This window comes from Loxodonta africana, chromosome 18 (assembly GCF_030014295.1).
Source record: "Loxodonta africana isolate mLoxAfr1 chromosome 18, mLoxAfr1.hap2, whole genome shotgun sequence".
In the NCBI taxonomy this organism is placed as follows: domain Eukaryota; kingdom Metazoa; phylum Chordata; class Mammalia; order Proboscidea; family Elephantidae; genus Loxodonta; species Loxodonta africana.
The window spans coordinates 17565637-17674882 of NC_087359.1; the positions used below are offsets into that span (position 1 = coordinate 17565637).

Genomic DNA, 109246 nt, shown 5'->3' on the forward strand with positions numbered 1-109246 from the left:
GACATAAAGAAACATTGCTGGGTATAACAGCTGATTCTAGACCCTCACAGGAGTTACCTAACACCCACTGTGCCTGGTATAATAAATACTAGTTGAAGGCATGAATGAAAAAGTGTTAACACAGGTTGGCTCTGGGCGGTAGGATCATGGGTGATTTTTTTTTTCTTTTTATATATTTATTTTCTAAGTTCTTGCTCTTAAAATAAAGATGTCTTTTTAATTTTTTTTTTATTTTTAAAAAAGGCTGTTTTTTAGGTTTACAGAAAAATTGTGCAGAAAGTAGAGCATTCCTCTAGATCTCCTTCCCCTGCACATCTTTTCTCCTATTAACAGCTTGCGTGCGTGTGGTACATTCTCCACAGCTGATGAACCAATACTTTATTATTAATTAACGTCCATAGTTTACATTAGAGGTCACTCTTTGTGTCCTATGACTTGACGAATGCTGAATGCTGTGTGCCCGCCGTGATGCTATCATACAGAATTGTTTTACTGCCCTAGAAATGCCCTGGGCTTCACCTGGTTATCCCTCTCTCCTCCTCCTGCCTCCCTGGCAGCCACTGATGTTTTTATTGTCTCAGTAGTTTTGCTTTTTCCAGAATGCCATATAGCTGGAATCAAACAGTATGTAGCTCTTTCAGACTGGTTTCTTTCACTTGTTGATGTTAGGTACCATCGAGCCACTTTTGACTCGCAGAGACTCCATGGGATACAGTAGAATTGCCCCAATAGGGTTTTCTAGATCATAATCTTTATGGGAGCAGATCGCCAGGGCTTTATTTCAAGGCACCTCTGGGTGGACTTGAACCTCCAACCTTTGGGTTAGCAGCTGAGCACTTAACCATTCGCACCACTGTCTTAGTCATCTAGCGCTGCCGTAACAGAGATACCACAAGTGGACAGCTTTAACAAGGAGAAATTTATTTCTTCACTGTAAAGTAGGATAAAAAAAAAGTAGGCTAGAAGTCCAAATTCAAGGCGTCAGCTCCAGGGGAAGGCTTTCTTTCTCTGTTGGCTCTGGAAGAAGGTCCTTGTCCTCAATCTTTCCATGGTTGAGGAGCTTCTCAGGCACAGGGACCCTGGGTCTGAAGGACATGCTCTGCTCCTGGTGTTGCTATCTTGGCGGTATGAGGTCCCCAATTCTCTGCTTGCTTCCCTTTTCTTTCTTTGTATCTCTTGAGAGATAGAAGGTGGTGCAGGCCACACCCCAGGGAAACTCCCTTTACCTTGGGTCAGGGAGGTGACTTGAGTAAGCGTGGTGTTACAAACCTACCCTAATACTCTCAACATAAAATTACAATTACAAAATGGAGGACAACCACACAATACTGGGAATAACGGCCTAACCAAGTTTATACACACATTTTTGGGGGGACATAATTCAATCCATGACAAACACCCAGCAACTCCTTCTTTAATAGTTGTTGTTAGGTAACATCAAACTGATTCCGACTCCTAGTGACCCCATGTGACAGAGTAGAACTGCCGATAGGGTTTTCCAGGCTATAATCTTTACAGGAGCAGATAGACAGGTCTTTCTCCCATGGAGCCGCCAGTTGGGTTCAAATTGCCAACCTTTCAGTTAGCAACTGAGTGCTTAACCATTGTGCCACCAGGGCTCCTAGGTTTCCTCATGTCTTTTCATTGCTTGATGGCTCATTTCTTTTCATCGCTGAATAATACTCCATTTAATGGGTGCACCCCAACTTGTTTATCCATTCCCCTATTGAAGGACATCTCGGTTACTAGTCTTTTTTATTTCTAAGGATGGACAAATAATGGCAAAACCCAACTGGATTGAGCCAGAGAACCATCGCCTGGAACTCTAAGTGAAACATCCCTATGACAGAAGCTGAACTGCTATTTTGAGGCTGGCTGTTTGTTCCTTCATTCATTCAACAAACATTCCCTGAGCATCTTTAACAGACCCTGGGAGAAAGAAGCACAGGATATGGCTGTCACCTTTAAGGAGTTCCCAGACTGCCAGAGAATCAGATAGGAGCCCTTGTGGCATGGTGGTTAAGAGCTCAGCTCCTAACCAAAATGTTGGCTGTTTGAATCCACCAGCCGCTCCTTAGAAACCCAATGGGTGAGTTCTAATCTGCCCTATAGCATCACTATGAGTCGGAATTGTCTCAACAGCAATGGGTTTGGTTTTTGGTTAGAACACAAGCTGAGAAGTCTTTAATACTGGTGTGTGCAGATAGTTGGGGAAGCCAAAGAAAGAGAACACTCCAGGCCTGAGACCTGGAGAAGGTGGACTTTGAGATTAGCCTTAGTGGGCTGCAGGGGGTGCGGGGGAGAGGCAGGCAGAGGAGTTGAGGAAGAGCATTTCCAGAACATTCCTCGCTTGTCTTGGGAGAATACTAACATCATCACCCTGGCTCCCCGTGGGTTTGAGGGACTTCCAGACCATTTTCTCTAGGGCCTACTTCTTGGATTTGGGGCTCCCAGAAACTGGGATATAAAACTAATTCAGTCATCTTGAGTCAGGCGGAACCAGAAGTCATGGGGCTAGAAGACAAGGTTTGTGGTTGGCATGGGACATGCCAGCCCTTCAGCTGCACAGACACCTCTGCCTCCGTAGTGTGTCTGCAGCCACTCTCTTTGTCTGTGTGTTTGGTGGTGAGGGTAAAGACGGGCTTCCCCCTACACAGAGCAGGAACCTCTTCTCAGGGAAGCTAAGAAATGGGTGATGGGTGGGGTGGGGTGTTGTCAGCCACAAAGGTTGTTGATCTGGTTAGAGAGAACCAAATGCCAAAAACTCAAAATCTGGAAGCTGGAGAGCCCCTCCCCCACAGCCTCCTGCAGCGTTTCTGAGAAGAGCAATAGAAGGTGGAAATTAAATCGGCTCTTGAAAGTTACTGGACAGTAAATCCTCTGTTTGTTTTTCTTTCTTTGTCTTTTTTCTTGGTTAGTTTACTGGTGGTTGAGTCATTTGCTGAGTGAACTTGAGAGGACAGAAAAAGGAACTGTCTCAGAAACTCCCCTATCTTTGGCCCCTCCGCCTGTCAGAACTTCCTCTAGAATTCTCTAACGGCTGTTGGTTTTTCATGGTTTTCTCACATTTACACCCTAAAGTTTAAGAAGATAAAAATAAATCCAAGCGTCCATTGGCAGATGAATAGATGAACAAACTGTGGTATATCCATACAATGGAATATTATCCGTCCACGAAAAGGAATAAAGTACTGATACGCACCACAACGTGCAAAAACATTCTGCTAAGTGTAAGAAGCCAAACACAAAGGGTCATATGTTGTATGATTCCATTCACATGTATGATTCTATTCATATGAAATGTCCAGGATGGGCAAATCTGTAGAAACAGAGCACACATTGGTGGTTGCCAGGGGCTGGCATGAGGGGGTCACGGGCAGTAACTACTTAGTGGCTCCTGGGCTTCCTTTTGGGGTGATGAAAATGTTTTGGAAGTGAATAGTGGTGGCAGCGGTGGCACAAAACTGTGGATGAACTAAATGCCACTGAATCGTGTACTTTAAAATAGTTAACTTTACGTTACGAGAATTTCACCTCATTTTAAAAAAAAGGATGGGAAACAGAAGCCTTTCATCCCATCCTAAATCCCAAGAAAGGAGAAAGAAACATGGACTGATTAGGATGATAAGCTGGGATGTGGACCCCCTAATTCAGTATTTCCCCAAGTGTAGTCCACTTGTTCCCAGGCTTCAACCCTGAGGTCCCAATCAGTGTCCCTCTGGTGGAGGTGATCTGCATGTTTAAATAAGCATCCCAGGTGACTTGGAGGAGCTGAAATTGACGCCCCCGCCATGTTTACTACAAACACAGATTTTTAGGCCTGTGGCTGTTTAGAGGCAGCGAGGCTCAGATGCCCTATAGTCCATCCCCTTCATTTTATAGAGGGAGGAACTGCAGCCCTGAGAAGGAACTTGGCAGAGACTCACAGCAAGCTGTCTCCAGGTTCTCAGGCCTCTTACAGACAGCATGGCTGACAAACTCACTCAGGTCTTAAGTTGTTGTTGTTAGGTGCCGTCGAGTTAGTTACGACTCATAGAGGCCCTACGTACGACAGAATGAAACACTGCCGGATCCAAGACACTCTGAAGAGTCTTAAGAGACTCTTTCAACTCAGCAGCAGGCTCAGGCAGCTGTTACCATACCAACTCTATTTGCTCTAGGCTGAGGACCTATTTACTACCGCTGAGGAGGTGGGGGAAGTCCAAAGGTACTTTTAATAGGTCTGTTTAGGGTAAGTGTTGATGAGGTCACAGAAGGATTCACTTCCCCAAACTAACAGGAACCGTTATTTTCCGGGTTCTCTTTTCACATGACATGATTTACTAAGTATAATTAATTTCAAGTGACCAGATTTCAAATATGCAAAAGCTCAAGCCAGGGCTCAAGCCCAGGAAAACTGACACCTACCAGAAGGAGAAAAGGAAAAATCTCGTCTCAGCCAGGCCACCCATTTGTCACCGGACCTTGCAGAACCGTGGGCACATCACCCCGCCCCTCTGGCCCCTGCTGGACTAAATGATCTCCATGAGGCCTCCCTGTTCTGCTAACCTGTGATTTCCTGAGTCTAGCTCATTCTACAGTTAGCTTGTAGTTAAAAGTCCTACTGGGGAGGACTAACCCACTCAGAGGCACCGTGGAAATAAGGCCTGGCAATCTGCTTCCAAGAGGACACAGCATTGAAAACCCCATAGACTGCAGTTCTACTCTGCACACATGTGGTTGCCCTGAGTTGGAATCTACTTGATTGCAACCAATAACAACATTCTAAAATGTGTGCTTGTTCTAGTGCAGGAGAACAAAGTAGGTCCAAAGATACCTGTTATAGATTGAACTGTGTCCCCCCAAAAATGTGTATCAGTTTGGCTAGGCCATGATTCCCAGTATTGTGTGATTGTCCACCATTTTCTCATCTGATGTGATTTTTTTATGTGTTGTAAATCCTATCTCTGTGATGTTAATCAGATGGGATTAGTGGCAGTTATGTTAAAGAGGAAGGACTCAATCTACAAGATTGGATTGTGTTTTATGCCAATCTCTTTTGAGATATAAAAGAGAGAAGCTAGCAAGAGAGACAAGGGGACTGCATATCACCAAGAAAACAATGCCAGGAGCAGGGTGCATCCTTTGGACCCAAGGCTCCTGCGCTAAGGTGCTCCTAGACCAGGGGAAGATTTATGACAAGGACCTTCCTCCAGAGCTGACAGAGAGAGAAAGGCTGCCCTTGGAGCTGACGCCCTGAATTTGGACTTCTAGCCTACCAGACTGTGAAAGAATAAACATCTGTTTGTTAAAGCCATCTACTTGTGGTATTTCGGTTTTAGCAGCACTAGATAACTAAGACGGTATCTTTAGCTGAATAGGGTATCTGGAGAGAAGTTAGCAGTCAACTCACCTGGAAAATAGAGATGAACCACAGAGGCTGGGAACCCCTGGGTAAATCTGACAATCTCTAAGCAAGGAGACAAGGAGGAAGTGAGTGAGGACAAAGGTATACCTGAAGGGCAGGGAGAAGCGTACTTTCAAGAGAGGCAGGAAGTCAATATCTTGAATTAGGTTCTGCTCATTGTGGGGCATCTTAACATTTTTAAACTACCCGTTTCCTGGGTGGGCAATGCTTATCATCGCTTATGTTCAGAGTAAAAAAGCAGAAGCTGAAATTTTGTGACCATATGAATGACTGATTTTTGTCAAAAGTGCAAACAGCAATTCAGTAGGAAAAAAACCAGACTTTTCAACAAAAAAGTGTTCCAGTTCCTGCAACAACTGAGTATCCAAATGCAAAAACCGAACTTCAATCCATATCTCAAACCATACACAAAAATTCACTCAAAATGGATCAGAGGCCTAAATGTAAACCCCAAAATAGTAAAATTTCTAGTAGAAAACACAGCAAAAAATCTTCATAATCCTGGGTTAGGCAAAGATTTCTTAGGTATGATACTACGGTGTGATAAACCAAAAAAAAACCAAACCCAGTGCCGTCAAGTTGATTCCAACTCATAGCGACCCTATAGGACAGAGTAGAACTGCCCCATAGAGTTTCCAAGGAGCACCTGGTGGATCTGAACTGCCCACCCGTTGGTTAGCAGCCATAGCACTTAACCGCTATGCCGCGGTGTGATAGATTGCTTTTATATGGGCTTCCTCACCACAGTCTTATAACTTCAACCAAATGACTGGGTGGGACTATGCAAATGAGGTGCTTATTGCCTACCAAGGGGATTGGATAGCTTGCTAATACTGTAAATAAGGTGCATGGCACCCTTGTGGGGGGTGGGTGGGATCATGCAAATAAGGTGCATGGAACTCTAACAAAGGGATCAGTCAGTTTTGCCATCCCTCTTGGCTTAACGGGAGACGCAGAAAGTAAGGAACTGTAATACAGAAGACAGCAAGAGACTTGGTGACCCAGGGAGCTAAGAGGTGTTAACACTTGCCTGAGAAGGCCCAAAGTAGGGCCCTTGGTGGAAGAACTGTGTCCTGAGTTGTTGTAACTGTTACTTCCAGGTTGATCTCAGTCCTGAGTTATACCCTATTACTTCCCTAATGGCCCACTTAACCATAAGTACGGTTTGTGAGTTCTGTGAGACATTGCAAAGAATTACTGAACCCAAAGAAACCAAAGACAGGAGGGAGAGTACTAAGGGGAGGGAGAGTAGTTGGTGTTAGAGATGATGGGGTGGTACTGCGGTTTGGAAAAGTTGGACATTTGGGATTATCTTTAACTTCTGCCTCATAGAAACCAGCTTTGTGCTGATCCTTATAAATTATTCATTTAGATACCAAAAGCATGATCCATAAAAGGAAAAAAATCAATAAATTGGACTTATTAAAATGAAAAACTGCTCTTTGAAACACACAAGGACGAAAAGACAAGCCACAAAGTGGGAGACGATATTTAAAATTGATATATAAAAGGCATCCATAAAACAAAGAATTTTCAAAATTCAACAATAAGAAATGTCTTCCGTAAATATGACTACACTTTTTTATAATGAGAAATTATGTATTACAAACCTTAAGAAAACAAACTCTCTACTCCGGCCGGTTCGCTCTGGTATTAAAAACCCCCATGTTTTCACCCAGGCCCTCCGGGTTTTTGCTAGACTTCCTGCCATCTTTTCCAAGTTTATATTACGCCGGTTCTAAGACAACTAGGGTCTATAGGTAAGCAGGTCAAGTTCAGGACGCCCTAACCCTCTCCTTCAGCCGCAGTACGACTTCCGAAAGACACGCCACTCAGCGCGACGACCTCTAATGGCGCAGCGGACTACGTAGCCAACCTCCTCCCGACGGGCCGGTAACGTCCGCATACGCATGCGCGCATAGCGGGACTACATCCCCCAGGAGGCCCTGCGCCTCCCTGCGGAAACCCTTGGTAGAGGAGGACTACATTACCCAGGAACTCCTTGAGGGAGGCGGTCACTAGGCCACGAGCGTAACGCATTGATCTAGCCGCTGTCGTAGGCTGCGCGATGATTGGCCCAGGATTCCGTCAGTTATCGCTCGCTCAGTTGGGTTTTGCTGTTGGACCGCTTGAGGAGGGAGGGAGAGGAGAGTGCGGGGAGCCGGGCCGTGCCTGTGGAGCAGGGTGAGTGACCTCTACTTACGCCCTCTTCACCGCCCCCCCGGGGACTCCACCCTGGAGACCCGAGGACGGCCTGGGGGAGCACACACGCGCGGGTGCCCACGCTGGGAGGGACCGTACGCACACGTGTCACACCCGACCTGAGAAGCATCTTGTGGGCGCGGGAGGCACCTCGACAGATGCACGACCACCTTGCGGGCGTCCTGAACTCGGGGCGAAAACACACCCTGCGGCACACCTGGATACCTGTGTACACGCGTGGGGACATCTGCAGAGAACCTGCAGGCTGAAAAGGCTGGGCACATGCGTACGCGAGCGCTCACTTTCACCTCAGGACACCTGTGTACCTGTACACTGGGGCTTCCGCAGACAGAGAAGGAGGATAAAGGCGAACTCTTACCACACACCCCACACACCCTGCCACTCACACCAGCAGCCGCCGGTCTCTGGCACTGCATATCTTCTGGGCGTTGTTTTATATGAAGGAATTTTTGAACAAATATAAAAAGTGAGGTCACCATTGAATTTACGTATTTAACAAGTTCTTTTACGTTATTGTTGTTAGTGGCCTTCCAGTGGCTTCCTACTCATGGTGACCCCATGCGTGCAGGATAAAACTGCACTCTATGGGCTTTTCAAGGCTGCGATCTCTTGTAAGCAGATGGCCAGGTCTGTCTTCCCGGGCGCCCCTGCGTGAATTCCAATGACCAACCTTTTGGCTAGTAATCCAGCGATTAACCATTCACCATATAGCATCTTGCATGATCCTCCCAGCTCTCTGGGCTACCCAGGGCAGACATCATGCTCATTTTCCAGAAGATAAAACTGAGCCCAGGTTAAAGAAACCTGTCCAAGGTACATGGGGGAGGCAGCACTTGAATTTAGGCTTCTTGATCTGAGGTCTAAACTTATGTCAGCTGTGCTGAGCTGCTTATTTATAGAAATGTCTCTTGCACAACCCAGCCACCCCCACCACCTCAGGTGGTGGTTCTTGCAGTTATAGGCAGGGCTCCCTGAGTGAAGACCCTGATCCCTCCAGTCCCATCCTGAAACAGACCCATAACATCTGTGCCTCACCAGGGCTCCCTCCCCCCAGAGTGACCTCAGCAGTCTCTGGGTAACCTTGGGAGAGGCCTTGCCTCCAAATCACTTGCCCTATCTCCGAACTGCACCTTGCCAGGAACAACTTGAGTTTTGTCACAGAGAGGTGGATGGGAAAGGCCAGGTCTCTTCATTTGAGGTATGGGAAGGCATCAAGAAACGGGCACATTCCTGGCAGGAGTTAGGAGGTTTCATACCATTAGACTTGTAATAAAATGGAGTTTTAGAATACTTTGCCAGTAGAGCCCCATGGAAATGTCTTGTTAATTTTAAGGATATAGTCAAGCATTACTTTGGTCTTTCAGAAAAGTGTTTGAGGACTTGGAGCTGAATTCCAAAGCCCCAGAGTTCCAGGGTGGGTGAGAGGAGAAAAAGAAGCAATGATGGGGTTGGAGAGAGAGAAGGAAAGGACACTTTTGCTCTGAGGTTGTCATTGTGTGAGTAGTGACTTCCCCATTACTAAAGGTATTCGAGAACTACGTAACCTCTGAGGTCCCTTCTAAATTCGTTTTATATGTATATATATATATATATTTTTTCCCATAACAAATTCAAACTATAGAAGTGTATAAAGATGCAGGGAGAGACCTACCCTCTCTTTCCCTTTGCAACCCTTCCCCCAAAAATCACCTTACTGATAATCTGATGGTGTGTATACCATTACAGACCTTTTCCCATGTTTTTATACAGTTGTACAGAGTACATATAGGTCTTGCTGTTTTTCCTTTACAGAAATGGGATTATACTATACATACTGTTCCAAGACCTGCTTTTTTCATGCTGTTGTGACCGTTGGTGACGTAGTGGTTAAGAGCTTGGCTGCAAACCAAAAGGTCGGCAGTTTGAATCCACCAGCCGCTCCTTGGAGACTCTTTGGGACAGTTCTACTCTGCCCTGTAAAGTCGCTATAAGTTGGAATCCACTCAATGGCAGCAGGTTTGGTTTATTATGACACCTTTGCAAGTAAGTGTGTAACTCAGGCTCCTTCTTTGTAATGGCTGCCCAGTATTCCCCTGCGTGGATGTGACTTAGTGTGTTTATCCATCCCTCAACTGATGAGCAGAGGAGTCCTGGTGGTGCAGTGGCTAAAGCTCTTGGCTGCTAAATGCAATGTCAGCAGTTTGAATCCACCAGCCGGTCTACAGCAGAAAGATGTGGCAGTCTGCCTCCGTAAAGATTTCAGCCTTGGAAACCCTACGGGACAGTTCTGTTCTGTCCTATTACAGGATCACTATGAGTCAGCATCTACTTGATGGCAACGGGTTTGAATTTTTTTGGTTTGATTGATGAGCATTTAGGTTGTATCCAGTTTTACAAATAATGATGCAATATAGAACATTCTGTACACCCATGCTAGTATTTCTCTAGATCAGTGGCTCTCAAATAGGGCCAGTTTTGCCCCCAGGGGACTTTTAGCAATGGCCGGAGACATTTTTGATTGTTACCTGGGTTGGGGGAGGGGGGTGGTACTTGCATTAAGTGGGTAGAGATCAGGGATGCTACTAAACATCCTACAGTGCACAGGACAGCCCCAGAGTGAGGGATCATTCTGTCCAAAATGTCAATAACGGCATATAGAGAAACCCTGATCTAGATAAAAATGGAATTAAGTATTTTCAAAATAAATGTATATTAAAAAGTCCCGAGTGCCCAACAAATTACGCATAGCTACTTAGGAGAATATTATTCAGCCTTTCAAAACAACACTTTTGAAGATCATGTGGCAACATGGAAACGTGCTGTGACAGTTTACATTTTTAAAGCCAGGAGACAGAATTGTGTAAAATAGGTAAAAGCCATGAACAGGAGAAAAACTAGAGGGAAATAACATGAAGTCAAAAGCGTTAAGATGGTTTTCTTTTTCCCTCTCTTCTACACGTTACTTCTACAACCTAAAAGGAATGTGGTTTTTAATCATTTATTCATTAATTGGTTTTAAAGCATTTGATATGTGTCGGGCACTGTGCTGGTCCTTGGAGATAAATACAGAGGTAATTAGCCTGCCTAAATCCTGCCCATATGGAGCCTGCCTCCTATGGGAATACACATTGGCAAGTGTTAGAATGCAAGGGAGAAAATAAATACAACATGTGGTGGAGACAGGAGGGGAGCAGGGAGGGCCTCTTGGAGGAGGTGGTCTTCAAGTGAGCTCTGATAGATGAGAGGAGCCAGCCTTGTAAAGAGCAAAGGTGGGGGGAGTGTATTATAGACGTGGGAACAGTAGGCACAATGCAAGGCGGTAGATAAGAGTGCACTCAGCATTTTCTACAACCTGGTCAGAAGCACTGAGATCACACTGGTGAAAGCGGGGGAAGGGGACCAGTGGTCCAGAGTGAGATTGAAGAGGTCACCAGGGTCTGGATCCGACGGGCCCATCATTTAATAGAGTGGCTCAGCTCCACTGCTGCAGGATGGGCCTGGGGGGTGTGAGGTAAATGGGAAAGGGAGGTGCCAAGGGGCTCGGGGCTGCTGGGCTCTCCGTTAGGTTCACATGGGTTGTTAGAGAATCCCAAGCCCTGCTCTCTGACTCTGCATGTCTGAGAGTACCCCCAGTGTTCAGCTGTTGTGGATTCTGTTCACACTCAAATGCAGCCCAGGACTTGACCTCAGCAGAGGTGTACCCTCAAAGCCAGAGGTCATTGGGAAGCCCAGTGGTCTGTGGAAGTGAACATTTCCTACCAGTCTTGCTCATGCATTTAGTCAACAAATATGTTTTGTGCACTGACGGTGACAGTCTCTGTTCCAGGCACTGGAAGTCCAGTGAAGAACAGATGAGGCCTAGCCTTGTGTCCGTGGAGCTCACATTCTGGTGGGGTGAGTCCAGAAACAAATGCCCAGTATGAATGTCCCCAAGTAACTCATGCTATAAAGAGGAGTGAAGCAGGGGAAGGGGCCACAGCGGTGCTGGTCAGGAGGCGGTGTTCAAGCAGACACCATAAGGAATCTGCCTTTGTGCTTATTCCCCGGCTGTTTGCATTTAGCTCGTTGCCGATGGACACTGTAAGGGCCAGAGGCAGGAATGGTCGGCTATGACCCCAGAGCAGATGGCAGGAATATCTCCAAGTTCGAGGTGGCCGTGGCTGGCTCTGTGTCTGGACTTGTCACTCGGGCGCTGGTCAGCCCCCTGGACGTCATCAAGATCCGTTTCCAGGTATCCTTTCCTCCTTTGTCCATGCGGTGAGCTGGAGGCCAAGTTCTATGTCTTGCAAAGACAGCTCCTAGAACTTGGCGTTGTTTGGCAAAGGTGAAGCACTTCTCCATTACCTTCATTATTGTTTCTGAAAGTTCTACTTCTCACCCTACCCCAACCCCTATCATCTGACCTTTTCCACCTTGATTCCCAGCTTCAGATTGAGCGCCTGTCCCGCAGTGACCCCAGTGCAAAATACCATGGCATCCTACAGGCAGGGAGACAGATTCTGCAGGAGGAGGGCCCAGCGGCTTTCTGGAAAGGACACATCCCAGCCCAGCTTCTCTCCATAGGCTATGGAGCTGTGCAAGTAGGTGGCAGGGGGTTTGGCCAGGTCCCTCGGGTGACACTTGCTCAGTGGAGGGGCACAGAGAGGGTGAGACCAGCAGGGACACTGCCTGGGATTGGTCAGGAAGAGGCAGTCCACACCCTACTCACTTAATGGGAACCTGCCAGACCAATTGGAAGCTTGGTCAGACTGAGCTGTATCATGGGTGTTCCCTTCCTCCTGTACCTACCCTCAGCAGGGGACATCCACCCTCAGTGGGGGTTCAGCAGCGAGAGACTGCTAGGTGTTGCACCCAGCAGGCTGTCTAAACATGATGGCCCTGACAAGGCTGGGTAAATGGCGATACTCATGCTTTCTGTTTTGAAGTTGCATTTTCACCTGTGTGACCCATTTGAATGTCACAGCAGCATCATGAGGAAGGTAGAGCAGGTGTTGTGTGGATCACAGAGAGTTTAAGCAAGTTGCCTGGGGTCACACGGCCTGTTAGTGGGGAGGCTAGGATTGCAATCCTGGCTTCTTGACTTTAAGTTAATCATTTGTTCAACTAAGCGCCAGTATATTTCATAGTAGTCGTAGTGGTAGTAGCCATCTTGTACAAAGCTGATATGGGCCAGGCCCTGTTTTAAGCACTTTACATATATTACGTCATAATAATCCTTTGAGGTAGGTTCTCTTGTCACTCCTCATTTATACCTGAGAAGACTGAGGCAAAGAGGTTAGGTAATTAAACCAGAGTCACGTAGCTAGGAAGTGGCAGAGCCAGGATTGCCACCCAGGCCGGCTAGCGCCAGTGATGTCCCCTATTCCTCCTACTACATCACGCTGATTGCTCAAGTCAGGTGTATGCTGAGGTGACAGGCCTCTGCTGTCCCATCTCTGCACCTGGCACACGTAAACATTGCAGTGTAATGACATGTTGTTCTCAGGAAACCAGGCCACTTGGAGCTGGCTGGAGGAAGAGCTGAGTGTTGGGGCTACACCATGGAATGATTCCCACAGAAGCTCTGCTCCCGGGTGCTCTCTGCCAAGAATCAGCTAATGACCATCTTTTCCTAGTTTTCAGAAAATTAAGTTAATGGATGGAACTTTCTGATATAAAAAATGTTCTGGGCACCGTTATAGCTCAGTAATGAAGTCACTCCTGAGGTTTACCCTTCAGCCAAAGATTAGACAGGCCCAGAAAACAAAACCAGACTAAGGGGGCACACCAACCCAGAGGCAAGGACCAAAAGGCAGGAGGAGACAGGAAAGCTGGTAATAGGGAACCCGAGGTCGAGAAGGGGAGAGTGCTGACATGCCGTGGGGTTGGTAACTAATGTCACAAAACAATATGTGTACTAATTCTTTAATAAGAAGCTAGTTTGCTCTGTAAACTTCCATCTGAAGTATAATAAAAATAATAATAATACCTGAGGGGAAAAAAGTTCCATGTATTTCCTTAGTCCTTTTTTTTTTGGCTCTACTCAAATAGAGTATCAGATAGCATCTGATTTCTGCACGGGATTATATATTGATTCCGTTCCGTCACCATCTTCTCACCTTGCGCCCAGGCCCCACCTGGGTTATGGGCTGGTGCTGGGGAGTGTGTGGTCCCTGCTTATCCCTACACCTGGGCCCTACCTGGGTTACTGGCGGGTACTGGGGAGTGCGTGGTCTCAGCCTTGTTCCCTGGGCTGTCCCTGACTTTCTTGTTCACTCTTTCAGTTTTTGTCTTTTGAGCTGCTGACTGAGCTGGTGCACAGAGCCAGCGTGTACGATGCCCGCGACGTCTCAGTGCACTTTGTGTGTGGCGGCCTGTCTGCCTGCGCAGCCACCCTCGCCGTGCACCCTGTGGATGTTCTGCGCACTCGCTTTGCAGCTCAGGGTGAGCCCAAGGTGAGTGGACAGGGGCCAGGGAAGGGGAACAGAGGCAGGTGTTCCAGGTGTGCTGTTCTTTTTCCTTAGAGAAAACAAAGCCAGGAGAACCTTGGATTTTCACTTCGCCACACGGCTCGTCTGTAGAGCCTTTAATGGTGTGCTCAGCACCAGGCAAGGTGCAGGAGCTCACAGTTCACTGGGAGTCAGAACTACAGGTATGAAATGGAACAAATAAATACCACACAGCACGCTGGGCCAGAGAAGGTGGCTGAGAAAGCGAGACATGAGGGCCTGTCTCTGTGTTATTGCAAGAGCGTGTCTGCTTTCCACAAAGAATGGGTTGGAGGAAATGGGATAGTTGAGTCAGACTTAAGGAAGAACCTACTGAGAAAGCAAGGGAGTGAACCCTGAAATAGACCTCCCCACCATAATCTCTGTTTCCTGAACATATTTAAGAATAGCATCATGTACGTGTGTGTATGTGTGTGTGTTCTCAACCAAGAAAGAAGACTTTTTCTGTCTTCTTTTTTAGGATACTGTTGGTGGAGAAGTACTCTGCATAAAAATTTGATCTGGGACCAGTTAAGAATAACTGTTGTTTCAGTTCTTTTGTGTTGCTTAGGGTGGAGACATTGGGTGGGATGGTGGCCCTTTTGTTTAAAAGACACCCTGATGACTTTTTGTTTGAGAAGGGCAGAGTCCCCAGGGAAAAGTCTGGAAGTAAACGATGGGGCATAAGAGCTACATTGCTCTGTATGATAATTCAGTAGAAAGTTGGAGTTTTGGGGTGACTGCTCTGGTGGTGAAATGGGATAACAGGCAGAGAGATGGGGTAGGAGAGGGTGTTTATAGATGGGACAGACAGACCTCAGCAATATGGTGGCTGATGGGCTGAAGAAAAGTTGGCTGGTGACAATCCTTTAACTTTTCTGTTCAGCCTTGGAAACCTTACAGGGCAGTCCTACTCTGTCTTATAAGGTCACTATGAGTCCGAATCGACTCAGTGGCAACAGGTATAATAATATGTTTAACTTTATAAGAAAATGCCAAACTGTTTTCCCCAAGTGGCTATACCATTTGCATTCCCACCAGCAATTCCAGCTGCCCCACATCCTCACCAATACTTAGTATTACCAGTTTAAAATGTTTATTTTATTTTTAAAAACTTTAGCCATTGTAATAGGTATGTAGTGGCATCTCATTGTGCTTTTAATTTACACTTCTTTAGTGACTAACGTTGAGTATTTTTTCAAGTACTTATTTGCCATCTATGTATCTTCTCTGGTAAAGTAGCTGTTCAGATCTTTTGTCCATTTTGTATTGGATGGTTTATTTTTTTATTCTTGAATTTTCAGAGTTCTTTATATATTCTGGATACAAGTCCTTTATCAGAGAAGCTTTTGCACACACTTTTTCTGAGTCTGTGGCTTGTGTTTTCATTTCCTTAGCAGTGTCTTTCAAATAGCAGCAATTTTAAATTTTGATGAAGTCTAATTTATCAGTTTCTTCTTTTATGGATTGTGCTTTTGCAGCTGTGTCTAAGAAATCTTGACCTAACCCAGGGTCACAGAGATGTTCTTCCAAGACCTCTTGTTTTCTGAATCTTACCTCTTTAAAAGTGTTGTTGTTAGGTACCGTCGAGTCAGTTCCGACTCATAGCGACCCTGTGCACAACAGAATGAAACACTGTCCAGTCCTGCGCCATCCTTACAATCATTGTTATCCTTGAGCTCATTGTTGCAGCCACTGTGTCAATCCACCTCATTGAGAGTCTTCCTCTTTTCCGCTGACCCTGTACTCTGCCAAGCATGATGACCTTCTCCAGGGACTGAGCCCTCCTGACGACATGTCCAAATTATGTAAGATGCAGTCTTGCTGTCCTTGCTACTAAGGAGCATTCTGGTTGTACTTCTTCTAAGACAGATTTGTTTGTTCATTTGGGAGTCCATGGTATATTCCATATTCTTTGCCAACATCACAATTCAAAGGCATCAGTTCATCTTCAGTCTTCCTTATTCATTATCCAGCTTTCGTATGCATATGATGCGATTGAAAATACCATGGCTTGGGTCAGGCACACCTTAGTCTTCAAGGTGACATCTTTGCTCTTCAACACTTTAAAGAGGTCCTTTGCAGCAGATTTACCGAATGCAACGCGTCTTTTGATTTCTTGACTGCTGTTTCCATGGGTGTTGATTGTGGATCCAAGTAAAATGAAATCCTTGACAACTTCAGTCTTTTCTCCGTTTATCATGATGTTGCTCATTGGTCCAATTGTAAGGATTTTTGTTTTTTTTATGTTGAGGCGTAATCCATACTGAAGGCTGTGGTCTTTGATCTTCATTAGTAAGTGCTTGAAGTCCTCTTCACTTTCAGCAAGCAAGGTTGTGTCATCTGCATAACGCAGGTTGTTAATGAGTCTTCCTCCAATCCTGGCGCCCCGTTCTTCATATAGTCCAGCTTCTCGGATTATTTGCTCAGCATACAGATTGAATAGGTAAGGTGAAAGACTACAACCTTGAGGCATACCTTTCCTGACTTTAAACTAATCGGTATCCCCTTGTTCTGTCTGAACAACTGCCTCTTGATCTTTGTAAAGGTTCCTCATGAGCACAATTAAGTGTTCTGGAATTCCCATTATTTGCAATGTTACCCATAATTTGTTATGATCCACACAGTCAATTGCCTTTGCATAGTCAATGAAACACGGGTAAACATCCTTCTGGTATTCTCTGCTTTCAGCCAGGATCCATCTGATATCAGCAATGATATCCCTAGGTCCACGTCCTCTTCTGAAACTGGCCTGAATTTCTGGCAGTTCCCTGTCGAGATACTGCTGCAGCCGTTTGTGAATGATCTTCAGCAAAATCTTGCTTGCATGTGATGTTAATGATACTGTTCTATAATTTCCACATTCGGTTGGCTCACCTTTCTTGAGAATAGGCATAAATATGGATCTCTTCCAGTCAGTTGGCCAGGAAGCTGTCTTCCATATTTTGTGAATTTCTTTAAAAGTAGATCTCCTTTCATCATGGAGGCAATACCTTCTCTATGGTCTGAGAATATTAGTTATAGTGTTGTGGGTGATTTCTTTTTTATTCAGTTCTCTTCTGCTCTCTGTGCTGTCTCTTTCTTCCAAATTTTTCACCGCATTTGATCTATTTGGTCCCTGATTCTTTTGTTGTTGTTGTTGAGAGTATATACAGGAAAACATACACCAATTCAAGAGTTTATACGTGTACATTTCGGTGACATTGATTACATTCTTCAAGTTGTGCAGCCATTCTCACACTACTTTTCTGCATTGTTCCTTCCCCATGAACATACATACACTCACTGTCCCCTAGATAGTTTCCTATCTAATCTTTCAAGTTGCTGTTGTCAGTTTGATCCCGTATAGATAGATCTTGAAAGACCACAGTGCTCAAGCAAGACATTCTTTACTAGTTAAGCTAAACTATTATTTGGTTTTAAGAAGACTTCAGGGAATATTTTTAGTTTAAGGTTTAAAGATTATCTCAGGACAACAGTTTCAGGAGTTTATGCAGCCCCCATGGCACCAGAAAGTGTGGATTCCAAAAGAATCTGAAATTCTGTTCTGCATATCCCCCTTTTTTTTTTTACATTTTTAAAAATTTTTATTGTGCTTTAAGTGAAAGTTTACACATCACATCAGTCTTCCATACAAAAATTTATATACACCTTGCTATATACTCCTAATTGCTCTCCCCCTAATGAGACAGCATACTCCTTCCCTCCACTCTTTCTTTTCGTGTCCATTCTGCCATCTTCTGACTCCCTCTGCCCTCTCATCTCCCCCCCTACCCCCCAGATAGGAGATGCCCACATAGTCTCATGTGTCTACTTGATCCAAAAAGCTCATTCTTCACCAGCATCATTGTCTTCCCCATTGTCCAGTCCAATTCCTGTCTGAAGAGTTGGCTTTGGGAATGGTTCCTGTCTTGGGCTAACAGAAGGTCTGGGGGACATGATTGCTAGGGTTCTTCTAGTCTCAGTCAGACCATTAACTCTGGTCTTTTTACGAGAATTGGGGTCTGCATCTCACTGCTCTCCTGCTCCCTCAGGGGTTCCCTTTTGTGTTCCCTGTCAGGGCAGTCATCGGTTGTAGCCAGGCACCATCTAGTTCTCCTGGTCTCAGGCTGATGTAATCTCTGGTTTATGTGCCCCTTTCTGTCTCTTGGGATCATAATTGCCTTGTGTCTTTGGTGTTCTTCGTTCTCCTTTGCTCCAGGTGAGTTGCATATTCCCCCTTTTGATCAGGATTTTTTTATGTAATCTTTGATCAAAATGTTCAATAATGGTAGCTGGGTACCATCCAGTTCTTTTGGTCTTATAGAAAACTGGTCTCTGTTTTTAATGAAGGTTTTCCCTAGATATCTGGGCACCCTTGGCTGCCAGCCCAGTATTAAAAGGGAGGAACAGAGAAGCAGAGGAGGAGCTCTGGGTACGGGCAGGCTCATTGCCCACTGGCTTCCCTTAGGGCCTGGCTCTTCATAGGTGTCCCCAGGGCAGAGTCCTTCAGTGTAGCTGCCCGTGTCTGGGGGCCAAGAGGTAGGGTTCTCCCTGTCACCCCATTTCAGTGCATTCCTCCCTGTACCCAGAGCTGGACTGTGTCAGAGCCCCTCTGGTTCATTTCAAATACTGTTGGTTTAACAGAAGGTTACAAAGAAAAACCAGTGACCTCTGGTCTTCTTGCGGAGACATTGCCTGCTGAGAGTATAATAAACAAAACCAAACCTGTTGCCATCAAGTGGATTCCGACTCATAGCAACCCTATAGGACCCAGTAGAGCTGCCCCGTAGGGTTTCCAAGGAGTGGTTGGTGGATTTGAACTGCCGACTTTTTGGTTAGCAGCCTGAGCTCTTAACCATTGTAGGGCTCCAACGTAGACAAGGGGGCACCTGGATAAGAAAAGTTAAATGCAGTGAAACCTGTGAGATCTGGAACTTGCCACGACTGCCTTGTTTTTCTGGATCTCTCAAGTTTTCGACCTTTGACAGGGTGCTTACTATTGCTTTCTAGTAAGAACTGTATCTCATTTTAGTGTCTCTGACATTTTAGTGTCTCTGACAGGTTTCCACCTTAACACAGGTTCTGACTTTCACAGGTTTTACTGTATATGCACATGGCAAAGAACCCAAACAGCATAAAACAGTATTTAGTGAATCACCCTCCTCCCCTGGCCTCCAAGCACCCCGTTTCCCTCCACGGAGGTGATCGCTGTGTATTCTTGGGGGGTAGTCTCTGCATCCCCAAGTGCTGTGTGTTTCCTCCACGGGCAACACGCCCACTCTTCTGCATCTTTCCATTTAACTAGATATTTGGGGGATTACTGCATATCAGTCATCTAGATTACACCATCCTGTTTTAACAGCCATGCTGTGTTCTTCTGAGTGGGCATACCATGATTTATGTAACCAGTCACCCCCACATGAGCAGTGCATCCAAAGTGACCATCTTGGGACGCATTTGTGTGTACATGTGGGTATATCTGTCATGTAAATTCCTAAAAAGGGAGTTGCTGGGAAACCTCACACTCTGAACTTCTGTCCAGCCTTTTCTTAGAATGCCCCCTTGGTATGAGAAATAACGATCCTGTTAGCTGGCTTTTAGACACACAGTGGGCCGGATCTGGGCCCAAAACCACTGTGCCATGCTCACTCAAGTCGCGTGCGTGTCTTTCCAGATCTATAAAACCCTCCGAGATGCCGTGGTGACCATGTACAGGACTGAAGGCCCCTTAGTCTTCTACAAGGGCTTGAACCCCACCTTGATTGCCATCTTCCCCTATGCCGGCTTCCAGTTCTCTTTTTACAGCTCCTTGAAGCAAGTGTATGAGTGGGCTGTGCCAGCTGAAGGAAAGACAAACGGTGAGCAGCCCCAGATGAAAGGGACTCTGTCACCATTCTACCTCGCCCCAACCCCCAATCCCTAACGTCTCCTCTGAATCACGTAGAAAATAAATTTTCCTGTCAGGAGGTAAGACACCACTGTTCTCTGTATCTGGCTCTGTAATGTAACCAAATAAATAAACAAATCCAGCAGCTTGCAGACGCCTTGGTTTTTCTAGCCCTTTCCTCACCCCTCATTGGCATCACTGGCATTCATTTCCAGCCATTGGTCATAGTTTTCGTTTTTGTCAGAGGTCCAACTTGCAAAATGCCTGTTTTTATTATTTTATCACATAGGGCAGATGGGGGGCGGGGTGGGCACCCTGTCCCTCTCCGTTCTTGAACAGGAGTCATGTTGTCATCGCAGTCTCTGCCTTCAGCAAGGGAGATCCCTGTGAGCAGGCTCCTCTCTTCCTGCCACCAGCAGTCCATCATCCTTCTTGCTTGTGTCTGGATCTCCTCATAGTGGTTAAGTGCTCAGCTGCTCACCAAGAGGTTGGCAGTTCTAACCCACCAGCTGCTCCATGGGAGAAAGCTGTGGCAGTCTGCCTCCGTAAAGGTTACAGCCTTGGAAACCCTGTGGGGCAGTTTTACTCTATTCCGTAGGGTTGTTATGAGTCTGAATCAGCCGGACGGCATACTACCACAGCAAGCCCCTCTGCCTGGCTATGGGTAGGGCTTCTAGAGGAGCCCTGATGGCACAGTGGTTAAAGCACCCAGCTGCTAGCCAGAAGGTCGGTGGTTTGAACCCACCAGCGGCTCCATGGGAGAAAGATGTGGCAGTCTGCTTCCATAAAGATTACAGCCTTGGAAACCCTATGGGGCAGTTCTACTCTGTCCTGTAGGGTCACTGTGAGTCAGAATTGACTCGAAAGCAATGGACCTGGTTCTTTTCTAGATTAAATTCCTCTTTGAGATCAAAGGATGCTTATGGGGTTTTGTTCTATGCTGCAGGATTAGACCCAATGGCCTCTGAGTTGTCTGTCAGGGACAGACTTTCCATTGTAACATTTCTGCCCCCAATCTCACTTTTTTGGTTCAGGGAACCTCAAAAATCTGCTTTGTGGCAGCGGAGCCGGAGTTATCAGCAAGACCCTTACGTACCCTCTGGACCTCTTCAAGAAACGGCTGCAGGTTGGAGGGTTTGAGCAGGCCCGAGCCACCTTTGGTCAGGTGAGGCGTCCCCTGCAGACGGTTCTGATCTTGCTTCTCACTGGGCACGTGAAGGAACTGAGGGTCAGCTCCTGCCCAGCTGGACAGCATTACCCACCTCGGCCCTTTCACCCCAGCCTGTTCCCAGGGACCTGCAAGCACATGGGAAAGCCTCATGCAGCCCTGTGTTCATTGGATGCTACGGAAGGAGCCAGGGGAAGGAGGTTCCCAGTCTCTGCTCTTAAAAACTAGCCCCATTTGGGTTGTAGTATATGTAGATACTTGCATTACAAAGGTCCCCAAAATACCAAAGAACACAGAGAAAGAGGCCCAATCCCGGAGCATGGGGTTCTTCGCTTTGTGCTATACATGTTCCTGGGAAGGGGTAAAATAATCACATTTGAGCATTCGTGTTCAGAGAATCTCTCTGGAAGGTAGTTTTAGAGTGTTACCAGGCACTCCCCATGCAGTCTGCTTAGATTTTCACCAACTGGATTTTCATCTTCTCCTTTCGGAACCCTGGTTTTATAAAAGGCCACAGTGATATCTGTAGCAGTGGGGATGCCGCAGGATGGGTAGGAACGGGGCTTTCCCCTCCGGAACCTGAGATGTAGGGTGGAGGCGTGAAAGCACACACCTGCCAGGTACCCTAAGAGAAGGACAGCGTGGGACAAACGGGAGGCAGCAGAGGGACAGTGCGCCTGACCTGGGGAGGACAAAGAACTGGGTTTATGGTTGTTTTTTTTTTTTTTACAAAAGTAATGCATTTTCTTTGTGGGAAGATTTAGAAAATTCATACAGACAAAGAGAAAGATCAGCATCACCCATGACCCCATCACCACTAAGATCATCACCAGAACCTTTGGGTGTGGTTTCATGTATAAACACGTGTGTACATTTTTAAAGAAAATGGGATTGTACTGTAGACAAGGTTTTGTAACCTCCCTTTGCTGTTTACCACCTTGTCCTGAAGGGACGGTTTGGATTCAGCCAGCAGAGACCATGAGAACCAGGACAGAGGAGGGAGGGTCTACTCCCTATGGGGGCCAATTTGGTTTGGCCAGGGGTGAGAGGCCCACGTGGGAGATAAGGTCAGGAGGCTGAGGCCAGACACTGTCCTCATCACTGGGAGTTACTGGATTTGGAGGGGAGCAAGGCATGAGTAGGCTTTGCCTGGAGCCTAGGGTCTGGCAGCACTGTGTGGTCCACAGAGAAAGTGAGGCTGGAGGCACGGGGGCCAGGCTGGAGGTTGGGGTGCTGGTCAGGTCCCAAACAAACAAAACCAAACCCTCTGCCATCGAGTCAATTCCGACTCATAGCGACCCTATAGGACAGAGTAGAACTGCCCCATAGAGTTTCCAAGGAGCACCTGGAGGATTCGAACTGCTGACCTCTTGTTTAGCAGCTATAGCACTTAACCACTACACCACCAGGGTTTCCGCTGGTCAGGACAAGCACTAACAACGGCCAGATTCAGATCTGCTGCCCAAGTGGGTCAGGGTGGGATGGGGCTCAGAGTCACAGACCCTGTGGGAAGAGGATCTGGAGCTGTGAGCAGGGCCCTAGGTGCCAACAGTTGAGGCCAGTCAAACAGGGCCTGCCTGGGAAGGAGCTCTATCTGGCTGCTGATTTCCAGGCCCTACCTCTGTTAAGTCTGATGGAGCCCACTTGGAAGAGAAAGAGTGAGGCAAACTTATTCTCCTCCTGCTTGTTTTTGTATTCCTTCATCCAGCAAACATTTATGGAGAACTAGGATGTGCCAGGTGCTGCGTTGACAAAGGAAGAGAGCTGGCCAGTCCTATTTTAATCACTTCCTCCCTCGTCAACCAGAGTAACCTTCTTCTCCCCAGGTGCGAAGCTACAGGGGCCTCCTGGACTGTGCCAAGCAGGTTCTGCAAGAGGAAGGGTCCCGGGGCTTCTTCAAGGGCCTTTCACCCAGCCTGCTGAAGGCGGCTCTCTCCACAGGCCTTGTGTTCTTCTGGTATGAGTTGTTCTGTAACTTATTCCACCACATGAAGAAGGCAGACAGCTAGCTGTGAGGGAACTGAGGGTGACCTGGAAGTCTCTGACTGGAGCAACCTCCCGAGAGAAGACTGCATCTCCAATATCATGTTGCACTGAGAGGTGCTGCCTGGTCCATCCCTCCCAGCCAGCTATCCTGGGATGAGAGCCATCAGAGCAGGTAGCAGCTTCAGTCCCCTCCCTGCTAGGACCCCACCAGTAGGGCGGGGGTTTTCCCTGTGAGGAAATATGGGGAGAACACAGGACTTGGTTTGCAGGGCCCTGACAGTGCAAGTCAGAGAAGGAGCTTGAAGCTGTATCTCTTGTCTGTCCAGCCCACCCCAAAGGAAGCAGATGCCACACTTCTTCTCAGCCGCATCTGTCGGGGGGACCCTCCTGGGCTGGATAACCACAGCTTGAGCAGAAGGCTGAGGTCAGGCTCTTTGTAGGAGTCTGGTCCCCACACTTGGGTTGCGATTCCCACCAACTTATTTAATAGACATTAAAGCTAAAAGCAAATTCTTTATCGTTGTTGTGGTTGTTGTTGTGGTTAGGTGCATGGATGTACAACAGAAACACTGCCTGGTCCTACGCCATCCTTGCAATCCTTGCTATGTTTGAGCAGATTGTTGTAACCACTGTGTCAGTTCCTCTCGTCGAGGGTCCTCCTCTTTTTCACTGACCCTGTACTTTACCAAGGATGATGTCCTTCTCCAGGGACGGTTCCCTCCTAATAACATGTCCAAAGTCTCTGAGATAAAGTCTCACTGTCCTCATTTCTAAGGAGTATTCTGGATGTACTTCTTCAAAGACATCTTTGTTCATTCTTCTGGCAGTGCATGGTATATTCAATATTCTTTGTTAACACCATAATTCAAAGGCATCAAGTCTCCTGTCTTTCTCATTCATAGTCCAGCTTTTTCATGCCTATGAGGCAATTTAAGGTACCGTGGCTTGGGTCAGGTGCACCTTAGTCCTCAAAATGACATCTTCGGTTTTTAACAGTTTAAAGAGGTCTTTTGCAGCAGATTTGCCCAATGTGATAGATACATCCTTTGATTTCTTGACTGCTGCTTCCATGGGTTGATTGTGGATCCAAGTAAAATGAAATCCATGACAACTTCAGTCATTTCTCATGATGTCGTTTACTGGTCCAGTTGTGAGGATTTTTGTTTTCTTTATGTTGAGATGTAATCTATATTGAAGGCTTTAGTCTTTGATCTTTATGATTAAGTTCCTCAAGTCCTCTTCGCTTTCAGCAAGAAAGGTTGTGTCATCTGCATATTGCAGGTTGTTAATGAGTTCTCTAATCCTGGTGCCCGTTCTTCTTATAGCTGGCTTTTCAGATTACTTGCTCAGCATACAGATTGAATGAGTATGGTGAAAGGATACCATCTCGATGCACACCTTTCCTGATTTTAAACCACTCAGTATCACCAATACCCCTTGTTCTGTTCAAATGACTGCCTCTTGGTCTATGTACAGGTTCCACATGAGTATAATTAAGTGTTCTGGAATTCCCATTCTTTGCAATGTTATCCATAATTTGTTATGATCCACACAGTCAAATGCCTTTGCATAGTCAATAAAACACAAGTAAACATCTTTCTGGTGTTCTCTGCTTTCAGCCAGGATCCAGCTGACATCAGCAGTGACCTCCCCCGTTCCACATCCTCTTCTGAATCAGCTTGAATTTCTGGCAGTTCCCTGTTGATGCACTGCGGGAACTATTACTGGGTCTGAGTTATCTTCAGCAGTTTTACTTGCGTGTGATATTAATGATATTGTTCTATAATTTCCACGTTCTGTTTGTATTATTTCTCTAGTGCAGCTGTAACAGAAATACCACAAGTGAATGGCTTAATCAAACGGAAGTTTATTCTCTCACAGCTTAGGAGGCTAGAAGTCTGAATTCAGGGTGCCAGCTTGAGGGGAAGGCTTTCTCTCTATATCATTTTCTTGTCATCAGTCTAGGAGCTTGTGAGGGCAAGGACCCTGACCAAAGGACATGCTCCACTCTTGGTTTTTCTTGCTTGATGGTAATGAGGTCCTTCTCTGCTCGATTCTCTCTTTTGTATCTCAAGAGATTGACTCAAGATACAACCTAATCTTATAGATTGAGTCCTGCCTCATTAACATAACTGCCTCTAATCCTGTCTTATTAACATCATAGAGGTTAGGATTTACAACACATAGGATAATCACATCAGGTCACAAAATGGTGGACAACCACACAATACTGGGAATCATTGCCTAGAGCTAAGCTGATACACATTTTTGGGTGACACAATCCATAACACCATTGAATCACCTTTCTTTAGATTGGGCTTGAATATGGATCTCTTCCAGTCTGTTGGCCAGGTATCTGGTCTTCCAAATTTCTTGGCATAGACAAGTGAGCGTTTTCAGTGTTGCATCCATTTGTTGAAACATCTCAGTGGATATTCTGTCAATTCCTGGAGCCTTGTTTTTCGCCAGTGCCTTCAGTATCATTGATTCTTGATCATATGCTACCTCCTGAAATGGCTAACCATGGACCACTTCTTTTTGGTACAATGACTGTACATCTTCTTTTGATGCATTCTGCATCATTCAATATTTTGCCCATAGACTCTTTCATTATTGCAACTCAAGACTTGATTTTTTTCTTTAGTTCATTCAGCTTGAGAAATGCTGAGCATTTTCTTCCATTTTGGTTTTCTATCTCCAGGTCTTTGCACATTTCATTTTGATACTTTGTCTTCTGAAGCTGCCCTTTGAAATTTTTTGTTCATCTCTTTTACGTGATCATTTCTTTTGTTTGCTTTAGCTACTCTACATTCAAGAGCAAGTTTCACAGTCTCTTCTGATATCCCTTTTGATCTTTTCTTTCTTTCCTGTCCTTTTCATGACCTTTTGCTTCTTGCGTAATGTCCTTGATGTCATCTGACAACTCGTCTGGCCTATTAGTGTTCAATGCTTCAAATCTGTTCTTGAGATGGTCTCTAAATTCAGGTGGGATATACTCATAGTTAACTTTGACTCTCGTGGGCTTGTTCTAATTTTCTTCAACTTGAGCTTGCATATGGGCAATTGATGGTGTTCTGCAGTCATTCTTTGGCCTTGTTCTGACTGATGATATTGAGCTTCTCCCTCGTCTTTCCACAGATGTAGTCAATTTGATTCCTGTGTATTCCATCCAGCAAGGTCCAAGTGTCTAGCCGCCATTTATGTTGTTGAAAAAAGGTATTTGCAATGAGTAAGTTGTTGGTCTTCCAAAACTCCATCATGCCCTCTACAGCGTCATTTCTGTCACTAAGGCCATATTTTCCAACTACCAAGCCTTCTTGTTTCCAACTTTTGTATTCCAATCACCAGTAATTATTGATGCATCTTGATTGCATGTTTAATCAATTTCAGACTGCAGAAGTTGGTAAAAATCTTAAATTTCTTCATCTTTGGAGTTCATGGTTGGTGAGTAAATTTGAGTAATAGTCTGTATTAACTGGTCTTCCTTGTTGGGTATGGATATCATCCTATCACTGACACCATTGTACTTCAGGATAGATCTTGAAATGGTCTTTTGACGATGAATGTGATGCCATTCCTTATCTTACCCCTCCGCTTTTCCACACAAATCACACCCCTTCTCACAGTGTGAGGGAAGGGACACTGCCCTCCCCAGCTCCATTCTTCTCCACAGCTGCAGCCCTCAGCAAGCTCTGCTTTAGTGCTGCAGGGAGATTGCCAGGTGAAGGTGGTAAGTTGGGGAAAGGGGGTGCTGATGAGGAGGAGGAGAGGAGAAAGGTGGCAGCCCTAGCCCCTGTCTACCTTGGTCTGCCCTCCTTTTACTGGGTGCTGGGCCAGCCCTCCGGGGCAAGTGGGAGTTCACAGCTGGCCCAGCTAGCATTGGGGTGCCCCTCCTTGGCCCAGAGCATGGCACTGTATGTAGACCCCAACTTTGTGACCCCAAAAGGCCACGAGTCTGAAGCAGCCCAGTGAAAGGGATGGCCGGAGGAAGGGGTTGGGCAGCCAGCCAGCCCTGAGAGGACCCATTTAGTGCCCAGGAGGGGTTGTCAGCAGCAGGAGCCCCAAGAGATGTTTATCTAGACACAGAGGAGACACTTCAGTTAGGGGTATGAGAGGAGAAGAAAATCCACAACACAACCACCACGTTTCCATCCTTGCTCACCAGCCCCCTTCCCTCCAGCCTGCTAGCTGGCTTCAACAGTGGAGCTAGGATGGAGGAGCAAGTGGACTCCTAACCAGGCCTTAACCCAGCCTGAGTGGGGAGCCTGCCCTCGCTCCGGGCTCTTGCTCCAGCCTTTGCCCTGACTAGTTGCTGGGGAAGACCCCTGCCAGGAGCAGGTGGAGGTGGGTGTCTGGCTCTGGTCCTGGGCCCCTTCTATACTGTTATTGCCCCCTGGCCTGGTCTGGCGTTTGTGGTGTGCCTCGGTCCTGGACACAGACGTCTCCTCTGCCCTTGGCTTGCCTTGCCTTGGCTGCTGGAGGGGTGTTTAAGGCTTGGGCCTCTGACTGCAGGAGGCGGCTGCCTGCGTGTGTTTCTTATGAAATTCCAGAGTGAGTCTATTGCAGTAAAGTTTATTCTCAGTTTTTTTTATGCTGTAGATGAGAGTTCTCTGCCCCAGCCTTTTCCAAGTAACCGCTTTGGGGACTCTTTGTAAAAGGAGGGGAGAACTTTGGCAACAAGCAGCTGCCATGCACACCCCCTCTTGTCCAAGCCGACGGAGAAGGCAGTAGTTCTGCCATCCTCTGGGTGCCCACAACCTGAAGTCGACCTCCCTGGGCAGCCTGGGGAGGGGCGGGAGGACGGGGAACACAACACGGTGCAGTTCTTGGGCTGCGTGGTCAGCCAGCCTCTCAGCCCCAGTCAAGAAAGACCGAGTCAGGGGGCTTGCTCAACTTCCAGGTCGCTTCCAACACCCTGCCTGGCATACACTAACAATTGTGACCCATTTCTTGGACTGCCCACTTGATTTTAAACTTATTTTACCAGATTCCTTAGTACTTAGAGTAGAAGAGGGGGATAGTGGGATTTGATCCAGCCTCAACGGCCCCCCTGCGTCTCCTCTGCCATGGGAGTAAGAGTGGGGACCCTGGCCTCTCACGTGTGATGATCCTGCCCCTCCAGCCTTCCAGCCCACCCTCCCCTCCACTCTGGCTGGACCGCGCCCTCTCCAGGCTTCTCCCACCCTGTGCGGCATGCCCGCGTCTCCTTTTTGACCCTATTAACCTGAACCCCGGCGTGGGGAACGGAGGGGTGCCCATGTTAAGCCCGAAGGTTTCAAGCAGGCCAGGAAGCAGGTGCAGCCCAGCGCCTACGAGCCGTTGTGGTCCCACGCGGGGACGGGGCTTAGTGGGTGAGGAGGGGACAGGGGCAGAGTGAGCTCATTCTGGGGCGGTGGCAGTGTCGCGACGTTGCGCGCAGCGTCCGAGTCAGCCCCACGCCCCGGAATCCGGCCCTCGGGGCGGGCCGGGCTGCGACAGACGCGTCCTCGGGGTTCCGGCAGGCGGTGCCGGCGTGGCTCCTCGGCCCCGCCCCTTGGGCCCGGCCCCTCCCAGGCTCCGCCCCTTCCCAGGCCCGCCGCACTAGGAAATGACCTAAGCGGCGGCGAGGCGCGCCGGCCGCACCGGCTGCGCCGCGTCCGCGGGCGCGCGCGCCGTGCCCGCCGAGCGGTTCCCGGGCACGCGGGCGCGGCGCCGCTCCGGCAGGTGGGTCCCGGTACTCGCGGCGCCGGGAAGGGCGTTCGGGGTTTGGGAAAGCGGCAGCTGTCTGGAGACCCCTAAGGCTCGCCTCCTCTGACCTGAGGGGAGAGCGACACCAACTCCGGGAGGGGACCCCACCCGGGCTCCCTCTCGGTGGGCACATCCCGCTCCCTTGCTTAAGGGGAAGGATTCAGAATGGAGCTCAGGAGTTAGGAGCCCTGGGTGGGTTGCGCCGGTTTAGCCAGTTCGTCCCTGGGGAGACTCTGGTGGCTCAGGGGCGGCAGAGAAGGCTCCTGCACCCACCTGAGGGCTGGAGGGATGGGTTTGGTGGACTGAAAAGGACTCACATGGAAGCCGAGGGAGGGTTGGGAAGAGGGGCTTGGAACCCTGCTGGAGCTGAGGGTCCGCAGCTTGGAGCCCCCAGCACCAACTCTTGCCCGAAATCGTGCTGTGCCAGCAGTTTCCAGGCCGGTTTACATAAGGCCAGGCAAGTCAGTTCAGAGGCGGGCAGAAGTCTCCAATACCCACCTAGCCACTCTCCCAGCTCAGCACACAGCCTCAACCTGCTGTCCTGTCAGCTGGGAATAAACCCTGCCTCCTGCTGGGACTGTAGCGTAGCCTCATTCGCCCTTGTCTTTAATCGCTCAAACCTGGAGTTTCCTAAACTGAGCAGCAGGTGTCTGGCTGGTGTCCTGTCTCCACCAAAATGCCAAGCTTGGTGGCTCTCAGCCAGCCTCCAAGTGCCATGGCTGGCTCAGAAGCACCTGTCCCAATCCCTGGCCAGCCCCACCAGGGTCTGCAGCACTGGAAACACACCCCACACCTGAGTCATCTCCCTTCACTTTGCCTTCTCCCCAGGTGCCCTCAGTAGTCCAATCCCAGTGAAGAGCTGCTGGGCCGGATGGTCATGGGGGAGCCCAGTAGAGAGGAGTATAAAATCCAGTCTTTTGATGCAGAGACCCAGCAGCTGCTGAAGACAGCACTCAAAGGTGAAGAGGGGAGCCCCGTCTGAGAAGGGGCCAGGCGGGAGCAGGACCAGAGGCCTGAGCTGAGGGCACGCAGGGAACGTGATTGCCCAGCCTGTTCCCTTTGTCTGCTGAGAGCGGGAGTTAGCAACGTAACTCCTGAACTGGAGGACAGGCTCCATGTAGACTGGTATTTGGGAGTGTGAGTCACAGACTCCCCTTTCAGACTGCAAAGCCTTTTTTAAAAAGTACCCATGGAAGGGGTGTAGGGCCCAGAGAACACATAGTTTCTGCATTTTAAGCCCTTACATTTGTGGTCCTGGTTTCTGCTTGGCTGCAGCCAGCTCTCTTTAATGTGCAGAGCTGCCTGCCTTGGGACAGAGGATGATGTATTCTGCTTGGCAGAGGAGACATAGTTAAACTCCTGTTAGACTCGGCTAACAATTAGCAATGCCCATCACGTGCCAAGCACTACGCAGCTGCTCTTAACAAGAATACTTCCTCCCATGGAATTGCTGTTAAGACATCGCTATTCAGTGTCCCTTGTAAAATGAACATGGAACGCCTTCCTCAGCCTAGTGTCAGGAAAAAATGTGGGTCCTGAAACACTAGTCTAGAAAAACCACATAACCCTTCCAGGTTTTTCTTTGGGCAACCAGGAAGCTCAAAGCTAGAGCCCAATTTCAGTATCTGCTTCTATGTATGCCTATTGTCCCCCTCTCTTTATGTTTTCAGATCTCTTTAAATTTAAGTATATGCAGGTAGTCCCCGACTTATGACATATTTGAGTTACAACTGACTGCGCCTACAACCATCCTTTTTTTTTTGTACATGTTATCTTTAGTAATATTTATTAGTGTTGCAGCATGTAATTTGCTGGTTACCATTCTCATGCCAACCCCCCAAAGACAAAGATCAGATTATAAAGATACTGATAATAAAAGGCAATAATAATGAAAACAAAATGAGGTATTCGACTTACATCAGAACTGACTTATGGTGGAGTCGTTGGCTAGGAACCCCAGTCAGTGGAGAACACACACAATGGGTGTGCTCTATTGTAAGCTTCTCACGTCCTTTCTAGAAGGTGGAGGTGACTGTGATAAATAGGCGGAGGTCACTGAGTCGGACTCGACAGCACCCAACAAGGACAACCCTCCTCTCTCTGCCTCTAGATCCAGGTGCTGTGAACTTGGAGAAAGTGGCCAATGTGATTGTGGACCATTCCCTGCAGGACTGTGTGTTCAGCAAGGAAGCGGGACGCATGTGCTACGCCATCATCCAGGTTGGAGGGGTTGTAAAGGGGAGATGTTCTGGGGAAGGTGCTCCAGGAGTGGGCAGAAGCCTGGCCAGCAGCAGGGCAGAGACAGACTCAAAGATGGGGCAGGTGGGCCCTGAACCAAGGGTGCTTGGGTAGGGGCTGGGATGGCACCTCCCCCTGCTGCTCACCAGCCTTTCCATGGCTCACAGGCAGAGAGCAAGCAAGCAGGCCAGAGTGTCTTCCGACGTGGACTCCTCAACCGGCTGCAGCAGGAGTACCAGGCTCGGGAGCAGCTGCGAGCCCGCTCCCTGCAGGGCTGGGTCTGCTATGTCACCTTCATCTGCAACATCTTTGACTACCTGAGGGTGAGGCCCCAGTAGCCACCTTGGGTCACAGACAGCCCATCTCCCAAAGCCCAGCTGCTCCCCACTGCCACTCAGCCTGGTGCTCTGACCCCTCTCCCCCCTCAAGGTGAACAACATGCCCATGATGGCCCTGGTGAACCCCGTCTACGACTGCCTCTTCCGGCTGGCTCAGCCCGACAGCCTGAACAAAGAGGAGGAGGTGGGTGGCCAGGTACAGCTGAGGGCTGCAGAGTTGGGCAGTCTGGCACAGCTCAGAGAGCCAGCTCACTGTCCATGGAGGCTTTTGAGGGCACCACTTCCTGGGGCAGGTGCCTGCTGGGGGTATTCAAGGCCTGTCACAGTGCCAGGTGTGGAATTTATCCAGAACAGACAGCAACCAATGCTTCCAGCTCAGAGACTTCCTTCTGAGAAGGAAAGCTGACCTGTGGTAGGAACGGTGAGAGCCACAGCCATCTATGGGTATAGTTGGCCTCGAAACCAAACCAGGGTCAGGCAGTGTGGGAGAGGTAGCCAAGTGAGGAGGTTAAGAAGCACTTTGTCCAGCCTAGCCCAGATGAGACCTCAGCAAGTCCCTGAACTTGTTTCCTTTTATGTGAGATGTGGGCAGTACCCACTGCTTGGCATGAGGATGAAGCCACAGGTCACGAAGGACACACCACGGTGCCCGGCACTCAGCAAGCACTGTCTTCATCTGCCCTGTGTAACGTGCAGCCCTGCCCGAGTCTCACCTCCCGCTGCCCTGCAGGTAGACTGCCTGGTGCTACAGCTGCACCGGGTCGGGGAGCAGCTGGAGAAGATGAACGGGCAGCGCATGGACGAGCTCTTTGTCCTCATCCGGGATGGCTTCCTGCTTCCAATGGGCCTCAGCTCCCTGGCCCAGCTGCTGCTGCTGGAGATCATCGAGTTCCGGGCAGCCGGCTGGAAGACCACCCCAGCAGCCCAGAAGTATTACTATAGTGAGGTCTCCAACTAGGCCTCCAGCCCTGGGGGCCCTCACCAGCTGTACCAGCCTTTGTTCCACCCACTTCCCAACCTAGCAAGGGAGTATTCACCTCCCCAAAGACTTTCCCTTCTAGACTTTCATCATCTCCCAAGGTGTTTCCCACTTACAACATGGTCCTGCCCTGAGCACCTTCCCTTCCCGCTTAGGGGTTGGGGAAGACACCAAACAGACCTGATCCTCCAGGCTGGAGCCTGTTGATAGTCTTCCATCCCCCCCACCGCAGCCCCATCAGCCCCTTCTCCCACCACCTTCCACCTGGGCCAGGCAAAAAGGGCAACTCCTACCAACTATTACACTGTGTAACCATGGGTGCAACAGCTACCTTGGTGCCTCAGTTTCCCCACCTGTAAAATGGGTGTCTGCAAGCACTGGTGGGATGCTTTGGGATGTCAAAGGCAGAGGCCAAAGCACAAGTCACATCAAAAATGGGTTTTTATACATTTTATATGAGGACCACTTTGGAAACAAGCCTATTTCTCCAGTCGGTTTCAATGAATAGCTGTTCTGTACCACATGCTACACCAGTTCAGGGTGAGAATTTTCTAATAAACCTTTTCTGATACTAAAACTGCTTCCTTTCCTATCAGCCAAAGGTCCACTCTGAGCTGAGAGGATGCTAGATGAGCCCTGAGTTTCCTGGGGGAAATCCTCAAGTCAACATGTTCCCCCTTTACAAGGAGATGGGCTAAGGGGGACAAGTTCTAGCCCCCAAAGAAAGAATTAACGAACAACAAGCATGCTGTCCTGTCCTTGTGAGGCCTGCCCTTGCAAAAGAGCTGCATCCTTAACCCACAGGGACTTTTCAGTGTGCCTCCCTCTTTCCTGGACTAAGATAGAGAGGGTAGGCTGAGTTTTGTGATACGTGGGGAAATGGCCGTTGTTTACTCCGCCTCGACCCTCCCTCTACCACCAGCGGTAGTGCGCCAGGGCACGGTTGGCCTCAGCCATCTTGTGCATGTCACGTTTCCTCTTGACCACTGGTCCCTGGTTGTGGAAAGCCTGTAGCAGCTCATGCGACAGCTTCTCTGGCATCAGCATCCGCCGGTGCTTCTTCTCCCGGCACTCAGTAATCATCCACTTCATGGCCAGGAAGCGGCGACGCCGGTCAGCTAGGGGCACAGGGACCTGGGCAAGATAGGACATTGGCAAGTTGGTCTCAGGGCCTGCCAGGACTTGGGGCCTCTTGCCTTCCTGAGCTCTAGGGGGCAGCCCTGCTAAGGCTCCTAGGGCAAGGGGGACCTGGTCTTTTTCTGACTGAGCTCCCCGCCCCCCGCTCTGGACAACCTCAGCTTGGCAGAAATAAGAGGCATTCATCTGGCAAACACATTAAGCACAACTCCTTTCCCTCCTAAACAGAAGCTCGGCCATGTAAACACAAGCACCACTTGGGAAAAGCCCCGCTAGCTGAGGTAACTCAGCCACCTCAGAGCATGGGTGCCTAAAAATAAGAGGCTCTATCCTAGCCTCGTTTGCCAGGCCCCGACTAGTGCCAGCTACCGTGCCAGATGGTGGGGATGCCGAGATTCGTGAGAAAGTCCCTACCTGACAGAGTTTACATTGAAGAAAGGAAGGCAAGAAAATCCACTATCAACAACGAAATACAATTAAACACCATGGGAGAGGCACCTAGTTCGGTTCAACAAATGACGATGGAGCATCAGCTATGGGTCAAATGCTGTGCTAGACACTGGCATACAAAGAAGGAGTATAACCATGGTCACTCACCTTGAGAAGTATTACACTTCAGGACACAGGGCATCGGACAGAAGGGGGTGGGGGTGTGGGCTTCTGGAGCAGGCCATTTGAATACTACTTTGCTCTCTGCTGCCTGAAATTTTCACACTAGACTCAGAGGAGCAGATCCTCACAGTCCCTGGTGCCTAGAGAGCTGCCAATCCTGGCACAACTTGGGGGCCCTAACACTCCCAAGGGACCCCCAACCATCTTGTTTCACATGTGGGCGTGGGCAACCTTGCTTTCCCCCCCTGACCATTTGCTTCCACTCACCTGGTAGAAGCGGCCGCTTTTGAGGATGGATACCAGCCCAATCACAGGCTCACAGTTTTTGAGAGCCTGGTGGAAGATGGTGTAGGGGTTGCGTTCAATGGTTGCCTGTTCCTTCGCAGAAGCAGCATGGTACTTCTCAAACTGCTTCCTTTTCACAGTTTCCAGAGTCTACAATGGGACAGTGAAAAAGACTGCCCCAGGCTCCTTAAAGGGGGCAGCAAGTGCCCTGCCCTTTTCTCCCATCGTCCCATTTTCTATGGCAATGCAGCTCCTCCCTCAGCACACCCAAGATAAAGCTCCTAAGTGCATTTTCTTCTCCTAGACTAGGACAGAAAGGTTGAGCTGAGCTTTGTAATGTGTGGGGGAATGGCAGTAGTTGATTCTGCAGGACTTCATTTAAGCCCCCTCCCCACACATACATATAGGAAAGTTAGTTTTAACGACAAGTGTTATGAATCTAGTCTCTTTCAAGCTCAATTGAAAGAACCAAGCACAAAGCTACTGGAAAAACAATGACAGAGGAGAGCAGTACTGCTTACCTGTGTCATGAGGTGCCTGGCCAGCACCTTGTTTCCTCCTTTCATCATCATGTTGGTGAATTTACTTCAAAGAGAAAAGCAACATGTTTAGCTTTTCAAGGCTTATCACAGAACCCTCACTATACACCCTCCCTGGGATAGTCTCCATCCATAGAACAAAAGTGCTTGTTTCCATCTAACCTGACCACTGGATCTTCAAACACAGAGCTTGTTTTGGTCGCTGGGGCAGCTTTGATGAACCGAGTCTTCCTGAGCTCCCGCTCATACTTTTCCTCCTCAGTCAGCTGGGCCGTGGGCTTGCGATAATACTCCTTGTCAGTCTGGGGATCCTGGAACTCAGGGCCATAGCGGCTCCACCTCACCTGGGTTAGCCTGGGGGGAAGGCGGACTGGTGGGCAAGAGCTGACTCCACAAGTGAGTAAACCTGACTTAACAATAGGCACGTTTGCCAACCCGCCAAGGAGGGCGTCGCGGAGGCAGCTAGCTAAACCTGAACCGCAATAATTCTGGCTCTAGTCTCAAGAGGTGGGAGGACCTCTCGCCAAACAGGCCACCAAAGTCTCCTCGTTGTCAAGTACAATGGTAGGACATGATCCTCGCCCGTGTATCTCTCCCCCACCTCCAAACACATTAGGCTAACCCACCTCCGAGCTTTTTAGTAGGCCGCACTTTCAGCTCCGGGTTAGAGCACTAGATCAGCCCGACTCTTGGAGCGGGAGCAGTAACTAAGCCTTCGCCATTGACCCAAGGTCAAGTAGCTAGTTAGAGCCTTGAATCCAGATATCCCGGCCCCCAGGGCACTGCTCTCTCCAGGGCCCCAGGCAGCGTGCCTATGGCCCTCTTTCTTCCCCCGCAGGCCCCTCCGTGAGGACCCAAGCGGCCCCCCAGCTGTCGATTGCCCGTTTACCCTGGAAGCCGCAGGACAACACCCCGCACACCCAAGGCCAGGCCCGACCATCCTCGCACAGCCTTCACCGAGGGGGCAGCCATCTTGGCTGGCGACGAGGACCCCATGAGGACTGCCCTCGGCGTGCCTGAGCGAGTGACGAGCGAGTGGCGGGAGATGGGAAAAAGACCCCCACAGGGTCCTAAATCTGTATTTGACCTCATTAACCTGGGCGTTAGAGTCTTTCACTCCGAGGTTCTCAGGGAATAACCAAAAGTAAAGCTTCATCCTCCCAATCCTGGTCGCAGTCTGGCGCTACCCTCGGTGGCTACGCCCATTCCTCTCAGGCCCCCTGCAGGTCACACCCCAGCTCGACTCTTGCAGGCTCTCGCGAGGTTGAGCCTGCGGGGCCGGCCCCGGAGGCTGCAATATGGCGGAGGCGGAAGGGGAGAGCCTGGAGTCTTGGCTGAGTGAGTAACCGCGGCTGCTTCTGCCTACCCCCGAGCCGGCGAGCGGCCCCGCTGTGAACCCCTGCGCCCCCTCCCCGGGCTCCGCGGCGGCGCTGTCTGCCAGCCCGTGTCGGGGTTCGCTCCTGTCGCGAGCATTCCGCGATCACGCCCCTTCCCCGGCCGGGCGCTCTGGCCCCGTGTGTGTCCCTGCTTCCATGGCTTGGGCGCGTCCTCCAGCTCCCGCGCGCGCGGCATGAGCTCGAGAACCTGTCGGGGCCTCGCAAGCTCGGAGAACGCTACAGCCTGGTTCTCCCGGTTGACGTGCGTCGGAGCTTTGGGGAAGATGGTCGTGAGGCCGCGCCGGGCTGACTCCGGGACCCCTGCGCCTCAGTCCCTGACGGAGGGAAAAGCTCCGAATTTGGGCCGAAACTCCAGGCGTGGTGGGTGCTGCTGACCATGCTGACATGCCTGGCAGCTTCCGAATTATGACCGTGTATTCGAGGAAAAGTGACCGCTTCGCGCAGGCAGAATGTTTGCAGTGAGAATGATTTTCCAAAGACAGCGGGTGATAGTTCCTTAGCCTGAAGCATGAGTCTCGATAGACTAGGGAACAGAGCTCTCTGCCGTTTCTTCTGCAGTGACCAAAACATGATGAAATCCGTGCCCCCCCCCCCGCCCCCACACACACACCTTGAGCATCTTAACGAGTCAAGAACGGTGTATAGGTTCAGGGGCAACGTTTGATGCTGTAGTTAGAGTTTGCTATGAAGAAAATATGGGCTAACCTTGTTAGCAGATAGAACTTTGTCGAAGGCTTATTAAGGGGACTTTCCTATGGGCTAGATCCCCTGGAGGGTTCTTTCGGTGGAGACAAACTGGACAGGGTGATATAAAAAACAGGTCAGATGACTGGATACAGCCTTGTACGAGAATCTGTTATTTAGTAGTGCCTCCAGGCTGTTGTAGGTGATGGCTGTTTCCTCCAAAGCCTCACCTTTTCTAAATAAAAGACCCCTTCAGGAGGGTGAACCTAGGTTTAAAGGGGGCACATCCTAGAGGGAGAGCATGTCAAATTGCATTTGCAAAACCTGCAGTTGCAGGCAGGTCACAAAGCCTTCTGTAAATGTGGAACTGTTCTCCAAGGAGCTCAAATTGCTGGACAGACATTCTTCAAATTCACTTACCAAGTATCCTAGGGAAGCAGGTTCTACTGCCACCATTTCGCAAAAGGAGGACACCTTGGACTGCAGTCAGACAGCTTGCCTGGAGCCACCCAACTGGGTATAATCAAACCAGAATTGACTCAGTTCCCAGATACTAACGGGGATAGTGGAATAATTTAATTGACCTAATGAGTTTAATAGGAACCCTGGTGGAGCAGTAGTTAAGTGCTTGGCTGCTAACTGCAAGGTCGGCGGTTCAAACCCACCAGCCGCTCCACGGAAGAAAGATGTGCAGTCTGCTTCCATAAAGATTACAGCCTTGGAAACCCTATGGGGCAGTTCTCCTCTGTCCTCTGGGGTCACTATGAGTCAGAATTGACTTGAGGATGGTGAGAATGAGTTTAATAAGCTAGATTTGTTTAGAGTTCAAACCAAAAAAAAACCCCAAACCCACTGCCATTGAGTCGATTCCGACTCATAGCGACCCTATAGGACAGAGTAGAACTGCCCGATAGAGTTTCTGAGGAGCGCCTGGCAGATGCGAACTGCCGACGTCTTGGTTAGCAGCCGTAGCACTTAACCACTACGCCACCAGGGTTTCCGTTTAGAGTTCATATATATATATGTATATATGCATATATATAAATATAAATATTTATATATATATATAAATATTTTATCGTTGGTGGCAATACTGCATACACAACCAAGCACACATCCATCCATTCATAATTTCTACATGAACAGTTCAATAACATTGGTTACATTTCACATTGTGTCACCGTTCTATCTTTACTCATATTGTTTCATTATTATTAATGTAGGCTCTCTGCCCCTTCAAGTTCTCGTCTGTGCTTTAGATTAACTGTTGTCAGATTAAGCTCATATAGGTCATTCTTCATAAGAGCATTATGCTTGTGGCAGACTTTATTAATTAGGCTAAATTGTAGTTTAACAATGGCTTCATGGGATAGTTTCGGTTCAAGATTTAAAGATTATTTCTGGGCATTAGATTCAGTGATTAGAGTTCTATTTTAAAATAAAAGAGGCACAGACCTGTTTTTGAGGAGAGTAGAGGTGTTGAGGGTGAATGAGACGATGTCTGTAGAGACCAGATTAGCCTAGCTATTGACCCTTTCCTATTATAGTGTTACATTTGGGGCCATGTTAAGATTCTTTCAACCCATAACCTCTGTTCACCTTTACAGTTCTTATGACGAGTTGAATAAACCAGTGCTAGGGGTTTACCACCATCTTAGTCTAGGTCCTTGTCACCCCTTGGTTTGTCTGAATTATTGCAGAAGCCTCTGTTGAGCCGAGTGTCTCCAGTCTCTCCTCTCTGCTCCTTAGTGCATTCTACAGTCTGCTCCCAGAAGAGCATTTCTAAAACGGTTTAATCAAGTCATTGCTACTGCTTCCAGACCTGCTCCCTGTGCCATCCCCTGTCATTCCCTGCCTCTTCCCCCATGGCTTCCAGTTACTCTTCCCTGCTTTGGTCAATCTGACGTTCTTGTCCCACCAACACACGTTCTTCTTCCCTGGAATGCCCTGTGCCACTTTGCTCAACTAAATGCTTCAAGACCCATCCCAGATTCTCCTTCCAAGGAACCATCTCTTGGTGACATCAGCTGTCTCCGAAGTCCTATCATTACCACAATCAGTCAGTAAATATTAATGAGTACCTGGTTAGTGAGGTGTTATGAGACCAGAAATTAAAGTTCAAATGGCCTTTGTCTTCAGTTTGATGGAGGCAGTTCGGGAGTGGATGAAGCTTTCTTAAATAAAAAGAAAGATAAAAGGTAGTAGTCCTGAGTGCCAAAATGCTGGCAGTTTCTTTAGGAAATTGGGGATATGGTCAGTGGAAGACGATTCTCTCTTGTTGTTCAGCGAGGAGACGACCTTAGAGCTAGGCCTTAAAGAATGGCAAAAATTGGCTAAGAAATCAGATTGTTTCGTGGAGGGAGCAAGCCGTGTTTGGGGCAAACAGTAAGAGAGGTATTTGGCTCCTGCAAGCAGAGAGTTCCTGTGGGGCAAGGAAGATGAAGCTACCAAGTTAGAACCACATTCTGGAAAGGCTTGACTCCAGCCTAAGAAGTTTAAATTTCTAGTTATCAGTTATTCCTGCCGTACCTGATGAAATCAGTGTTTTAGGAGGATTGATAGAGGGGTTTTTGTAAAAATGGCTTGGGGACATCATCTGACCTCCTCCAACTTCACGAGGGGGAAGGAGAATCAAGAATACCCCAAGGCTGGTTTCTGTGAGGTCAGACATACCTCCTCCAAACTTTTTACCAGTTTTGACACCAGCCGTCCCTCCCACAGGACTCTCTTCTTCTCTGTTGGTCTCGAAAATTCGTTACAGTGGCACCACAGAACTCACAGACCATATTCACAGTAATGGGGTTTATTCGGGAAGTAACAGGATACAATTCAGGATCAGGAATGACTCAGGATACAGTTCTTCAGTCAGGACAGCTTCTCAGCTATGCCCACAGGTAGGCTTCTCCCTGGCCTTTGCCCTCTCAGCTTCTTGGCCTGGCTTCTGCCTAGTGTGGGCAAGTGTTACAAAGCTCTTTAGCTCCATCAATAAGTGCCTGGGGGCACCCCACTTTACCAGGAAGCCTCCTGCCCGAAGGCACTTAGCTCCTGCTCCATGGGTCAGCACACCCACTGTAGCTGTCTTGCTCCGTGGGCCAGTCAGGAAGCCCACCGTGTTGTCTTTCACCAGTCTCCTGGTTCTGCTGCCATTTCTCTGCCACTGCTTCTCACCATCTGGCACTTTTGCTGGTATTACAGCTCTCTGTCTCCTGGGTCTAGGAGATTCTCAGCACAGGGACCCTGTGTCCAAAGGACATACTGCACTCCTGGTTGTTTTTTCTTGGTAATAGGTGAGATTCCCACTTTCCACCTCGGGATGGATCATTTTAAGCCTAGCGGGATGGCAAAACCGACCGATCCCCTTATTAGGGTTCTATACACCTTGTTTCCATGGTCCCACCCCTACAAGGGTGCTGTGCACCTTATATGTGTTGTCAACAAGCTGTCCAATCCCTTTGGTGGGCCACACACACCTTATTTGCATAGTCCCACCCAATCATTTCGTAGGAGTTAGAAGACCATGGCAAGAAAGGCCATATAAAAATGATCCATTGCACCACAGTTTTATATGGGATGGATTGGAACAGAAGTTCTGGAAGCAGGTGCGAAGTCAGGAGGTGGAATGTGGGCAGGGTCAAGAAAGGAGGGAAAGATTTAAAAAGCTACTGGGAAGGAAGGCACTGTAGGACTGATGGAAAAGTGGGGAGAGGGAGGAGGAGCCATGGATGGGGTTTCAAACCTGGGTGCCTGTGGGTGGGGCCAAAAGGGGCTCTTGAATGATGGTACCATTTATAGAAATAGGGAAGTCAAGAAGGAGAAGTGATTTAGTTTTAGACTTGTTTCTGTACCAAATTAGCACTTGAAATTATATGCTGTCATGTTTTATGGACCGATTATTTCTCCCGTGCACCAGAAGAGCGTCACCTCCTCAAGGATAAGAGCTGTCTCTTGGCTTTTTTTTGTAGTCCCCCCCTCCCCCAGTGCCTCACGGGCTGTGTGCTTACCAAAGTCTTGAGGATTCACAAAGTCTCCCCCCGCCTTTTTTTAAATTTTTATTGTGCTTTAAGTGAAAGTTTACAAATCAAGTCAGTCTCTCACACAAAAACTTACATATACCTTGCTATATACTCCTAGTTTATATATACTCCTAGTTGCTTTCCCTTTAATGAGACAGCACACTAATTCCCTCTACTCTATTTTTGTGTCCATTCAGCCAGCCTCTGACCCCCTCCGCCCTGTCATCTCCTCTCCAGATAGGAACTGCCCATATAGTCTCATGTGTCTGCTTAATCCAAGCAGCACACTCTTCACCAGTATCATTTTCTATCCCAAGTCCAGTCCAGTCCCTGTCTGAAGAGTTGGCTTTGAGAATGGTTCCTGTCTTGGGCTAACAGAAGGTCTGGGGACCATGACCTCCAGAGTTCTTCTAGTCTCACTCAGACCATTAAGTCTGGTCTTTTTACGAGAATTTGAGGTCTGCATCTCACTGCTCTTCCGCTCCCTCGGGGGCTCTCTGTTGTGTTCCCTGTCAGGGCAGTCATTGGTTGTAGCCAGGCACCATCTGGTTCTTCTGGTCTCAGGCTGATGTAGTCGCTGGTTTATGTGGCCCTTTCTGTCTCTTGGGCAAAGTCTCCCTTTTGATTCAAGGCTCTCACACTGGAGGTTGACTCTTTATTCCCTCCTCAGTCCATATTCCTGCCTCTGCTTATTTCTAAGTCATTGGCTATATAGAATGTTCATCTCTGGAACCTTTGAGCCATGCTGGAATGGGGCGGCAAGTGCTGCTGCTGCCATCACTGCTTGGCCTTTTGAGGTCCCACAAAGACTGGTGATAGAATTAAGCTGAGAATGAGAGCATGAAAGCCAGAGCCACAGACACAGAAAAGAGCCAGGTTTTCAACAGAGATTCCAAAATTGTCAGAAACCATGAGTCATAGCAGAGCCCGGAGAAGCAGGATCTGTAAGGGAGGCCCTAGTGGCACCTCATGCCAGGTAAAGGAGGAAGTCGAGTGGGTGGAAGGGTATATACATCTGGTGGAGAGGCGGTGTGCAGATGGAGAGATGGAGTCACCCAGAATTGTCCCCAGAGGTTTCTTCCAGTTCCCGTGGGTGATTGCGGTTTGTCTTCTGAGCTGACTGTAGAGCTGGAGAACTCAGAAATGGGGCCAACCATTGCTAAAACCAGGGCTTCTGGTGCCCATGTATTGTGCACTCAAAAGGTGTATCAAGGGAAAAGAAAGTGGGATTCTAGAAAAGTTGAACACACTTGGGAGGGAGTACTCTTGGAAGCGGCAATGCTAGAGGCGCTATCCCAGGCTCTGGAAGAATACTGCTGAGCATACTGAGTAACAAGCATCTGGTGCTTAATGTGTGTATGTGGAAGGGGGTGTGGTGCAGTGAATTACTTAATATGGCTCTTGTAGCCACAGTCTTTGTGACTCCCACACAATGACTAGGTGGGACTATGCAAATAAGGTGCTTGTGGCCCACCAAGGGGATTGGACAGCTTGCTGCTAATGCAAATAAGGTGCATGGAACCCTTGTGGGGGCAACACCGTGCAAATAACGAGGAAATTTGTCAGTTTTGCCAGCCTACTAGGCTTAAAGGGAGACATGGAAAGAGAGAGGCAAATAACAGTATAACTTGGGATCAGAAATGACTCAGGATACAGTTCTTCAATCAGAACAGCTTCTCAGCCATGGTCACAGGCAGGCCTCTCTCTGGCCCTCAGCCTCATGGCCTCGCCTCTACTCTGCTCTGCTCAGTCAAGAGTTACAAAGTTCCTAGCTCCATGGGTTAGCAAGCCCCACCCCAGCCTTCTCACCCTGCTCTCCTGATTCCTGCCATCTTGTGCTGCTATGGCTCTTGTTTCTGCTGTGCTACCATCTGTCGCTGTCTTCTGTGTTACAGCTCATCCCTCTCTCTCTGTCTCCTGGGTCTAGGAGGTTCTCAGCACAGAGACCTTGAGTACAAAAGATGCACTCCACTCCTGGGTCTTATTCCTTGGTAGTAGTAGGTCCTTCTCTGATCTGGAATTGTCTGCTCTTTTAAGCCTTTTTTTTAAGCCTAGCAGCCTAGCAGGATGGCAAACTTACCGATCCTCTCATGAGGGTTCCATACACCTTATTTGCATGGTCTGACCCCCACAAGGGTGCCATGCACCTTATTTGCATTAGCAGCAAGCCATACAATCCCCTTAGTGGGCTGCAAGCACCTTATTTGCATAGTCCCACCCAGTCATTGTGTAGGGGTTACAGAGACTGTGGCTGAAAGAGCCATATTAAGTAATTCACTGTGAGGGGGTGAGCAGTGGAAGTGAATGGGCTGGTTTTCCTTATGCCTTGAGGTATGTGTCTCTTCTCAAAGTGGTCCCAGCAATGGGGGCAGGTACGGCTTCTCAGGCGGTCTTATTTTTATACATAAAAATAAAGATCTCAAATGACAGAGATTAGTAAAAGCCAAGCTAACACCTGAGATTTCAGACAAAGTGGAAGGGACTTAGGGCTTCCCTGGAAGGTGGCAGCTGGAAATAAATGTGGGATCGCCAGGCATTTCTTCCCAAATAGCCACCTGGATCAAATTAATCTGCTTTCCCATCAAGTGTGACATTTTGAAGGGCTTGCCAATTCTTTTTTCAAGATTGAGGACTGGCACTGCTTTTCTCCTCCCAATATAAACTTAAACCAGCAGTATTGTCCCCTTTGCAACCAAAGCAAAAACCCTGTGTGGCAGGACAGGCACTGAGTGTGCGGTGCTGTCAACTCACTCCGCAGCCACTTTGGTCCAGAGGAGGTGTCTGCTGACCTTTTGTGGCTCAGAGCCAAGGGACCGGGAGTCCCTGTTAGGATTTGGTCATGGAGCTAATGATTTTTAAAGTTACGGCTGCTAACTGAAAAGAGGAAGCTAAGAAAACACCCAGTCAGGAGAAATCAGCATTCAGGAACTTCAGTAAGACCCCTGCCTGGAGGGGCTTTTATTTTTTTTTTTCAGGGCTCTGTTGCTTTGCTTTTTCCCCTGATGGAAAAGTGCAGAGAGGAGCAGGTGTTTTAAAAGGATCTGCGTTTTCAGTCTTCTGTTTGTCTTCTGAACCTGAAGCCCTAAATTTAGCAGACAGCTGAGCCTGTTTTCTGGAAGAGGCAGACTCCAGATCTGAATCAGAGAGGGGAAGACATCTAACTCCTCCCCTCAGCTGAGGCCATCCTCTGTCAACGCAGGTTCTGGGCACATGGGGAGAGGAGGACCCAAACCAGCTATGAGGAGGCTTCCCATGTCCCTCTGAGAATGCCCTTGTCTTTGTCTTTGATGGAGAGAAGACCATGAAGCTGAGGTTCGGTGTTGTCGATCCCATGGGTCACACAAAAATGGGTGCCCAGTCAACGCCGTCAGCGTGGCCGGGAGTGATGACAGCGTTGGCAGCAGTCTAAGCAGCGCAACAGCACTAAGAAAAGTTAGGCCTTGAGAAATCTTTTTTGAAGGTTATATAGAAAATATTTCTCTTTTCAAAGGAGCCCTGGGCTCGGCTGCTGAATGAAAGGTTGGTGGTTGAATCTACCCAGCAGCTTCATGGGAGAAAGACCTGGTAGTCTGCCGCTGTAAAGGTTACAGCTGAGAAAACGCTCCGGGGCAGTTCTACTCTGTCGCATGGAGTCACTATGAGTTGAAATCAACTTGGATGGCACCTAACAACAACAAAACAACATTCCTGTTTTCTAAGTATGTGTGTCTTTTATCTAGTCCATTCTGACTGCAGTTTCTCCAGGAAAATACTTAATTATTCCCACTTGCCTTCTTATGTAATACTTAGCTCATTTTTATATAGCTTAAAAAAAAAGGTTATCTGTATTTATTAGTTATGTTTGCATATCATTTTATATGGAGATTTAGTAATACTTCAATCACACGTATTTGTAACTATTTACATTTGTCTTATCAGTCTTGATCTACTTGAAGCTCCATGAAGCCAAGGATTTGTTTCCTCTTTCCTTTGTGACTTTCAAAATCCTGGACAGAGGGACTGTATTTGTAGGCTCCTGGTCACTCCCTGTCTGAACTATTGAGGCTTCTCTATTGGAGAGGAAATTTGGAAGCAAACTTACCTTCACATCAGTGTCTAAAAATTGGATCCCACATGAGGAAAATCTTCCATTATGCCCTCTTTTGTCTTGTAACACAGTCCCTAGTTAAGTGCTGGGCTACTGACTGAAAGGTTGGAGGTTCAAGCCCAGCGAGAGGTACCTTGGAAGAAAGACCCGATGATCTACTTCCAAAAAATCAGCCGTTGAAAACCCTTTGGAGCAGTTCTATTCTGAAACACGTGGGGTTGCCATGAGTTAAAATTGACTCAGTGGCAACTGGTTTGGTTTTTGGTTTGGCTCTTTATTAACAGTTGTCCTCTTCTTTGTTCTACCCCAAGATAAAGCCACAAATCCTTCCAACCGGCAGGAGGACTGGGAATACATCATTGGGTTCTGCGATCAGATCAACAAGGAGCTCGAAGGGTGAGTCTCAAAGCAGTTAGAGGCCAGGTGAGAGATAGCTGACAGGAAAAATAACTGGCCAAGGAGGCCTGGCCAGATGGCTCCAGGGCCAGTGTAATCAAAGTGGGTCTGCTTTTCTCCAGGCCACAGATCGCGGTCCGGCTGCTGGCCCACAAGATCCAGTCCCCACAGGAATGGGAGGCAGTGCAGGCCTTGACGGTAGGTTCTTCAGTCTCGGAGGTGGACGAATGTGGTGTTTCTCCAAGAGGCCAGGCCTTCGTCGTGCACCCATTGGGTTCTGGACAATTCTCAGGCTTCATGCTTAAAGCCAGCAGGAAGTCCTTGATACAAACTAGATTTATCTGAAACACATTCAGATGACAGTTTCACAAGCCTTTGTGCCCTTGTGTCAGGCACTAGGCCAGATGTTAAGGCCTCAGAGAGGACTGGGTTGTGGTCCTGCCAGTGTGGCGTTCATGAGCTAGTGTGAGAGGCCAAGGTCCTGAGGGAGGGTGCCTGAGGCAGGGCCTGAGCCCCACATAGGGCTCAGAGGCGGCTTCTGGAAGAGACGCAGACAGCTGTCTTGCCGGTTATAGTTGGCCAGCAGAAGAGAGGTGAGGTGGGTATAGTCCTGCTGTAGCTACAAAGAATGCCAGTTACTAGTAAAGCTGCCACACTTACGGGCCCAGGCATGAGGCTGGATCTGACCAAGGGAATTCCAGATGCAGAGCAGCTTGTGGCACTCAGGCGGCTCCTTCCAGATCCGGCATGCCTTCCTGGTAGCGGAGTTAGAGGGATCCCAGGGCTCTACTTGACGTCACTCACGTCCCAGCGAGATGAAGAGCGGACAGTCATGAACGGCTCCCGTGCACCCATCTGTTGAGTCCACTGTAGAACTAAGACCTCAGAACAGAGGTTCTCAGCTGCTTTGGTGTTGACCTCAGGGGGCATTTGAAGATGTCTGTGGACATTGTGGGAACCCTGGTGGCGTAGTGGTTAAGTGCTACGGCTGCTAACCAAAGGGTTGACAGTTCGAATCCACCAAGCGCTCCTTGGAAACTCTGTGGGGCAGTTCTACTCTGTCCTGTAGTGTCGCTATGAGTCGGAATCGACTCAACAGCACTGGATTTGGTTTTGGTTTGGTGGACATTGTATTTTCATGACTAGGGAGGTGGGTGCTACTGACATCTATCTAGTGGACAGAAGTCAGGGATGCCTCTACATGTCCTACAGTACACAGCACAGCCCCATCAGAGAGTGATCTGAGCCCAGATGTCAGGAGGGCCAAGGTTGAAAAGTTCTGCCTTTCAACAGCAGAAGCCAAGAAAGGGAGCACTGGGTGGCGCTCTCCTCGCATAAACTCTGCAGCTGCCTAGGGGCCGCTGGAAGACTTTGGTTAGCTATACATGCTCCAGAAGGAAAAGAAGTTAAGGGGGGAAAAAATACCATGTCACCCAGATGGAAAGAAACAAAATTTCGCCATTATCCCCTTCTTGTTTGTATGAGTCGATTCTGACTCATAGGAATCCCATGTCACAGAGTGGAACTGCCCCACAGGGTTTCCTAGGCTGTAATCTTTATTGCCAGGTCTTTCTCCCAACAAGTGGCCCATGGGTTTGAACCGCTAACCTCCAGTTAGCCGAGTGCTTTAACCATTGTGCCACCAGGGCTCTTTCTATTATCTCCTGTCTCCCTCCCCCCAGAAAATGTTGGCCAGCTTCTGGAAGAAACCCCAGACCATGAATCAGAGAAACTTGCTGTCCCTGGCCCTCAGTTTCCTCATCTGCAAAACGAGAGCAGAATCTTTCATGGTACCTTCCAGTCTCTCTGGCTTGGTGTTTCTTACTTTACTTCCTCTTTAGCCAGAAGAATTTTGCGATAGGGGACGTGGTACGTGAGTGATCCTATTGCTTAACCTGTGCAGTCCTGGGCCGCTCACACTACTGCTCATTGAGTGATTCCTCCATTTGGTGACTCTTGGCTCAGCGTGGTCCCTGTGCTAGGTGCCTTGCTGGGTGCCGGTCCCCAGCCTGCAGCCCGGCTCCCAAGCAGCCTGTCCTCTGTGTGAGCACGGGTGCTTATCCCCAGCCTGGAGCCCAGTTCCTGAGCAGCCTGTCCTCTGTGTGACCACAGGTGCTGGAGGCGTGCATGAAGAACTGTGGGAGGAGATTTCATAACGAAGTGGGGAAGTTCCGCTTTTTGAACGAATTAATCAAAGTTGTCTCTCCAAAGGTCAGTCAGTGGCCACTTTCAAGGACATCTTTTTGTGTTCCTCCCCTTTGCCCATCCTACTGACTCTCACTACACAACCAGCATCTCCACGGACCAGAGCTGCTCCATGGCCTGTCCTTAGAGGGCCAGCCCCTGGAATGACAGGCTGCCTTTCCTGGTAGAGCCTGAGTGAGGCAGGGACTTGGCTGTGCCCTGGGTGGGCCTGCAGCCCACAGGACTCCCAGACTCCCGACAGAAGCCCTTGAGCTCCTTTGGCCTGTCTCACGTGAATACAAGGAGCTGGGTTCCCCATGACTCAGTCACCCAGCTGGTGAGGCTGTTTTGCGCTGATGTCACTAAGCTCTGGGTACCTGCTTAAAGCAGAAGGAATCACTTTTCCTGCTACAGACACCCTCACGAACTCCTTCACGTTAAACACAGCTGGGTTCCTGACTGTTGGGCGTATGGAAGCTCCCAACCACCCGCCTGACCACAGACTGCATCCCAGCCAGATACAGCTGTGCCACAGCTGTGTCCGCCCCTCCCCCTCCTGCTGCTCTGTCTCACAGACACCTTAGCGCCTGCTGGTTTTGGGTAGGCTCTGGGAAGGTAACTATTTAGCAACCATTTAATTGCTATGAAGAACCTTACCACCTTTGCTGCCTCCAAACTGCGGTTACTAGATTTTCTTGTTTCCTTTTGCCTCTTAGTACCTGGGGGACAGAGTGTCTGAGAAAGTGAAGACCAAGGTTATCGAGCTGCTTTATAGCTGGACACAGGCCCTGCCGGAGGAATCAAAGATCAAGGATGCCTACCACATGCTGAAGAGACAAGGTATGTGTCTGTGTCCCCTAAGCCTCCAAGCAGACCTTGAAGACTGGCCAAGGCAGGAAGAGCTCAGGGAGGTTCCAGGCTCCCGCTCCCTCCCTTGGAGAAATGGCGTTTATCACAGGGAACGGGATCGCTGGGGTTCTGATGGGGACAACTGCCCTGTCCCCTGCCCCTCTGCTGGTCCTGGTCACAGGACTGGGTCCCCTGAGGCTGAGTAAGCACAGTCTGTCTCCTTTCAGGCATCGTGCACTCTGACCCCCCGATTCCCGCTGACAGGACACTCATCCCGTCTCCACCCCCTCGTCCCAAAAACCCTGTGTTTGACGATGAAGAGAAGTCCAAGGTAAAGGACGTCCCAGGCTGGGTTTTTCTCGGGTGAGGGTGGCGGCAAGGGGTGGATGTGGTCTTGTTTAGTATTGCTGGCGCTCTGGTCTCTCTGTGGTCTCCCTGAGTGGGTGGGGCAGGGCGGCCCTCTTCCCTTCACCTTTGCTGCCCTCCGCTTCCAGCTTTTAGCCAAGCTGTTGAAGAGCAAAAACCCAGATGACCTGCAAGAAGCCAACAAGCTCATCAAGTCCATGGTGAAGGAAGTGAGTGTGCCCGGCTCACGGGGTGTCAGGGGAGGCGCCTGGAATCGAGGTGGAAATCTCTTCTGCTGGGTGTCACAACTGTTTTGTTCTCCCTTCCTCGCCAGAGGATGGAAGGAGGAACGTTGTAGCTTCCGGGAGAGAATGGGATAGAGGAGCAGGAGTTGATAGAGCCCAGTTTGGGGGTGGGGGATGGGAAATGTTTTTTTGTAAGAAAAAAAGCTCAAATGAGTCAGAGGCATGTGGTTCCCAGGAGCCGTGCCATCATCAGGAGCTCCCGGTGGGGTTTGGCCTTGGTGCTCTTGTTCTGTGGTAAGGGGCGATCCTTGCCTGTGTGCTTCTGGGCAGACGTGGGAAGACTGGTGGTGGTGAGATTTCTCCTCTCCTATGGTGCAGGATGAGGCCCGGATCCAGAAGGTGACCAAGCGTCTGCACACTTTGGAGGAGGTCAATAACAATGTCAAACTGCTCAACGAAATGCTGCTTCACTACAGCAAAGAGGACTCTTCAGCGGCGGACAAGGAGCTCATGCAGGTAGGCCTGCCTTCCTGAGGGGAGCCAGCCTCGCGGGTGCCCTGCTCTGCCCCCGAGGACCTGTGTTGTTGAGCCTGGCTGTGTACTTGGACTTCACTAACTTACCGGTCTGCAGGGCAGCCAGGCACACAGATGGTGGTGGCATCCCCGTTTAACATGAGAGGTACCGCACCCTAGGTGGCAGGACTGGGGCATGAACCCATCTGTGACTGCAGAGACGTGCCTTCGGTGCTTGCCCAGCCTCTGCCACCCCTCCAGCTCAGGCCAATGTTGGGCAAAGACTCCTCCCCTCACTCACCCCGGTGCTCTGTGGTGCTTCACTCGTATACTCTGGGTGCAGTGTGGTGGGGGCTGAGGAGCTCTGCCACAACTGACCGCAGGACTTAGGGAGCCTTGGTCTGTCCTGGGCCTGAACACTGAATCAGTGGCCCACAAAGGGCCTTTGTCATCCTGACTTTTAGATCTGGTCTCTTACAGGAGCTGTTTGATCGGTGTGAGAACAAGAGGCGGACGTTATTCAAACTTGCCAGCGAAACAGAGGACAATGACAACAGTTTGGGTGAGTGACAAGGAAAAGTGGTTGGGAAAGATGACGCAGGAATTTGGATGTGTGTGGAGGAAGGAGTTCTGGTGGTACAGTGGTTAAGTGCTTAGCTGGTAACCAAAAGGTTGGCAGTTCGAATCCACCATCTGCTCCATGGGAGAAAAATGTGCCAGGCTGCTTCTGTAAAGATTACAGCCTTGGCTACCATTACTGAACATCTTGATCAAAGAGACTATAGAAGAATCCTGATCGGAAGGAGAAAAATGAAGAATGGAATTTAAAATTCTCATGGACTCCAGACTTTCAGCCATGGGGCTATTGCCCTGAGATAATCTTTAAACCTTAAATCAAAAATATCCCCTGAAGTCTTCTTAAAACCAAATGGTTTAGCTTAACCAGTGAAGAATGTCTGCCTTGAGCATTGTGTTCTTTTGAGGATTATGTGGGATTGAATCGAAAACAGCAACTAGAAAGATTAGACAGGAACCTTGGGGTCGGTGGGTTTATGTTAACGGGGGAGGGACAGCTTGGAAAAGGAGGGTGAGAATGGCTGCACAGCCTGAAAAACATAATCGGTGTCACTGAGCTGTACACATAGAAACGGTTAAATCGGTGTTATGTTTTACTGTATATTCTCAACAATAACAAAATAATTTTTAAGATTACAGCTTTGGAAACCCCATGGGGCGGTTCTACTCTGTCTTATAGGGTCAGTAACTATGAGTTGGAATGGACTTGATGGTAGTGGGTTTGGTTTAGGTTTTGTGGTGGAGGGACTTGCCCCGGCCTGGAGTGAGGTTTCTGTCTGTTCCGCTCTAGGGGACATCCTGCAGGCCAGTGACAACCTCTCCCGGGTCATCAACTCGTACAAAACAATTATCGAAGGGCAGGTCATCAATGGAGAGGTGGCCACCTCATCCCCGCCTGGCCCAGAAGGTAAAATGTTCTGATTCCCCGTTCTCAGCCCCTCCAGACCAGCCCCAGCTCCCCACCTCAGCCACTGATGCAAGCTGACCAGCGTCATCCCTGAGGAGTTCCAAGCTGTACCAAGTGGTCCTCAGCTTCTCAGAGGCCAGAGGATGTGGAAAGGGCTTGTCTCACCTGCCTTCTCCAGCTGGCTTTCAGTGTCCCCTGGCAGCATTTCCTGGGGTCAAGGCAGAGGCAGTGGTATTAGCCACTGCACCCAGGGCTCTGCCCTCTGCCACCCAGCCACTTGTGGCCCCTAATTCTTCCTGTCACTCTACCATTTGCATCCAGGAAACAATCACACCAGTAGCCATGGCACACTCATCGACCTGGCTGAGTCAGACACGCCAAGCAGCTCGCCCCCGGTGTTGGCCCCCGTACCCGCCCCACCCACATCGGGCATCCCTATCCTCCCGCCTCCCCCCCAGACCACGGGCCCACCACGCAGCCGCTCATCCAGCCAGGCCGAGGCCTCACCTGGGCCCAGCAGCACCAGCAATGCCCTGTCCCTGCTGGACGAGGAGCTGCTCTGCCTGGGTGAGGTCCTTGTGGGGGCTTTCGGGGAGGAGGGCTGCATGTGCCCCTCCAGGGTGGGGATGGGGCTGGAGGTGCAGAATCGTCCACATTCAAAGTCCCACCAGGACCATCTTCATGGGGGGCACAGGGGCTGTGTGTCCCGTACTGTGCCCCCTCTACTGAGTGCTCCTCACGGTGGAGAACACCCCCTTCACACTGATGGCACTTTTATACACAGGCCTTTCTCAGGCAAGGGGGCGCTTCTCATCACTACGTCCTTCTCTGTCCTCAGGCCTCACTGACCAGGCCCCCAGTGCTCCTCCTAAAGACACAGCAGGAAATAGCCAGTGGCACCTGTTTGAGGTAGGAGTGGCAGTGAGGGCGATATCACCGAGGCACTTGAGGACCTTAACATTCTCTTTGCTGCCTCGTTAGCTGAAGCCTGTGCTGCACTTACCCTCTGAGACTCTGTGCTGCCTGTGGGGGGACTCTGATGCACCTCAGTGCTTTTCTCAGGCTGTGTTCTTAGGGGCCTCCTCTCCTCATCTGGTTTGCTGTCATCAGGCACAGCTTTCATGCCCCAGAGGAGGAGGGCCAGTGGTGGGAGAGCCACAGCCCCACCCCAGCAGCCGGCCCTCCAGGCCCTGGGCTCACTCATCCCTTCTGTACTCCCAACAGAACCAACAGCCCGAGCTGGACTTCTTCAGCCCCAAGCCGGGCCCTGCCTTCCAGCCTGCAGCCCCACCCGCAAGCAGCTCCCAAGCACCACTGCTGCCTCCCTTTCCAGCTCCTATCGTCCCGGCCAGCGTTCCTGCCCCCAGTCCAGGCTCCTTCTTATTCTCCACTGGACTGGCCACAGCTCCGGGCCCAAAAGCCGAGCTGGCAACCCCTGGGTACCATGGCTCGGCCCTGTGTGACAGCACCCCACACCACCTGGATGCACTTGATCAGCTTCTGGAGGAGGCCAGAGTGTAATGCAGGGGAAAAGATGGGCTGGCTGCGGGTTAGGCCTGGGCCTTAGCACAACTCAGAGGCAGCCTTGGGTTGGGGGGGTGGGGGGGTGTTCCTTCTGGCCTGATCAGGCAGGCTGGGAGCTGGGGGCAGGGGCCTTGGTGAGGGGCTGGGCCAGCAGCTTGCTTCCTCCCTGACTTGGCCTTCTGTCCTTCTTCCTAGGACCTCAGGCTTGGTGAAGCCCATCTCTTCCAGCTTCTTCCCCGGGGCCGCACCCTCCCCTCTCCTCCCCACCACCGCCTCAGCCAGACCACTGCTCCCCTTACCCACGGTGCCTGGCAGCCCCCTCTTCCAGCCCCAGGGCAGCCCGCCGAAGGGGCCCGAGCTCTCCCTGGCCAGTGTCCACGTCCCCCTGGAATCTATCAAGCCTAGTAGGTGCTGGAGGTGGGAGGGAAAGTGGAGCCCAGTTGGCAGCTCCAGGGGGGTTTCAGGGGGTACACAAGCCCTTCTTCAGGGGCCCCTTAGTCCCCGACTCTTCCTGCTGCCTCAGGTCTACTACTTGTAGCTGCTTAGCTTCAGGATCTCCTGACAAGAGTTCTTTCCCAGACTCCTAGGGGAACTGCAGACAGAATCGGAATTTCACAGCAGCACTAAGCTGGAATGTTCACCCAGGGCCATTGGATTCCTGGGTCCTTTCCCTCCCACACCCACATGCCGCCTTCTTGCAGGCAGCGCCCTCCCCGTGACAGCCTACGACAAGAACGGCTTCCGCATCCTCTTCCACTTTGCTAAGGAGTGCCCGCCAGGGCGGCCAGATGTGCTGGTGGTGGTGGTGTCCATGCTGAATACGGCTCCCCTGCCCATCAGGAGCATCATGCTACAGGCCGCCGTGCCCAAGGTACTGCCCTGCTTCCTGGGCCTCCGGGGCCACCAGGTGGCAGTGGGTCTCTCCACCCCAGCCAGGACAAGCTCTACCTCATGACCACCTGCCGGCTCTCCTCAAAGGAGCTTTTCTGCCCTCCTTTTCTTTAGTCCATGAAAGTGAAGCTGCAGCCACCCTCAGGGACGGAGCTCTCCCCTTTCAGCCCCACCCAGCCCCCTGCTGCTGTCACCCAGGTGATGCTGCTGGCCAATCCCCTGAAGGTGAGCTCACCCAAGGTTAGGACCTGGGGACCCTGCCCCCTGGCTGCCCTGGGCGCTGCCTCCACACTGGCAGTGTTACGACACTGAGTGGGAACGCATGTCCCCTCCCCACCCCAGGGCCAGGCTGGGCAAGGGTGGGGGCAGCAGTGGCCGCCCCTCTAGCACAGAAAGGGCTGAAAGGGCACTGAGGAGTGGATGTTCCGTGGCAGGCCACTGGCCAGGCCTCACAGGCTCTCCTCTGTTGCAGGAGAAGGTACGCCTTCGGTATAGGCTGACCTTCGCCCTGGGGGAGCAGCTGAGCACGGAGGTGGGCGAGGTGGACCAGTTCCCTCCTGTGGAGCAGTGGGGGAGCCTATGACCCTGGAGGACCCTGGCATCTCCGCTGGGAAGCCCAGGAGGCTGCCCTCGCTGGGTGGCGCCAGGAGCATCCGCCCAGGTCCTGACTGCAGACCTGTAGCTATGATGTGGGACAGGCCCCAGGCGCCGAGCTGCTGCTGTCACCATCACTCCTTTGGCCCCTAAGAGGACCTGTTTTTTATTACTTGTGTGACTTGAAGTGGCCACAGTGTCTAGGGTGGGATGTAGCCCCTGACTCACCTCCTGTCCTGGGCCCTGGCCCAAGGCTTTGAGGAGGTCCCCCCACTTTTACTGGTGTCCCCAGATGCTGTTGGGGGGCAGAGTCTCTAGAAAGAGACTAATGGGCACCCCCTTGAGAACCTTGTCCTTGCACCCCTGCAGAGGCATGGCCTGAGGCCTGTCTCCACCTCTCTACAGTGTTGCTACTCTGTGCTTCCCAGTCTGTCACTGCTTTTCCCTGCTGGCAGGCTCCTGCCCCCACCTCCAGTAGGTGGGCTAAGCCAGGTGACCCAGGAAACCCCATGGCACAGAGCCAGGAGTGGATGGGCTGTGGAATCTCCCAGCCAGCCATCGTGGGCAGCATTATCCTGGATTGGACACTGAAGGCCAACACAGCCTGGAATGACAAGTTGTATGCATTTGTCCCTGGCAGTGGCAGGCTATGTCCTGTGGACACCACAGCAGCCATGGAACGCAGCCTGCTAGGAAGAGAACCTGGCCTCATGGTACCTAAACTAGGGCTAAAGAAAGAAAGTGAAGAGGAGCCACTGGTGTTCCCCTTCTCTGGAAGCAGTTCCTCAGCTTCTAAGGAGAGTGCACATCCTGCCCTGGACCAGGCCGTCCTACTCACTACCTCTTGCTTGGCATGGGATCGCCAGCTGCCCTGCTCTTGGAGTCTGAGGGGAGGACAGCCCCGCCACCTTCTGCATCCCCCTCCCACCTCATGGTGTTGGTGTCGCGCCTACAGCTGTACACAGGGCCTTGGGCCCAGGCACACTGCACTAGACTTAGTCCTTTCATCTCCAGAGGCCCCAACTAACCCCAGCTGCTAAGAGCACTGTCGGCGAGATGCTGGGTCTGCAGGTGTGAGAGTTGGAGCAGACCCTATTGCTTCAACAGTGCTCGGACCCAACTAGCTTGCCCCAGCTACTCCTGGTGGATGCAGTCCTGGGCGATTGACTCCAGACCAACAGGAAATAGAGCTGGGAAAAGCAAGCGGCTTGTCTGAGCTCAGCTGGACCAGCTCAGAGCCATCCCATCAGATACCCCTGGGGAAAAGTGGCCACAGTCCCTGTTCCCTCCCTGCTCTTTCCCAGGCTTTACTCTATATCAAGAGGTCATGCAGCCCCTCCTTCCCCCCACTATCTTCAGCAAGCAGGTTTCACTGCTTCGTTAGGACAGGTCAGAAGTGAATTGATTTCACTATTTAAGGAGTAAATCCAAGAGCTTTCCAGAAGCCAGCTACTGCAGCCCTGGGAAGACCTGGGGAGGTACTCTGGAACTATACCTTTATAATAAGCTTCAGACATTAAAATTATTTATGACTATCCCTGATTACTATCGAGGTCACTGTTTCATGGCAAACAGCTGTACTGGAGATACCAACTCTGCTGCCCTTGTTTTGCTGCATGTTAAATAAAACCATGTTCCCCCTACTTGGAATCCTTCTACTGCAGGCACCCTCCACCCTTGGGGGGAAGGGGCGTGGTGCCACCTACAGCTTCCAAAGGGAGAGCTGTGGTAGGTGTGTTGGAATAACCTAGTTTTTGTACAACTTCCTGGACTTAAAAAAAAAAAAATGAATCTAGAAATTTAACAAGTGTTCCAGACAAGTGTTCCAGAAGATTCTGAGGTAAGGCCAGATTTGAGAAGCATGAGTAAACCACCCAGGCTCTTGTTCAAGTTTCAAATCAGGAGCAAGAGGGCATGACACCTGCCAATCTGGAGATGGCTTACTTCCTAAGGGAAGTAAATTCCATTTTCTTGATTTTTTTTCTCTGAGCTTCAGAGTGGATACAACAATGCCCTGGCTCGACTCTCGAAGAACCTGCCCTGTATTTGCAAACGAGAACATTTATATTTTAAGAATGTACATACACACGGCCATACAGAGACACCACGGTGGAGCAGCTCGTGACCTCAGGAGCCTTCCAAGGAGCCCTCTTTGATAATTGCCCGAGCAAGGTTTCGTGCAAGAGCCAGCCTCAGCATTTCCACCTTGGTGGTCTCTATGTCATCATCCTAGAAGCAAAGAACCAGCTTGAGGGCCAGCAGGAAGTACTTTAAAACCAAAGTAGGTTCTGTCTAATCCAGAGGTAGATAGGGAAGAAGGCATTTGGTATTCAGTAGCTTCCAGCAAGTTCTCAATATAAAAAAAAACAGTATACAGAGGACCACTGCAAGTAGGTACTCTGATTCACAGGAAGGAAGATAGATAGAGACCAGAACACTAGAAATACCCCATGTTTCTAAAAGAAGCTAGTAGATCACAGTTATAGGCTAAGAGATAGCCAAATGAGTTTGTGGGGGGCTGTCCAGTGTTGTTGGGAGGGAGAGGAACCCTGAAATGGAGGGAGCCTTTCCCATTTCCCCTGTGGAACCCAGAGAACTCAGATTACCTGGAGTCCCTGGGCATCAGGCTCTCCATGCACTGGTCTTCCTGTGGTCAAGTCCTCTAGACACCTCATCAGCTCGTATGTCTGCTCTGCTGAGAAGATCACCTAGGGAAAAGTGGCAAATGTGGGCCCAGGAGGGCAGAGCAGTTTCCTCGGCTCACTCCCAGCACTTCCAGTCAGGCCCTAGTTGAGCACTCTCAGTCGTCAGCTGCCTCAGCTCAAATGCGGTCTTTTTATTTTGGTGTGAATATTGGGTTTTCCAAGTGGCTACTATGGGGGGGGGGGGGGGGACCAACCACAGAACTAAGCGCTGCACTGTCAAGGCCTACAGAAACGTAAAGAGTCTCATGGAGTCAGCGTTACCTGTTTCTGTTCCAGAAGGGGCAGGGCGTCTGTTAGCAGGGTCATCCAGAAGGACCGGGGCGCGATCTGCGAGGTCATCAGCGACAGCAGGAGAGATGCACCATCAACAAAGCGCTGCTCTCCGTACAGTCGGTGGAACTCGCGGTACTTTCCTGTTGAGAAGAGAGAACACCAAGTCACTCCACATGCCCGAGTGGCCCCCAGGTGACACCTAGAAAAGTCACCTTGGCCCTAAACAAGAAAAGACACCCCACACCAGCCATGCCACGAGCTGTCTGCAAGCCTGAGAGCCAATGAGATGCAGGCCACATGTGGGCAAACGCATCAGACAGACCAAGAGTCATGGATGACAACTGAATACCTAATCCACGAGTCCATACTGATATATATGGACAAATGGGGTGAAAGGAAAGCTGTCTTCCTGACAGGGAAATGCCAGAAGAATGATGGAGTAAGAAAATCCTCAATGGTTCTAGAACTAGTGGGAGAGTCTGATGAAGACAGGCTACGTAAGCAATCTCCAAGTATCTCATTGCAGCTTGTTAAAACAAGGGTGAAACTACCTTCAGAGGAGGAGGCTGGTGGGCTCCACTTTGACTCGTGATCAAAGACAGCACTACCGACTACAGGACATGCACCACTGAGGGGAGTCAGCGTCCTCTCAGTGGTACAAAACACTGAATAGAGGAGACTTCAGCCAAGCCCCCAAACAGCTGGCCTGATGCTTCTAAAATAAAGTTAAGAAACCCAAAGAAAGGCAGAGGCACTGCAACATGACAACTAAATGCAATTCATGATCTGGATTGGATCCTGAATGAGGGAAAACCAGCTATAAAGGACATGACTGGGACAAGTCAGAATCGGCATTTGGACCATGGATTGGCTCAGCACACTGTGTCCATGTTAAATCTCCTGAGTGTGACAACTGTAATGTGCTTCCATAAGAGTGTCCTTGTTCTTAGGAAATGCACACGAAGGATTTACGGAGAAGGGGGAACAATGTCTCCAACCTGCTCTCAAATTGTTTCAGTAAAGATGACTGATGAATAAAATAACATGAGGCAAAAAAAAAAACCATATTTTTACGCAAATAACGCGCATCTTCTATGTGTTTGACAATCGCACCTTCCCCGAGGTATTTTCTGTAAGTGCACTATTCTAATTTTTTTACAGAAACTTATTTAAAAAACTGGCATTGTGGCACTTACGAAAACACCTCACAGGGGGAGAGTGTGGTTGGCAAACGAACATAGAAAACACGTTCTTTGTGTAAAATACAGTAATTAGTAAATCTGCGTATTGTATATACAGGAGTTCCTTATTCCATATACTATTTTTGTACCTTTTCTGTAAGTCTGAAATTACTGGAAAACAAAACGTTACCAAAAAATAATGGTTTTTAGATTCTGGTACACGGGGTTCTAATGGTTTGGAGTTTAGGCTTAACAGGAAGGAAACACTGGAGGAGTCTGGAAGAACCCCTCAAATCTTCACAACTGTCCACTTGTGCCCACGGTTCAGGGTATGGCGCCCAAAGAGACTCACCCAGGAACGTCAGTCGATCGCTGAGCATCATGGCTGGCCCCAGGTTGTCGATGAGATCCAAGTCAGAGAAGCAGCCTCGCTCACAGTAATCCTTGAGAAACCTGCAGAGCCCGGCCCAGGTGAGGGCAGAGCCACAGGCTCAGGCCTGCCAGCCGCCCCCTAGCCTCCTGGCAGCAGCGAACCCACCTGTCTGACACCAGCGTGGCAAAGGCAGCATCTTTGGCTCGGATGCTCCAGGAGAGTGCGGAGCCCAGGCGATTGTTGCGGACAGCCTTCATGGCCAAGATCTTACAAATGCTGCGAACTTTGCCAGGGAAGAGAAAAGACGAGCCCTTCACTCTACAATCTCTCCATTCCCAAACCTGCTGGAATCGGAGCAGGCCTTCCACAGCTTCACCACAACTTGGGCCTCAGGTGCTCCGAATACGGCTTGGTTGGCAGAACTGGCAACTTGGGTTTATAGTCACTCGGCTCTGCCAACAGTGTAACTACCCGCCCCACAGGCCTGGCTTTATGAGTGGGTTTGATATCCAGATGGTGAAAAGATCTTTGTTTCATCCTTTGGGTCTTAAAAGCCATATGCTTTCAGAGAATGTTGTAAACATGCAGTTGCCTCTGGGAGAGCAGCAACTGAGATTTTTACCATCCAGCAGTGTGGGGAGAGGAGAAGGGCCACTCTTGCTCGCACCTGTCTGGCCTGTGCTCTTCCTGAGCCCCTCAGTGCTGCCTCCCCACCAAGTCACAGGCCCCCTCAGAGCTGACCCCAGACCTGACCTCTCTGACTATAAGAAGGGAGAAGTGGGTCAGAACCTCTTCTAACAGGCCACTTGCTTGATTTCTCTTAAGTCCCAGTAGATCCTTAGCCCTGGTGGCTCTCCCTAAAAAGTGTCTCAGTTTCCCTCTTGGCACCCACTGCCTGGCTATGAGGCGGTCCTGGCTTCCCTGTGGTCTGGCTGGTGAGGAGGCAGCTGGCTTGGTTGTGAGCACAGTGTTCGGCCCCAGAGGGTCTCCGACCCCCACACCTGGCAGAGGGCACACTGAGAGCAGGCCAGCTCACCTTGTTCGGTCATCTTCCGCTGCTCACAGATCCGCAGCACCTTGAGGGCTTTCTGCTCTGTGTTGAGAGGGATCCGCTCAATGTGCAGCTCCAAGGAGACTCGGCCCAGCTCGGGGCAGTGGTCAAAGTAATCCACCCCCAGCTGCCACAGGCTGCAAAGGTGGAGGACAGACCTGATGGGCTAGTAGGCCCAGGGGCAGGGCTGGCAGGCCCAGGGGCCGCCCTGGCAGCTTTGGGGGCTGGCACTGGAGGCTCCTCCTCCCCCACCCCTCTGCACCATCAGGGTCCTCTCTGGGAGAGAACAGAGTCTAAGCTCCAGGGTACCTGAATGCTGAAGAGTGCCCCAGTCCATCCGTCTCCCCACCCGACACCCACCTGTGATGAGCAAACAGTCCCGAGGCATATTCCAGCAGAAGAAACTCTCTCATGTTGGAACCAAAACTGGAATGAAACATGAGACTGAGACCACGGCTGGCTCCTTCCAGGGCTCCCTCCCTCGTCCCAGCCTTCAGGACCTGGGTAGTGGGAGAGGAGGCTGCCTGCCCCCTGCCCACTTACTAGAGGTTATGAGACTGGAGCAGTTTGCAGTGGTCCAGCAGGTCAGTCAGATGAGCCACAAACCACCAGTTGCTCAGGACAATGCTGTGGGTCAGACACAAGACAAGAAGGGAGTCAGGGGAGGCCACATCTTGCGTGAGCAGGACCTCACGTGTGCTGAGGGAGTGAGTGGGCGGGAAGCAGCGAGACCTTGGCCTCCGGAACAGCTGCTGCAACCAGGACTTCTCACATTTACAGCAAAACAGAGCTCAGGGAGCCAAGAGTCCTTGAGCAGGAGACTGAGGATGCCCCAGTTACACAGAAATACTACACAAACGGAACCAAAGTTACCACAGCTCCCAAGGTCTCCCCAAGATGAGGGAACAGCCCGCACGGCTGGAAGGTAGTGACCACTGGAGGTGGTAACCAAGCACTCTGAAAGGCTAGCTCAGTCTCTGCAAATCCGGACACGTCTCAACAGCACAGTTTGGATCTTCACACACGTATTACAGGGAACTTAAGAGCACAGCCTCCGATGGAGCAGGTAAACAGCCACTGTTTGAAAGGTGGGCGAAAGATGTAATGACAGCCCCAGAGTGGCCGCTGCTGGAAGTAAGGGAGAACCCTGTGGAGCCAGAGCGGCTGCTGTGAGGGTGCTGGTGTGAGAGGCCCTGGGCTGGGCCTGTCATCACCCCTTGCCCACCTCCATGGCCCACCTCTGGGTGGCCTGCAGTAACTGCTGCCCTTTACTCCCTGTGACCAGCCAGACTCCAGGGCCGTGTAGCCTCTTGGCCGATGAGGCATGCACTGCTGCACCCCCGTGTCCAAAGTTCCGGGCTGGGCCAGAGCATTGGCCAGAAGGTTCTAGATTAGGCAAAACATTCAACTGGACCTCTTGGTTTTTGAAGGGAAACCTATTTCCATTTAGTTCGATAATTTTCGAGGACCTTAAGAATACCAGAACTGCACTCCAGGTCCCTGTTTCCTTTTGCCAGACAGCAAGGAACCGGCCCCTCTTTAGAGTAAGGGGAAACCCGGGGGGAGGATTCCTGCTGTCAGGGGTATCAGGAAAGGACGGCTAAATGTGCAGAAAGGCAAACGCACGGCCCTTCAGCTAGGCTGACTAACTATGACTACCCTTCCTGCTCCTGCAGGTCTGGGGGAGTTGACATGGGATTCATCAGGTCTCACTGAGATACCTCCCTTCAAGTGCCTTTAAGAAGGATACCCCTCCTTCATCTTTCATGAGGCAGATTCATGAGCCCAGTGAACATCACACCCAGACAGCAAGGCTTCCCCCCACCAGCCCATGGGTCCAACCCCAGAGACAGACCCCTTGCCAGCCCCTTGCCACCTCCCCCCCACCACCACTCAGGAACTGCACTAGGGTTTGACTGGTACAACCATGAGAAAGCCAGTGCTCCCAGAATGCTAAGGTCAGTCCTTCACCAGTCAAGAGGGGCCAGGTCTGCCTGCTGCTTCTGTCTCTGAAGTCAGTTCTAGCCTTAAGTTCCTGGGATGGGGTCTTAGAGTTGCTTTTCTACCTCCTTCAGAAAGGAGGAGGTAGATTCCTGATCAGAAAAAACCAAACCCCCAAACTCCACAGCTGACAGAAATACCTCAGGCCCTTTCCTGCCAGCCAGGTCAGAGAGCTCATAACTTGTGGGAGGGGCTGCGTGCGTCGCCCTCTGATCTTAGACTGGCCCAAGAATGACGCCACTTCCTGGGGGACTCAGAAAGCTACTCCTCCTCGCTGGCCCGTCTCCATCTTCTTCTTCTGTCACTGAAAACCACAGGTGATGTTCCCTCCTGCTGCTTGTTCTGCTGAAGTCTGTTTTATCCCTAAAAACCCCAATGTGGCTTACTTAGGAAGCCCTGGTGGAAATTCTTGCTGTGACAGGTGGTGTATCTGGGAATACCCACTACTTAGAACTACAGGCAGAAACGCCAGCAAAGCCAGGTGGTGAGGTGTTTTCTCTGTAAGCTATTCTCACTGACTTCTCCACAGACACCCACACCCCTGCCATTCCACAGTTAATAAAGGCCCGGGAAAATACTACTGACACAAAACTCAATTTTCTTTCCTCAAATCTGGCATCATTTTCTCGAAGCCCGGACTTTGTGGAGCTGAATCAGGAAAATCAGGTAGCACAGGGGAACCACATCTACTAAAAAGACGCAGTCGAGGTCCGTAAAATGATATGTGGACAGGGCCACCTAATGCTCGAGCCACATCTCTCCCCTTCAGGGCAGTGGTGTAACGCCCACTTGTCCAGACTGCGCAAAAAGGAATGAATTCTGCCTACTGTGCGTGGACGTTTCTGGAAAGCTTCACTTTTGATTCATTATGTTTGACATCCCTTTCCTGCCTGTGGCTTTAGAACTTTCCAACGCTGGGTCCCCTTTTGGAGAGGGGGCTGGAGTGTAAAGTACCTGTTCTGAAAATACCTGCCACAAGCCCCATGACTCACGAGCATGACTGCTGGGAGGTGCTGTCCCCTAAGGTGGCTGTGGGTCCATTAGCTTCCAAGAAATAGGCCTGCTTGCCTTTTCTGGATTTTTAAAAATCAAAGTCATTTCCTGCAATGTGGCTTTAAATAAACATTCCTGACATGTAAATAATTATAAATACAGTAGCCCTCCAGCCTCAGGAAGGTCACCCCTTGTCCAGAGGAGCAGGTCTGCAGGAAGAAGGGTGGGACACCAGCAAGAGGGAACAGAACACAGAGGCAGGGGTCCTACCTGCACTCCTTGATCACTTGGTGGATGTCAAACTCAAAGGCCGCCATCAAAATGTTGTCCAGGGGCTCTGAGCTGCTATCCCCTTCCAGAAACCGGTCCAGGCTGGACTGTGGAAAGGTGATGACCCGCTCAGTCCCCAGGATGGAAGCACAAACTCCGGGGGGCAGGCAGGGCTGCTGTGTAGGAACCCTGGAGAAGGGTGATGGGTCCTTCAAAAAGGGCCCAAGAAAAGCCCCTTCCTGTTCCCACCACTCAGGGAAAATGACCCACAGGGGGCGGGGCCTCCAACACCCTCCTCCCAGCGAGCTCAGACTCACCTGTGCATAGAAGTGCAGCTCAGTGGGCTTCACCGTGGGGTGGGAGTACAGCAGACGCGTCACCAGAAAATGGTACCAGTTACTCAGCTGCTGCTTCTGCTCCAGCAAGGCCTTTTCGTCTCCCAGCATGATCTGAAGGGAGAGTTGCCCCTTAGCTCTGAGGGAATGGGAGCTTAGCTCCATCCTCCTTTCAGGGAGACTTCTCAGTCATTCCCCCTCCTCCTCTAGAGTGGCCAACAGGCAGATCTCAATGAGAGCATGAGTCCTTCCCAGCAGGACTGAGCTCTGCCATCACTGCACTGGACACCTCGGCCACTGAGGCAGCCAGCCTGCACACTCGGCCCCCTACCCTGCTGCCCCCACAGACCTTACAGAGGGACTCCAGGTGCCCGCTGGAGGCAAACGTGCCATCCTGGAGGTGCCGCTCACACTCCTCATGCCAGTGCTGCCACTTCAGCTCCAGCTCCGTCAGAGTCTGAGTGTTCCCGGGCTAAAGGGGAGACAGGCCATAGATGTCAGGGCCCCACAGCCCTCTGTGCTTCCTGGAGAACCCATCGCCTGGGGCCACTTACACTGAGAATGGGCATTGTTCTCATCAGATCCCCCAGGACTCTGCACATGCCCGCTGAGGCGGGGTTGGCATCAGCCTCCTTGGAAAGCATCTGTCGGGCCTCATCCAGCCGGCCCTGCAGCACCAAGGCGGTCACCTGGGAAGACACCCGAGACCACGCACATTCATGGGAGACCAGAGGCCCAGCCAGCAGAGGAGGGCAGACTTGTCCCCTCAAGCCACACTGTGGTTTTCTAACTCCTCAGGCAGACAGATTTCCTGCCCTGTGACCCCACCACCTCAAAAATAACCCTCATGCTTGTTTTTATCCAGTCCCATTTCCATCCTAGTGGGATGTCTCCATGTCATCTCTTCCTTAGACCCACAAGGACAGTCTCTAAAGCATGACTGCTGTGTGGTTATTTAGTCCTACACTCTCCCGTGGAGCAGGGAAGAAGAGACCTAAGAGCGTCTCCACAGCCACAGACTCAAAGAGCCAGGCAGCCACGCAGGCTCTGCACATAACCCCCAGAGCACCTGAGAGCACAGGGACGGCAGATGTAGGGTGGAAGGAAGGGAGGCCCAGCCTGTGCCCGGCTCTTACCAAGTTCCAGAAGCTTTCATGTTTGCTTGGATTCTCGCTACCCAGAACTTCTGCTGACCAAGTGTCCACTTCACACACATGCAGACGGACCCAGTCAAGGAGGTGAAGGAGGAGGGGGCCGGCTGGAAGGACAGACGCTCATCACACACCACCACCTCAGCTTTGTTCGCAGCAAAGCCTACTCCCCACATCACAGGGATGCAAGTCAGACATGCTAGGAGGTGGTTTATCCCTCATAAGTGGGCACAAACACAGCCCCGAATCAAGGACTGGGCTAGGAAAAAGCAAACTGCTAATAAACACTCCCTCTGTGCCAGGTTGCCCCACCTCACTGAACATAGAAAGGGTTGAACAGAAGACCCAGATCCCACAATCCACGGGCAGCTTCCTCATCTTCATGCAAAACGTGATGGCTATTTAAATGATGGTCAGGCACTAGGTAACCAATGACAGTAAAACACCGTGACAGCCCTCGAAATCTACTGGAGGAGACAGGCATACTTGGAGAGCATCTACCAACTAATTTTTTCTTTTTAATACAGCACACATTTATTGTTTCAGCTGCAGTGGGTCAAGAATCTGAGCCTGGCTCAGCCTGGTCTAACAACTAATTTTAATTTCAAGTCATTCAATGCTTTAGCAGGAATATCAATCAAATGGTATGGCTGCACAGAAATTAGCATACATCTATGGACAGCAGCGAACATAGATCACTGGGAGAAACGCAAAGATACCCCTAGCACCTCCACAAAGTGCCCAATGAAGCCTGGGCACAGCACCGACCACAACATAGCTCACGATCAATGGAATGATCCGAGTGGACTGAGGGAGTACAAGGGTCTGCATACCCCGATCACCAGCAACGGAATTCTCAGACGCACTTTGACTCCCACCACCGGACCCCTCCTCACATTCCTAAAACGTTCTTAACTTGACCAGCCACAGTGTAACATGGCCACCCTTTTCACATACCAGTTTAATGTTGGTCTCCTTGGTGGTTTTCAGAGGTGGTTAGCCTAACATTTTAAGCTTCTAGAAGGCAGTGGGAGCCTTTTTGCAGAATCTGACCAAATCCAAGGCTTTTTTGGATGTTTAGTAATGCTTCCCATGGTTACGTTACTGAAAATCGCTGGCAAGAGCATTCTACCCACCCAAACGCCCATCACAATACACAGGAGACACAAGGAAGAAAGATCAGAGGGCAGCCTTTGATGCTGTGACAGAATTCTCTCATGCTCACCTGGGGTGACTTCAATAAAAAGGATCTCACAGAGATTCCAAACAAGCTCCATTGCCGACAAAATGGCGACCTACGGAAGAATCGGATACAAGGTTTTTGCTGACAAAAATCCTGGAGATTTCCTCTCAGAGCAAAGGAACAAAGCCACGCTCTGCACCCATGACGGCCATTCGCTGATCCAGCATTTACAGCTCTGCGTCCACGATGGCTGTTCACTGATCCAGCATTTTAGGCTCTGAGCTCATGATGGCCATTCACTTATCCAGCACGTAAGGCTCTGAGCCCATGACAGCCATTCACTGATCCGGCATCTACGGCTACAGCAGTGCTTCACACAGGCAGTGAGGGAGGGAATTTTAGACGGTGGTACACAGACTAACATTTCCTTATTTTAATGGTTGTGATTTTATTTTAAGGTGTGTTAGAAAAATGTAACTAGCACATCAAACCATGACATGATGGCTATTACGGTTTAGAAAGAGGCTTTATTTGAGTAAAATGGGAGAGAGAATTTTTAGAAAAATATTCAGCAAATAATATTACCAGGAACTTGTGGATACGGTAAAAAATGTGAAGTTAGTACTCAAAGGACTGATGATCAGGAAGTAGTCTTAAAAAGGCAAAGTCCAAACAAGATCCCAAAATACACCAGACCTGGACCCTGCCCACAGGAACAAGCAGCTCCCCTCCACCACCACCTTCCACCCAGACATTATCATATCTTAGTCTCAAGGGGGAAATAAATGTTTTGCTGACTTCAGAGACAGTTATTTCTCCCTATTCACTACTGTGGTGGAAAAATATCTTACCAACAAAGAAAAGAATTCTGTAAGTCATCTCCCGGTTCTAAGTAAAAGTATAACTTGCAGCTCAGTAAAAATGTTGACTTCATCCAGTCGATGAGACTAAGCCATGGTTCCAAAAGCTCCACCCTCTATCTCAGGAGATGACTGCATCACTACAGTGTTTAGGTTTTTTATTTCCCACAAGGACTGAAATCTTCGACAAGGATTCACCAAGCACATCTTTGTCCTGCAATGTGCCAGGCCCTCGACTGAAGGGGCACCAGGAAGGAAGATGACCCCCACCACCCCAAAGAGCTGTCTACCTGGAAAAAGGGGAGACAACTGCCAATAGTAGTGATTGCAAAGCCACTCACTTGGGTGCAAGGACGTAAGAGATAGTCCTGTCAATACAGCAAAGGCGGTCCCCCCTTACCTGGTTGTTGAACAGGCTGCTAGTGGCTGGATCTTTAGCAGCAACTAATGAAACACAAACCATTTCAAGTGAGTAAGGGAACTTTTAGTCTTGTATAATTTCATAGTACCAGGCTCTATAGTTTCTGCCTTCATTCCTTTTAAGGACCACCTGTTTTCACCAGAAGCTGGTTTTTTCTCTTTAATGTTTCATATTTTTTACTGTAAATCAATGACTCCCAAACCAAAGCCCTCAAGTTACAAGAGCACTTTCGACTGTAGGCCAGCAACCTCGAAGCTATCTGATGCAGCACACCACGGCGTTACACTAGATTCTAGCAGACGGCCAGGAATCCCTCGGTGCCTACAGCTGTGGTGACTAAACCACGCAGGGCAAAGAATGGGAATGCAATATCCGAAGACCCTTTACTTGGCCCTTTAGCCTCAGACCTTTCAACAGTCCATCAATTCAATGTGTTCTAACTTGAAAAACATACTCAAGATAAATGCCGAAAGATTAAGGATTGTGTAAAGTGGAAAGGAATTGCTGGGTGGTGCTAACCAAAAGGGTGGATGAAAGGCTTGGTCGCTGAAAACCACATGGAGTATAGGTCTACTCTAACACACGTGAGGTCGCCGTGAGTCGCAACTGACTTGACAGCAACTATTCTTTGGTTTTGTTTTTTTAATGGAAAAGTAAGACTTTTGGGTTAGGATGTCAATCGCCAGGTTAACCTCGTGGTATTGACAGCCAGATACTTCCCTGTAAAAGAACTGCAAATACTCATTTCACTTATAAAAAATAAAATGGCATGGATTATCCTTTATCAATTATCCACATATAGATTTTTAAACACACACAACAAATCCTTACTTGCCACCTGGGACATCTCCTCCATACATGCTCTTATGACTGATCGGTAGTTTTTACTCACTCGAACCAACCTGCAAAAAAGTGAAACGACACACCAGATGAGCCTGGAACATCTTGTGGTGCCAGAAAGTTAGCAAGGGCATGAAAAAAGATTGGAGCTTGCTGAAAGAACACAGGAGCCAACCTGAGGAGCTCTGAACGGCCAAAGCTGGAACCACTATAATCAACAAATCATTGTGACATAAACCACAGAATTAAATATCTATCAATCTATACTGACCTAAATAAGTAACAGCTTAAATAAATGGGAAGAAGGGAGAGTGCGTCCCTGAAGTAGAATTCCAATTAATAAATGCAGGAGTAATGAGAAACAGAAAATCACCACAGGGAAACACTATTGTAATTACTACTGTAGATGGGATCCAGGGGTGGATACTGAAATTAGTGGGTGAAAATTTTGAGGAGAAATAAGACTTGCACAGTCTCAACGTATCTATCCTAAGATACTGACTACGAAGGGAAAGGCAGCAACATTACAATGAAGAAGCCCAGCAAAAACCACCGTAACCAAATCAAGGTCCACATCACCAGTAACAAAACACTGCCATCATGAACCCCGTGATATACTGCACTGAGGACACACCAGGTTTTCTGGTCTCTTGCCAAAGGAGGTTTTAAAGGCATTCTTCAAAGACAAAACTGTCATTTTTCATTTCCAAATTCCCAACAGTGGGATTCTCAGGTGCTTATTTGGCCTAAATTTTCTTCCTTGGAGGGTAAATAAAGTGGGAATATAAACAAAGATAGCTTATCAAGCCAGCAAGTCACTCCACAGCCATCCCCGTATCCCCTGTGAGCCATTTCCATTCCTTGTCACTTACTCCACCCAACACCAAGGCCACAAACTAGAACCAGGTTCCCTATTTCTCGGGACGATCTGTCCACCATGCAAAAGGACAAAGAGACATTTCATGTGGCTGTTCACGGTTTAGCTGTGAACTCCAGCACCTGTCAGCAGCCTACTTACTCAGCTTTTCTGGATTTGCCAGTCAATTCTTCTTCAATCCTCTGGAGGCCCACAAAGATTCCATGGGATTCATTGAAGAGTTTTCTCAAGATCCGACAGTAAAAATCCTCATTCTTCCGGATAATATAGATAGAGGGGCAGCTTGGAACCACCTCTGATTTTTCTGAAACAAAATAGGGAAGAAATTTAACATCGATCACCACCATGCCCCCAAAAGCAACACATTCTAAAAATTTTAGTTGAGTAATTACAGAAGCTTTGGCCAAAGCTGGAACAACATGGTCAACAAAATTTGCAACTGATTTCAAGAATAAAAAAATAAAATGATATGAATTATCATATATCAATTATCCACACATGAATTTTAAACACAAATATCTATTCTTGGTCTTTACTGCTCAGCTCACTAGCACATTTCAGGATGACTTTCTGCCTCCATCAACTGAATAAATAAAACTGGAAAATACGAGCCTATGTAAAACTCAGTAAGATAAACCTACAGCCAAAGTTTTATGTAATCTCAAAGTCAGATAAAAATTATTTCTATACTACTTTGTACTACTATTACTCCTAAAACAAAGAATAAAGAATTGATTAAATGTTTCAAGAGTGATGAAAAGGCTCTAGAATGATAAACTACAAACCTCCAACTTGTGAAAATTTCTTACATAACAGCCTCTGGAATAGGTTCTATAGTTTATCTTGAACATGATTTCAATAAACATAAACAAAACATATAAAACCTTGTGTTTCCAACAATCTAGGAATGTTGATAACCTTTCCCAGTCAATACCAAAAGGTGCCAACCAGACATATTCACAGAAGATTCTCTCCTGAAAAACTGACCCTTTAACAGATCCTACAGCTCTGTCAAGCTTGGGATTCCAACACCCACCCGTCCCACAAGGACTTAGCAACAGAAGGGACAATTCCCAACTATAAGATGAAGAAACTCGACATCCCTTAAAAATTACATAGTCTCCACCAGACTAAATCCTGCACAACTAGATGGTGCCCGGCTACCACCACCGACTACTGTGACAGGGATCACAATAGAGGGTCCCAGACAGAGTTGGAGAAAAATGTGGAACAAAATTTCAACTCACAAAAAAAGACCAAACTTACTGGTCTGACAGAGACTTGAGAAACCCCAAGAGTATGGCCCAGGGACACCCTTTTAACTTAGTACTGAAGTCTCCCCTGAGGTTCACCATTCAACCAAACATTAGACAGGCCCATAAAACAAAATGAGACTAAATGGGCATACCAGACCAGGGGCAAGGACAAGAAGGCAGGAAAGGACAGGAAAGCTGGTAATGGGGAACCCAAGGTCAAGAATGGGAGAGTGTTGATGTGTCATGGGGTTGGCAACCAATGTCACAAAACAATATCTGTATTAATGGTTTAATGAGAACTAATTTGCTCTGTAAACCTTCATCTAAAGTACAATTAAAAAAAAGAAATTACATAAGCTGCACACCATATCATTTACCAAAATTATAAAATTTTCATTAGCTCAATCTGTTCTTTATAAAAGGAGAAAAACCTCCACAGGTTTTTAGGAGGAAAATCTGCTATCAAAGATTTGCAAGACAATCTCTTCAGCATTTCCTGAGACTTCTCCCTTAAAATGAAGAAAGCAAAATCAAATTTCAGTTTCTCCTCACTACTAGCAGGAGTCTGTATCAGAAAAAAGGACTGAGCTATTTCATTCTCCAGCCCCCACCTCTGCCTCTGCTGCTAAGGGCCCATTTGGCCTACAGAACTATCATTTAGTGGAGTTCACACAGCGGACACAAAAGTCATGGCTGTGGGATCTGGAAACATTCACAATAAAAGCGCTGCTGTGAAGGGAATTGAGTCATCCTAGACAAGAAGAAAGCGGGGGGGGACTTGACATTTTCAAATATAAAGTAAACCTATCTTTAATACCAGGAAGACTATTGTTATTTCCCCCCCGGACTTAGCATGCCTCATAAATCAACAAAAATGTAGACCAGTTAAGTTTTCAAAAAACGAAAATGGTACAAAATAAGTTCAAATGTTTCATGTCTCAGCTACTCAAATCAGAGACTAGAGAAAAAGAAAACCGAGATGTGCCAAAGTGGATAACCTGGAAGGAAAATTAAAAAAAAAAAAAACTACCTTTTTTATTGAACAAGGTCTCACACACCAGCATCTCCCCTGGGCCCCAGTCAAAACACAGTTGCTTCTTCTTGGAGTTCACTCCTGGAATCAACTTGTGAGAAATAAGGCACAGACACTGTTATTCTTACTGAAGGCTTTGCTTTTCAACGGATCTGCAAACAATCTTAGAAGCCAGTGGTCATGAAGGTCATTAAGAACTGATCTGTGTGCAGCTGGGAGTTGTTGCCATCAGCCCAGTCTGCTGGACCTCAAAACAGTCCCTTAAAACACAAGTGAGCTTTGATTGGCTCCTCAACCCAGCCTGCCATCTCTCAATTGCTGATAAAAAAAAAAAAAAAAAGCTATATTTGAATTAATTATTATACTGGGATTCAGTGATCTGTAGTTCAGAAAAGGGAAGTTAAAAAAAGAACCGAACCCTGTTTGCTGCACACTGAAAAAAATAAAGACATCCAATCCCAAGGCTTCTGTGCCACCTCTACGATGTTGGCTCTGCATTTCCTCTTTGACTCAGGCCAATTCCCAAGGGCCTCAGTTTCATCCATCCAACTCCTAATCCCTACCACTATAGGCTGCCTAAGCGGCATCTCACACTTAAAAAGGCCACAGGGTGCTGGAAGACACAAAAAAGTACATGTTGGAGTTCAAGAACAGGCAAACTAATCTATGGTGACAAGAGTCAGAAAGTGGTCAGGGTAGAAACTGACTTAGGCAAAGGGTGTGAGGGAATTCTCCAAGTGTCTTGGCTTCAATGGGTCCTCAAAGCACATCAAAATACATGCATACAGGCATTTTTCTGGGGAAGGTGACTATAACTTGTATTTCTTAAGGAGTGCTTCATCAAAAAAAAAAAAAAAAAGGGATTGAAGACCTTTGGTCTACATGAATCACTCACAATTATTCTACTACTGGGACCCTGGTAGCACAGTGGTTAAGACCTCAGGCTGCTAACCAAAAAAGGTCAACAATTCGAAACCCTATGGGTCTCTATGAGTCAGAATTGACTCAATGGCAATGGGTTTGGTTTGTTCTACTACCTTGAATTTATGCTTAAATATCCTTGAACCTACTAATTACTAATATGCCTTCAAGTGCCTTGATAACAGAAAGCAGTTGTCTTAACAGCAGACACAATTCTGAGAAGGGGTGAATTCATAAAATGGTGTTCAGGATAATACATCAGCCTCTCGAAAGTCTGATTAGAATAAACCCAAAGAGCAGATTAACTCTGAAGCACAGACAAAAGTCTAAACTTGCAGAGTTGAGGCTCAGACTCTGGATTATGGAGTTCTACCAAGGATTGTGACTGTCTACAAGGCTCAGCCCACAAAGCTAACCAATTTCCTACCTGGTCTCCACATCAATGCAGAGCTGGGTTATCACAGGCCAATCATCACCAAACCAAAGCCAATAGCTGCCAAGTTGATTCCAATCCATGGCAACCCAATGTGCAGAGAACTGTGCCCTGTAAGGCGTTAGTGGCTGATTTTTTGGAAGTGGATCACCAGGCCTTTCCTCTGAGGACTCTCTGGGCAGACCTTCAACCTTTCGGTTAGCAGCCTGCCTGTAAACTGTTTTCACCACTCAGGGACTAATTATCACCACCGGAGGGAAAATTAGCTTAGAGCACCTTCATCCCCTTTGTAAACACATGGCTCAATATGAGAGTAATGGAGGTGGGGACAGCAAGATGATGTGAAGTTTGAAGAAGTCCCAGGGATTCTGACATTCTAAGTTTTCTTCCTGAATACACCACTGACAAACAATGACATAGTACTTGATGGATATTTAATATTTAGGGTACTTTACATGTACTTAATAATTAACACTCTATAGAACTAATAAACTTCGTAGAAAATAACTCATTTCAGCTGCTATTTAAGATCTCATATCCCATTTCTACCTCATTAGCTTTGAAATAATCCCCATTTTCAGTATTTGGTTTTATCATAGACTGCTTTGCAATCCGGTAGTTTTAGGTGAAAACTGTACGCATTTTAACCTTCTAAAAAGCAAAAACACTCGGTCAGGTAACTTACAAAGTTAGTGGTGTATAGACGTTGACAAGGTAGGTCCCTGGGTAGCACTTTCACTACTAGCCTAAAGGTTGGCAGTTCAAACCCACCCGCAGCTCTGTGGAAGAAAGGCCTGGCAATCTGCTTCCGTAAAATTACGTCCAAGAAAACTCTATAGGGCTCAGTTCTACTCTGTAACACCTAGGGTCGCCATGAGTGAGAATCAACTCCACGGCGACGGGTTTGGTTTTTGGTTTTATTAGAGGCTGCTAAGACCCAAGAGGTGCAGAACTCTGAAAGCCTAGGGCATAAAGACAAACTGACTCGTCAGGGGGTCAGGAAAAGCTTTTCTGAGAGGCTGACGGAGCTTAGATTTGAAAAATGAGCGGCAGATAAAGCAAAGAGGGAAGAAAAAAACATTCCGGGCAGCGGAAGGAAATATCTAAAGGTATCTAGTATCCAAAGCCCATGTATCTCTTCATAAAATCACAGATCGTTTATACTTGACATATCCTCCTGAGAGTGCAGACTGAATTGAACGCAAACAGAGCAGTGAAAACAGGAGTGATCCCAAGAGAATAAATACGTTTAATAAACCTGGCGACTAAAACCCACTGCCATCGATTGGATTCCGACTCGTAGCGACCCTATAGGACAGAGAAACACTCCATAGGGTTTTCAAAGCTGTAAATCTTTACGAGAGCCGATTGCTACATCTTCCTCCCGCGGAGTGGCTGGTGGGTTCGAAGTGCCGACCTTTTGGCTTGCAGCCGAGAGCTTTAACCACTGCGCCACCAAGGACCCTTACTGCACGACTAACAGACGCCAATCTCAGGGCGCTGAGATGTGGAGCAGCTTAATTCGGTTGGAAAAAAAAAGCCCCACCCACGCTGGGTCCGGACTCGCTCTAACACCCAGGAGGAAAAGCGGAGCAAAGTAGGAAGGTTGGGAAGACAAGGGCGGAAGAGGAATGGAATGGGGCCTCCGGGGACAGGTTTCTGAGGGAACAAAGAAGCAGAAACCCAGCGACCACTGCGACCCGAACACGGGCACCTAGTTCAAGCCGCGATCTCTCGACGGCGGCAACTGAGCCGAGGAAAGGGATACGGGCGCCTCCCGAGCCGCAAGGCGGTGGACAAGCCTGCAGCGACGGAGCAGACGCAGCCCTCGGATCGTGAGGGCAAGCAAGCCTGTTCCGGGCGCCCTTACAGTGATTATCGGCTCTCCATCGACCTCCTCCATCGCGCCGCGTCTCAGCAGCCTGGAACTGGACAAGCCGCCAATGCTTCCAGCTCCGGCCTCCCGCTCGGAACCCGGCTGAGAGAGAGGACCCCGTCAGGGCGCCTCCAGCAGTGCCGGTCAGGCTCAGCTCCCCGACGTTGCAGGAGCCTCTCCTCTCAGCCATAACCACCCCTGCGGCTGTCTAACGTATTCCCTCCTTCCTGGCCTCGACAGCAGTTAAGGGGAAAAGCGCCAGGTGCAGCCTATCCTCCTAGTAACCCTGCCGCCGGGTCAGGCGCCGCCACGGACAGCCCGCGCCGGGCAGGAAGAAGGCCCCCGAGGGAGCGGGAGCAACAGGAGGGCCGCCCGGCGGAGGTGGTGGGGCCGTGCGTGCGTGAAGCAGCGCGGCTGCCTGGTCGCTGGAACCCGGCCTCTGTGCCGTGCCTACGACCTCTCCCAGCTGGCTTTTGTCTCTCTCTCCCGGTCTCCACATTAGCATCATCGCTTCTCCCATTGGTGTCCAGAGTAATGGGGCCCCTTCCCCTAGTCCCGCCGCTCTGGCGGGCTTGTGTGCCAAGGCAGTGGCCCCCACTCCCACGCTACAGCACACTAGAAGCACGCGGACAAATTGGTGCAACTGTGAAGTGAGACAGCTGGGGTGGCTTAACACAAATACTGGGTTTGTTATCTCTCCAAGGGAAAGCAGAGCAAAATGAATGCACAGCGGAGACACGCAAATCAGAGACTGCGTGGCCTTGTTACGGAAAACTGAAAAGTGTTCAGTAACTTCAAGGTGTGAAGTTATTTATTTTTACTGCCATATAACACATCAAGTAAGAGAATAGTGTTGTTGTTAGGTGCCGTCGACCCTATGTACAACAGAACGAAACACTGTCCGGTCCTGCGCCATCTGTTCTCAATTTCCTATGCAAGCAACTTTTTGAACGAACTGAAGATAATTCGAAATTTAAAAGTAAGTCTTAAAAAATACACTCCCTGAAAATGTAACAGCTTTTTTTATTTAGGAGGGAAGTTGATCTGAAAATAAATCTATCAATGGGATCAGTGCTTCTTTCCCTGAAAATTATTGGAATCATCTACATGAATTAGTGACAATAAGCTGTTCTGGAATGGTGAGAAGTGTTAGTTTTCTCCTGTGGGCTAGTACAATTAAATCCAAGTCCCATTCACAAAAGTCAGCCACTTGTAGAATGAAATTTGGCAGTTCGGATAAAACTCAACAATTCCCCCATCCACGTCTCGCTGCATTTTGCAGATGTACCACAGCTTCACTGATCTGAGTGCCTAATACCAACGGTGTGGCCCATTTTCTAAGGGATAAAAAGAGGCTTACATTTTCCAAAAGTAAAATAAGCGTTCAGTAGCAGATAAATGGAAGTTTTTGAAACTGGTTACCATATCTGCTTTGGCTATTCAAAATAGCCACTTTACACAACCATTCAAGTACACTCATTAGTAAAAAGAAAAGAAAACTGCAGTCAATAGAGCTATTGTTGTTGGTTGCTCTTTAATCAGCTGCACCTCATGGAGACCTTATGTGACAGAATGAAACATTGCCTGGGCCTGCACCATCTCCGTGATGTCTGTTTGACTGTTCCTGTGGCTAGTGCGTCAATCCATCTCACTGAGGGTTTCTCTAGTTGTTGCTGACCCTCTCCTTTACCAAACATGATGCTTTTTTTCTAGCAATTAGTCCTGCCTTCATTGTAGGATGTTTAGCAGCATCCCTAGCCTCAACCTACTAGATACCAGTAGCACTCCTCACCAATTGTGACAACTAAAACTGTCTCCAGACAGTCCCAAATGTCCTCTAGGGGGCAAAATAGTACCTGTTGAGAACCACTGGTGTGGTTCAACCAAAGAGGAATAGAGGAACAGCTAAGTAAACAGTATCAGATGAAATATTAACCTATTTAAAAGAACTGTAAAGACTGGACGAGACACAGAAAAGTCAAGAAGCTTTAAAATGTTCATCATTTTGTCCCCATAATTCTACTTCCAGGGAAAAATCAAGAAGGACAGTTTCAATAATCACACTAAAAAAGGGGCATAACCCGAATGTCTCACTCTTAGCTAAGGCTTATGATGGAATATTATGCAGTCATTAAAAGGCAATTTTATGCATAAGACCAAACCGGTCTCATTGCCTCTCAGCTTGGACAGGATGTGACTGTTCAGGAAAAGGAGGACTGGGTTTTAACCATTGCACAACCAACCGGCTCTTGCAAAAGCGGGATCATCTCTACCTGGTAGTGCCTGGGCATCCTGGAACTCACAGGAAGAAAGCCCAACATTGTGCTGGGCTCTGTTTTATTTAGTACACTTGTTATTTTCAGTTTACTTTCTTGTTTTGTGATATACTTTGTTACTCTTTGTGACTTTTTTGCATGTTTCCCTTTTTAAATACGCCTGTATTTTCTGTATTAAAAAATAAATAGATGCTCCACCTTCAAAAAAATAATTTTATATGAATATTCAGTGATGTAGGAAATGCTAACAATATAGTGATAAAATGTAAAATTCTATGAAGATGACATTTGGTAAAATTTTCTTAAAAAATTCTCAATTTTATGAAAAATGAAAGGTTGCTATGAGTTGCAATCGACTCAATGGCAACGAGTTTGGGGTTTTTTTTAACAGATATTTAAGTAGAAAACAGGATTGGCAGGAATTATTATTATTACTCTTGTAATCAGGAAAAAAAAAAGCTGTCTTTAGCATATTTACCAAATAATTTTATAAGGCTATAGGTGAACCAAAATTTGTATATTTCTACAGTTACGTCAATGAGTATGCATATAGGTAAAGATTGAAAATTAAAATTGAGAAGTAGTATTGTTTTATAGGGTCGCTATGAGTCGGAATCGACTCGATGGCAGTAGGTTTTAGTTATTGTATTAAAGTTACGGGACTATGTATGGATTTTAAGGTTTTAATATTTTAAAAGACATATAAATATATTACATATATAATCTAAAAAAACCAAACCCAGTGCCGTCGAGTCGATTCCGACTTATAGCGACCCTACAGGACAGAGTAGAACTGCCCCACAGAGTTTCCAAGGAGCGCCTGGCGGATTCGAACTGCCGATCCTTTGGTTAGGATCCTTTGGTTAGCAGCCGTAGCACTTAACCACTATGCCACCAGGGTTTCCACATATATATCAATAAATATACGTATGTAAGTTATTAAAAAAATTCCACTTGTGTGTTGTGTGTCTATTTATGAAAACTGCTTGATAGCCTAGATCTAGCCACAAAAGACTTAAAATTGAGAAGTAAAAATTCTAAATGTGACAAGTTTATATTAGTGTAGTAAAAGCTGCTCTAGGCTCATAGTTCTGAAACTTCAGTGGACTTCAGAACTACTTAGAGGTCTTATTAACTACCTCTTCTTGCACCCTATCCCCAGAGCTCCTGACTCAGTAGGTCTGGGGTGAGGCCAGATACTTGCATGTCTAACGTGAAGCTGATGCTGTTACCCAGAGCACCAGCCTTTGAGAACCATCCTTCCAACTCTACCTTCCTTATCTCCAGGTAAGAGTAGTTAAAAATGAGAATTGGAGAGTAAAGATAGTATCTATATTGGGCATAACTCTGTGGTCTGTAGCTTTAATTTCTTTCTGTGCATTTTATGAAGCTAGCCAACAGCTTCAAGTTGCTGGGCCTCATTGCTAGTGCCCTGTTTGAATCCAGTGATGAACAGAGGAGTAAGACAGAAGCATTAATGGATTTAGAAAAACTTGATTGTCCTACCATTGTACAGGCTGCATAACTGACAGGTACTCAGGACGTCTTATTTAGGCATGCTAAGGATTTTTGTCATTCTCATGAAAGGTGCCATAAATGCCCTGAGATAGTCTTTAAAACTTAAACCAGAAGTATCCCCTGAAGTCTTCTCAAAACCAAACAATAGTTTAGCTTAACTAGTAAAAAGGTCTGCCTTAAGCATTATGCACTTTTAAGGATTAGCTATATGGGATGAAAGGAACCCTTTAGTGGCACGGTGTTTAAGAGCTCAGCTGCTAACTGAGAGGTCTGTAGTTTGAAACCACCAGCCATTCCTTGGAAACCCTGTGGGGCAGTTCTACTCTGTCCTTTGAGTCTCTCTAAGTCAAGTCAGAATCCACTCAGTGGCAAAGGGTTTGGGTTTTTACATGGAATGAAAGTGACAACAGCAACTCTAATGATTGAAAGATTACATAGGAACCTTAGGGGGCAGTGAATTTATGTTAACGGGCGGGGGGGAGAACAACTCAGAAAAGGAGGTGAGAATAGGTGCACAACTCAAAGAATGTAAACAATGTCACTAAACGGTATAAGTGGAAACTGTTGAATTGGTGTTACATTCTGCTGTGTATATTCTCAACAACAACAAAATTAAAAACAAAATTAAAAGTACCATGAAAAGTTACTACTGGATCAATAAGTCAGTGAACATTTATTGACCACCGACATTCAGGACTTTGTTATTTGCTGAGAATACAAAAACGAAAAGTGATGATACCTGACCTCAAAAAGCAAATAGGACCAGTCTCTACATTATGCTTGCACAATATGTATATCAATATTCAGTGAATATGTAGTAGTGTTAAACGGGCAATCTTTTTCTATATCCTGTGCCCCAGCTGACACAGCTAATGCTGTATGCTGGGCTCTTGGCATTGACTGCTGGTATAATCTTGGGTCCTATTTTCCTTGCCATGACCCAAGGGTAGAAATCTGGATGGTTTCTACATCACCGTTCTGGCCCCAGACTTCCTGCGGCATACTCAGAGGCAGCTCAAGTACTCAACTAATTTTTCTTAGAGCATGAGGGAAATGTGGTATAAACCATGCCCAGTTGAGTTGTCTGTATTACAAATTCAGTTATACATTTCTCAGGGTTTTTGGCAAGGACTTAAAGCTCTAAAAGAACTCTGTGATTCTAGCTCTCCTACCCCTTCTTGGAACTTAGCCCTGGAGAGCACATTCTAGCTGGTTCATCCTATTTCTGTTGTTAGGTGCTGTTGAGTCGATTTTCAACTCATAGCAATCCCCATGTGACAGAGTAGAACTGCCCCATAGGGTTTTCTAAGCTGTAATCTCTCTTGAACAGATCACGAGGTCTTTCTCCCACAGAGCTGCTGGTGGGTTCAAACTGCAGACCTTTCAGTTAGTAGCAGAGCACTTAACTGTTGTGCTACCAGGCGTCCATCACCCTATTCCTATGCACCAATTATCGATACTTAATTTTATTCCTAGAGGAATTAGGCCTTTTTAACCCAAGTTTTTTTTAACCCAAGTTCCTAGTTAATCCCTAGTGGTGAAAGCTGCTCACAGCACAATCCCTTATTCATTTCCTTCCCTGGCCCACTAGGCTCCATCCTGGCACTATCCTAGGGGCTGGGAATGAAACTGGGGACAAGAAGACAGGGCTCTGCTTTCACGAACTTCCATCCTCCTAGGGAGACTGACAAACACATTTTTAAGTAAAAACAACTTGTGCGTTGCCCTATTCTAGGATTTTTTTCTGTATGTTTCCTCTCAGCATCCTGCCGCAGGTGCCTCCATGTAATCATAATAATTAAGTGCTCTGAGTCAGAAGACCTAAGTTCCATACTGATTGTGCCACTTTCAAGCTGGATGACGATTCTAGTTATCTAGTGCTGCTATAACAGAAATGCCTCCAGTGGTTGGCTTTAAGAAACAGAAACTTATTCTCTCACAATTTAGGAGACTAGAAGCCCAAATTTGGGGTGCCAGTTCTAGAGGAAGGCTTTCTCTTTTGGCTTTTGGGGAAGCTTCTTGTCTTCTTTCAACATCTGTGGGCCCAGCATTCCTTGGAGATCTCCGTATGTTTTGGCATCAGTCATTTTTTTTTTTTCCCCCTGGGTCTAGGATGTTCTCAGCATAGGGACCCCAGGTCCAAAAGATCCACTCTATTCCTGGCTCTTCTTTCTTGGCAATAGTAAGGTCCTTCCCCTCTGCTTGCTTCTCTTATAAGAGGTATGACTCAAACAAGGGTGTGACTTGAGTAAATCAATTCACATCCTCTTATAAGGCTGTGACTCAAGATACACCCTACATTGATCCTGGCTTATTGACATACAGAGGTTAGGAGTTACAGCACATCACAAAATGGAGGATAATTCCATCATATCACAAAATGGAGAAGAACCACACAATACTAGGAACCATGGCCTAGCTAAGTTAACACATATTTTGGGGGGACACAGTTCAACCCATGACATCCTACACTTTGGCCCCCCAAAATTCATGTTCTTGCCACATGTAAAACATTCACACACCACCTTATCATCCCAAAAGTCTGAAATCAACTCAAACTCCAAAATCTTATCTTCTGAATCATCTAAATCAAATGTGGGTGAGACTTTAGGCGTAGTCCATCCCGAGGTAAAATTCCTCTTCATCTGTGAACCTGTAAAATTTAGAGTACAAGTTATCTGTTTCCTACGTAAAATGGTAGAACAGGCACAAGGCAGGCATTTCCATTTCAAATGGAAGAAATGGGAGGGAAAGAAAGGATAAAGGGTACCAATCAAGTTCAAAATCCAGCAGAACAATTTACATTAGCTCTGAAGCCTTGAAAATTATCCTCTGTTCTCTGAGACCATCTGGGCAATGGCCCTGCCTTCTGGACTCTGGGTGTTGGCCATGCTGTCTGGATTCCCGGTGGAGGCCCTCTGTCCTGGGCTTCAGCTCCACCTTCCAGGCCCACTGTGACAGCCACTGAGCTGCCTCAGCTCTGGGCAGTCCGGTTTCTGTTTTCTTAGTCTGCCTGAGTAGCAACCCCACCCCCTCTGCACCAGCAAGCCCAGTTCTTCTGCCTCTTGGACATGGCAGCCCCACCCTAGCTTTGGATGATGGTCTCATTCCCCTGGCACACCTTAATGGCAGCCCCACACCCTGGAACAGAGTAGGCAAAGATTTGTCTCTTTGAAACCTAGGAGACAGTGGACTCACCCTTTGAGATCCGGGAGACCTTGGCCCTACCCTTTGAAACCAAGAGGGCCCTGCTTCCAGTGGTGCTCCTTCCAACACTTCTGCTGATCTCCAAGCTGCTCCAGAAATGGTTCTGTCCTTTTCTTGGAGGACACAGATGTAGCTCCTTTGGCCCATTTCCTGCCTGTAGAATCCCAAGAGGCAGAGGGCGTTCTTTCCTTTTGTTCTTTGTCCCCTTCAGTCTAAGCCGATGGGTTTTCTACTGTGGTAGTCAGTTAGATCGATCAGTTACAGGCTTAATTTCTTTAACAAAATACTGTGTAGCCTTGTCCTTGGTGAACGCTCTAGGACACGTGTCCTTAGTTTGTACAACAGAATTTTGCAAATCTTTAAGTTCTGCTTTCATCTTGCACAGTTCATTTTTAAGTCTATCTCCTTCCTTTTACATTTTACTATAAGTAGGAAAGAGAAACGATGTGGCCTCTTTAAGATCTGGCTTAGAAATCTCATCAGCCAGATACCCAAGTTCATCACTTACAAGTTTTACCTTCTACCAAATACTTAAACATAATTCAGACAAGTTCTTTGCCACTGCATAAAAAGCATCACCCTTCCTTCACTGTCAAGTCAGATGTTCGTCGTTTCCTTTTAAAGCCTCACCGGAAGCACATTTAAGGTCCACATTTCTAGCAACATTGTGTTGCTGGTGCCATATGTATTTTCTAAGGTGATATAGACTGACTTTCTCTATAGCTCTCCTCACTTCTTTCTGAGCCCTCACCAAAATTGCCTTTAACATCCATAATTCTACCAACAGTCTCTTCAAGGCAATCTCAACTTTTACTATAAAAAAAAAAAATTTTTTTTTTTTTTTTTAACTGTAAGGCACCTTAAAATTCTTCCAGGCCCTACCCACTACCCAATTCCAAAACTGCTTCCATATTTTAGGTATCTATGAAGATCAAAGACCACAGCTTTCAGTATGGATTACAGCTCAACATAAAAGAAAACAAAAATCCTCACAACTGGACCAATAAGCAACATCATGATAAACAGAGGAAAGATTGAGGTTGTCAAGGATTTCATTTTACTTGGATCCACAATCAACACCCACAGAAGCACCAGTAAGAAATCAAAAGATGCACTGCGTTGAGCAAATCTGCTGGAAAAGACCTCTTGAAAGTATTGAAAACTAAAGATGTCACCTTGAAGACTAAGGTGCACCTGACCCAATCAATCGAAAGCTGGATGATGAATAAGGAAGACTGAAGAATTGATTCCTTTGATGCTCCTTAGAAGCAAGGATGGCGAGACTACATCTCACATACTTTGGACAGGTTATCAAGAGGGATCAGTCCCTGGAGAAGGACATGAGGCTTAGTAAAGTAGAGGGTTAATGAAAAAGAGGAAGACCCTCAATGAGATGGACCAACACTGGCTGCAACAATGGGCTCAAGCATAATAATGTGAGGATGGCATAGGACAGGGCAGTGTTTCGTTCCGTTGTACGTGGGGTTGCTGTGAGTTGGAACTGGCAGCTAACAACATTACAGCAGCACCCCACTCTTCCGGGTACCAAATTCTGGCTTAGTCATCTAGTGCTGTTACAACCGAAATACCACAAGTGGATGGCTTTAACAAACAAACAGTTTATATCTCACAGTTTAGGAAGCTAGATGTTCGAATTCAGAGCACCAGGTGTAAGGGAAGGCTTTCTCTCTCTGTTGGCTCTGGTGGAAGGTCCTTGTCTCCTTTCAACATCTGTGGACCTGGTGTTCCTTGGAGATCTCCATGTGTCTTGGCATTAATCTTACCTTTTTTTTTTTTGGGTCTAGGAAATTCTCAGTGTATGGAGCCCAGGTCCAAAGAATATGCTCTTTCTTGGTGGTAGTGAGGTCCCTCCCCTCTCTGCTAGCTTCTCTCTCCTTTTATCTCTTTTAAGATAAAAGGTATGACTCAACGAAGGGTGTGACTTAAGTAAGGGTGTGGCTGCTTGAGTAAGGGTGTGACTGGAGTCACACCCTCTTACAGGGCTGTAACTCAAGATACATCCCACAGTGATCCTGGGTCATTAATCTGTAGAGGTTAGGATTTATAACAAATCACAAAATGGAGGATAATTATATCAGATCATAAAATGGAGAACAACCACATAATACTGGGAATTATGGCCCAGCCACACCGACACATATTTTTGGGAAACACAATTCAATCCGTGACAGTGACTAAATAACCCATCCTATGTTTCTCTTTGTCTGTAAAATCGGGATGATCATAATAGGGGCTTTGCAAAGATTAAGGGTTAGCACAAAATCCATACATAATTTCTCAATGAATGTCTGCCACTGTCTTTTCTATATACTTCTTGTACTTTATTTTTCCATAGCATACTTTTCTTGTATACAACCATCTCTTCCCTACCCCCATCAAAATGATAGATGGGGAAACTTCATATTGGGAAATTTCTATCTTTTCACAATTTTTCCCCTGAAAACTCAGTAAAGATTCTCAGTATATTTTAGTAGAATCTCTAAACCCAGCACAGAGAATTCCAGTTTGTCACTGGAATATATATCGCACATATCTTTGAACATGTGCTTAATTATTTTTAAAGGAACTCTTCCTCTGCCTGGACATGATTTTATAATTCAGCATAACTTTGGAGAGGGGGGATATTGTAGGATACACTGTCACCCTGAAGCCATTGATTAAAAAACCATTTGATTATTGGAGGCCCCAATAACTGGGAGCCCTGGTGGCACCGTGGTTAACAGCTTGGCTGCTTATCAAAAGATTGGCAGTTCGAATCTACCAGCCACTCCTTGGAAACCCTATAGGGCAGTTCTATTCTGTCCTATGAGTTGGAATCAACTCGACAACGATGGGTTTAGTTTTGGTTTTTAGTTATTAACGAGGGTAGGTTTATCGTGACACACACCTCTTTCATACGCTCTACAGCCCTACAAGGCTTGAAAGGCATTGTGGTGGTGATGGAAAGATCTGGGTTCAGGAACATCTCAAGGGCAAGGATAGCATCTCTTTCAATTCTTTCTTCCCAGCACATGGCCCAGCATCCAGTCCATTCATTCCCTGGAATATAGTAGGCACTCAATCAATACCACTTTCTAGCTGTATGATTTTGGGCAAGTTCTTAACCTCATCAAGCTTCGGTAGGAAATAAATGCTATGCCTGCATCCATTGCCGTTGAGTCGATTCTGGCTCATAGCAACCCTACAGGACAGAGTAGAACTGCCCCATAGAGTTTCTAAGGGGCTCCTGGTGGATTTGAACTGCTGACCTTTTGGTTAGGAGCCAAATTCTCAACTACTACGCCACCAAGGTTTCCAATACTATGCTTACTTGGAAGAGTTTGTGTAAGGAGGAAATGAGCTAACGTTAGCAAAGCCCCACTGAGTGCCTAGTACATGGCAGGTGTTAGACAAATGTTGATTTTCTTCCCCTTTCGCTTCTTGTGCATTTTCTTCCCCCTCTTCCCCAACTGGAAACCCTCATGGTGCAGTGGTAAAGAGCTACAGCTGCTAACCAAAAGGTTGGCAGTTTGAGTCCGCCAGGTGCTCTGTTCTATAGGGTTGCTATGAGTTGGAATCGACTCAATGGCAATGGGTTTGGTTTTTGGTTTTCCCCAATTATGAAGAAGCCCTGTTGTCACAGTGGTTAAAGCGCTCTGCTGCTAACAGAAAAGCTGGCAGTTTGAATCTACCAGCCACTCTGCAGGAGAATAATGTGGCAGTTTGCTTCCATAAAGATTTACAGCCTTGGAAACCCTACGGGACAGTTCTACTCTGTCCTATAAAAAACCCATTGCTAGGATTTCGACTCACAGTGACCCTATAGGTCGGAGTAGAACTGCCCCAGAGTTTCCAAGGAGCACCTGGTGGATTTGAACTGCTGAACTTTTGGTTAGCAGCCATAGCTCTTAACCACTATGCCACCAGGGTTTTCCTGTCATATAGGGTTGCTGTGAGTCAGTGGCAGTGAGTTTTGGATATGAGTCGGAATTTGACTTGACATCAATGGTTTTTTTTGGTTCTTCCCCAATTATAAGTTACTTAAGTCAGGGATTTTGCCTACCCTTCTTTGAGTTCCCAAAGCCTCTCACAGGGCCTTACACATAGTGGTAGTTTCAATTTATTCACTCATTCAGTGAATCTTTGAACACTTACGATGGACTACAGCTTAGAGTTGAGAGAGAACAGGCACATTCAGGGAGCCCAAGTAAGTAAATATATCTGAAGTAGAGGCTTCAAGGAGAAAACAATGAGAAGCAAGGCTAGGGTGGTTAGCCTGGATTAGCTCTCAAATTTTGGACTTTATCCTGTAAGGCACAGGGTTGTCACTGGATCAGGGAGTGGCAGGAACTTCTTTGTATTTTAGAATGGCTTGTGGTTTTCGAACATTAGAGTGTTTAAGAATCACCAGGGAAATTTGTTAAAAGGCAAATTCCAGAACCACACTCTGTTATGGGGCCTAGGAATATACACTGAAACCAGCACCCTAGGTGATTCTGATTCACTTAAATACTTGGCCAAGGTCCTAGGTACTTTAAAGCAACAAGACCAGTTAGGAGGCTACTGCAGTAGCCCCGGAGAGAGCTGGTCTGAACTAGTAGTGGCCTGGACTAGCCTTCCCCTTCCTTTTCTGATCGGTTTGCCTTCTCAGGCTTCTGTTTGTGTATAAGGCCATAAGCCTCCTGTCCACACTGAAGACAATGCAGCCCTGCCCAAAGCCAGAGGCTGAAGATAGGTATTTAAAAGGTGGAATTAACAAGACTTGGAGATGGATTGGAAACCCTGGTGGCGTACTGGTTAAGTGCTACAGCTGCTAACCAAAAAGTCGGCAGTTCGGATCTGCCAGGCACTTCTTAGAAACTCTATGGGGCAGTTCTACTCTGTTCTATAGGGTCACTATGAGTAGGAATTGACTCAACGGCAATGGGTGGAGATGGATTAGGAAAGGAGGGAGTCAAGGAGGCATCCCAGCTTTCTGACTTGGGGCAACTGAAGTGATGGGGTGCCATTCAGGGAAACTGGAAAACGTGGATAGGGACAGATCAGGGAAGGTAAAGTGAGGAGTTTCATATCGGATTTGCTGAGTTGAAGTGCCTCTGAGACATCCAAGTGGAAGTGTTCAGAAGTCCGTTGAATATTCAGGTCGGAAGCTCAGAAGAAACAACTGGACTAGAGACTAATAGATACTGATTTGAGAATCATTAGAACAGAAGTAGGTGAAATCATCCCTGCAGAGGGAACAGAGTGAGAATAGGCTAGAACAAAACTCCAAGGAACATTTAAAGGACTGGATGAGGAAGAAAAAATTGCAAAGGAGATGAGGACAGGCCAAAGAGGTGGGAGGAAAACATACCTTCCACAGGTCACAGAAGTTAAGGGGAGCCAGTTCAAGAGAAGAAGGGACAAACTGGGAAGCATACAGGATTCAGCACAGGAGACCATGGTGACCTTGTGGACAGCAGTTTTAGTGGAGCTATGGGGACAGTAGCAGATTGCAGTGGATTGAGGAGCGGGAGGTGAAGGAGTGGAAACAGCTGGCATGGACATTTTTTCAAGCTGTTTGGCCAAGAACGGAGAGAGATAATGATGGTAACTTGAGAGGGAAATAGAATTTTTCTGTGCTAACAGGAAGAGCAAAGGAGGTAATCAATACAGCTGTTGGAGCAGAGGCAATGGAATCCAGTGCACAGATGTTGGGATTGTTCTTAAAATAGGCGGGACCTACTTCTGTTTTTTAAAGGGATGGAAGGAGAAAAGAACTGAGTGAATGATTTGAAAGCTTGATATTGGGTAGTCAAGCCAATTTTCCTCTGATGGATTCTATTTCTTCTTGAAAGTCAGAAGTCAGGCTATCAGCAAGGAGTTTGTTCAATGAACAAATAAACATATTTCCTCAGCTAGTCAAGGTACAGCGTTACCAACAGGACAGACGAAGTCACTGCACCTGAGACAAGAGCCTCCTGGGAAGCCGGTCGAGGCCCAAGCTTTAAATTGCAAGGATGAGGCTGACTGAGAGGAAGTGTGACATTCCTCTGACAGTGGGGAGTGCTGCATTTGGTCCACACTGGGGGAGGCTAACAAGAGAGTTGTTTTTTTTTCCAGAATCTCATGCTGGGGCTTCTACTTAGGCTGCCCCTCTCTCTTCTGATCAGTCTGCCTTTCTTGGCCTATGTCTCCCGTCTAAGGCCTCAAGCCTCCTCGTCCCCTCTGATGACCAGCTGGAAGCCATTTTGATTATGCTCCACCACAGAAGGAGGACAATACAGCCCCGCCCAGAGCCAGGCGCGCCCCCGCGGCGGGCCGGGTGCGCGTGTCCGCGCCTCTTCCCGCCGGCCTGGCGGGCGCCGGGCCCAGTCCGAGGCGGCGCGGGGCGGGGGGCGGGGGTGGTTATGTAAGCGTTGCGCGCTCCCGCGAGGCAGCAGCCAATGGGAGGCCCCGGCAGCTCGTGCTCGCGCACGCAAGAAGGGGGGAGGGAGCGCACGACGTGCGCGCGCCCTCTCCCTCCTCCACCACTGCCGCCTCCTTCTTCTGCCGCTCCTGGTGCTGCTTGTGTGCTCCTTCGGTGCGGACCTGGTACCTCTTTTGTGAAGCGGCAGCTGAGGAGACTCCGGTGCTCGCCATGGCCGACGAAAAACCCAAGGTGAGCCCGCCGCCGGCCTCCTCGCCTCGCCGCGCAGCCGGGGTCAAGGGAGGGCAGGGGTCCGGCCCGAGCCCGCCGCAGGCTCCCCTCGCCTTCCCGGGCCCCCCACGGGGCGGCCGCGGCTCAGGCCCGGGCGCTCCGCGCCATTTTCCTCCCTCCCTCCCTTCCTCCCTCCCGCGCCGGAGGAGGCCCGCTGCACTCCCCCGCCCCCGGCGGCCTCGGAGTGCGCGCCGGGCGCGAGTTGGGCGGGCGGATCGCGGACGCCGCGGCCCACCGGCCCGGGCGGGGGCTTCTCGGGCCCGGCCGGCGGGCGCGCGTCAGGAGGGGCGTTAGGGCGCGCGGTGTCTTCACCCCGCGCGAGCCCAGCGCAGAGCCGCGGCGGGTGGTGCCGCCTCTGTGGTGGCGGGGCGGACCCCTCCGCCCGGGGCTTCCCTCTCAGGGGGTGGGGGCCGCGGGCTTCTCGGGATCCTGGTCCGGGGCCGTGGCGGCCCGTGAGGGCTCGGGGCGAATCAATGGGTCGCTGAGGGGGCTGGAGGCCAGCTGCCTGTCGGGCCGTCGTGAGGGGCTTGGGGGATTCCCGGGGCGTGTTTCCCACTTAGAGGGCCTGAGGGGCCCGAGCGGGGAGGAGCAGCGGTTTTTCCTGGGGTGTCAAATAGCCCCTAACCGGCGCAGACCATGTGGTTTCAAGAAGTTGGAGGCAGATGTGTAAGCAGAGAGACTTTGTAGGGCTTAACTTTTTAACGCGGTTTTTGAGACATCAGAGGCTTTTCCCTTGAGGACTAGGACTCACATCTTCCTGGCCAAGCGTTTTTCTTTTGGTTTGTTTTGGAACCCACGTTCTCGTTTGAAGTGATTTCGGGGTGCAGAATTCCCCCTGCATTTGATTTTAGTGAATTTCAGGTTGGGTCGAAATCTACAAGGAAGACTTGGAGTAAAACTGTGTTTGACCCATTGACAACAAAGGGGAGGAGGGAGAATAAGAGGTCTTAACTAACAATAAAAACGAAGCTGCTAATAGAGGTGAATATTAATTGTGGTTCTGAGTTATTACCCCTGCTCCAGAGAGAATCGGGATATTCCTCCATTAGATTTGTTAGTTACATTGAAATTCGGTATTAAATTGAGTTCGGTAACTTTTAACGAGAGAATGGTAATGAGCTTTGAATTGCAAGCGCTAGGTTTATTTTTTTCTTGGCATTCTAATTTAGTATTTGTACTTAATGCATTTTGAAGAGAAAGGATGCTTATTTTTAACTTTTTTGGCGAAAGGCATTTTGGGAGTGATAAAATATGCCATTTAAAAAAAAATAACTTTTGAGAAAACTTGTGGTAAATTGGGTGGGACGCATCTTTGAAAATCTATTGTTGTATGTAGGCTCCTTTTCTGTTTGTGACAGCTATTTTAATATTGTTACTCCAGGATTTCTCATCTTCCAGATTGATTTCAGAGGTTGAAAACAGCTGTACGCTGCTTTATTGTACAGGATGAGAAACCTGTTGATTTCTGAAGCAACTTTGCCACTGCGTTCAAAGGTGTTTGTTTTTCACATCTTCCAAATTATACTTTTATTTTTCTTTCAACAGGAAGGAGTCAAGACTGAGAACAACGATCATATTAATTTGAAGGTGGCGGGGCAGGATGGTTCTGTGGTGCAGTTTAAGATTAAAAGGCATACACCACTTAGTAAACTAATGAAAGCCTATTGTGAACGACAGGTGAGGAACTGATATGTGCACTTCCACTGAATAAGACCCTTAAAAAGAAACAACCTTATTTTCTTGAGACGAGAAAGGAGACTAGCAAGTATTATAATTATTGTCTTTGGTAGGATGAATATGAACTTGGCATGTCAGTTTTATCATACACTTGGTGTATTGATTCCTTATGAAGACCCTTATCATGAGTTGATTAGTATTGTAAATCATCTAGTTCTGTGCCAGAAATGCATCAAATTATATTCACAACACTTGGTTTCAAGAAAAGAATGAACTTGATAAAATTTCTTGACAGGTTCTTTTTTATCCACTTGAAATTTGTCTTGTGTCAAACATTTATTTTGAGTATTTTAATCAAGTTGGAAATAAAATTAGAAGTGAGCTTAAGGACAGATTGCAATTTTCATGAAGCATGCAAATTGTGATGGTTTTCTTTTTTACACTAATAGTAGAAGGCTGAAAAATCTAACCTCACTGAGCCAAGCTTAAACATTCCTGTGTTATAGGAACATTTGCATTTTACTCAGAAAATAGTATGCCAAGAGGAGGAAGTAGAAAGTTCAGCTCTCTTGATTTGAACTGATGCTGGGAGGTAGATGCCTGGTTTTACTAAGACAGAGCTGTCTTTTGTAATATTGCGTATAACAAGACAAAGGCAACTTGAAAGATGGATTCTTGCAAGTACAGCAAAAACTGGTACCTAGACCAAGTAACCAGCAATAACCTGGCTAAAGTATATTTTTTGTTCTGCACTGAATATATAAAAGTTTGGAAAATCATTTTATTAGTCTAGCAAAACTTATCTACAATATGAGTTCTAAAAATAGGCTCAAAGTAGAAGGTGGCTTACACCAACATACCCAGTGCCGTCGAGAAGGTGGCTTAGACCTGTATAAATTGGGAAATTGAATCTGAGTAGATACTTGAGCATCCTCTGTGATTCCTAAGGCCATTTGAAAGAAACAGTGAGGATGCTAAAGTTGTAAAGGTTTTTTTTAGTGGGGGGAGGTGGGAGTATTTGAAGCTTTTATGCCTAACTTATTTATAATAGAATAGAATGTTACGCTTTTAATTTTTCGAATGTTAACTTTCTTATACCCGTTGTTGAGTTGATTCCGACTTATAGTGACCCTATAGAACAGAGTAGAACTGCCCCATAGTGTTTACAAGGAGTGGCTGATGGATTTGAACTGCCAGCCTTTTAGTTAGCAGCCTGAGGTCTTAACCACTGCGCCACTAGGGCTTCCAGCTTTCTTATAGTTCCTTACAAAGTTAGGGTCTTAAATATATTTTTATTTGAGGAATTTTAATGAATCCTCCTAAGAATGAGTGAATTTGTACTATGGATCTAAAAAATTTGTTCACTGGCATCTTCCATATTTGAACACTAGTGCCCCTTCAGGTTACAGGGGAGTTTTTTAAAAAGGTAGTCCTTTTATAACTTTATACAAAGTAGAAACTCATATATGTTGGTTTTGAATACAATTCTCTGCGTACCTTTGACTTTTTTTTTAATTACTACTTAATTTTAGCTTTTAAATGGTTGGACTTCCCAAAATTTTATTAAAAATTTCAAACCTATAGCAAGGTTGAAAGACTTCTGTAGTGAATAACTATATGTCCACTACCTGGCTTTAACCATTAACGTTTTACTATACAAATCTATTGGTATTTTGTATACCGAAAACCCAGTGCCCGGTGCCATCAATTCGATTCCGACTCAGTGGTTATAATTTTGACTTCCTGTATTGTAGGTTCCCCAAAGGAGATTTTTATTTGTCTGATAATTACCAGATGCCCATCATGGGTTTGGGGAATTTTACCAGGTCCTAGGAAGAAAAAAAAAAATCCTCTGTGCTCCAGAAGATTGTCCTATAAATGGAGAGTTACCAGGCTAATGAAAAATTTGAGTTTTCTTTCCATGTTAAAATCAATTTTTAGTATTACTCAGGATAAATAAAATTTACCTTAAAATTTCGTAGTTATTATGTTTAAGATTTGGATTATTTTTGATAACTTGTTGGGGCCACTCCCAATTTATAGTGGTAGAGTAAATAGAAACGCTTGATTGCCCGTAAAAAAATTACATTCTAGTAATTACCTGTTGATGTATAAATTAAATATGATTTAAAGATTTTATCCAGGAAGGGCTTGGAAAAACATTTGTCGGAGTTTTCCTCTTAAATTAGGGAAACCTTGGAGTTCTGTGTGAAACAGGATCCATTTGTTTTTCAAAAGCTTTCTCTCATTCTAAGGAAAAGAGTTGAAGTGTGACATAGTAGGGCTGATTCCCTGCTGCTGCTTTTTAAGGGTAGTAGGTGCATTTTTTTTTTTTTTTTTTTTAGGTACAGGCTGGAGCCCTGGTGGCTCAGTGACTAAGAGCTTATCTGCTAACCAAAAGGTCCGGTTGTTCAAATCCACCAACCGCTCCTTGGAAACCCTAAGGAGCCATTCTACTCTGTCCTGTAGGGTCACTGTGAGTTGGAATCACTCGATGGCAATGGGTTTGGTTTTGTTGTTTTTTGTTTTTTTAGGTACAGGCTCTCAAAAGACTAAAAAAGTATTTATCCAATCTAGTTCGCATAGGGAAAGGTTTTTTGGCAGTTGAAAATCTTGGCCAAGGATTCTCTCAAGATTAATCGAATGCTCGTGTTTACTTTCTAATGAACTCACTTGGCATTATATCTCTGGAGAGGTTCCAGTAGATACCTTATAGATATCTCAAACGGGAAATGCAAAAGAGACTTCTGATTTTTACCTCCAGAGATCTGCTTTTCTGGTATTCCCGGTAATAAATGGCATCATTTTACATCCAGTTGCTGAGTTCAAAGCTTAGAATCATCATTGGTGATGCTCTCATAACTCATGAAATCCATCTGCAAATTGTATTTTTAACCTAACCCTGTGCTGTCCATTATGGTAGCCACAAGCCACATGTGGTTACTGAGCGCCTGAAATGTGGCCGGTCTGAACTTAAGATGTGCCGTAAGTGCGAAATACACACCAGATTTTAACAGCTGAGTATGAAAAGAACTTTTTATTATTACATGCTGAAATAGTAGTGCTTTTTTAATATATTAGTGGTTAAAATATTTTATTAAAATTGTGTCTGTTTTTAACACAGCTGCTAGAAATTTTTGAATTAGATGTGTGATTTGGACTATATTACTTTTGGACAGCATTAAACTAAACAGTCACACAGCTCACAGCCATTTTATTCGGGTCTTGTTCAGTTACTACCTTGAAGCCTTCTCTGATAATCAAGTCAGAAAGCCCCTGTTCCCATCATTCTCCATCCTTCTATTTATTTATTTTTTGGGAGGGGTTGTTGGGTTTCTGCATTTTTCACTATTTTTGTCTGTCTCTTCACTAAAATGTGAGTTCAATGAAGATAGAGACTTTTTGTTCACTGTTGCATCTAGACCAGTCCGTGCACATAGAATGCTCTCCATAAATACTTGAAAATGATAAGAGAACATTGAAACTGATACCTCCAGAGGTTGGTTGGTAAATATAGTTTTCATTCACATGTAGAATTAGAGTTTGTCTACGTACTCTGTGCTAGCCACATAGCCTTCAGCTAACTGATTCACAGGATACTGTTCATTTTAGTGTGGATTCACCCTAATGGATTATTTCATGGAGTGTCGGGTGGCTTCAGAGAGCATAGGTTCACTGGTTTAAATAAACAGGCCCAAAGACAGACCTCACAACTCTCCCAGGGCAGAGCTTAGGAATGGGATTTATGTAGAAGAGGAGCCCAAATACTGGTTTAAGGTAAATTCGTTGTATGAGCTTGCATCGTTTATGGAATCTTAAAGACCACTTTCCTGAATTTTGGACTTTGAGCTTCAGCAAATCCATGAGTTAGGCTTTAGTTGGAAGAACTTTTATTGGTAAAAGCATAAAAAGCAGTTATTTTAGCTGAAAAACTGAGTTACGGGAAACTGTAATTGTATAATAACTTAATCGTGATACATTTTATTATGTTGGAGCTTTCAGATGTCTCAACATAGCTCTTCTAATCATTCTGGCTTGTGTGCACATGCGCTTTTATGATGCTTCAAAGTAGAGATGACACTAAAGGAACACGATTTGCTTGAGTTCTCCATTCTTGTGGCTCTGCCTTTCATTCTCTCGTGAATGGCCACACCATTGACCTTACCAGTGGATATAGTAAAGGAAGAAACTGGCATATTTAAAGTGCTTAGTATTTTGTTGCAGTGAGGAGCCTTCAGTGGAGTGTATCCAAATATATAATACTTAGTAATTCATGGCTTGGCATTGACTTTTTGGCTACTTTATGGGATTGCAGATTAAGTTTGAATGTCATGAGCCCAGAATTAAGGTTATGGATGTCACCTGCCTGGCAGAGGATTGTTTGTTGTCCTGACAAGATATAGTCTGAAAAATTGGTATGTGTCAAACAGTTGTTAGAGTTTTAAAGGAAAGTAATATGATCTTCATGGTGCAGGTAGTTATAAAGACCAGTTGAGTGAATCCTTGTTAAATAAATAAGGGAATACAGGTGTTATGGAAGTGTTTGTTGAACACTTTAAATTTTTTTAGTCCTAGGAACTCAGTTTAATTTGTTCTTAAATACCACTTGAAGCCAGGAGTTTGTGAAACAATAATTAGAGCTGGTAATTTGTGCATGGTACAGGAGTTCACAGCATACCTCCAAAGGTGCTCTGTTTTCCTGTCTTCATTTGGCTGTAGTTGCCAACACCGTTGCTCCTCTGCTCCTCTCCCTCTGTCCCCGACGCTTTGTCGAGTAATCAGTGCTTGATAAGCAATACACCAAGAGTCATTTTTTGCAGAAGGAACATGTTTAGGCTCATTTATCTCTTTGTTAGATGCATATAGAAATCTGTTGGGACTAAACTGTAGTAAATATAACTTTTAAATCCTAAAAAGCTTCTCCCCAGCTTCTTAGCTCTAGACATCTGACTTTATCATTTTATGTTTGTTTGTTTGTTTTATAATTCTGACTTACAAGTAAAAAAGAAAATGAAGCGTGTTTAGATGGATATTGCTTTTCATCCCTTTATTCTGTCTACTTACCCAGTGCCTTTTATGTGCAAAGGATACAGTGTAAACAAGACAGTCAGGGTTCCCATCCCTCCTGGAGCTTAGTTTCTAGTGAGAGGTTGGCAAATAAATAAATAAATTTTGGTTAAGTACTAAGAAGGAAATAAAAAACCAGTGCTGCTTTTGAGTTATTCCAGGAATTTCATGGGTGTGGATTGAAGTTTTAGGACAGTTAATTGCCTTGTGTTCTGGTAGCAATGTCCCGACTGCTGAGCATGGTGGTAGGAACTGCTTGGATGGAAATGAAGTCAAGGTGGCAAAGTTTTGTTTTAATCTTTACACCTTTTTAGGTGACTTCCAGTTTTCATTATTATTAAGGATAAATTTTTTTTGTCTTAATTTGCATTGAGGAATGTTGCTGTGTGCATCTCATATTTAAGTTCTGTTTCAATATCTTTCTAGCTCATTTAAATCCAGTATTATTTGTCTCAAGGTATGAACTGTTCAAGCTTGGTGTAGCTATGGTCTCAAAAGCAATAAGGCTCTTTTAAAAAGACATTTTCAAAAAAATTATTTTTCCCAAAAGAACAAATAAGGTACTATAGTTTAAAGGAAGTAAAAATCAACTCAAATATTTTTACCTACCTGTCTTCCGTATTTAACATAGAAATGTAAATGTATTGGTGATTATTTAGGTATCCTATTTAATATGTTCATGGCGAAGTACACGTAGTTTTTACTGTATGAGGTTCTTATTGTTTCTTTATATGCTTATTCCTTTTAAAACTCTCTTGTTCAGGGTTTGTCAATGAGGCAGATCAGATTCCGATTTGACGGGCAGCCAATCAATGAAACAGACACACCTGCACAGGTAAAACATCTCTTCATGCTGAGTAGAAAAATCAGCATTTTTTGTAATTTTTTTTAACAGCTTAGTTGAGGAATTTGTGAACTTTTAGATGTTGGAATATCGTTCTTTATTGTTGTTCAAAGGTATGTAAAATGTGGCTAACGGGAAACAGGAGAATACAGTTATTAGTAAGGCAAAAAGATTATTTAGTTATTTTAATAAGTCTTTTTTTTTTTTTCCTTACATATTACCCACATTATTTGGAGTAAATAATTAAGACTCTTTTCAGAAAGTAGTTTTCTTTTTGCTGCAGCCCTTGACAATACCCAGGTTCCCCACGGGTGATTGGTTGGCTACTGATTCTAACCATTTTAGCCCCTCAGTGCTGAATCCTTGTGAAATAAAACTAGTGGCTTGAACTCTAGGTCTTGATAGCTTAGTTTGACCAGGACAGCTGTGATAATAGGTGGCTTTCCAAACCCTTACTACAAAAGGTGATAGTCCCTGATTCCTTAATCCCTTTACTTACCACTTCAGTTCTGTTCTTTTGCATGGGGTAGGCTGGGCTTTCTCCTGTAGCAGAAGCTCCTTGTTTTTCTTTTCGCTCTCTCAAGCTTTCATTTAAGACTTCTAGTCTTGGAAAGGAAACCCTGGTGGCATAGTGGTTAAGTGCTACGGCTGCTAACCAAAGGGTCGGCAGTTCAAATCTGCCAGGTGCTCTTTGGAAACTCTGTGGGGCAGTTCTACTCTGTCCTATAGAGTTGCTATGAGTTGGAATCGACTTGACGGGAACGAGTTTGGTTTGAGTTTTTAGTCTTGGAAAAAAAAATTTTTGATACCAGAAGTTTAAATTGGAGCGCTTTGACTTTGAATTTCAGTTTTATCACCTGATTAAGATGAGTGGTGGCATGAGTGAAGCAGACATACAGATTGTTTTGTTAATAATCTTCAAGGATTTGGAATGCCTGTGATGTGCTTGAAGGAAGTATAGTTTCAAGAAATTCCCATTGGTGATTGCCAGTCTCTAAGAGGCAATTATTATCTGTAGCCACAAGGAGGAGCTGAATTCTCTTGGTAAAAGAAAGAAAAATATTTTGTCCTTTGATGGCATATAAAAAGTTTTAGTATAAAATTTAACATTCCAGTAGTTTTATTTTAGTAGATACGGTGACCTGTTTTGGTAGTTTTAGAAGCGAAACACTGAGTAAAAATAATTTGTTAGTGCCAAACTCTCAGATAGTTAGAATTTATTTTCTGTGTTTAACCTTCTTTAGCCTCACCAAAAAAGTTTTCTAGAGTTTGTCGACTGTACAAATTGCAAATACTAAATCATGAGGAGGATCTGTTCAGAATTGTGACCTTGAGGCATCTAAAATCTTCAAAGAAAGTACCCTGTATGAAATACGTGGAATTTGTTCATTTTAGAAGTTTTCTCCCAATGTTAAATAGCTGAACTGCGATAAATTAGAACATCTCAGCAGCTGATTTAAATAGTAGTATAATTAGCATGTGCTCAGCATCCTACTAAGTGCTTTATTTCCCTCAACCCATTTAATTCTTATAACTGAGTACTAATTCCATTTTACAAAAGAGAATATTCAGACTCGAGACTTAGCCAAGAGTATTTTAGCACGTCAGCCCTACTTTTAATACATTTTAACTGTGTTAGAAGCAGTGTTCCCTTTTTCTTGTCTTTAGGTGCCTGTAGTTGCTGTTTTGTCTTCCAGCTTACCAGTTTCTAGAAAGACATTTTCAAGCTTAATTATCAGCATAATAAACTGTTATAATGCTGATTTACTTACAGTGTTGCCGTATATGCCAAACCTTTGTACTATCAAAATAGTTGTATTATGTATAATGAACCTTGTAAGCTTAATTTTTGAACCATATTTAAAACTTAAAGAACTAAAATTTTGTTTTTTCTTCGCAATAAAACATGTTCATGGTAAGCAGTTCAGAAGTCCTTTCCTCACCCATGTCCCCACCCTCACTGCCTAGAGGTGACCACTGTTCATGCACATATGCAAGGATATATTCATTTTATGTATATAGAATTAAGCTTTTAAAACAGATGTAATCATACTGTAAACTGTTTGGCAGCTTAGTTTTTTGTTTTGTTTTGTTTTTAGCCCACCACTATCTTAGGGATATTTCCATTTATGCACATGTAAACCTTATTCTTTAACAGCTGCATAGTATTTCTTGTATGGGTGTACTATGGTTTATTTCTTTGAGTTTCTTCTGATCTTCAGGTTATTCTAATTTTTTGCTAATCTAAACAGCTTTAGTGAAATAGATCCTTTACACACATCATCCTTCTATTCTTAGTAATTAATTTAAAGGTGAGGTGATTTAACTCATGGCTGTATATGCTTTTTAACTTAGGTTTCTATGTCCTTCATTAAAAAGGAGGCCAAGTGAAAAGTTACTTAAACCTAGTCTGATGCAGCTATGAAGCTTCTAAATAACAAACACTTGGAGGATCTTAGGTGGAACTTGGGCATTTTTTTTTCAGAGTACTTAAATCTGAAAATTAGCCATTTTAAGATCTAAATTTGTTTTTTTCTCTTTGTTGCTAGTTGGAAATGGAGGATGAAGATACAATTGATGTGTTTCAGCAGCAGACAGGAGGTGTCTTCTAAAAAGGGAGCCTGCTACTTTACTCCAGAACTCTGTTCCTACAGACCAAGAATACATTCTCAATTAGAAAACCACAATTTGGTTCCACCACATCCTGACTACTACAGTATAGTTTTCTCTATTCTTTCATTTTCCCCTTCCCCATTCCTTTATTGTACATAAAGTAACTGGTGTATGTGCACAAGCATATTGCATTTTTTTTTTTTTTTTTTTTTACTAAATGGCCAATGGTATGTTTTGATCGACATCAAGTGGAGATGGGATGGGGAAAAATATTGGTTCTGTGAAAATACCCCCTTTCTCCATTAGTGGCATGCTCATTCAGTTCTTATCTTTATATTCCAGTAAGTTATTTTATGCTCAACTGTTTAACAGAAAACAACAACATAAAAAAATCCTTGCATACCTTGTTTGATTGGAGAATTTTAATGTTTTTTTTTTTTTTCATTTATCATTGTAAAACCAAGGACAATTTTATAACTTTTTTGTACGTAGCTGTTACATGTAGGGCAATCTGTCTTTAAGTAGGGATAAATTACTCTAAAAGAAATGAATCCTAGATAGTTTTCCCTTCAAGTCAAGCGTCTTGTTGTTTAAATAAACTTCTTGTTTAAAATGAGCCGTTTTCTTTATTCTGAAAAATGTTAAATAGAAAATTGAAGCTTAGGAAAAACATGCTATGAAAAAACCTAGAAGTGATTTTTTTAAGGAAAAAATCAAGCTGCTTCACACTTCTGACAGGCTAATGCAAAACAAAGAATAACAAAGTTACATAAATGACTAGCAGCAGAACTTTCGGCCTCTTTGTTCAGAAAGCTTAGGTATGTCCCATATGCAACTTTGCTGGCAAAAAAATTAGATCATAATGTGGATTTTCTCCCGAGTATGTTCTGTAATCACCACCTGGGGCTAAGTGGTACAGTACATGCACTTGGGAAAAAAATTGAATTTTTGCCTCCCCTGCTGAGAAATCACTTTAAGCATTCTAGCCCTCACATCTCCCTAACCTGAAATAAACAGTCTGGCAGAAATTACGTTTATGTATGTCCATTCTTAACAGCCTTAAATATGCAGGGTGCTGTAGATTTTAAATTCAGAAGTATGGGAGAAGATCACAGCTGTAAAACCAATACACTGACTATTAGAGCTCGAAATATAGGTACAGATGACCTAATTCTAACCCACATTTTAGAAAAGAGTAAGCTGAGACACATAAGGCTTACTGGTCACAGCTAGATGGTCACAAAACTGGCCCTAGAGATTCAGTCTCCTGAAGCCTGTTCAAGAGTCTTAATAGTCTTTGTGATAATTGATTCTCAGGAAACCAAACTTGGAGCTCTATTTTCACCACAAGTGGGTGGTTCCATTCACTTAATTGACTAGCATGGCAGGGTTTTTTTTTTTTTTTTTTTATTGTGCTTTAAGTGAAAGTTTACAAATCATGTCAGTCTCCCACACAAAAACCCATATGCACCTTGCTACACACTCCCAATTACTCTCCCCCCTAATGAGACAGCCCGCTCTCTCCCTCCACTCTCTTTTTGTGTCCATTACACCAGCTTCTAACCCCTTCCACCCTCTCATCTCCCCTCTAGCCAGGAGATGCCAACATAGTCTCAAGTGTCCACCTGATCCAAGAAGCTCACTCCTCACCAGCATCCCTCTCCAACCCATTGTCCAGTCCAAACCAGTTCTGAAGAGTTGGCTTTGGGGATGGTTCCTGTCCTGGGCCAACAGAAGGTCTGGGGGCCATGACCACTGGGGTCCTTCCAGCCTCAGACCGTTGAGTCTGGTCTTATGAGAATTTGGGGTCTGCATCCCACTGCTCTCCTGCTCCCTCGGGTTCTCTGTTGTGTTCCCTGTCAGGGCAGTCATCAGTTATAGCCAGGCACCATCGAGTTCTTCTGGTCTCAGGATAATGTAGTCTCTGGTTCATAATCACCGTGTGTCCTTGGCGTTCTTCATTCTCCTTTGATCCAGGTGGGTAGAGACCAATTGATGGATCTTAGATGGCTGCTTGCTGGTGTTTAAGACCCCAGATGCCACTCTTCAAAGTGGGATGCAGAATATTAAGAGATTTTATTATGCCAGTTGACTTAGATGTCCCCTGAAACCATGGTCTGGTAGGGTTTTTTTTACCTCCCCCATCCCTATAGTGAATGAGCAGAAATGCAGTAGATATTTATCCCTGGGTGTGTGTGTGTTAATCTTGAGTCAATTAGATTTTTATTTATATATATATATATAAAACCATACCAAACCTGCTGCCATCGAGTCAATTCCGACTCATAGCGACCCTATAGGGCAGAGAAGAACTGCCCCATAGAGTTTCCAAGGAGCGCCTGGTGGATTTGAACTGCTTACCTTTTGGTTAGCAGCCATAGCACTTAACCACTATGTCACCAGGGTTTCCATATATATGTATGTATATATATATATATATATATGTTAAGAATGGACATATATATATACATAGTGCCACCAACCTAATTTTAAAATTGTATTACGAACTTAAAAATGTGGTTACCAAAGCCCAAAATGTAGATAAAAACCTGCCACTGTCGAGTCGATTCTGACTCATAGCGACCTTATAGATATAGATAAAAAAAAAATAGCCACCAAGAATTCTTAGTACAAAGAGATCAGGTAAGTACATTTCTCTTGTTGCTCTAAGTTCTGTTAAAAGTGGAGTTTTGTGGTGTTCTAAAAAGTTAATGTTAGGATTGAAATGAATTCTTCCCAAGTCAGAGACCTCTATTTATTATGGAAGAGGTCTTGAATCAGGTCCTTGTTTAATCATAATCTATAAACCAGAGGAATTTACCAACTAATATCGTGGTCTGAGCATTTGCCGTATTGGGGAAGATAAATTATTTTGTAGTAGAAAAACTTAGCGCAATTTAAAAAATCAGAAGGAAATATATAGAAAGGGCACTTACAGTGAGTGTGCTGTAGTTTGGATATTTGGATTAGAATATAGGTACTAAGATTCACCGTATTTCTGTTTTAAATTTTCTTGATTGTTGCTCTCATGTAAGTAGCTACTAAAAAGACATTATGTGGTAAAATTTCTGGAGCACTTTTTTTTAAATCAATTTTTATTGTGCTTTAAGTGAAAGTTTACAAATCAGGTCAGTTTCTCATACAGAACTTTACATACGTCTTGCTATACACTCATTGCTCTCGCCTTAATGAGACAGCACACTCCTTCCCTCCACTCTCTCCTCATGTCCATTCGGGCAGCTTCTGGCCCCCTCTGCCCTCTCATCTCCCCTCCAGCGTGTCTACTTGATCCAAGAAGCTTGTTCTTTACTAGTATCATTTTCCGTCCCATATTCCAGTCTAATCCCTGCCTGAAGAGTTGGCTTTGGGAATGGTTCCTGTCTTGGGCTAACAGAAGGTCTGGGGACTGTGGCCTCTGGGGTCCTTCTAGTCTCAGACCATTAAGTCTGGTCTTTTTACGAGAATTTGAGGTCTGCATACCAGTGCTCTTCTGCTCCCTCAGTGGTTCTCTGTTGTGTTCCCTGTCAGGGCAGTCATCGGTGGTAGCTGGGCACCGTCTAGTTCTTCTGGTCTCAGGCTGATGTAGTGTCTGGTTTATGTGGCCCTTTCTGTCTCTTGGGCTCATAATTACCTTGTGTCCTTGGTGTTCTTCAGTCTCCTTTGCTCCAGGGGGGTTGAGACCAATCGATGTATCTTAGATCGCTGCGTGCTGTGCTAGCATTTAAGACCCCAGATGCCACTTGGAGCACTTCTTAAAATATAAGTGAATTATAGAAAATACTGAAAGGAATTTTTGCATTTTTATTTTTTAGCCTGGGGAAGGAGTTTCACATGATAGGATTATACTTCCATTGTGGTCAGCTGTTACAGCAACTTAGCAGAACTCTGTGGCTACCCTCACATTAATTTATTTTTATCCAAAAAGTGGTAAATAAGTATTATGTAGGTAAGCAGTTTTATATAGGGAGATAAGAAAACTTCTATTCTCAAGCACCCTTACATTCATACAAGATATTTGAAGCCAGAACGAAAGGTATCAGCAACTTCAGAAAGAGGAATGTCCCGTTATTTGGTTGTGTTTTTTTGTTTGTGTCTTCATGAGAATTTGATGATTCTCAGATTGCATTCCACCTAAAGAGGATGAGATTGAATGGAAAGATGGAAAAGGAGTGAGCACAGTTTGGGGAGAAAGTGGAGACCTAGGTCAAAGTGTATGGGCAATGGTGACAGCGTGAGGTCAGTGGAGAGTGGAATCCCAGGATTAGAGGGAGGCTTGTTTCCAAGGTCTTTGTGGGGCCGTGTTGCCTTGAGAGGACTAGTTGCACCACTGAGGGTTATTTTTGATTTAGGGTGCTGCTGCTTTTAAATATGACTAACAGTAATTCTGGATTGTGATTTTGCATTAGAATCCCCTAAAAAGCTTTTTAAAAATACCAGTACCTGGGCTCTACCCCCTAAATGCATTCTCAAAACAACGGAATTATTTGAGAAGCACTTCTGAGAGGCATAATAGATGGTAAGAGTTAAGTACCTTATCAGTTGAAGAGTAAATGAGATAATGTGTGTTTTAGCTGCCTAGGACTTCTGAGTGGTGCAAAGAGTTAAATATTTGGTTGGTAGTTGGAGTCTACCCAGAGGCACCTTGGAAGGAAGGCCTGGTGATCTGCTCCCAAAAGGTCAGCCTTTGAAAACCCTGTGAAGCACAGTTCTATTCTGAAACACATGGGGTCGCCATGAGTAGGAATCGACAGTAATTGATTTGAATTTTTGTTTTTTTAGCTGCCTAGCACAGTGCCTACCATACAGTGAACTCTTTAAATGGAAATTGTTATTTTCAGTTATTTCAGTAAGGGCTCTGCTATACGATGCTGAGGTTTTCCTGAATACCATCATCTCTACTGAGTGATGTGCCCTTAGAGTATACGAGAAACCGAAGGACAGGCCAACAGCTCTCTCTTCATTTTAAACGCTGAATAAAATTTTTTCCCGTTTAGAATTTTTAATAAATGCTTAATAGTGAATTGTACCCTAATGAGTCTTTAAGGGAAAACCTTCCTCAGGATTTTAATGATTCTCTGATGCGTTAACAACCAAAGGACCTAACTATAGGATGCTTCAGCATTCTGATTATCTAGGTGATGACACAAGGCTTAGTACTGAATGTGGTAAGAAATGTGCATATTTTATACTGAGGCTTTGGTCTGTATAGTGGCTAGCTAATGAAGAGCTCCTCAGAGTGATCCGTAATTAGAGTATAAAGCTGTTGGGAACTTAATCTCTTATTTGGAATGTGGAGTGTTATTTGCCCAGTAAGCAGTGACATGTGACTATATGAGATCACTTTAGGATTTGCTACCAAGGAGGCTAAATTCATCTCTTCGAGAGCAGGTCAGATGGTTACAGGTTTTTTTGTTTATTCTTTTACTGTGGCAAAATATATCAGTTTACCATTTTAGCCAGCTTTGAGTGTACAGTAAAGTGGTGTTCATTCACAATGAAGTACATTCACAGTGTTGCGTAGCCATCACTACTATTTGCAGATCTTTTTTTTATCATCCTAAATAGAAACTATACCCATTAAACCATAACTCCTCATTCCACCCTCCTCCAGCCCCTGGTAACCTTTATTCTACTTTCTGTGAATTTGCTTATTTTAAATACATGTAAGTGGAATGATACAATATTTGTCCTTTTGTGTCTGGCTTATTTCACTTAGCATAATGTCTTCAGTGGTCATCCATGTGGTGATGTGTATCAGAACTATTTTCTATGGCTGCATAATATTATGTTGTATGTATATGCCACATTCTTATCCCTTCATCTGTTTATGGACATTTGGGTTGTTTCCCCTCATTGACTTGTGAATGTTGCTGCTATGAACACTGGTGTACAAGTATCTTTCAAGTCTTTTGGGTATATACCTAGGAGCGGAATTGCTGGGTCATAAGGTAATTCTATGTTTAACTCTTTGAGGAACCACCAAATTGTTTTCCATAGTGGCTGTACCATTTTACATTCCCACCAGTAATGGCCAAGCGTTCTGATTTTCCACATCCTTACCAACACTTATTTTGTTTTTTCTTTTTAATGTTTTTAAAATAGAGAAATAGCAGCATAGAATTGGGGGAAATGTGACAAATTTAAGCCATATAATCTTATTTAGCTCTTAGTGTGAACAGGGAGGAGATGATGGAGATGTAAAGTTTGCTATTTCCACAGTTCAGACCAAACCAAACCACAGTTGAGTGGTTAAAAAAGACCTGAGCGGGGCAGGCCAGACCTTAGAGTGCAGGGACGGTTCTGTTTGAATAAAAGGAAGGCGAGAACACGCAGCATTTTTGAGACCTCTCAGTTGATTCATTTGCTTAATGGCAAATGAGTTTTAAGCGGAAATAAGCTCCTTTGGGCTGTCTCTCCCACTGGTAATGCTCTGCCTTTTTTTTGTGAGGACACAGCTAAGAAAAGGATAGATGGATGCACCCTAAATCTGGCTTTAGGAGTGGTGAATGTAGACTGTGTGTAGAGGTAAGTGGTTAAGTCACAAGTGACACACTTAAGGGACACCCTAAAATGTGATTACGATTTTAAGCTTGTTAGGAACATTTGTTGATGGGCCACTCATTAATTCAGTCACTTAGCCAACTTCAGCAGCAGCAGCACATGGCCAGCATTTTCTTTTAATAATGAAATAGAGCAGGATAGAAAATGTTAAGGGGTGGGTATCAGGTAGTGAGAATATGAATTAAACTATTGTTGAACTATGAGATTGCCATTCTTATAGGTCCAAAACAGTCAAATGTCTGCAGTTTCATGTGGTTCCACCTAAAATGTGTGTACTGGATCACAGTGGAAGACACTGATCCAAGAGATTGGTTCAGACTGGATTGCAGTCTCGAAGAGTAAATCCCAAGAGTGAGGCCAGCACAGAGCACCCGTTTCCTGATGCATTTTGGAATGAGTTGGGGCAGATTGAAATGATAGTGGGAAAGCTGGTAGCAAAAACAGGTGCTTGGAATGGAAGCTAAGAGATGCTAAGTTAGTGCATATTTTGGAGAGTTGTATTTTTGTGTTTGGTTGAAGTTTAGTAGTTATTAGTAGACACACAGTAGTGAGGAAGAACTTCCAGGTTATTTTAGTTTGAGTAAATACATTCCAGATTATTCTAATTGTACATTTTGTTGTTAAGTAAAGCTCTCTACATACCCAGTAATAAATTTAAAAACCAATAGGATTCCTGTCTATAGCGAAGTAATTAGGCTTCAAACAATTTTCTGACCTCTTTTTTTAATATATAATTTTTATCGTACTTCAAGTGAAAGTTTACAAATCAAGTCAGTCTCTCACACAAAAACCTGTATACACCCTGCTATACGCTCCCAATTACTCTCCCCTCTAATGAGACAGCCCGCTCTCTCCCTCCACTCTCTCTCTTTGTGTCCATTACACCAGCTTCTAACCCCCTCCACCCTCTCATCTCCCCTCCAGGCAGGAGATGCCAACATAGTCTCAAGTGTCCATCTGATCCAAGAAGCTCACTCACCAGCATCCCTCTCCAGCCCATTGTCCAGTCCAATTCATGTCTGAAGAGTTGGTTTCAGGAATGGTTCTTGTCCTGGGGCAACAGATGGTCTGAGGGCCATGACCACTGGGGTCCTTCTAGTCACAGTCAGACCATTAAGTCTGGCCTTACAAGAATTTGGGGTCTGCATCCCACTGCTCTCCTGCTCAGGGGTTCTCTGTTGTGTTCCCTGTCAGGGCAGTCATCAGTTATGGCCAGGCTCCATCAAGTTCTTCTGGTCTCAGAATGATGTAGTCTCTGGTTCATGTGGCCCTTTTTGTCCCTTGAGCTCGTAATCACCTTGTGTCCTTGGTGTTCTTCATTCTCCTTTGATCCAGGTGGGTTGAGACCAATTGATGCATCTTAGATGGCTGCTTGCTAGCGTTTAAGACCCCAGACGCTACTCTTCAAAGTGGAATGCAGAACGTTGTCTTAATAGATTTTATTATGCCAATTGACTTAGATGTCCCCTGAAACCATGGTCCCCAGACAACTGCCCCTGCTACGCTGGCCTTCGAAGCATTCAGTTTATTCAGGAAACTTCTTTGCTTTTGGTTTAGTCCAATTGTGCTGACCTCTCCTGTATTGTGTGCTGTCTTTCCCTTCACCTAAAGTAGTTCTTATATACTGTCTAATTAGTGAATGCCGCCTCCCACCCTCCCTCCCACCCTCCCTCTCTCCCCTTCTCATAACCACAAAAGAATGTTTTCTTCTCAGTTTGAACTATTTCTCAAGTTCTTATAATAGTGGTCTTATACAATATTTGTCCTTTTGCAACTGACTAATTTCACTCAGCATAATGCCTTCCAGGTTCCTCCATGTTATGAAATGTTTCACAGATTCCTTGCTGTTCTTTATCGATGCGTAGTATTCCATTGTGTGAATATACCATAATTTATTTATCTATTCATCCATTGATGGGCACCTTGGTTGCTCTGAGCTCTTTTTAAATAGTTAAGATTTATTGCCACCCGCTTCAGAAAAGTACATTGTATTCTGAAGAAATTCTGAACATATTGGGTTTACAAAAATATTGGGAAAACTGATTGTTAGGCTTTGGGAATTGAGTTACAAATGGAAAAAGCTAGTACTTTGATTACAGTAGGGGATATGGCAGTGTGGGCCTAAGGGAAGTTGCGGAGCACTTACAGGGGAAGACTTAAAGAGTTATAAAGAGGATGCGGGCAACTTTCTTCATTCTCTCTGTAACTATATTTTAAAAGGTAAAAATGGCTAAGCATATAGGGCAGTGGTTTTCAAGATGAATGGGGGGAGAGGCAGAGAAGGCCAGGATGTGGGACCCTCTGCCCAGCTTCAGTCATAGCTGCTCTGCTTTCATTTATTTTATGTATTTGGATTCTGCTGCATAAACGTTTGAAGAACTGCTATAGGTCACAAAATTGCTGTTAGGCCATTTCCTGTCAGAAGGTTTCATCTGTCTTCTAGTTCCTTAGATTTTCTATCAATTGTTACAGAACCCCAGATGTGTTTTCTTAAAAACCATGATGAACTTTAGTGATTTTAAAAGTAAATGTTCACATTGTACCATCCCTTTGTAATTTTTGATCCTGATCTGTGTTGATTTTTGTGGTCAAAAATAATGTCATTAATGGTCCATTTTCAAATGAGTTGTTTGGAGCAAAGTCTATTAGAGCAGTGCTCCATCTTCCCTGCTGCCTTACCCCACATCTCCATCTTGCAGCAGAAAATGCAGTGATTTCAGTCGGAATTGTTGCAGTACAAGAACGGAGGGCTAGTTATTCCAGGAATTTCTGGCAGTTTGATTTTAAGATATAATGAATGTGCCAAACAGGCTTGCTTAACAACAGACTTAATCAGATGTCAGCTTTACATTAAAAGCAGCTGCCATCTAGTCTATTCCGATTAATGGCAATCCCATGTGTGTCAGAGTAGAACTGGGTTTCATAGAGTTTTCAGCGGCTGATTTTTTGGAATTAGATCCTCAGGCCTTTCTTCCAAGGCACCTGTGGGTGTACTCGAACCTCCAACATTAGTTTAGGTTAGCTGAGTGCACCACCCAGGAACTCAGGTTTTACGTTAGTTTACTCATTCATAGATTAGATGGGATTAGAAGGGTTTTCCTGGAACTGTTTGTAGCACAGGAATTCTAATTCAGTAGGTGGGGATGAGGTGTGGCATTCATTTGTATGCCTCAGAACCTCATCGGACATTCTGATAGGCATTGGGGGGGGGGGGTTCTAAGTACAACGTTCTTACGTTTATCTCATTCCAACCTTCACAACTCAGAGTAGGTGCTGTTAGTCTGACTTTACACATGAGGAAACTGAGGCACAAGGGCTTACATGACTTAAATGTCTTACATTAGGAAAGGGCAGACCCAGAACCTAGGCCTTTTGATTCTCAGTCCAGTGCTGTGTTGCCACACAGAGCTGCCGTCTGCTAGACTACCGGGGAGGGGAGGATATAAGGTAAATCAAATACAAATTCAAAGCTTAGGCTGAAAGGACCATAAAAGTGAAGTCCAAACCTCTCGTTTAATACAGAAAAAAATTTTCAGATTGTTAAAAAGTTATTACTTTCCAAATAATTCTGACATAAAATGGTTGTCACACTGATGAATATAACTATGCTGAACACTGTGCCAAGCACCTTACATCTATTACTTCATTCAATCCTCACCAATGGAGTCTAGGTACTGTTTTATCCTTATTTTACAAATGAGGAAATTAATGCTCGGAAAGGGTAAGGGGTAAGATTTACACCCAGGTTTCTCCCGTGAGAGCCTGACCTGGCAACCACCATAGTCTACCACCTCCTGGTCTATAATTATACGATTTTCGAGGGAGAGAGGCCAGTGGAGTAGATTGATCTGAAAGGGTATGGGAGAGAGAGTTTGGGAAGCTTTTTGAAAGTTTGGCCCAGCTTTCAGAACATGCCAGTAGGGGAGATTCTAACCCAGACAAGTGCTGTGCTCCATGTTGTCGTAGTAGGCACATAAATGCAGGATCCCTGCCTTCTAGAAGAGAACTTAGCTCTGGCTTTTCATGAAGCTCAGGGAGAGTGGTTAACCAAGACTGCTGAGAACACAAACTTCTAACTATCTGCCTGGAGGAGGTCCTGCAGAGAGGAGTGTAGTTCATGTTTTATGGAAATACTGAGACTGGCAAAGAGATCCGCGTGGAGGAAATATGCATGACATGAGAAGGGGTTACCCCTCAATTGCCTCCTCTGGTTTGGGCAAGAGGTTTCTATTATGATCTTCTAAATAGTCATTCTTGAGTCCTCCAAATGTGTCTGCATTTGTTGCAGGGATAGATTTACCCAGACAGGTGGAAGAGTCATGACTTAAGGGTTATAAACAGCTGCAGAGGGCAGGGCTGTCTTCTAGCAAGTTCCCCGCCGCCCGGCATTCATCAGTCTTAGAACAGGCCCCCAATTCGGAACGACTGTAATTTTGGTCCAGTGCACGCACCACCCATTGCAGCTAAATGGTAACGTTAAAATGTAAAGAATTTCCAGTCGCTTTGAAAGGGATCAGGATCATCTTGGCGTGCCTTCTGTTGCTGACTCACAGTGCTGCTGCTTTGGGACTGTCAGGTTTCCAAATGGGACACACCGTAGGTAGTCAACAAA

At 46.7% G+C, this 109246-nt stretch overlaps 6 protein-coding genes across 17 annotated transcripts; 4 read left to right on the forward strand and 2 right to left on the reverse strand.

Annotated features, from left to right (window-relative positions):
• Nucleotides 1–7087: 7087 nt before the first annotated feature.
• SLC25A19 (solute carrier family 25 member 19) lies at nt 7088–28453 on the forward strand. Of its 4 annotated transcripts, none has more exons than XM_003417263.4 (8): nt 7088–7591; nt 11436–11503; nt 11671–11840; nt 12034–12189; nt 13873–14043; nt 19733–19916; nt 20980–21110; nt 22940–28447. In XM_003417263.4, the coding sequence occupies exons 3-8, from the start codon at nt 11709–11711 to the stop codon at nt 23120–23122; spliced, it is 957 nt and encodes a 318-aa protein (XP_003417311.2). In that variant the 5' UTR covers nt 7088–7591; nt 11436–11503; nt 11671–11708; the 3' UTR covers nt 23123–28447. The 4 variants fall into 4 exon arrangements, 3 of the variants coding, with proteins under 3 accessions (XP_003417311.2, XP_064126830.1, XP_064126831.1); XM_064270760.1 differs by having other exon boundaries at nt 7582–9652; XM_064270761.1 differs by having other exon boundaries at nt 7582–8096.
• A 237-nt stretch (nt 28454–28690) lies between these two features.
• Nucleotides 28691–32691, forward strand: MIF4GD (MIF4G domain containing). Of its 4 annotated transcripts, none has more exons than XM_064270765.1 (6): nt 28691–28802; nt 29655–29785; nt 30937–31046; nt 31232–31387; nt 31494–31598; nt 31985–32691. In XM_064270765.1, the coding sequence occupies exons 2-6, from the start codon at nt 29698–29700 to the stop codon at nt 32342–32344; spliced, it is 819 nt and encodes a 272-aa protein (XP_064126835.1). In that variant the 5' UTR covers nt 28691–28802; nt 29655–29697; the 3' UTR covers nt 32345–32691. The 4 variants fall into 4 exon arrangements, with proteins under 4 accessions (XP_064126835.1, XP_064126837.1, XP_064126838.1 ...); XM_064270767.1 differs by having other exon boundaries at nt 32133–32691; XM_064270768.1 differs by having other exon boundaries at nt 31494–31586; nt 32133–32691.
• Nucleotides 32692–32816: 125 nt separating this feature from the next.
• Nucleotides 32817–36025, reverse strand: MRPS7 (mitochondrial ribosomal protein S7). 2 transcript variants are annotated; one of them, XM_010596960.3, is made up of 5 exons: nt 35844–36025; nt 35117–35308; nt 34937–35000; nt 34398–34463; nt 32817–33515 (listed from the first exon to the last, which is right to left on the reverse strand). In XM_010596960.3, the coding sequence occupies exons 1-5, from the start codon at nt 35948–35950 to the stop codon at nt 33294–33296; spliced, it is 651 nt and encodes a 216-aa protein (XP_010595262.1). In that variant the 5' UTR covers nt 35951–36025; the 3' UTR covers nt 32817–33293. The 2 variants fall into 2 exon arrangements, with proteins under 2 accessions (XP_010595262.1, XP_003417312.2); XM_003417264.4 differs by having other exon boundaries at nt 34398–34565; nt 35844–36019.
• Nucleotides 36026–36169: 144 nt separating this feature from the next.
• Nucleotides 36170–71327, forward strand: GGA3 (golgi associated, gamma adaptin ear containing, ARF binding protein 3). Of its 5 annotated transcripts, none has more exons than XM_003417265.4 (17): nt 36171–36292; nt 45447–45531; nt 45654–45729; nt 47644–47742; nt 48432–48555; nt 48792–48895; nt 49059–49139; nt 49533–49670; nt 50148–50229; nt 51034–51150; nt 51472–51717; nt 51989–52059; nt 52375–52667; nt 52870–53078; nt 53376–53545; nt 53680–53790; nt 54038–71327. In XM_003417265.4, the coding sequence occupies exons 1-17, from the start codon at nt 36253–36255 to the stop codon at nt 54146–54148; spliced, it is 2157 nt and encodes a 718-aa protein (XP_003417313.1). In that variant the 5' UTR covers nt 36171–36252; the 3' UTR covers nt 54149–71327. The 5 variants fall into 5 exon arrangements, with proteins under 5 accessions (XP_003417314.1, XP_003417313.1, XP_064126834.1 ...); XM_023556900.2 differs by lacking the exon at nt 36171–36292 and adding an exon at nt 36322–36711; XM_064270762.1 differs by lacking the exon at nt 36171–36292 and adding an exon at nt 36322–36711 and having other exon boundaries at nt 54800–71327.
• Nucleotides 56205–74289, reverse strand: NUP85 (nucleoporin 85). Its single transcript, XM_003417267.4, has 19 exons — nt 74187–74289; nt 70960–71053; nt 68815–68977; nt 67788–67858; nt 66936–66979; nt 65718–65787; nt 64478–64599; nt 63896–64030; nt 63691–63813; nt 63324–63455; nt 63007–63113; nt 60286–60369; nt 60103–60168; nt 59728–59879; nt 58857–58974; nt 58671–58771; nt 57126–57277; nt 56766–56867; nt 56205–56388 (listed from the first exon to the last, which is right to left on the reverse strand). Exons 1-19 carry the CDS (start codon nt 74217–74219, stop codon nt 56287–56289), a joined length of 1971 nt encoding a protein of 656 aa, XP_003417315.2. The 5' UTR covers nt 74220–74289; the 3' UTR covers nt 56205–56286.
• Nucleotides 74290–87678: 13389 nt separating this feature from the next.
• SUMO2 (small ubiquitin like modifier 2) lies at nt 87679–98839 on the forward strand. The gene is made up of 4 exons (XM_003417268.4): nt 87679–87833; nt 89418–89549; nt 95380–95451; nt 98010–98839. The coding sequence occupies exons 1-4, from the start codon at nt 87813–87815 to the stop codon at nt 98070–98072; spliced, it is 288 nt and encodes a 95-aa protein (XP_003417316.1). The 5' UTR covers nt 87679–87812; the 3' UTR covers nt 98073–98839.
• Nucleotides 98840–109246: the final 10407 nt, after the last annotated feature.

Coding starts and splice junctions, on each gene's coding strand:
- SLC25A19 (XM_003417263.4), top strand. CDS start 11,709: ATGGTCGGCTATGACCCCAGAGCAGATGGCAGGAATATCTCCAAGTTC. Junction 14,044..19,732: donor CAGCTCAGGGTGAGCCCAAG/GTGAGTGGACAG, acceptor GTGTCTTTCCAG/ATCTATAAAACCCTCCGAGA. Junction 21,111..22,939: donor CCCGAGCCACCTTTGGTCAG/GTGAGGCGTCCC, acceptor TCTTCTCCCCAG/GTGCGAAGCTACAGGGGCCT.
- MIF4GD (XM_064270765.1), top strand. CDS start 29,698: ATGGTCATGGGGGAGCCCAGTAGAGAGGAGTATAAAATCCAGTCTTTT. Junction 31,047..31,231: donor TGTGCTACGCCATCATCCAG/GTTGGAGGGGTT, acceptor CATGGCTCACAG/GCAGAGAGCAAGCAAGCAGG. Junction 31,599..31,984: donor AGGAGGAGGTGGGTGGCCAG/GTACAGCTGAGG, acceptor CTTTTATGTGAG/ATGTGGGCAGTACCCACTGC.
- MRPS7 (XM_003417264.4), bottom strand. CDS start 35,950: ATGGGGTCCTCGTCGCCAGCCAAGATGGCTGCCCCCTCGGTGAAGGCT. Junction 35,309..35,843: donor GTTGTCCTGCGGCTTCCAGG/GTAAACGGGCAA, acceptor CCTTCCCCCCAG/GCTAACCCAGGTGAGGTGGA. Junction 33,516..34,397: donor AAAGCGGCCGCTTCTACCAG/GTGAGTGGAAGC, acceptor TATCTTGCCCAG/GTCCCTGTGCCCCTAGCTGA.
- GGA3 (XM_023556900.2), top strand. CDS start 36,525: ATGAGCTCGAGAACCTGTCGGGGCCTCGCAAGCTCGGAGAACGCTACA. Junction 47,743..48,431: donor TCAAAGTTGTCTCTCCAAAG/GTCAGTCAGTGG, acceptor TTTGCCTCTTAG/TACCTGGGGGACAGAGTGTC. Junction 48,896..49,058: donor ACGATGAAGAGAAGTCCAAG/GTAAAGGACGTC, acceptor CTCCGCTTCCAG/CTTTTAGCCAAGCTGTTGAA.
- NUP85 (XM_003417267.4), bottom strand. CDS start 74,219: ATGGAGGAGGTCGATGGAGAGCCGATAATCACT. Junction 64,031..64,477: donor ATGAAAGCTTCTGGAACTTG/GTAAGAGCCGGG, acceptor GTGTCTTCCCAG/GTGACCGCCTTGGTGCTGCA. Junction 60,370..63,006: donor CAAGTGATCAAGGAGTGCAG/GTAGGACCCCTG, acceptor TCTGACCCACAG/CATTGTCCTGAGCAACTGGT.
- SUMO2 (XM_003417268.4), top strand. CDS start 87,813: ATGGCCGACGAAAAACCCAAG. Junction 87,834..89,417: donor TGGCCGACGAAAAACCCAAG/GTGAGCCCGCCG, acceptor TTCTTTCAACAG/GAAGGAGTCAAGACTGAGAA. Junction 89,550..95,379: donor AAGCCTATTGTGAACGACAG/GTGAGGAACTGA, acceptor TCTCTTGTTCAG/GGTTTGTCAATGAGGCAGAT.